The 144,179-nt window shown below is 41.8% G+C and overlaps 8 protein-coding genes and 1 long non-coding RNA gene across 27 annotated transcripts in view; 1 reads left to right on the top strand and 8 right to left on the bottom strand.

Moving 5' to 3' along the window:
• Window positions 1–2,124: 2,124 nt before the first annotated feature.
• LOC149981343 (tumor necrosis factor receptor superfamily member 14-like) lies at window positions 2,125–3,281 on the bottom strand. Its single transcript, XM_090185390.1, has 4 exons — window positions 3,173–3,281; window positions 2,800–3,081; window positions 2,601–2,688; window positions 2,125–2,458 (listed from the first exon to the last, which is right to left on the bottom strand). Exons 1-4 carry the CDS (start codon window positions 3,279–3,281, stop codon window positions 2,254–2,256), a joined length of 684 nt encoding a protein of 227 aa, XP_090041516.1. The 3' UTR covers window positions 2,125–2,253.
• A 31,361-nt stretch (window positions 3,282–34,642) lies between these two features.
• On the bottom strand, window positions 34,643–42,443 carry LOC110532774 (tumor necrosis factor receptor superfamily member 14). 5 transcript variants are annotated; one of them, XM_090185387.1, is made up of 8 exons: window positions 41,448–42,424; window positions 39,104–39,134; window positions 38,799–38,921; window positions 38,141–38,240; window positions 37,921–38,046; window positions 37,634–37,789; window positions 37,435–37,522; window positions 34,643–37,298 (listed from the first exon to the last, which is right to left on the bottom strand). In XM_090185387.1, the coding sequence occupies exons 3-8, from the start codon at window positions 38,823–38,825 to the stop codon at window positions 37,103–37,105; spliced, it is 693 nt and encodes a 230-aa protein (XP_090041513.1). In that variant the 5' UTR covers window positions 38,826–38,921; window positions 39,104–39,134; window positions 41,448–42,424; the 3' UTR covers window positions 34,643–37,102. The 5 variants fall into 5 exon arrangements, with proteins under 5 accessions (XP_090041513.1, XP_090041515.1, XP_090041511.1 ...); XM_090185389.1 differs by having other exon boundaries at window positions 38,799–38,849; XM_090185385.1 differs by lacking the exon at window positions 41,448–42,424 and adding an exon at window positions 41,127–41,183.
• A 6,876-nt stretch (window positions 42,444–49,319) lies between these two features.
• Window positions 49,320–57,771, bottom strand: tnr5 (Tumor necrosis factor receptor superfamily member 5; the record flags this gene model as incomplete). The annotated part of the gene is given in 6 exon segments (NM_001165184.1): window positions 49,320–49,455; window positions 50,797–50,881; window positions 51,086–51,244; window positions 51,493–51,618; window positions 51,963–52,052; window positions 57,545–57,771. Coding segments are annotated over 6 exon segments (645 nt in total), but the record flags the coding sequence as incomplete, so codon positions are not given.
• A 13,347-nt stretch (window positions 57,772–71,118) lies between these two features.
• On the bottom strand, window positions 71,119–73,617 carry LOC149981342 (uncharacterized). The gene is made up of 2 exons (XR_016483436.1): window positions 72,605–73,617; window positions 71,119–72,510 (listed from the first exon to the last, which is right to left on the bottom strand). It is a non-coding gene; the product is annotated as an uncharacterized LOC149981342 (long non-coding RNA).
• Window positions 73,618–73,753: 136 nt separating this feature from the next.
• Window positions 73,754–81,987, bottom strand: LOC110532769 (tumor necrosis factor receptor superfamily member 14). Its single transcript, XM_090185823.1, has 5 exons — window positions 80,768–81,987; window positions 78,351–78,481; window positions 74,330–74,435; window positions 73,957–74,238; window positions 73,754–73,845 (listed from the first exon to the last, which is right to left on the bottom strand). Exons 2-5 carry the CDS (start codon window positions 78,378–78,380, stop codon window positions 73,754–73,756), a joined length of 510 nt encoding a protein of 169 aa, XP_090041949.1. The 5' UTR covers window positions 78,381–78,481; window positions 80,768–81,987.
• A 292-nt stretch (window positions 81,988–82,279) lies between these two features.
• Window positions 82,280–87,297, top strand: LOC149981341 (uncharacterized). Of its 2 annotated transcripts, none has more exons than XM_090185391.1 (5): window positions 82,280–82,480; window positions 83,876–83,912; window positions 84,182–84,316; window positions 84,440–84,557; window positions 85,115–87,297. In XM_090185391.1, exons 3-5 carry the CDS (start codon window positions 84,290–84,292, stop codon window positions 85,570–85,572), a joined length of 603 nt encoding a protein of 200 aa, XP_090041517.1. In that variant the 5' UTR covers window positions 82,280–82,480; window positions 83,876–83,912; window positions 84,182–84,289; the 3' UTR covers window positions 85,573–87,297. The 2 variants fall into 2 exon arrangements, with proteins under 2 accessions (XP_090041517.1, XP_090041518.1); XM_090185392.1 differs by lacking the exon at window positions 82,280–82,480 and adding an exon at window positions 83,590–83,708 and having other exon boundaries at window positions 83,815–83,912.
• Window positions 87,298–103,242: 15,945 nt separating this feature from the next.
• Window positions 103,243–111,855, bottom strand: LOC110532770 (tumor necrosis factor receptor superfamily member 5). 3 transcript variants are annotated; one of them, XM_090185380.1, is made up of 11 exons: window positions 111,778–111,848; window positions 111,549–111,640; window positions 108,111–108,229; window positions 107,612–107,705; window positions 107,375–107,500; window positions 107,097–107,252; window positions 106,852–106,939; window positions 106,560–106,735; window positions 106,364–106,383; window positions 106,075–106,123; window positions 103,243–105,873 (listed from the first exon to the last, which is right to left on the bottom strand). In XM_090185380.1, the coding sequence occupies exons 3-11, from the start codon at window positions 108,138–108,140 to the stop codon at window positions 105,833–105,835; spliced, it is 780 nt and encodes a 259-aa protein (XP_090041506.1). In that variant the 5' UTR covers window positions 108,141–108,229; window positions 111,549–111,640; window positions 111,778–111,848; the 3' UTR covers window positions 103,243–105,832. The 3 variants fall into 3 exon arrangements, with proteins under 3 accessions (XP_090041506.1, XP_090041504.1, XP_090041505.1); XM_090185378.1 differs by lacking the exon at window positions 111,549–111,640 and having other exon boundaries at window positions 111,778–111,855; XM_090185379.1 differs by lacking the exon at window positions 111,549–111,640 and having other exon boundaries at window positions 108,111–108,236; window positions 111,778–111,844.
• Window positions 111,856–112,981: 1,126 nt separating this feature from the next.
• On the bottom strand, window positions 112,982–132,684 carry LOC110532762 (tumor necrosis factor receptor superfamily member 14). 10 transcript variants are annotated; one of them, XM_090185360.1, is made up of 11 exons: window positions 131,589–131,876; window positions 130,018–130,075; window positions 129,723–129,834; window positions 129,298–129,397; window positions 129,078–129,203; window positions 128,793–128,948; window positions 128,545–128,632; window positions 128,250–128,431; window positions 127,873–127,892; window positions 127,592–127,634; window positions 126,532–127,398 (listed from the first exon to the last, which is right to left on the bottom strand). In XM_090185360.1, the coding sequence occupies exons 3-11, from the start codon at window positions 129,750–129,752 to the stop codon at window positions 127,358–127,360; spliced, it is 786 nt and encodes a 261-aa protein (XP_090041486.1). In that variant the 5' UTR covers window positions 129,753–129,834; window positions 130,018–130,075; window positions 131,589–131,876; the 3' UTR covers window positions 126,532–127,357. The 10 variants fall into 10 exon arrangements, with proteins under 10 accessions (XP_090041483.1, XP_090041487.1, XP_090041486.1 ...); XM_090185363.1 differs by having other exon boundaries at window positions 128,250–128,306; window positions 131,589–131,657; XM_090185357.1 differs by lacking the exons at window positions 126,532–127,398; window positions 127,592–127,634; window positions 130,018–130,075 and adding exons at window positions 112,982–113,526; window positions 113,745–113,793 and having other exon boundaries at window positions 131,589–132,684.
• A 10,087-nt stretch (window positions 132,685–142,771) lies between these two features.
• LOC110532763 (tumor necrosis factor receptor superfamily member 14) overlaps window positions 142,772–144,179 on the bottom strand; it is a 5,066-nt gene continuing 3,658 nt past the window's right edge. For 2 of the 3 annotated variants that reach the window (XM_090185374.1, XM_090185376.1), the window contains 4 exons: window positions 144,026–144,113; window positions 143,733–143,911; window positions 143,349–143,368; window positions 142,772–143,106 (listed from right to left, as the gene is read on the bottom strand). In XM_090185374.1, the coding sequence (XP_090041500.1) occupies window positions 143,014–143,106; window positions 143,349–143,368; window positions 143,733–143,911; window positions 144,026–144,113 (380 nt within the window). In that variant the 3' untranslated portion in view covers window positions 142,772–143,013. The remainder of the gene's footprint in view (window positions 143,107–143,348; window positions 143,369–143,732; window positions 143,912–144,025; window positions 144,114–144,179) is intronic. The other variant, XM_090185377.1, reaches the window with a different exon arrangement.

Below are 144,179 nucleotides of genomic sequence, written 5' to 3'. Positions count from 1 at the left end.
TTACCGTCAACTGACTTGGACTTACCATTTGAAATCATGGACACACCTGACCTTTCCCAGAACAGAACAGACCTGGCTCCTACTAAGGTTTCCATCTTCATCCCCAGTATTGGAAGACAGGCTCTTCAACCTCAGGAGGCTGAAGAAATTTGGCTTGTCACCAAAAGCACTCACAAACTTCTACAGATGCACAATCGAGAGCATCCTGGCGGGCTGTATCAACGCCTGGTACGGCAACTGCTCCGCCCTCAACCGTAAGGCTCTCCAGAGGGTAGTGAGGTCTGCACAACGCATCACCGGGGGCAAACTACCTGCCCTCCAGGACACCTACACCACCCGATGTCACAGGAAGGCCATAAAGATCATCAAGGACATCAACCACCCGAGCCACTGCCTGTTCACCCCGCTATCATCCAGAAGGCGAGGTCAGTACAGGTGCATCAAAGCTGGGACCGAGAGACTGAAAAACAGCTTCTATCTCAAGGCCATCAGACTGTTAAACAGCCACCACTAACACTGAGTGGCTGCTGCCAACACACTGACACTGACTCAACTCCAGCCACTTTAATAATGGGAATTGATGGGAAATGATGTAAATATATCACTAGCCACTTTAAACAATGCAACCTTATATAATGTTACTTACCCTACATTATTCATCTCATATGCATACGTATATACTGTACTCTATATCATCGACTGTATCCTTATGTAATACATGTATCACTAGCCACTTTAACTATGCCACGTTGTTTACATTCTCATCTCATATGTATATACTGTACTCGATACCATCTACTGTATCTTGCCTATGCTGCTCTGTGCCATCACTCATTCATATATCCTTATGTACATATTCTTTATCCCCTTACACTGTGTACAAGACAGTAGTTTTGGAATTGTTAGTTAGATTACTTGTTATTACTGCATTGTCGGAACTAGAAGCACAAGCATTTCGCTACACTCGCATTAACATCTGCTAACCATGTGTATGTGACAAATAAAATTTGATTTGATTTGATTTATCAAGGTCATGGCCTTTTTAATCTTTACACCACAAAACAAATGTGCCAGCCTCCAACTTTTATTTCAAAATGGAGTCTAGATCACATTCACCATGTAGTGGACAGAAATTGGGCCCTACTGCCTAGTTTAGTTTTCAAGCCAATGGTTCACACATTAGACTGGATTGTTCTGATGAATGTCCTGGATACTTGAATCTGTATAATATTCATAAGACACATTTTAGCTCAAATCTGGCTGAAATTCATGAACAAGTATACTGTACCATTCTGATGTTATAGGCTACCTTACCTGTTCTTGTTCCCACAAACAGCATTGACGTTCCCTCTGTCTGATACCTAGTAAAAGGAAACCTCAACTCAATAAAACTTTAAAAAGTGCAACCCTTGAGGTAATAGACATTCCTGTCAGCCATCTCCTTACCACATTGAGTATGATAGAAAATACTGCTGTATGAAGTAGGTATTGGGGGATTATTCATTCACATACCACTGTAGAACTTTGTGTCTCTGGAAAAGTACAAGAAACATCATTGAGACAGAAACTAATTTGGAACTCAATAACATACACTGTTTGACAAGGGTGTTGTCATGATTTTCAGAACATTGTGTATTTCATTTTAATCATCTTGTACTGTTACTTCCTGTATGGAGCTCCATTATTGTATGCTTCAGTAGTTTATCTTTATTTTACTAGGCAAGTCAGTTAAGAACAAATTCTTATTTTCAATGACAGCCTAGGAACAGTGGGTTAACTGCCTGTTCAGGGGCAGAACGACACATTTGTACCTTGTCAGCTTGGGGATTTGAACTTGCAACCTTCTGGTTACTAGTCCAACGCTCTAACCACTAGGCTACCCTGTTTATTTTAAACATTTAGCAGACACCCTTTTCCATCACTACTTACAGTAGTGAGTGCATACATTGTCCATAATGTTCCTCCATGGGAATTGGACCCACAGCCCTGGCGTTGCTAGCGCCATGCTCTACAAACAGTTCCCACGCGGGAACTGTACTGGTACTTCCTGTATAAAGCTTCATTCTTGTGTATTTTATTTAAATCATCGTGTTACTATTTTCTATTTATTTTTTAACTGCATCATTTGGAAGGGCTGGTAAGCAAGCGGTAAAGTCTCCATCCGTTGTACTCAGCACATGTGACAAATAAAATATGATTTGATTCAGTGTTGGATGTTTCTCACTTGTTCATCTGGGCAATTAAAACAATAAATTAAACTGTACAATGCCCCAAAATATTCTCACCAGATATAGGACCTTTCATTTTTCTTCTAATAGCTACTGCTGCCATCACAGCTAGTACCACCACCACCACCACAGCAGATATTATTGCTATGGGAGGGGAGGTCTGTGGTCCACATTCAGAGTCGGACCAATGAGTTCCAGGTTTAATTTGCTGAACCTTCAAGGTATCACATCTATAATAAGAGAAATAGACCACTGGTAAATCAACAATTTAGTCATCTAACATTCAGTTTTACATTAGGAAAACTGTTTGCATATTGCAGTATATAGTTTATATTTTGAAGGAAAATATAATTATTCATGAGCCACACTTACTGTGTGTGTGGCTGGCAGGATGTAAATGATCCATCTGAATAGGTGTCACCAGTACAGTCAGAACACACAGTATCTGTAGATATTGTTCCTGCATCAACACAGGGTGAAACTCATTAAGGATCCTGACTTGAGATGTGCTTAACTCATGATTGCATAAATCATGTACTGATGTCAATGGAAGATTTGCATGAAGACATACCTGTGTGGTTGATGTATTGACCAGGTTTACAGTTGCTGTGTCTCTGGGCTGCTCTACAACCCTCCTTAGTTTGGTCTAGACAGTAGAACCCCTCCAGTGTCCCACAGACAGTGTCTGATGAAGGTGTACATGGCTGCTTTACCATCAAACCAAGGCCAGGGTCACAGTTTGTACACAGTATGCATGCTGTAAGACCACTGGGTTCATCAAGGAACGTGGAGTCGGTACAGGGGACACAGGAAGTACTTGTAAATTCTGTACAGTGTTTATGTACCCGGTTTCCTGTGGGATAAAGGTCAGTGTCATGGATTGATTGGTATTGAAATGTATTTTCTTCATCATAATCCATATAGTATACAGAGCTGGTCCTTACCTGGTGAACACATAGGACAGCATTCATCACCTGTTCTGTACTCTGCTCTACCACATGCAATAGAGCGCTGAATGGTTAGAAGTGAACACAAAATGATAGCTAGGTTCATCTGTAAATAGAGAAAAAGAACACATTACCACGATTGAAAAATAGGGAGGGTGGGGGGGGGGGGGGGGTCACACATTGACGAATCAGGGTTGAAGAGAGTTTGGGGTTAAAGTAGAGATGAGACTGGAGGAGAGGAGAGTTCAGATTGACAGTGTAAATAGAGAGAAAGCATAGTTAATATTTCCATGTTTTCATCATACATTCAGTAAGTAAATGTAAGTGATATTAGGAATTTATTCAGGTCAATTCTTTTCAAAGATTTTTATATTGATAATTTGTTTTTGAAAAGCCATGTCGCTTACTAGTAGATTTGACTGTTAAAAGACTAAACAATTTTCAAAACAAGAATTCAACCAAAAGTGCCGTGTTCAAATACCCAGACTTGCATTTTAGGTAAGCGAAAATATAATGTTTTATGGTATGTGACATTTTCTTGCTTTCAATTCCAGGATGTTATACTCATTTCGGCTTTTCATCTAGTAGACTTAGAGAATCGTCTTTCCAGGCCTACGTGTTTGACAACAGTTGATAATGAGACGAGGGGATGAGATGTACCCAAATGAACAAAATGGCAGGAATCAACACAATTGTGTATTATATGGCGCATTCTCAATATGGGTGAGCCTAGTATGTTGCTTACTGCATTCATTTGTACTAAACTTTACACTGTAAATAGTATGGAGTAAAATTAGGACACAGTATGTAGCCTAGTTTTAGTAAGTAGTAGTAGGAAAGACAGATTTCAGACACAGCCAGTGTGTATACTCTGAGCATACTATCTGGTGCCAAGTTCTGCTGTACCATGAAATGATGCCAAGCTACGAAGCATTACAAAACCCAAACGTTTAACTTACTATAAATATCAAGCTTTGAAACTGTGCCATGGTTCTCTAATTCCAATCAGTTTATATTGGACGATGCCTTTTCGTTGCCACAACCTGAATGCCAATCACCAAATGAAAGGACTCCCCTTCATCTACACTGATGGAAGTGGATTTAGCAAATGACATCATTAAGGGATCATAGCGTTCACCTGGTCAGACGCATGGAAAGGGCAGGTGTTCCTACTGTTTTGTGTTCAGTGTAAACGTTTTTGGTCATATTGCCAGAAGATTCCACCCAAACCCTACTGTTAAGCTGGTTTACACTGAGCTTCCCTGGGGTCAGAACGCAACCATGGTCACATAGAGCCCCACAGTGGTGTCATAAGGTGACTTTTATCAATATATTTGTCTCTATTTACTCTCAGATACGAAAATGCTAATTAGCATCACATTAGACATCATGCAAAACTACAAATCCCTGAAAGCTCCTGCACGTCATCTCTCGCTGACACCTTTGCTAACAGGTATTGTGTACATTTAAAACTTTCACAAGACAGTTCACAGAATTATCCATTTAAAGACATTTTGACATTTATTCCTTGCTACATTTAGCTAACATTAGATAGTTGATCCAGAGATTCTTACCTTTGCCTCGATTCGGCAGTCTCATCCAGATCATTATGGCATTTGTCGTTCTTAATGATAGCCAAATTAGCAGCTAGCATTTCATTTTGGGGGGGTAAATATAGGAGAAGATATTGATAAAAGTCACCTTGTCCTAGAGAGATTTACAGTTATCAAAACGTCACGTCAGGGTAAGCCTACATGAAACACAGCCCTTATTTTAAGTGTTTCTAAAATCTCCTATGGGAAAAATGAATGATGGAAAAACGATTGGAACCATTTTCCTGTTTGACCGCTAGGATTTATGGGTATTATGACTCATACGGTGGTACTCTATAAAAGACAACTTAGAGCCGGCCCGAGATATGGTTCAGAAAATTTACTTCAATGCATGGATGGTTTAAACTGCATTCTAATGACTTTGCTTATGGAAAACCAGAGCATGCTCAGTGGAAATATGAAATGGAAGTTATGGAACTGCTTATGTTATGGGAAAAACACCAAAATGAAAATTACAATAAATGTGGAGAATGATAGGCTACATTTGCATCCGTTGGCCATCAAGTAGGCTATTCCTTAATGTGCCATTGTAGGCTACTGTAACCTACCATTTGATAAAATAAATATGTTGAAATGACGATATCACTGGAGTCATTTGACATCCATTTGTGCCACTTGTGTAGGCTACCTACAATAAATAGCCTATAACTTAAATGTATTGTTGTTGTAGCCTTGTATTATTATGAATGGCCATGTTTAGTTAATGAAATTGGAAGTTATCATGATCATGGAAGTTATTGTGATCATGGTCACAGTTCTATCGCAATTGCCGACCAGCTGTTATTAGAATGCATTTGATTGACGTGAACAGTCAGTCAGATTAGGCTACAGGGAACAACAAAAAAGCATTGGCCTTTTCAGTTCATATCCATATGATTAATATATGATTCGGTGATTGAAATTACGACCCCATCCTCAGTAGCCTATTCCAGCAGGGCACCAGAAGCACTTCTTACCTCCAAATCGCCTCGCTATTCATGTTGAATAAATGAGTCTGTCAATTTCAACTAAGCAAGATGCTAAATCGTTCATTTTACATCATGCCTAGGTTACTGTAAACTATCGGGCTATAGACTACCTGCATCTAGCTACCTAAACTGCGTTGCGTCGTGCCTTACTGCTTAAAAATAGCAGTCAAACGTGCAGTGGTGTAAAGTACTTTAGTAAAAATACTTTAAAGTACTACTTAAGTAGTTTTTGGGGGTATCTGTACTTTACAATTTATATTTTTGACAACTTTTACTTTAACTTCACTACATTCCTAAAGAAAATATTGTACTTTTCCCCTGTACATTTTCTATGACAACCAAAAGTGCTCGTTACATTTTGAATGCTTAGCAGGTCAATGGTCAAATTCACGCACTTATCAAGATAACACTTGGTCATCTCTACTGCCTCTGGGCTGGCGGACTCACTAAACACAAATGCATCTTTTGTGAATAATGTCCGAGTGTTGGAATGTGCCCCTGGCTATCCATACGTTTTAAAAACAAGGTAATGGTGCCGTCTCCATTGCTTAATATACTTTTAATTTTGATACTTAAGTATATTTTAGCAATTACATTTACTTTTGATACTGAAGTATATTTAAAACCAAATCCTTTGACTTTTACTCAAGTAGTATTTTACTGTCTGACTCACTTTTACTTGAGTAACTTTCTAATAAGGTATCTATACTTTTACTCAAGTATAACAATTGGGTACTTTTTCTATCACTACAAACGAGTTAAATTGACATTCATTGATGGAAAATGTATTTTTAATTCTATTGTGACATATTTCAATTCCTTTTAAACACATTAGTTCGTAAGAATGATTGTTTTGATGGAAAACCGAATTTAGCTTCTTACGTTGTTACAATTTACGTTGATATTCCTTCTTAATTCACTCAATGGCGTTATAGAAAAAGGGTTTATCGGCGAAATGTGGCAACTTGTCTCTTGCTGCGAAAACACAAATTTGGGCTAGTTTTTAGGCCTTGTGGGCGGGTATTGAGTGGTTATTGTGCTACAAATTTAGCTGGACCTGGCAACCCTGCCTGTACTAGGTAAAACAACACTGTCCATCCAGCCTCTTGGTGTTTGTCTTTCATCATACATGTAGATAGCCTAATAAAGTAGCTAGGCTAGCATAATGAAGGTACAATGTAGATAAGCTACAAAACAGCTTGCCCTGTTTACTAACTTAAAATAATACTTTAGTTGGCAACGTGAGCCCCTTAACCCTCGTTTTTTGATTGAGTTTGCGAGTGTTCAATTATGTTCAATCCGAGGCCTGAAACGCCCCATAAATCAATTCGCGATGATTGTACATCCGCTAAGAAAAGTCAGCAAAAACTTAACCAGGTTTCGTGTGGAGAATAAACTACACATCAAAGAGGCTCTCACTCCAGAAGATGCTGCTGCAAGGGAAAAACTCTGGCCAATGGTAAAAAAGGCTAGAGAAAAAGGGAAGAGAGCATTTTCAGTGGCCCTTTTGCATTTATCGATGGAAAGAAGCTTGATTGCCAGGACATCAAGTGAATGTCATGAGAGTACTGAATGTTTTGAAAACACTGCTCAAGTATATACAGTAGCTACATTAACCTGAAATTGATGTTATCTTCTAAGTCAAATGAAAACGTTAAGAGTTAGCTAAATCACTTGAGTTTAGTTGGTTATTTTTACATTCACCCCATTTTATATCACCAGGTTTGTAAATGTGAATACGGGTTCATCATATTGATCACACTGTAAATACCTCGGTTTAGGGTAGTCCAGTTCTTTCTCTAAACTCAGGTTTCCTTATTAGCTCCCTAGATTACTAGTTAACCAGTTATTCATATCACTACTGTATTTGTCTTCTTATTTTTATTTGATTTTTGTCAGGTTATGCAACGTTTTGAATTCAATGCACTACATATTGTATCTCTAAATGCCAGGGGTTTATGAAACATAACTACAAGAAAATCACTTTTTATTTTGTAAACACTCTGGATGCAGATTTCATTCTACTCCAGGAGACTCACTCCTGCGATTCAGATTCTAGTTTTTGTAAATCACAATGGGGAAATACTGTTTATTATAGTCACGGGTCTAACCACTCAGCTGGTACTATGATATTGCTTCATAAGTTTAAAGGTGATATTTCAGTCTTGTATGTCCAGAGATGGGTTATATTGATCTCCGAACTACATAATGATTGTTTTATTATATACAATGTATTTGGGTACAACTCTTACTCTTCAAAAGAATACTTTATTTTTGAATCTTGCTAATAAGCTTACTGAGCTGCAAAACAAGTATACAAATGCATGGCTTATAATAGCTGGAGACTTTAATGCAACACCTGATAACTCTTTAGATAGATTTTCACCTAGAATAATAGCTCAAAAGTCTCAGAATAGTGACATCATCACCTAATTTGGCAGTAAACTGGCAGTGATCGATACATGGCAATTCTTTAATGTGAACTCAAACTAATACACCTGGTGTTATAGGTCAATGACGGCCAGATCCAGAATGGATCTGTTTCTCATTCCCCCCCCCCCCCCCCCCCCCACACACTTTTACAGAATGTACAAGAAGTAAATCATAAACATGCTCCTTTGACTGATCATAAAATTATATTCTTGAAGTTAGAATGTTCTGAAAAATCTAGTGGCATTAGAGGATACTGGAAACTGTCACGTGTGCTCCCTCTCCGGCCTCTAGGTCACCAGGCTGCTCACCTGTCATCATCGTTACGCGCAACAGCGCATTGTGACACTATGACACCCTGGACTCCATCACCTCCTTTATTACCTGCCCTATATATGTCACTCCCCTTGGTTCCTTCCCCAGGCGTCATTATTTCAGAAGCTTAATAATTCACTCCTAAATGATCCAGTCTTTAACAAGAGAAATAAGAACTTGATCATAGACTCGTTTAACTCAAATTATTTAAAACCAAAGCATGGAAGTAACTGGGAAATATTTAAATTCAAGGTAAGGTCTATTGCCATTACAACGCAGTAGGGAATTAAAGAAGCAAACATTTTTGAAAGAAGTTTATGAATACATGTAATGTTCTTTCAGAAAAGGGTACCCTTTCAACAGAGGAAGAAACAGATTTGAATACATCTTGAATAGAACTAGATCAAATGTGAATTGATTTAGCTAAAGGGGCCTTCATTACATCTAGAGCAAAATGGGTCGACGAGGGTGAGAAAAACACAAGATATTTTTTTTGCTCTTGAAAAAAGGAACTATAAGAGAATCTCTTTCTGCCTTAAATATTAACATTACCTTATGTAAATACCCAATATTGTGTATTCTTTCTATGAAAATGTGTATAAATCTAATTTTAATGGGATTGAATGTGAACATTTTATAAAGCATGTCCATGGTTCAAGTCCATATGTGAAGAGGAGTTTTCTATTGTAGCGATTAGAAACGCCCTCTTAAATCTATGAAGAAGGGAAAAGCACCTGGTCTTTCTGTGGAATTTGATTTACACTTTTGGGAACATTTAGAGGGACCAGTATTTAACATGTTCCAAGAATGCCTAGTGTCTGGGTAGGTTCCTTGTTCCTTGTCAATCATTTGCTTATTGGTGAAATCAGCAATCAGACAATATCTTTAAGTAAATCAATCATTCATTTATTACTGCAATGGTTTCATGAAAGGTCTCCACATTTTTTTATTTAACCAGGTAAGTTGACTGAACAGATTGGGATTTTAGCCAGGACACCAGGGTTAACACCCCTACTCTTACAATAAGTACCATCGGATTTTTAGTGACCACAGAGAGTCAGGACACCCTTTTAACGTCCCATCCGAAAGACGGCACCCTACACAGGGCAATGTCCCCAATCACTGCCCTACATTATTTATTTATTTTAGATCAGAGAAAAGGGTGCCTCCTACTGGCCCTCCAACATCACTTCCAGCAGCATGTGGTTTCCCATCCAGGAACCGACCAGGAACAACCCTGCCTAGCTTTCAAAAGCACGCTGACAGTGGGATGCAGGGTGGTATGCTGCTGGCAAATCAGCTGTAACATTAAGTTAGTTTTAGACTTGATTGATTACACTGACTCAGTTGATTCCAAGGCTATTATTTTATTCCTTGACAAAATTCAGAATACATTCGTTGTGCACTTTTGGTTTCGGGACTAGCTTTTGTCTCTGTTATCATTATGTTTTATAAAGATATTAATAGTTCTATTATGATTAATCGTAACACATCTAAAATATTTAATATTCACCGTAGTAGTGTACTCCAGGGTTGCCCTATTTCATCATTCTTATTAACGTGCTTGATTTATTTGAGAAAGAAGGGAATATACTCTCTTATAGAAAGTTCTCAGAAACATATAACTTCCCAATACATTATAAAGAATTTAATTCTATATGCAAAGCAATACCTTCAGGACTTACTAAATTAAAGAAATCTAATTTGTGTTTTGGCGAACAGTCAAGATAGATGCACAATATATGTTAGAAAGTTTCTCCCTGCTCGATAAGAAATGTAATAATACATTCATAAGGTCACTTTTTAACTCCAAGAACAAGATCTCTCCAAGAGAGAAATTCTTCTGGAATGAATGCATATATTACTGAAATTAATGGAAGAAAGCTTGATTGCTTCCTCACAAATTTTGTATATCAAATCAAGTAAAATAAATTCACTTTAAAATCTTGCACAAAATATACCCTTGCAATAACTTGTTGTCTAAATTCATGTATTTAGAGGACATATGCCTTTTCTGTGATAAAGAAGGAGAAACTATTATACACTTTTTATGAGTGTGACTCTGTGAAATTATATTGGATTGAGTAAAGTATTTACATTTTAATTTCATCAATAAGAGCCATGTATTTACAATGAAAAATGAAAACAAAACCACTGAATTTGTCGTTAATTTATTCATTCTCTCTGGTAAATGTTATATATATTTTAAATGTAACCTTTATTTAACTAGGCAAGTCAGTTAAGAACCAATTCTTATTTACAATGACGGCCTACATGCACAAAAACAAATAATTGAAATCTGTCCCCAAATGCAATATATTTTTACTTGAAATCGAATATCTAATAAATCTCTAGAATTTGTCAATAACAACAACAAAAAAAATATTCTTACAATTAAGTTTGCATTAACTTTAACCCTGGCCTTTTTTTAAATTTATTTTAGGAACTTTTGAAAGTCAATGTGATTACATTTTTTGTAACTTTCAATGCTATTTTATGTTTCTTCAGAAAAAAATATACATGTAGTGATGTCCTATGTTTGTATTGTAACGACCCTGGGTTTATAAGCGCGGAAATCGACACATGAGCATGCTTTTGCGGCACAGTCGATAGAACGCTGGACTTCGGGCTAGAAGGTCAAAGGTACGAGACCTGCTTTTTTCATTACGTTGGTGTCAGAAGTGAGATCAGACCTTGTATCCACGACTGGTGAGCGTGTAAGACGTAGAGTCGCAAGCTAGCGCGAGGACGCGTTCTTTGAAAGGAGGGAGTAGTGTACGGACCCCGGAAATCGACTCTGCGGCACAGTCGATAGCGCGCCGGACCTCGAAGGTCGAGGGTTCGAGACCTGCTCCCTGCTGTTTCATTGCTGTATTGTACTAGAATTTTAAATATATGTTATAATATGTTATATTGTTATAATATGTTATAATAAAAAATTAATAAATTAAAACTGTATTTTTATAATATAAAAAATATATAAATCTTAAAACCAACATTAATATGGAGAAGTCAATATACAAGTGTAAGTAAAAACAAATGTAAATAAGTTAGAAATTGTGCTACTAATGCACATGACGGCTCAAACACGTATCATAAAAGTGATGTTCATGTTTGGTTAGCTTTTGGAAATGTGCCTATGCACATATCTTTTCAGGACATCACACTTAAGCGCGCACAAAAACAACAGTTACATGATGACTAAAAGCAAAACCGTGAGATCAACAACAATCGACTGACTAGTTTCCCCTTATTTTTAGGAACTTTCCACCAGGGTTGCCATATCCGCTGACGTCTCCAGACCTAGTCTTTCCCCTATTGATTTTGTCTGCGTTCCATAAAAGGAGCTGTTTTTCATATAGCTGGCTTCACATGCGATTTATTTGTGATTGGCCAACATTTACATATAGTTTGCATATTGTTATTTGACGTTATTTGTATTGATTTCAGTCTCTAGAGGAAATGCGGGAGACACGGCGTCTTAGGCTTCAATCAATCAAATGTATTTATAAAGCCCTTCTTACATCAGCTGATGTCTCAAAGTGCTGTACAGAAACCCAGCCTAAAATCCCAAACAGCAAGCAATGCAGGTGTAGAAGCATCTCTCTCTGTCTGCAGACCAGGAGAAAGTACGTATATAATATAGCTTAGTAAATCTGTTCAAATCACACATCACAAACACTTACTTTTTCATACACAAAACAGATGGAAGGCAAAGCATTTCACCAGATTGATGCAATCTGTGTATTATGTCAGGAATAAACGCAGACGTTTTGTACATTACCTTGGAAATAATGGACAACGCAGCGGGACAAGGTCGTGCACAGAAAGGAGGCGTTTAATCCCGTTTATACCACCGTTTCCAAAGAGAACAATACTAAAGCACACATTTATCGGCAGAAATCCTGCTGCTACTGCTACTATGCACTGGCTTCTTAGAAAAATACGTTAGCCTGCGCACATTACTTTTCCTGACATCATCACATTTATACATTGCACTTTTCGATTTACCTGATACAGTGGGATGGCTAACATTCGATGTCGGCGGATGCGTTGTCTTCTAGCCAAAATAAGAAATGCAATCATAATTGACTAGCGCTTATCAGGCGCACACACAACAATTCCATTGACGACTAAAAGCAAGAGCGTGGGATGAGTGTTTGGGATGTAGGCGATCGCTAGTTTCACATATATATATATTTTTTTTTTTCCCACCTTTATTTAACCAGGTAGGTCAGTTGAGAACATGTTCTCATTTACAACTGCGACCTGGCCAAGATAAAGATAAAGCAAAGCAGTGCGACAGAAACAACAACACAGAGTTACACATGGAATAAACAAGCGTGCTGACACAATATAGTCTATATACAGTGTGTGCAAATGGCGTGAGGAGGTAAGGCAATAAATAGGCCATAGTGGCGAAGTAATTACAATTTAGCAAATTAACACTGGAGTGATAGATGGGCAGATGATGATGTGCAAGTAGAAATACTGGTGTGCAAAAGAGCAGAAAAGTAAATAAAAACAATATGGGGATGAGGTAGGTAGATTAGATGGGCTATGTACAGCTGCAGCGATCGGTTAGCTGCTCAGATAGCTGATGTTTAAAGTTAATGAGGGACATATAAGTCTCCAACTTCAACAATTTTTGCAATTTGTTCCAGTCACACATGTCCCCTCTCCTCACCTCTCGCCGGCCTTCTTTCCTCTCCACTCACCTCCTTCATCACCAAACTTTCCTTCTTATCACCCCTCACCCTTAACATCCTCAATATTTTATTTTTTTCACCCCTCACCTTGTTATCACCTTCTTCTTCTCCCTCATCTCCATCATCGGATCCAGAGACTTTAGTTTTTTTAAGAGCATTTGTTTATAAACAAAATGTAGTATTTAAAACCTCAATGTCAGAGTGTTTTTCCTTAGGATCAATCCTTATTTGATTTGTCATACATTTTGAATGAGCTTTCTCCCCTCTAGAACAGACCTAAGTGCCATTTGGGCAGCAGAACACAAAACATTTTGTGGAGAGGCTTTTTCAAGTGCTTTGTCCAGGGCAATGTATCATAGGGATAGTAAAGCTGGCACACATTTGAAATAATATTTTTAGCATCACATGAGGGCCTGTATGGAACCATTGGGAAAATGATCAGTGTGTGTGTGGTCCTTGGAGGGGTTGGGCCTCTTCTCTGAGCGACTCTTCGCAGCAGCGTGTGGGCGCCTGCTCCCCCACTCAGTCTGGAGGAGGTGAGCCACACTACTCTGAAAGCATATTGGAAAATGTGAGTTTTATATCCTCCCTAACAGCAACAGGAAATAATAGATCATCATTTTTTACATGTATGGTTTCTTTTGATGTTTTTAAAATTCTCGATTGCCTGTAATACATTTTTTTTTAAATTCTTGATAAAAAAAAGCAGAGGACCTAACCGAGGTGAAGAACAAATTGGAGGAATCGGTAGACTTGCTGAGCCTACTGGGGCTGAAAAGGAGTGTTGTCAAGACAATGGAGGACAGGGATGGTGTGATTGAATTGGTGGCTCAACAATTTGTCCGAGGGAGCATGCAGGTGGCCTTGGAGCAGTAAGTCAACTCTGTCATAAATCTGTGAAGTACTTGTCATAAACCTCCTCTAACATGAGTATTTTTAATCAGTCCCCCCCCTAAATCAATACACATCACTATAATGTCCTTAACACTTATTTGTTTAATATTCATACAGTCTCTATACCATAACAGGTTCATACATGGTCTCAACTCTCTTGGGCTGCTGGAGGCATTGGGGAACGACTCGGACAGCTTCCGAGTACTCTTTGTTGACCCCATAAAGCCTCTCACTGCCAAGGACCTGATGGACCTGTTTAAAGTAACCTATTCCATACCTGGCGGCAACCGGCGGTGGTTGGAGAACGACACCATCTGCCACTGGTTCAACTGGCTGGCTGAGGTGCAAGGTAAGATAGTAGTTAAATTGTTCAAGTTTATCGGTAACTGCATATTATTACATTTTGTGATTTAAATGTGTATTTTAAATGTTTTACTGTATACTCCTCAGATGGAGAATGTCCTCCTCTAACAGTGATGATGGTGTTGGAGTTTACTACTGGGGCAACGGGGGTGCCACCCCTGGGGTTTGAGGTCACCCCGACAATCGAATTCCTCCACACAGCGCGAGGGCGTCTCGCTGGGCAGCAGAAGAAAAAGTACCCAGAGGCAAACATGTGTGCTGTCACACTAAGGCTCCCTCTTCATAGCACCTACAATGCCTTTAGGGAATTCATGACCTCCGGTATTGTGAATTCCCCACATTTCGATGTTGCATAAAAACATTTTTATGATACCGAATGTATAGAATTGTATCCAGTAGCACTACACTAACAATTGAGTGTTTCAAAATGTAACTGCATATCAACATTTTAAGCATTTCTGAGCTTTAACTGGGATTAATCATTAGTTATAGGATTAATCATTAGTTATATCATTAATCATTAGTTATAGGATTAATCATTAGTTATAGGATTAGGCTTCCTGCTTTTCTTAGGTTTTTGCCTGCCTTATGAGTTCTGTTATACTCACAGACATCATTCAAACTGTTTTAGAAACTTCAGTGTTTTCTACCCAGATCTACTAATGATATGCATATATTAGCAACTGGGCCTGAGTAGCAGACAGTTTACTCTGGGCACCTTATTCATCCAAGCTACTCAATACTGCCCCCAGCCATAACAGGTTATAGGAATAATCATTAGTTATAGGATTAGGCTTCCTGCCTAGCAATAACATGCTATGTTTAGCAATAAGGAGGAGACTCCACCCAAAGTGGGGTATGTATACTACCACAGGTGAAACCATGTCTTGGTCTGTTCAGCTGTTCAATCCTTTGGGATGAATAAACTTGGTTTAAGTTTTCATAGTGTCTGTCGATTTCTTACTAGAACCTAACGCTACTTACCGTCTATGCATACCACCCTGCATACCACTGCTGGCTTGCTTCAGAAGCTAAGCAAGGTTGATCCTGGTCAGTCCCTGGATGGGAGACCAGATGCTGCTGGAAGTGGTGTTGGAGGGCCAGTAGGAGGCACTCTCATCTGGTCTAAAAAATATCCCAATGCCCCAGGGCAGTGATTGGAGACACTGCCCTGTGTAGGGTGTCGTCTTTCGGATGGGACGTTAAACGGGTGTCCTGACTCTCTGAGGTCATTAAAGATCCCATGGTACTTATCGTCAGAGTAGGGGTGTTAACCCCGGTGTCCTGGCTAAATTCCAATCTGGCCCTCAAACCATCACGGTCACCTAATAATCCCCAGTTTACAATTGGCTCATTCATCCCCCTCCTCTCCCCTGTAACTATTCCCCAGGTTGTTGCTGGAAATGAGAACGTGTTCAATAAAGTAACGGATAATAGAAAATTGTTAGTACAGTGGACTTGGAAAGTATTCAGACCCCTTGACTTGTTCCACATTTTATTACGTTACAGCCTTATTATAAAACTCATTTTTTTTTAAAATCCTCTCATTAATCTACACACAGTAGCCCATTTTGCAAATGTATAAAACAATATATATATAACATTTACATAAGTATTTAGACCATTTACTCAGTACTTTGAAGCACCTTTGGCAGCGATTACAGCATCGAGTCTCCTTGGGAATGACGATACATTTTTTTATTTATTTAATCAATTTTAGAATAAGGCTGTAATGTAACAAAATGTGGAAAACGTAAAGGGGTCAGAATACTTTCCGAATGCACTGTATATCTGTATTGGCTGTTAATGTTCACTTAATGATAAGTAATACTAAATGAATTATACAGTCCATATTGTTGTTTGTCTTGGTGTTTTATGGTTTAGTTTTTTAGAAACACTTTCCTGACTTCACTAATAACTGATATTGACTGATGTTGACTGAAGTACTGCTGCCATATTGCAGCCAACTCATCCAAAGCTGATTAATTTGATGTCCTACATTTTAAGAACAAATTAAACTTCAGCCATTATCATTTAATTAGAACTACATGCAATCTTCCCATTCATTGCATTAAGTGACAGCTCCACTTCTGGGAACTGCACCTTTGTAGTGACTTATCAAATTTCAAATGCATTGATCTAAGAACTAGATCCATTAGTCCAAGGCTCTCCAACCCTGTTCCTGGAGAGCTACCCTCCTGTAGGTTTTCAAACCAACCCCATTTGTAACTAACCTGACTAACATTTTGTAACTAACCTGACTAAAATCAGGTGCACTAGATTAGGGTTGGAGTGAAACCTACATGACAGTAGCTCTCCAGGAACAGGGTTGGAGTGAACCTACAAGACAGTAGCTCTCCAGGAGCATGGTTGGAGTGAACCTACAAGACAGTAGCTCTCCAGGAGCATGTTTGGAGTGAACCTACAAGACAGTAGCTCTCCAGGAACAGGGTTGGAGTGAACCTACAAGACAGTAGCTCTCCAGGAGCATGGTTGGAGTGAACCTACAAGACAGTAGCTCTCCAGGAACAGGGTTGGAGTGAACCTACAAGACAGTAGCTCTCCAGGAACAGGGTTGGAGTGAACCTACAAGATGGTGGTGGTGGTAGTTGGAGGAGCTGAGGTGGTTGGAGGAGCTCCGGTGGTTGGAGGACCTGAGGTGGTGGTGGTAGTTGGAGGAACTGAGGTGGTTGGAGGAGCTGAGGTGGTGGTGGTAGTTGGAGGAGCTGAGGTGGTTGGAGGAGCTGAGGTGGTGGTGGTAGTTGGAGGAGCTGAGGTGGTTGGAGGAGCTCAGGTGGTTGGAGGACCTGAGGTGATGGTGGTAGTTGGAGGAACTGAGGTGGTGGTGGTGGTAGTTGGAGGAGCTGAGGTGGTTGGAGGAGCTCAGGTGGTTGGAGGACCTGAGGTGGTGGTGGTAGTTGGAGGAACTGAGGTGGTTGGAGGAGCTGAGGTGGTTGGAGGACCTGAGGTGATGGTGGTAGTTGGAGGAGCTGAGGTGGTTGGAGGAGCTGAGGTGGTGATGATAGTTGGAGGAGCTCAGGTGGTTGGAGGACCTGAGGTGATGGTGGTGGTGGTTGGAGGAGCTGAGGTGATGGTGGTAGGAGGAGCTATGCTGATGATTGTATTGGATTTATTTTTGATCTGTTAAAGACGTTGAATACATGTTGTTCAGTATATTTACTAAATTTAGTATGTTAAATTTTTTGGGTCTGTGAAGTAAGTTCATTTAAAGTTATGTGATTTGGTATACAGTACCAGTCAAAAGTTTGGACACACCTACTCATTCAAGGGTTTTTCTTTATTTTTACTATTTTCTACATTGTAGAATAGGTGAAGAAATAACACATATGGAATCATGTAGTAACCAGAAAAGTGTTAAACAAATCAAATCAAAATATATTTTATATTTGAGATTCTTCAAAGTAGCCACCCTTTACTCTGATGACAGCTTTGCACATTCTTGGCATTCTCTCAACCAGCTTCACATGGAAGGCTTTTCCAACAACCTTGAAGGAGTTCCCACATATACTGAGCAATTGTTGGCTGCTTTTTCTTCACTCTGTGTTCCAACTCATCCCAAACCATCTCACTTGGGTTCAGGTCAGGTGATTGTGGAGGCCAGGTCATCTGATGCAGCACTCGCATCACTCTCTTTTTGGTCAAATAGCCCTTTCTCAGCCTGGAGGTGTGTTGGGTCATTGTCCTGTTGAAAAACAAATGATAGTCCCACTATCAAACCAAATGGGATGGCGTATCGCTGCAGAATGCTGTGGTAGCCATGCTGGTTAAGTGTGCCTTTAATTCTAAATAAATCACTGACTGTGTCACCAGCAAAGCACCCCCACACCATCACACCTCCTCCTCCATGCTTCACGGTGGGAACCACACATGCGGAGATCATCCATTCACCTACACTGCGTCTAACAAAGACACAGCGGTTGGAACCAAAAATATCAGAATTTGGACTCATCAGACCAAAGGAGAGATTTCCACCGGTCTAATGTCCATTGCTCGTGTTTCTTGACCCAAGCAAGTCTCTTCTTATTATTAGTGACCTTTTGTATTGGTTTCTTTGCAGCAATTCGACCATGAAGTCACGCAGTCTCCTCTGAACAGTTGATGTTGAGGTGTGTCTGTTACTTGAACTCTGAAGCATTTATTTGGGCTTATTTTATTTTATTAGGATCTCTTTTAGTCCTCATTTGGACTAATCTTCCAAGAGTCCTTAACATTAAAATACAATTTATAATACAAACACACTTTCACATATAACACACTTTTACAAACATACATAATACACTAGCATAATGACCCAATAAATACTCAATCTAAAAAATTATTGATTCTTCATCTACTATAGTCCCACAACATTTCTATATACTATATTTAAATTGTTTTTAAATCAACTTATATATTGAAAGGTTTCTAGTTTGCTCAGTTAATTTATTCAATTTCTTTATAGCTCTAAATCGAAATGTTCTTTTGTCCATTTCTTTTTTCTGTCTGGATAACGCATAGATGGTGGACAATCTATTCCTAGTATTTACGGAATGTCTGTCCCTTACCAACTGAATACCGTTGTGAATAGAACTTGGCCGTTTTAAATGATGTATATTATAAAATAAGCATGTTTCTTTCAATTATCTTGTCGATTGATGACCAACCATGACTGCAACAAAATAACCATATCTCCGCCTTAAAACAATCCTTGCTGCTTTATTCTGTGCATTCTGCAGCCTCCTAACTTCACTAGATGATGCATTTCCCCAGACCACCGAACAATAGTTCACTTGACTCTCAACCAATGCCTGTGTTATTTGCTGAAGGATTTTCCCTGGTAAATATTTAGCTATCCTTCTGATTATGCATGCTGTTTTAATATTTTTTTTTTTACATAGATTAGTTATTTGACACGACCATGATAAGCAGTTGTCTAGCTGCACTCCCAGTAGTTTGGTTTCTGCCACTTCTTCAATTTGTACTCCTCCCATACTTAATTGTATCCCATGCTGTTTTGGCCTTTTCCTAGTTGAACAGACCAACATAACTTTGGTTTTCTTTGTGTTTAAAGCAAGTTTGTTTTGGCAAACCCATTTCCTGATAATCTCCAAATCTCCTTGCAAAGCTTGCTGTACCTGTTGAACCGATTGTCTTGCTGCATAAATTGTAGTATCATCTGCAAATATAGTAGCTTGAGTTTCAACCAAGGCATAGGGAAGGTCGTTGGTGTATATTAAGTAGAGAAGTGGCCCAAGGCAGCTGCCCTGCGGTATTCCACAGTTTAACACATTAGGGGAAGAAAATTAACCATTGATATAGGTGGACTGTTTCCTGTCAGTTAGATATGACTGTACCCAATTCAATGCTACCTCCTTAAAACCATAATGCATTAATTTTGTCAAAATAATTTCATGATCCACTAAATCAAATGCTGCACTGAAATGTAAAAATAGTACACCTACAAACCTGCCATTGGGGCGGGGCGGCAGGGTAGCCTAGTGGTTAGAGCGTTGGACTAGTAACTGGAAGGTTGCAAGTTCAAACCCCCGAGCTGACAAGGTACAAATCTGTCGTTCTGCCCCTGAACAAGGCAAGGCACTGTTCCTAGGCCGTCATTGAAAATAAGAATTTGTTCTTAACTGACTTGCCTAGTTAAATAAAGGTAAAATAAATAAAAATTGGCATTGAGCCACTGGTCAGTCATGTCAACCGTGGTAGTGGAATGGTTTTTGCGATAAGCATGCTGATTGGCTGTAATCAGATAATTCTTTTCCATATACTCCCACATTTGTCTACTCACAATACCCTCCAATATCTTACTGAGTGTAGGGAGTAGACTAATTGGTTGGAGTAATGGTTTTTTTGCAGTCTTTCGGAATATGACACAGTTTCGCATGCTTCCATACATTTGCAAACAACCCCTTTTACAGTGACCAATTAAATATGTATCTCAGTGGAACTGCAATATGGGGAGCAGCACAGCGAAGCAAAAAATAGTCCATAAGACCATAACCTGTAGATTTACCATCAGGTAATGACTTCAATAGGTTTAACACCTCCTCCACTGACACCGTTTGTAGACTAAAAGAGCAGATCTTATTGCTCATAATATGATCATCAATACATTGGACAATAGCTTGTTTGGAAGAATTTATGTCTACATTGTTGCTTAGTAATTTAATTTTCTGTGTAAAAAAATCTGCAAAATGATTGTCAATATCAACTGGTTTTGTTATCATTCTCCCGTCAACCTCCACACTAGATGGGTGTGAGGAGATAGATGTACCAAGTAAGCCCTTAACTGTGTTCCATACCTTTTTACAATCATTTTTACAATCAGTAAAAGCATTGTTGTAAAATAACTTATTTTCCCTTCGATTCAATTTAACTGCATATTTACGTAATGTTCTATAATTCTGTTCATCAATTTCTCATTTTGACTTGGCTGCTAAGACTTTTGCCATATTTCTTTGAGAAAAAGCCTCACCCAGTTCATCATCAATCCAAGGAGATGGACGGGCACCAACTGTTCTCTTTCTTATAGGGGCATGATAGTCCATTACCTCAGTGAGCAAATCAATAAAACATTCTGTAGCGTGATTTAAATCATCCTCTAGATAAATCAGCTCCCAGGGTACAGCAGCTAAATCATTTAGAAATAACTCATGATTAAATGTTTTAAAATGTCTTTTGACCACAATCCTAGGGGGTTTCTTCGGAACCTTGGTGTTCATGGTTATGGTCACAATATTATGGTCTGTCCAGCCCACTGGCATTGATCTGGCTTTTAAGCATTGCAATGGTATATTACAGAAGATCAGATCAATGCATGTGTCTGAACGATGACCCAACTTAATTGAAGATCTAGTAGAATCATTAACCATTTGTTTCAAACCACAGTTCTTAGCATATCTCATACATTTTGTTCTATTCGAATTATTGTGATCCTTCCAATTTATATTAAAATCCCCCAAGATAAATACATCTCTGTTGGTATCTATGGCCTGGTCAAACCCAGAACATAAGTCATCCAGATAGGACACCTTAGAGCTAGGAGGTCTATACACACATCCTACCAATATGGGTGCCTGGTGAGGTAGATGTACTTGAGCCCATAGTGCCTCTACTTGACCTACATTAAGGTCATCCCTCCTCTTAAAAGGTATATGATTCTGAATATACAGTGCAACACCCCCACCATTCCTGTTCCTGTCCCTTCTCAGTAGACTACATCCATGAATGTTAATTTGCCCATCATTTACAGATGCATCTAAATGCGTTTCGGTCAAGGCCAAAATATGAATATTATTTATGTTGACCAAGTTAAAAACCTCATGTATTTTGTTTGGAAGGCTACATGCATTAACCTGAGCTATATGCAGCCCTTTCCTCATCAAGTGGAGATCAATATTGCATGTATTTCTTATAGTTGAAGTTGTCATGATACACTACAACACACAAACTCAGTTTTAAACATTACATTAAAATAACCAGGGAGTTACTCTAGAGTCCTGATACAGTTGCCCGTTGATATAAAGTTTATCCATCACCATGGAGACCATGGACCATGGAGACAGTGCAGGTGCATTTATACGGAGACTTGATTACACACAGGTGGATTGTATTTATCATCATTAGTCATTTAGGTCAACATTGGATCATTCAGAGATCCTCACTGAACTTCTGGAGAGAGTTTGCTGCACTGAAAGTAAAGGGGCTGAATAATTTTGCACGCCCAATTTTCAGTTTTTGATTTGTTAAAAAAGTTTTAAATATCCAATAAATGTCGTTCCACTTCATGATTGTGTCCCACTTGTTGTTGATTCTTCACAAAAAAATACAGTTTTATATCTTTATGTTTGAAGCCTGAAATGTGGCAAAAGGTCGCAAAGTTCAAGGGGGCCGAATACTTTCGCAAGGCACTGTATATCCAAGATATCAAGCTAAATTCTTCGCTATTCAGCTTGTTCAGTCCTTAGCTTATTGATGAGCTTCCCCTGGCTGCAGATCAGATTGATTGAGGTATTAGTTTGTCTGATTCAGCTGTAGCGAGCACTTAACTCTAATGAACTTATCCTCTGCAGCAGAGGTAACTCTGGGTCTTCCTTTCCTGTGGCGGTCCTCATGAGAGCCAGTTTCATCATAGCGCTTGATGGTTTTTGCGACTACACTTAAAGAAACTTTCAAAGTTCTTGAAATTTTCCAGATTAACTGACCTTCCTGTCTTAAAGTAATGATGGACTGTCGTTTCTCTTTGCTTATTTGAGCTGTTCTTGACATAATATGGACTTGTTCTTTTACCACATAGGGCAATCTTCTGTATACCACCCTTACCTTGTCACAACACAACTGATTGGCTCAAATGGATTAAGGAAAGAAATTACACAAATTAACTTTTAACAAGGCACACCTGATAATTGAAATGCATTTCAGGTGATATCTCATGAAGCTGGTTGAGAGAATGCCAAGAATGTGCAAAGCTGTCATCAAGGCAAATGGTGGCTACTTTGAAGAATCTCAAATATAACATATATTTTGATTTGTTTTACACTTTTTTGGTTACTACACGATTCCATATGTGTTATTTCATAGTTTTATTTCATAGCTTCACTATTATTATACAATGTAGAAATTGTAGTAGTAAAGAAAAACCCTTGAATGAGTAGGTGTGTCCAAACGTTTGACTGGTACTGTACACAACATTTGAAGTTGTTTTATTTTTAAGTTTGAACATTTGAAGTTGTTGTTGAAACACAGTCACCAAAAAACGGATCTAATTTGAATATTCATACATATTCTAGCACACAGAATGTTGGCAAGTTTCCTAGAATTGTTTGCCAGAAGTTCACAAGTTGGCGCAAATTTACCACAACAGTTTGGCCCAAAACTAATTTGCATATGAAAATACGAGCTTGACGCAAAGGTTTACGACAACTGTTTGCCAGAAGCCTGCTTTTTCGTTAAGAGATGGTCTGAAGATCAGCCTGTGTTGTGTTTTCACTGGAGACCAGGCTTTGTTGTGTTTTCACTGGACACCAAAGCTCGTGTGGGGGAGGCCTTGCAGAGACCGAAAGGTTGTGAGTTCAAATCCCAAGTGAGGTTGACCCCAAGTAATAAGAATTTTTCTGGCAAAACCACACTCATCGTATTTCCCAGGATGCTCTATGCAGTTAGATTTTTCTAATTGTTTCTTTCAATATCTGTGTTTTTGATTAACGCGCAGTCTGAGCAAGGTATAGCTAATCTCATACTATTCAACACATTTTCCATGAAGCTGAGAGAAAATCTTGCTGTTTTAAAGCAAATTTCCCGCAATTATTTTCATATTGCCTGAACTGTACTAGGCGCCAGAAGCTCAGTAAACAGAGAGTGCAAAAAGTTGGGGAAAGCTGAACTATTTGCAAATTTCCTGTGATATCTCAGCACAAGCGGTTTACTATATTTTCCAGTCCATGCTGAATTGGTGGTTGATACATTCCTTACCTAGCATGTGGGCTTGCTGCTGGAAAGAAACCCCTACACAATGTAGCCTAAAACAAAACCGTCACTCTGCACTTGTTTGTATTCGTGATCGCTATGTGGCTGTTTTTTTCCAGCAGCAAGCCTACAGCATGTAGCAACAGGCAAAAATAGGCGTTCCTCGCTTTCAGGGGAAATCCGCTGTCAGAGTGCTATGACTTGTATTGTTTTAGGCTACAAAATACTCAACAAGTTTTAACCTTTGACGTGTTTAGAAAAAAATAATAGTTCATTTTTATACAGCCATAATTACCACAGCAGCACTATAACTTGGTTAATGGTATATTTTAATTTGCATAAAAGTTATCTTTCTTAAATTACTTTTACATTTAATCTTGCCTTGAATGATATCCTCATCCAATTCTCTTTCACTTTGCCTAAAGTGTCAACTAAAATAGAACACATCTGATTGAAAGATAACCTGCTGTAAAATGTATACTGAAACTTGCATGAATGAACTTCAAATGAAACTGATCAAAATCATTTCTACGTACATTTAACAGGCTGTCCGTAATGTAAAGGTTGCGCGTAAATGTTATCTTCTGGTCTAAGACCTAAAACTGATCTAATCGTGCATGGTGGCCTTGTCTGTGTCTAGAAACCTGGACACAAAAACAGCTCTTCAGAGATACAGAGAATGCTGTGGACAGTGAGGAGGAAGACAACAGAGTATCACTTACTGAACAGATGAGAGAAGTGTAGAGAACCAACAAACCACTGATCCAGGAGTTAGAGGCCAGGAAGAATCATGTGATCTCCTCTGGTGTGTATGCATCAAAAGGTTTTAGAACCCTAAACTGTGGGTGGATGAGCCCTCAATCCCAAATTGACCCTTAGGTGTTAGGGGGTAAGTACTATGTACTCTGAGATCCAAAATGATTGGATAGGTGTGTTTAAAAGTGGACAGACACTCATATTGTATGTTATCCCTATCAATACTGTATTTGTACTCTGCAGGTACAGTGAGTTCCTTGTGTAGAACTCTGTCCATAAAGGAAGGAGAGCTGATCACTGCTAAAGGCCAGCAGGACGAGTTGAGACAGCGGCTGAAGAACCAGTTGGACTAGCTACAGGTCATGTCCAGGAAGGTAGTGAAGGATAGGTTGGCCCAGCTACAGGTCATGTCCAGGAAGGTAGTGAAGGATAGGTTGGCCCAGCTACAGGTCATGTCCAGGAAGGTAGTGAAGGATAGGTTGGCCCAGCTACAGGTCATGTCCAGGAAGGTAGTGAAGGATAGGTTGTTCCACCTACAGGCCATGTCCAGGAAGGTAGTGAAGGACTGTTTGGCCCAGCTACAGGTCATGTCCAGGAAGGTAGTGAAGGATAGGTTGGCCCAGCTACAGGTCATGTCCAGGAAGGTAGTGAAGGACTGTTTGGCCCAGGTACAGGTCATGTCCAGGAAGGTAGTGAAGGGCTGTTTGGCCCAGCTACAGGCCATGTCCAGGAAGGTAGTGAAGGATAGGTTGTTCCAGCTACAGGCCATGTCCAGGAAGGTAGTGAAGGATAGGTTGTTCCAGCTACAGGCCATGTCCAGGAAGGTAGTGAAGGATAGGTTGTTCCAGCTACAGGCCATGTCCAGGAAGGTAGTGAAGGATAGGTTGTTCCAGCTACAGGTCATGTCCAGGAAGGTAGTGAAGGATAGGTTGTTCCAGCTACAGGTCATGTCCAGGAAGGTAGTGAAGGATAGGTTGTTCCAGCTACAGGCCATGTCCAGGAAGGTAGTGAAGGATAGGTTGTTCCAGCTACAGGCTATGTCCAGGAAGGTAGTGAAGGACTGTTTGGCCCAGCTACAGGCCATGTCCAGGAAGGTAGTGAAGGATAGGTTGTTCCAGCTACAGGTCATGTCCAGGAAGGTAGTGAAGGATAGGTTGTTCCAGCTACAGGCCATGTCCAGGAAGGTAGTGAAGGATAGGTTGTTCCAGCTACAGGTCATGTCCAGGAAGGTAGTGAAGGATAGGTTGTTCCAGCTACAGGCCATGTCCAGGAAGGTAGTGAAGGATAGGTTGTTCCAGCTACAGGCCATGTCCAGGAAGGTAGTGAAGGATAGGTTGTTCCAGCTACAGGTCATGTCCAGGAAGGTAGTGAAGGACTGTTTGGCCCAGCTACAGGCCATGTCCAGGAAGGTAGTGAAGGACTGTTTGGCCCAGCTACAGGTCATGCCCAGGAAGGTAGTGAAGGACTGTTTGGCCCAGCTACAGGCCATGTCCAGGAAGGTAGTGAAGGATAGGTTGTTCCAGCTACAGGTCATGTCCAGGAAGGTAGTGAAGGACTGTTTGGCCCAGCTACAGGTCATGTCCAGGAAGGTAGTGAAGGACTGTTTGGCCCAGCTACAGGCCATGTCCAGGAAGGTAGTGAAGGATAGGTTGTTCCAGCTACAGGCCATGTCCAGGAAGGTAGTGAAGGATAGGTTGTTCCAGCTACAGGTCATGTCCAGGAAGGTAGTGAAGGATAGGTTGTTCCAGCTACAGGCCATGTCCAGGAAGGTAGTGAAGGATAGGTTGTTCCAGCTACAGGTCATGTCCAGGAAGGTAGTGAAGGACTGTTTGGCCCAGCTACAGGCCATGTCCAGGAAGGTAGTGAAGGATAGGTTGTTCCAGCTACAGGTCATGTCCAGGAAGGTAGTGAAGGATAGGTTGTTCCAGCTACAGGCCATGTCCAGGAAGGTAGTGAAGGATAGGTTGTTCCAGCTACAGGTCATGTCCAGGAAGGTAGTGAAGGATAGGTTGTTCCAGCTACAGGCCATGTCCAGGAAGGTAGTGAAGGATAGGTTGTTCCAGCTACAGGCCATGTCCAGGAAGGTAGTGAAGGATAGGTTGTTCCAGCTACAGGCCATGTCCAGGAAGGTAGTGAAGGATAGGTTGTTCCAGCTACAGGTCATGTCCAGGAAGGTAGTGAAGGACTGTTTGGCCCAGCTACAGGCTATGTCCAGGAAGGTAGTGAAGGACTGTTTGGCCCAGCTACAGGTCATGCCCAGGAAGGTAGTGAAGGACTGTTTGGCCCAGCTACAGGCCATGTCCAGGAAGGTAGTGAAGGATAGGTTGTTCCAGCTACAGGTCATGTCCAGGAAGGTAGTGAAGGACTGTTTGGCCCAGCTACAGGCCATGTCCAGGAAGGTAGTGAAGGACTGTTTGGCCCAGCTACAGGCCATGTCCAGGAAGGTAGTGAAGGATAGGTTGTTCCAGCTACAGGTCATGTCCAGGAAGGTAGTGAAGGACTGTTTGGCCCAGCTACAGGCCATGTCCAGGAAGGTAGTGAAGGATAGGTTGTTCCAGCTACAGGTCATGTCCAGGAAGGTAGTGAAGGACTGTTTGGCCCAGCTAAAGGCCATGTCCAGGAAGGTAGTGAAGGATAGGTTGTTCCAGCTACAGGCCATGTCCAGGAAGGTAGTGAAGGATAGGTTGTTCCAGCTACAGGCCATGTCCAGGAAGGTAGTGAAGGATAGGTTGTTCCAGCTACAGGTCATGTCCAGGAAGGTAGTGAAGGATAGGTTGTTCCAGCTACAGGTCATGTCCAGGAAGGTAGTGAAGGATAGGTTGTTCCAGCTACAGGCCATTTCCAGGAAGGTAGTGAAGGATAGGTTGTTCCAGCTACAGGCCATTTCCAGGAAGGTAGTGAAGGATAGGTTGTTCCAGCTACAGGCCATGTCCAGGAAGGTAGTGAAGGACTGTTTGGCCCAGCTACAGGCCATGTCCAGGAAGGTAGTATTTATATTTGTCTTTATTAAGGACGAGGTGGAGCTGTGTTTATTCTTCTTATACTACAGTTGCCAAAGAAAACAATATTAAAGCACACATTTACTGGTATAAAACATTTTGTTTTTCTTTTCATTTTTATAAGAGAATTCATACTTTCTCATCTTTAGGTTGCTAGAGACTCAGTCGTTCGTTCGATTAGTTCGATATTTATGGACGTGACACAGTTGTTCATTCTATATGTTCCATTACCATGCTCGCTGGCATTGGTGGAGAAAGCACTCAATTGTCATACTTGAGTAAAAGCAAAAGATACCTTAATAGAAAATGACTCATGTGTAAGTGAAAGTCACCCAGTAAAAAAAGTAAAAGTCTAAAAGTATTTGGTTTTAAATATTCTGAAGTATCAAAAGTAAAAGTAAGAGTATAAACCATTTCAAATTCTCAAACCAGATGGCACAATTTTCTTATTTTATTTTTATTGATGGATAGCCAGGGGCATACTCCAACACTCAGACATCATTTACAAACAATGCATTTGTATTTAGTGAGTCCTCCAGATCAGAGGCAGGGGTGCCAGGGGAAATATATGGAGTAAAAAATACATTATTTTCTTTACGAATGTAGTGAAGTTGGAAAAAATATAAAGTGAAGTACAGATACCCCAAAAAACTACTTAAGTAAAAATACTTTAAAGTACTACTTAAGTACTTTGCACCACTGCTAGCTGGCAATGTTCTTGTCCCCATTGTTTTGTTGTCCCTTGCTTGCTAGCTAAACAACTAGCTATGGCTAACACAGTCACAACCTCTGAAGCCAGTATAACAGCAAAGAGCTGCATTTGTATTTGGATACATCCAGAACAATGAGCTGATGATGCACAATTTTGCCTGGCATAGTGCCTTCTCATCAGGACACTCAACACTGTTCATTACGAGAAGACTGCATTGCATATCAAACAGTAGGCTAGAAGCTAGCTAACTGGTTTGTTACTAGCAAACCTACCAATATGACAACCGGATTTAAAAATACCAGTTGCTGAAAACAGCTGGTCAAATTAGAAACGTGTGGGAGGTTATTCTGTTATTCTAGCTGCAGAGGTGGTGACTGTGTTAGCCGTAGCTAGTTGGCGAGCTAACAAGCAAGGTATAAGAACGTTGTCACTGAGCATGGCAACAGAAAATATATAATGAACAACTGTGTTGCTTGCATAAATATTGAATTAATCGATCAAGCGACAGCGCCTCTAGCAACCTAAAGATGAGAAAGTATGAATTATCTTATAAAAATATCAACAACACATTTTTTCTACCAGAAAATGTGTGTTTTAATATTGTTTTCTTTGGCAACTGTGGTATAAGAGGAAAATTGAACTCTGCCTAGGCATTTATCCCTTACTACATGTCTTCCAGCAAGAGAGGCTGAGATTGAAGATCATGCAGGCTGTGTTCTCTTCTCCTGGAGCCAAACACCCCCAGACTGAAGTCAGTGATCAGTCTCTTCTCCCCACTATGCAGGTACCTTTAGGGAGTTTAGTTCTGGGTACATTTTGTGACAAATCACTGTGTAACAATCTGTGTATATGTCCAGGTAAAAAAAATGTACCCTGTAGATACCAGATTCCTAAAAGGTTAAAACTCTTGAATCAACTGAATACCAGATAGGCTACCCATTGTTGAAACACCTATTTACCAAATACCCACGTTTTATAACTCCCTGACTAATAGTTGCCTTTCCTAGAATGTAGACATAAATTGTGAACATGACAATTCATACGTTAATTTGTTTTATTGATGACCATTTGTTGTAGGAATTAAATTCCTCTATCTTTTAACACCCAATTAAAATTAAACACTCTGTCAATTCACAAGGATATGTAGGACCCTTATTAGTATAAAAATGGACAGAGCCCAGTCTTAAAGTCAAACAGCAGCCTTTATTCACGAGAGTACTGCCCATTACACATTTTACCACAGGTTATAAACTGAAAACGACGCCATTAGTTTCAGTACTAGCTCATGTCATCTCCACTGTAGTACAATGGCTGTATGGTTCTCACATGTCTCTCCCTATTTAAGATAATATATGACCGAGCCAAGGTCATGCTTGTGTAGATAAGCCTTCTAGCCAGACTGGCTATAAGTTCATTCATTTCTACCATGGTACAGACAGTCATTGTTCTAATTCTTGATTATATTTACACACATTATATTCAGTACTAGGATTAAAAATAAAATTCATACATATACAGTAACATAATAGTATTCTGATTAGTACATATACAGTAACATAATAGTATTCGGATTAGTACATATACAGTAACATAATAGTATTCTGATTAGTCAGTCCTGATTGAAATGTATACATAATTAGTCATCATTGATAAAAATTCCCTTAACACCATTGAAAGTTTTACCAAAAAACGCAGTAGAAAGGGGAGAAAATCCCTCCTCTTACTCTCAGTGATGTACAGGGAGCTAAAGCTGAGACTGGAGGAGTGAAAGCAGCAGCTCCAACACCACAGAAGAAGATCTAATCAGAGAAAGTAGCAGCTCCAACACCACAGAAGAAGATCTAATGAGAGAACGCAGCAGCTCAAACACCACAGAAGAATATCTAATGAGAGAAAGCACCAGCTCCATCACCACAGAAGAAGATTTAATGAGAGAAAGCAGCAGCTCCATCACCACAGAAGAAGATTTAATGAGAGAAAGCAGCAGCTCCAACACCACAGAAGAAGATTTAATGAGAGAAAGCAGCAGCTCCAACACCACAGAAGAAGATTTAATGAGAGAAAGCAGCAGCTCCAACACCACAGAAGAAGATCTAATGAGAGAACGAGGGTGACTGTTGATGTGTGCAGAAGGTCCCTAGTTCGCGCCCGGGTATGGGCGAGGGGACGGTCTAAATTTGTACTGTTACATTGATGCTGTTGACCCGGATCACTGGTTGCTGCGGAAAAAAAGGAGGAAGGTCAAAAGGGGGGTGAGTGTAACGGATGTGAAACGGCTAGCTTAGTTAGCGTGGGCGCTAACTAGCGTTTCAATCAGTGACGTCACTTGCTCTGAGACCTTGAAGTAGTAGTTCCCCTTGCTCTGCAAGGGCCGCGGCTTTTGTGGCGCGATGGGTAACGATGCTTCGAGGGTGACTGTTGATGTGTGCAGAAGGTCCCTAGTTCGCGCCCGGGTATGGGTGAGGGGACGGTCTAAATTTGTACTGTTACATTGATGCTGTTGACCCGGATTACTGGTTGCTGCGGAAAAAGAGGAGGAAGGTCAAAAGGGGGGTGAGTGTAACGGATGTGAAACGGCTAGCTTAGTTAGCGTGGGCGCTAAATAGCGTTTCAATCAGTGACGTCACTTGCTCTGAGACCTTGAAGTAGTAGTTCCCCTTGCTCTGCAAGGGCCGCGGCTTTTGTAGAGCGATGGGTAACGATGCTTCGAGGGTGACTGTTGATGTGTGCAGAAGGTCCCTAGTTTGCGCCCGGGTATGGGCGAAGGGACGGTCTAAATTTGTACTGTTACAAGAGCATCACCATTGGACTTTTAAGAAGTGGAGTGATGAAGTGGAGTGATGAATCACGCTTCACCCTCTGGCTGTCCGACGGACGAATCTGGGTTGGGCGGATGCCAGGAGAACGCTACCTGCCCCAATGCATAGTGTCAACTGTAAAGTTAAGTGGAGGAGGAAAAATGGTCTGGGGCTGTTTTTCATGGTTCGGGCTAGGCCGAAACCTTAACGCTACAGCATACAATGACATGCTAGACGATTCTGTGCTTCCAACTTTGTGGCAAGTTTGGGGAAGGCCCTTTCCTGTTTCAGCAAGACAATGCCCCCATGCACAAAGCGAGGTCCTTACAGAAATGGTTTGTCGAGATCGTGTGGTATAACTTGACTGGCCTGCAAAGAGCCCATCGAACACCTTTGGGATTAATTGGAACGCAGACTGCGAGCCAGGCCCAATCGCCCAACATCAGTGCCCGAACTCACTAATGCTCTTTTGGCTGAATGGAAGCAAGTCCCCGCAGCAATGTTCCAACATCTAGTGGAAATCCTTCCCAGAAGAGTGGAGGCTGTTATAGCAAAGGGGGAACCAACTCCAAATGAATGCCCATGATTTTTTAATGTTTTGAATGAGGTGTTCCACGAGCCGGTGTCCACATACTTTTGGTCATGTAGTGCATGAGTCATGTCACCAAATAATTGATTAAAATACATTGTTTTGCAATGAAGGTCTACAGTAGCCTCAACAGCTCTCTGTAGGGGAGCACCATGGTGTAGCCGGAGGACAGCTGGTTTCCGTCCTCCTCTGGGTACATTGACTTCAATACAAAACCTAGGAGACTAATGGTTCTCACCCCCTTCCTTAGACTTACACAGTAATTATGACAACCTCCAGAGCACGTCCTCAAACCTATCAGAGCTCTTAAAGCATGAACTGACATGTTGTCCACCCAATCAAAGGATCAGGGAATGAATCTAGTATTGAAAGCATGAGCTACAGCTAGCTAGCACTAAAATGTAGTGAGTAGTAAAACAAAAGGTCATGTGGTTCGGTAAGAAGAATGGTCACTCCCCCCTATCTGGGATACGTATGACAACCCTCAAACTCCACATTCAACAGCCAGTCACATTCTGTTAAAGTTCCCCAAAACACACACATCACTGGGTCGTTCCTCTTTTCAGTTCGCTGCATCTAGCGACTGGAACGAGCTGCAAGAAACACTCAAGCTGGACAGTTTTATCTCCATCTCTACATTCAAAGACAAATTGTTGTCTTGACCTTTTTTCACTTAGTGCTGTCGTCTGTGCCCAACAATGTTTGTACCATGTTTGTGCACTGTGCTAACAAACCTCCAAACGAGCTTCAATGCCACACAACACTCCATCCGAGGCCTCCAACTGCTTTTAAATGCTAGTAAAACTAAGTGCATGCTCTTCAACCGATTGCTGCCCGAACCCTCCCGCCCGACTAGCATCACAACTCTGGACGGTTCTGACTTAGAATATGTGGACAACTACAAATACCTAGGTGTCTGGTTAGACTGTAAACTCTCCTTCCAGACTCACATTAAGAATCTCCAATCCAAAACTAAATCTAGAATCGGCTTCCTATTTCGCAACAAAGCCTTCACTCATGCTGCCAAATATAACCTCGTAAAACTGACTATCCTACCGATCCTTGACTTCGGTGATGTCATTTACAAAATAGCCTCCAACACTCTACTCAGCAAACTGGATGTATTCTATCACAGTGCCATCCGTTGTCACCAAAGCCCCATATACTACCCACCACTGCAATCTGTATGCTCTCGTTGGCTGGCCCTCACTACATATTCGTCCCCAAACCCACTGGCTCCAGTTCATCTATAAGTCTAGGCTAGGTAAAGCCCCGCCTTACCTCAGCTCACTGGTCACCATAGCAACACTCACCCGTAGCAGCGCTCCAGCAGGTATATTTCACTGGTAATCCCCAAAGAAAACACTTACTTTGGCCGCTTTTCCTTCCAGTTCTCTGCTGCCAATGACTGGAACAATTGCAAAAATCACTGAAGCAGGAGTCTTATCTCCCTCTTTAAGCATCAGCTGTCAGAGCAGCTTACCGATCACTGTACTTGTACACAACCAATCTGTAAATAGCACACCCACCTACCTCATCCCCATATTGTTATTTATCCTCTTGCTCTTTTGCACCCCAGTATCTCTACCTGCACATCTATCACTCCAGTGTTAATGCTAAATTGTAATTATTTCACCTCTGTGGCCTATTTATTGCCTTACCTCCCTACTCTTCTACATTTGCACACACTGTACATATAATTTTCTGTTGTGTTATTGACTATACGTTTGTTTGTGTAACTCTGTGTTGTTTTTGTCACACTGCGTTGCTTTGTCTTGGCCAGGTCGCAGTTGTAAATGAGAACTGACCTACCTGGTTAAAATAAAAAGGTGAAATAATTTTTTGAAATAAAAACATTTAAAATAAAAAACTGCTTGCTAAACACTGTATTGCATGATTGTAGTGGGTTTACTAACGCGTTAGTTATAGTAGCTATGTTGACTATGACGTTAGCTAATATGATGACAACGATGTAGGCTGTGTGTAGTGGTTATAGTAGGAATGTTTGGCTTGGAAAACGTTTTTTCGCCTGTTCACAGACCGCTGTTGAAGTCAACAAGCGAAGGGAAAAGGTGAGAGGAGAGCGCATAGATGTGAAAAGGATTTATACACCAAGCAACGTGATCATGCTCTTTGTATGGGGCTGCTATGAAAGTCAACTGTGCTTGCGGGTGATCAGGGGTGAATTAATTCTGCCGATTCTGTTGAAAAACGTTTCTTAGAAGCAAACGAAACGGGGATAAACATTCTTGAATTTACCCAATAGAAACTCTTGTTTGCGGTTGTTTGGACTATTGTTTACACCCTAGATCAGCTAGATGCAGGCAAGAGTGTTTAAGGCCGTATTGAATGTGTCAATGTCTTTCACCTTGATTTCTTGACATGTGCACGCACCTACGTTGTAAACTTTCATTCGTAGGCTAGGTTGTAGCAATCTCATGATGGGTATAGGGATCATTAGAGTATTATATAGTAGCCTAAACCTAGCCTAGCCTGTTACATTGAGCTGGGTGAATGGAATATGAATGAGTCATCCAATTTGCTGTAATAGAAATAAGGCCATGCTAAAAAAAATAAAAAAAATAAATTGTCCTCCCTAATCTTAAATGGCACTGACCGCCACTGCCTTCTATCCTTCCTTGAGGTATAAATGACAGGTGAAACCCATGTGGAGCCAATTCACCTGTCCAATCAGTGAGTCTTCAAGGAAGGATGAACTTTTAAAAGGAATGTCAACACAATCGTTCTCGTTTGGAATCTCTAAAGAAATTAAGAATTGTTTTGGAATCTGAAAATATCAGGAGGTTCATTATACAGATGAACTAAACAGACCTACTCACACCCTTGCAGTTCTCACATTGTGCTTTATTCAATAGCATTTTAACAATGTAGCTAACATCATTGGGACACTTGAACATAAGAAAGTTAGCTGGCTTAATTGTATTGCAGATCCTCTATTTCTTAATCCCAAGAGGGGACATTGGATCAGTCACCAGAAATACACTTACAGCAACAATAGGCTGAGCACTGATGGCTGGTGAAACAAGCATAAACCATGACTTACAGAGAAGCAAATGGATTCAATAGAAGAGACTGTAAACCCATGGAATCAAAAACATCAATACAATGAATAATGACATTGAATAATGTGCAAAGTATAATACAATACCTACAAAATACACATAATAGGCAAAGAAACTGTTCAATACAAATAACTATACAATCATGGTGTAAAATATGTTGCTGGCTGACCCTGTAAAACAACACATTTCACTGCACGTTTCCCGGTGTATGTGACAATATAACATATTTTTGGATGATTGTAAGAACAGAACTGTATACAAAATATTTTCATGAAATAGCTGTCCCATTGGAATGCATCATGTGTTATTTTTCAAAAATATATATTTTATCAATCTTGTGTGTTCTGGCATTTATTTGTATTTAACTTAATTGGAGTCATTTAGCAGACACACGTTTCATAAGTGAATTACAGTAGGGAGCACATACATTTTTCATACTGTTCCCCTGTGGGAATTGAACCCACAACCTTGCCGTTGCAAGCGCCATGCTCTACCAACTGAGCCACACAGGAAATGTACTAGTACTCCCTGTATATACAGTACCAGTCAAAAGTTGACACACCTACTCATTCAAGGGTTTTTCTTTATTTTTACTATTTTATACATTCTAGAATAAAAGTGAAGACATCAAAACTATGAAATAACACATATGGAATCATGTAGTAACCAAAGTAGCATTAAAATGCTGAGCATTTATTGTCTGCTTTTCCTTCACTCTGCGGTCCAACTCATGCCAAACCATCTCAATTGGGTTGAGGTCGGGTGATTGTGGAGGCCAGGTAATCTGATGCAGCACTCCATCACTCTCCTTCTTAGTCAAATAGCCCTTACACAGCCTGGAGGTGTGTTGGGTCATTGTCCTGTTGAAAAACAAATGATAGTCCCACTAAGTGCAAACCAGATGGGATGGCGTATCGCCGCAGAATTCTGTGGTAGCCATGCTGGTTAAGTGTGCCTTCAATTCTAAATAAATCACAGACAGTGTCATCAGCAAAGCACCCCCACGCTTCACGGTGGGAACCACACATGCAGAGATTATCCGTTCACCTAAAAATCTAATTTGGACTAATCATACCAAAGGACAGATTTCCACCGGTCTAATGTCCATAGCTCGTGTTTCTTGGTCCAAGCAAGTCTCTTCTTCTTATTGGTGTCCTTTAGTAGTGGTTTCTTTGCAGCAATTCAACCATGAAGTCCTGATTCACGCAGTCTCCTCTGAACAGTTGATGTTGAGATGTGTCTGTTACTTGAACTCTGTGAAGCATTTATTTGGGCTTCAATTTCTGAGGCTGGTAACTCTAATGAACGTATCCTCTGCAGCAGAGGTAACTCTGGGTCTTCCTTTCCTGTGGCGGTCCTCAGGAGAGACTGTTTCATCATAGCGCTTGATGGTTTTTGCGACTGACCTTGAAGAAACTTTTCCAGATTGACTGACCTTCATGTCTTAATGTCCTTTTTCTTTGCTTATTTGAGCTGTTCTTGCCATAATATGGACTTTGTGTTTTTCCAAATAGGGCTTTCTTCTGTATACCACCCCAACCACAACACAACTGATTGGTTCAAACACATTAAGAAGGAAAGGAATTCCAAAAATGAACTTTTAACAAGGCACACCTGTTAATCGAAAAGCATTCCAGGTGACTATTGCATCAAATCAATGTAAATTGTCCGGTGGCGATTTTATGAATTGTTCAGCAATCTTATGGCTTGGGGCTGGTTGAGAGAATGCCAAGAGTGTGCAAAGCTGTCATCAACGCAAAGGATGGCTACTTTGAAGAATATCAAATATATTTTGATTTGTTTAACACTTTTTTGCTTTACTACATGATTGCATATGTGTTATTTCATAATGTTAATGTCTTCACTATTATTGTACAATGTAGAACATAGTAAAAATAAAGAAAAACCCTGGAATGAGAAGGTGTCAAATTTTGACTGGTACTGTAGCTCCGTTCTTGTATGATCTAGTACTGGTACTTCCTGTATGTAGCTCCATTCTTGTGTGATCTAGTACTGGTACTTCCTGTATGTAGCTCCATTCTTGTGTGTTTTATTTGAATCCTCGTGTTACTATTTGTATTTATTTTTTACCTGCATCGTCTGGAAGGGCTCGTTAGTTACACCTGTTGTATTCGCCGCATGTGACAAAATAATATTTGATTTAGTGTTATTTGATATTTCTCACTTAAACAATAAAATGTACAATTCCCCCAAAATAATCTCACGAGTTACAGGATCTTTGGTGTTTTTTTCTTCTTCTTTTCATAATAGCTGCCGTCGTCACGGCTGCTGTCACAGCGAGTACCCCCACCACCACAGCAAATATTAATGTAGCTATAGGTGAGATTTGTGGTCCACACTCAGAGTCGGACCAATGAGTTCCAGATTTAATTTGCTGAAGCTTCAAGGCATCACATCTATAATAGGAGAAATAGACCACTGGTAAATTGACAATGCGGTCATCCAACATTCAGTTTTACATTTCTATGTTAATATTGTAGTATTTAGATGATATTTTGAGGGAAATAACCATTGTACATGAGCCACACTTACTGTGTGTGTGGCTGGCAGGATGTAAATGATCCATTTGAATAGGTGTCACCAGTACAGTCAGAACACACAGTATCTGTAGATGTTGTTCCTGCACCAACACAGGGTGAAACTCATTAAGGATCCTGACTTGAGATGTGCTTAACTCACGATTGCATAAATCATGCACTGATGTCAAAGGAAGATTTACATGAAGACAAACCTGCGTGGCTGATGTATTGACCAGGCAGACAGCTGCTGTGTCTCTGGGCTGCTCTACAACCATCCTTAGTTGGGTCTAGACAGTAGAACCCCTCCAGTGTCCCACAGACAGTGTCTGATGAAGGTCTACATGGCTGCTTTACCTTGAAACCCAAACCTAGAGAGAAAACATGGCATGTATTATCTGATGCAGATTACAACTGACATATCCTCATAGCATAACAACACAGACTAACATATCAGTGTTTGTGTCTGGGTTTCAGTGCAGACACACAGGACCACTCTTACCTGGATCACAGTTGGTACACACTTTGCATTTTATGAGACCATTGGGCTCATCAAGGAAAGTAGCATCAACACAGGGCACACAGCTGGTACTGGTGAATTCAGTGCAATGCTTATATACACGATTTCCTGGGGAAGAGAAAATCACAATCATGTTTTTCAGTTAGTGTTGATGATGTATTAACGTCTGGTGATTCATATGATGTAAAGAGAGGATCCTTACCTGGTGAACACATGGGACAACATTCATCCCCTATTCTGTACTCAGCTCTACCACATGCAATACAGGATCCGATGCTTTCAAGCACCAATATAATAGGTATCTGGAAGTTGAGAACAGAATTCTAACCCAAATATTCAAATATTCACATTATTATGATTATATGGGACGATTTCAAATAAGCATTTGTGAGTGTGGTGGTGCACCCTGGTGTGCTTTTAGTCATTCTTTAAAGGTGTGACACCAAGCCCTAGCTAACCTAGGTCAGCGTTTCCCAAACTCGGTCCTGGGGACCCAAAAGGGTGCACGTTTTGGTTGTCGCCCTAGCACTACATAGCTGACTCAAATAACCAAAGCTGAGTTCATCATCTGAATCAGCTGTGTAGTGCTAGGGCACAAAGCAAAACTTACACCCCTTGGGTTCCCCAGGACTGAATTTGGGAAACACGGACCTAGGTTAGTGGACAAAAATTCAGTCAATAAATGTGAAAATGTACTTCTCTCCACCACAGTTTATTTTACGAGGTTTCAGTAAAATGGACAGAACTAGTAGGATAATAATAACTGATTTATATTTAATGGAGGAAATATTTACATTTTTGAATTGTTTTTTTAAACACGCCAAGCCACAACATGTGCAAATCAGAAACATTTTACTTACAGTCCACAAGCTTTCAAACTGTGCCATGGTTCCTCAATCCTCTCCAACTCACTGGAAGACCCACACACTGGATTTGTGAAGTGCTTACTCACAGGCTATCCTCAACAGCGCAATACACATGTACTGTACAACAAAACACAGCCAAGTACTAGAAAAATATTTTTAAAAGAAGTCTTAAAAGTACTAGGAATATATACAATAGGAATATGTTGGAATCTGCAATAAAGTAAATAGTAGCAGCAGCAGTATTGACCGTGTGTGTCAGTGTTCATTTTTTAAATATATATATACACACACATACATACCGTTCTCATTCTCGGGGTGGTTCACAACCTGCTACACTTGTGAGAAACAAGTTGTGGTTAATGTCATAATCATAATTTAGGAGTTTTGTCAGTGTTTTCGTTGTCTTTTGTTTGGAGTGCTCCATGTTAGCAATGAGCATGTGTGGTTTCTGTGTCCTGATAACGTTGAGGGAGCACGTGCACCTGAGCAACCTCCTGAGTTGATACAATGTTGCACTTCACTAGAGATAGAAAAGGGAGGCACACCAGCAGAGTAGAGATTAATGCGATTGAAAGAACCAGAATTTATCAGGATATTTTCTAGCGTTTTTGTTTGTTGGCCTTAGGCCTATGTATTTTACAGTTAACGATGGATGTTATATGCTGCATTGGACTATAGGCTCTCTCTGAGTTCCATGCACTAGTGTCTTTAGCCGCCAATGGATCATGGTGTATCAATGTCCAGTTCTAAATTGGTTTAGGACCTATTTAACCAGTCTAGAGTTGTTTGTCACCTGTGGTGAACATAACTAAACATAACAAAATATATATCACATGTGGCATTCCACAAGATTTTATTTTGGGTCCGGTACTGTTCAGTTTACAGTTGAAGTCGGAAGTTTACATAAACTAGTTTTAATGACTCCAACCTAAGTGTTTCAACCACTCCACAAATGTCTTGTTAACAAACTATCGTTTTGGCAAGTTGGTTAGGACATCTACTTTTGTAACGTTCTGAGTGTAGTGGGTGAGAAGTCAGGCGCAGGAAGCAGAGAGTTCGGGGTAGTGCTACTTTAATGCACAAAACGGCGAACATAAGCCAACCCCACGAAAACACAGGGCGTAGAGTCGTGACAACTTTGTGCATGACACAAGTCATTTTTCCAACAATTGTTTACAGACAGATTATTTCACTTATATTTCACGGTGTCACAATTCCAGTGGGTCAGAAGTTTACAAACACTAAGTTGACTGTGCCTTTAAACAGCTTGGACATTTCAGAAAATGATGTCATGGCTTTAGAAGCTTCTGATTGGCTAATTCACTGGCAACAAAGATAAAACACCAGGTAAAACACCTAGGTGTCATTTTAGATTCAGAACTTATTTACGAATCATTAGGAATGTGACCAAAATAGCCTTTTACCACCTTAGTGTAGCTAGTTAGTGGTGGTGCGCGCTAGTGGCGTTTCAATCGGTGACGTCACTTGCTCTGAGACCTTGAAGTAGTGGTTCCCCTTGCTCCGCAAGGGCCGCGGCTTTTGTGGAGCGATGGGTAACGATGTTTCGAGGGTCACTGTGGACGTGTGCAGAGCGTCCCTGGTTCGCGTCCCTGGTTCGCGCCCAGGTCGGGGCGAGGGGACGAACGTAAAGTCTATACTGGAACATTGCCAAGGTGCAGCTGTTTCGATTGAGTTCAGCAGTGCACTTTCAAAGCAGAAGGCAAATTGAGTCACCAAGACATTGTAAACAAAAGGGAGAGAACAGTGCACTTTCACAGCAGAATCAAGTTGAGTCACCAAGAGGTAGTACAGACATTGTAAACAAAAGGGAGAGAACAGTGCACTTTCACAGCAGAAGGCAAGTTGAGTCACCCAGAGGTAGAACAGACATTGTAAACAAAAGGGAGAGAACAGTGCACTTTCAAAGCAGAAGCAAGTTGAGTCACCAAGAGGTAGTACAGACATTGTAAACAAAAGGGAGAGAACAGTGCACTTTCAAAGCAGAAGCAAGTTGAGTCACCAAGAGGTAGTACAGACATTGTAAACAAAAGGGAGAGAACAGTGCACTTTCAAAGCAGAAGGCAAGTTGAGTCACCAAGAGGTAGTACAGACATTGTAAACAAAAGGGAGAGAACAGTGCACTTTCAAAGCAGAAGGCAAGTTGAGTCACCCAGAGGTAGAACAGACATTGTAAACAAAAGGGAGAGAACAGCCTTGTAGTAAAATTACAAATACAGTCATTCATCAAGATTAAAATGACATAACATGTTAAATCCAGTAGCAGGAGGCTATTTTTATACACATAAATAATCCTTATCTTACCCTGCCTTGGTTAGCATTTGGACCTCATACTTTCACTTTCAACATGACAAAATCATTGATTTGCCGCCTGATTTTGTCATTTTGAAAGTGAAAGGAGGTCCAAATGCTAACCAAGACAGGGTAAGATAACTCCTGTCAATTTGAAAGCCTATGTTCTATCAATGGGTAAAATAAAACATTTCCTCCCAAGTAACTTGTTAGTAGTCTGCCTGTGAAAATCAGGAAATCGTGTAAGAACGTTTCAGAGCTATATCATTATTGGCTGGAGATATGGGATTACACACTGTCACATTTCATAACGCTTTCAAAACAATGACCTACACTCCAGACTGCCAAATTCAGCCAATAGATGTCCTTCCTTGTCTGGAACACATCCATCCGTTTATATCGTCATGACAAAGTATAGCTTTCGCTTAGATGTGCTCAATCTAAACAGTGTACTAAATTAATTAATAACCTCCGTTTCTTCTTCAAGTACCATGTAGCAATGCGCTGAGTCTGTAGGATAACGGAACACACTTCAAGCTAAAATGTGATTTAAACACCAAAAGGTGTAATATATTATCTCCTGGAACACATCCGAGTCCTGTGAATACATCTTCATATTCACTCAAAATGTCAGTGCCTGTATTTTATTAGCCCCACTCACTTTCACTTTCAGAGTTTTCAAGTATCACCCGGACAAGACTTTACATTCAGCTCCTGTATCCAGTTTAAAAGTACGTGTGTGGTTGTTCATTTTCAGTGTTTCTGAGTAATCTGCCGCGCACTTGGTCATTTGTGATTTCACACACAATTCTATCCCGTATCAGTGACTCGGTAAATTGTTGAAACTCAAAGTCATTTTTTAGATCAGTCGCATAAGCATCAATTGACTTTGTTTGTCCTTGCACTCTCGTAAAAAAGATATCGGACTTAACGTTATCTGATGCATTTTTTTCTTGGCTCATATTACGTCCGGAAAATGTATTTTAATACATCCAAGTCATCTACATCATCGTCAAAATCAATAGTATTGAATACCTTGATTCCATCATCTCCGGCTACGTGAAGGAACGTGGCACATTTCCCCTTTTCGGATTTCTCGTTAATGCCACCGGCGATGATATATGGTAAAGGTTGAATTTCTGGATCCACACTAGATTTCCCTCTAGGTTCAGAGTAGTTGGTGGTCTCATTTGTTCCATGTTTCGGAATGTTGAGCTTTCCTTGTATAACTTTTAAACTTCTGACACCATGTAATATATTAGCACACTGATGCAGGGATGCGGGTGGCAGAACAACGTTTATCAGATGTCATGGGTCAAGGTCAAGTGCAGACGATCACATGTAGTAATTAGTAATAGCGCCACCCACACGCACTCCAGGTAAGTACATGAACATACATGACAAAAGGTTATCAAAAGGGATAATGTTTATTCTGAGTGGATATTAGCCCCATTGTGAATCCATATTAAATGTATGTTTTCTTAAAATAACATTTAACCTGCAATTTAATTTGATGAATTCGTTTCTGTAATCCCCACTGTTTTCATGTAATTGTAACTCTACTTTTATTGCATAAAAAACCCCAAATACAAACAATAATGCTGCAGTGAAGCAGTGAGGCATAAGGACTGTTCTTAGCATGATGCAGAGCATGTTCATTCATTCTGATTGTGTCCCTCAAAAGCCGTTGTTTAGATTTACATAAAATAACATAAAAATATAGGACAAAACACACATCACAACAAGAAAGACACTACATTAAATCAAATATATTTATATAGCCCTTCTTACATCAGCTGATATCTCAAAGTGCTGTACAGAAGCCCAGCCTAAAACCCCAAACAGCAAGCAATGCAGGTGGCTAGGAAAAACTCCATAGAAAGGCCAAAACCTAGGAAAAATACTAGAGAGGAACCAGGCTATGAGGGGTGGCCAGTCCTCTTCTGGCTGTGCCGGGAGGAGATTACAAAATAGATTATATACATAGAGACATAAGACAACATAGCATGGCAGCAACACAACATGGCAGCAACACATGAAAACACAACATGGCAGCAACACATGAAAACACAACATGGCAGCAACACATGAAAACACAACATGGCAGCAACACATGAAAACACAACATGGCAGCAGCACATGAAAACACAACATGGCAGCAACACATAAAAACACAACATGGCAGCAACACATGAAAACACAACATGGCAGCAACACATGAAAACACAACATGGCAGCAGCACATGAAAACACAACATGGCAGCAACACATGAAAACACAACATGGTAGCTGCACAAAACACGGTACAAACACTACTGGGCACAGACAACAGCACAAAGGGCAAGAAGGTAGAGACAACAATACATCACGCTAAGCAGCCACAACTCAACCTTTCTTGTGGGAACCCCACTTTGAATCCAGTTTATTAACTGTGACTTACATTTTTAATTTCACATTCAAATCACTCTTAGTTAATAGTTTGTTTTACTGTCCAAAACTACAAGGAATCCAGTCAACGGTCAGAGAGGGAAGGTCCATCTGCCTTCAATTGAGGACAGTCAGAAGTGTCCATGTGCCAGAGCAACAGCAGAGCATCCCAACGTCATCCCTAAATCTGCCCCCTCCCTCCAGTTTAAGTCCTTATCATGTTGCCTGCTTTTTGAATGGATGATACTTAAAATGTAACCCTTGCAATTGCCATTAATAAAAGCATATGCCCATAGGTAATACCACGTCAAAACAAAACATTGAAATAAACATTTGTTTAGTGTTCGAGAGGTAAAACAAACAGCCTGTGAAAGAAAAAAAAAACGTAATGAATAAAGTGAAAGGTATTGAATGTTTCTTGAGTCTAACTGAAGCCTGCAGGTGAATGGCTCCACAAAAGGAAATGGCAGGTTGAGCCTGCTTGGACCCCGGAGCAGCTAGAGGGTCATCAGAACAAGTCTAACTTCACCAGTACCACCATGGCTGAGGACACAGGGGGGAAGGTACCATGGTACATGACCCTACTACATGAGAAGGTTCATCATGTTATACAGATTGGTGTGGCCCAGTCTGAAAACCTCCCTGTAGACACTTTAAATGGCCCCTAGTAGATCTAGAAGGATCTGATGGTTGTTAGCACTATGGTTGGCTCAGTGCGGTGGGCACCATATTTTTAGGTTGGTAGTGACTGTAGTTGTAGTATTGTAACCACTATTTTTTTTTTTTTACAGGAGTTTGTTTACATGTTCTATTTATATCTGTAAATTAACCAATGATATCAAGGCACACCCAGCCATGTTTACAGACACCTACCTGTCTGTGTGTGTCCTTTGACACAATATAAACTGGTGACGCACAGTGTTTTTCATTATACCCTGACGAAGACAGCTTGTCTGTCGAAACGTTGGTTATTAGTTTATTAAAATATTGCATCTGAGCTCCTAGAGCGTGGCTCTCATTTTTCATTTCAAGTGTTCTACTCCGTTAGCCGGCACCTTGCCTAAACAGGTGTTCTACTCCGTTAGCCGGCACCTCGCCTAAACAGGTGTTCTACTCCGTTAGCCGGCACCTCGCCTAAACAGGTGTTCTACTCCGTTAGCCGGCACCTCGTCTAAACAGGTGTTCTACTCCGTTAGCCGGCACCTCGCCTAAACAGGTGTTCTACTCCGTTAGCCGGCCCCTCGCCTAAACAGGTGTTCTACTCCGTTAGCCGGCACCTCGCCTAAACAGGTGTTCCCCTCCGTTAGCCGGCACCTCGCCTAAACAGGTGTTCTACTCCGTTAGCCGGCACCTCGCCTAAACAGGTGTTCTACTCCGTTAGCCGGCACCTCGCCTAAACAGGTGTTCTACTCCGTTAGCCGGCACCTCGCCTAAACAGGTGTTCTACTCCGTTAGCCGGCACCTCGCCTAAACAGGTGTTCTACTCCGTTAGCTAGCACCTCGCCTAAACAGGTGTTCTACTCCATTTGCTAGCACCTCATCTAAACAGGTGTTCTACTCCATTAGCCGGCACCTCACTTAAACAGGTGTGCATTTCTTTCGCCTCCAGGTGAGGACACTCACTTGTCAAAGTTTGAAGAGGAGTGTTTGAAGAAAAACCAAGAGATCTCTGTGCTTCAGGAGGAGCTGACAGAACTGACCATTTGTCATAATGAGGATGTGGCCAGAGGTCAGGTAGGAAGTAGGAACTTCTCTGTACTGTATTTTTCAGAGTTCTGTGAGAGTATTGTAGTTTATGTACTGAATAACAAGTTGTGACCTTTGTTCATTTAATAAGGTTTAATGGGTATACAGACATATATATGTATATCTCTCTAGTCACCCCCAAAACCAATTCTTTCTTTGGCCGCCTCTCTTTCCAGTTCTCTGCTGCCAATGACTGGAACGAACTACAAAAATCTCTGAAACTGGAAACACTTATCTCCCTCACTAGCTTTAAGCACCAACTGTCAGAGCAGCTCACAGATTACTGCACCTGTACATAGCCCACCTATAATTTAGCCCTATCAACTACCTCTTTCCCAACTGTATTTAATTAATTTATTTATTTTGCTCCTTTGCACCCCATTATTTTTATTTCTACTTTGCACTTTCTTCCATTGCAAAACTACCATTCCAGTGTTTTACTTGCTATATTGTATTTACCTTGCCACCAAGGCCTTTTTTGCCTTTACCTCCCTTCTCACCTCATTTGCTCACATTGTATATAGACTTGTTTATACTTTATTATTGACTGTATGTTTGTTTTACTCCATGTGTAACTCTGTGTTGTTGTATCTGTCGAACTGCTTTGCTTTATCTTGGCCAGGTCGCAATTGTAAATGAGAACTTGTTCTCAACTTGCCTACCTGGTTAAATAAAGGTAAAATAAAAAATATATATACTGATTACCACTAACTATAACAGTGCCATCTGTCCCTCTGCCTTTAAACCATAAAGGTTGACTAACATTTACAACAAGATTGATCTTGTTTAGGGACAATACAATTATCCTACCTAGATTAACCTATAACACCACAATACAATTATCCTACCTAGACTACAGTAGCCTACAACACCACAATACAATTATCATACCTAGATTATAGTAGGCTACAGTATAACGCCACAATACAAGTATCCTACCTAGACTATAGTAGTTTATAACACCACAATATAAGTATCCTGCCCTAGACTATAGTAGTTTATAACACCACAATAGAAGTATCCTGCCCTAGACTATAGTAACCTATAACACCACAATACAATGAGTAATTGCATTACTGTTTTAAAGTGAGTACAAAATTCTACTCTAGGCTGCAGTGAAAATGTCATCCCTTAAGATGGCACCGGAGAAGAAGACTGATGTTTTATGTGTCCCCAACCTATTGTGTTTTTTTGTTAGCTTCTTTGCGTTGTTTGTAACTTATTTTAAAACTTATTTCATACATAATGTCGCAGCTACAGTCTCTTATGACCGAAAATAACTTCTAGACATCAGGACTGCGATTACTCACCACGGACCATCAGAATCCTTTTTTTTCCTTTAACAAGTCTGATGAGCCCAAGGTGAATGATATACTGCTCTCCCGGGAACAGGCCCAGATCCTCGTGATTTGCGAAGAGAAGGTGGAGAAAAAGGGCGGGCTGCTTTCTGAGAATTCGTAGGCGATCGAATAAACCCCCGCTTCCTTCCATTCTGCTAGCAAACGTGCAATCTTTGGAAAATAAAATTGATTATCTACGTGGAAGATTAAACTACCAACGGGACATTGAAAACTGTATCTTATGCTTCACGGAGTCGTGGCTGAACGACGACACTATCAACATACAGCTGGCTGGTTATACGCTGTACCGGCAGGATAGAACAGCAGCGTCTGGTAAGACAAGGGGCGGTGGACTATGTATTTTTGTAAATAACAGCTGGTGCACGATATCTAAGGAAGTCTCGAGCTATTGCTCGCCTGAGGTAGAGTATCTCATGATAAGCTGAAGACCACACAATCTACCTAGAGAGTTTTCATCTGTACTTTTCGTAGATGTATACATACCACCACAGACTGATGCTGGCACTAAGACCGCATTGAATGAGCTGTATTCCGCCATAAGCAAAAAAGAAAACGCTCACCCAGAGGCGGCGCTCCTAGTAGCCGGGGACTTTAATGTAGGGAAACTTAAATCAATTTTTACCAATGTTAGATTCTGGGTTAAACATGATACATCAGAGACATGATACATCATAAGTAATACTATAGTATCTGAGGAGTAATATATTCATTTATTCACGATTCATTCAGGATTATCCGTAATCATGGAAGAATCCACATTATAAGGGAAAAGAAACACTTTAGGAAGTAAATGTAAACAAAGAGATGTACTCAAACCACTTATATTAAACATGTTCATTTAACTTAAAAACATCTCTATATTTAGTATTTTGATCGGCGACAAGGTCAATTTTAGCTATCGCCATAGTAACAACTGACGCCAGTGCGTCACTGGCAGGAATCAAGCAAATTGTCTGTGGTAATTGACTTTTCACGCGGAGAGTGAATGGAAGGGAGTGAGGTTAGGTGCAGACAATGAAGATGGCAACAACAATTCAAACATGAACTGTATGGCGTTCTAAATCCTAGTGTTTCCGTTCCCCTTTAATATAAAAGTGTTTAGAAACATTTCATTGTTAAAAAAAAGTGACATCAAAATGACACAATACATTATTTACCCTCAATTTCTACTGGGCACAAAATAATCTGAAACACAACCAAAACAAACAAGCATGTTGTAGTCATTGTGTGCTATGAATATGGGACCAAATACTTTACTGTATACTTTTTTATACACATATAGCACCAGTCAAGTTTGGACACACCTACCTATTCTCTACATTGTAGAATAATAGTGAAGACATCAAAACTTTGAAATAACACATATGGAATCATGTAGTAACCAAAAAGTACAAAATGTATTTTATATTTGAGATTCTTCAAAGTAGCCACCCTTTGTCTTGATGACAGCTTTCCACACTCTTGGCATTCACAGTATTGCAACAGTCCACTCCAGATAGGTATACTTAATAGTCAAAATGCAGGAGCAAATGCATTGCAGTTCATAAGTACTCGATTCATGTCTTACAGCCTTCTGGGTATCCGCATGCATTCATGGCACTTCATCTGAGTTTAGTGGATGCTGACTGTCAATCAGTTACAACATTACCAGGCACATTCTCTGCTGTTTCCACTCTGGAAAACAACAAGCAAACAAGTCAATCATTTAGTTAGTAATAGTATAAAGTAGGGCCGGGACGATAGCAGTATTGCAGTATCTTTCCAATGGGAAACAATTAACACACGAAGCAGGCCAAACTCTTTGGTACTTTAAAAACCTTCTGTATGTAAAATAATGTCTGTTAAAGCTTGGAAAATATATACATGTGACTGCATGACATAATGGTGTTTGTTTCCAACATTAGGGCTGTTTTCCTAAAGAAGTTAAATCAGCTTTGTGTTTTGTTTCATTGTCATAATACTGGTATCGTCCCAGCCCTAGTATAAAGTAATATGTTTACTCAGTTATTACTATGATAGTCTGAAATATTGAATCCAAATGGATGACATACAGGGAGTTACTGGTAGTTACTTGTTGATGTCCCGTTTCTTGCACAGGAACCTATGAGGTATTACACAAGTTAGGATCGCTATAGCAACTAAAACGGACTAAATGACAACATTGGATTCTTTATCCATAAAATTAACAGCATTTTTCACTAACTACAAATCATTTTTCAGGAAAAACTAACTTTGACAATGGATTTGATTTCATAACAATGTTATAAGAGGGTTTGTTTGTATTAAAACTTTGAATTACTAGGATTTGGATTTCAAAATATTTTAAACAAATAGAAAAGTTTAAATAGAATGACTTACCTCATAGAATTCATGCAGCTCTGAAAGTTCAGTAGAAATAGTCAGATAAATAGAGGCAAAACAAATTAGTTAACATGGTGAGGAAGGTATTAATGTAAAATAAATATCGACTGACCTCTCTTACGTTTAGCTGAAAACACAACACGAGTAATCAGATTAGTTGGGGTAAAAGACAACTCACCATGAGTTGCATGTTTATGTATTAGAATAGCAAGTTACATGACAATGACATGCCTTTAAAGAAGTGACTCATTAAATAGAGAAATAAAGTTAAATAAACAAAGGACTAACCTCTTGCCAGGTAGAAACCAAACAGTGCAGCAACTGTTAGGCCTAATAATAATATTGGATCTATTAGAGTGGTATGGATCCTTGGTGGCACTTTGTTACAAATAACATCTTGTCTAGAATGTCCATCTTCAGTCTTCACGCGTCCCATTGCTGCACAACTGCAGAGTAAGCAACACAAACACTTATTTAACTAGACAGGTCAACTACAGCATATTGTAACGTCAGGTTTTATATGGGTTAATGGTGAATCCATTTGAATTCATCACTTTTTGACAGCATTCCATTTAATTCAATTAAAACTTTCCGTACATATTTGCCTATAGAATAAGACATTATAAAGTTACCTTTTGGACCTTAATGCCAAAACATTCAGGAGATGAAGGTGCTCAAATTTGACCCATTTTGCAAACCCCACCATACCATGAGACATCCATGTCTTCATCACTGGGAAAGGTGCTCAAATTTGACCCATTTTGCAAACCCCACCATACCATGAGACATCCATGTCTTCATCACTGGGAAAGGTGCTCAAATTTGACCCATTTTGCAAACCCCACCATAACATGAGACATCCATGTCTTCATCACTGGAAAAGGTGCTCAAATTTGACCTATTTTGCAAACCCCACCATCCCATGAGACATCCATGTCTTCATCACTGGAAAAGATAAACGCTTGTGTTTGATATAATTTTAAAGCTTAAAAACAGGGTTGTTCAACTATTTAATCATTTCTTGAAAATAACGTTTTGATACCTACTGTGCCTCGTTTTTCCCCAAAAATTATAAAATAGTTTGAAACACCTGTTAGTAAGCTTTTTAAATTATATAAATCTCAACCATTTATCTTTTCCAGTGATGAAGACATGGATGTCTCATGGTATGGTTGTAAGGATCAAAACTGGTAGAGATGAGAAGCAGGTACAGGGAGAGAACATTTAATTATCAACGGACAAGAACACATAACGACATTAATGCTGACACAGGGAACAAACGGGGAAGCAGACAGTTATAGATGGGGAAATCAACAAAGGGAAGGAGTCCAGGTGAGTCCAATGAGAGCTGCTGCGCGTAATGATGGTGACAGGTGTGCGTAATGAATAATGAAGGGCAGCCTGGCGCCCTTGAGAACCAAAGAGGGAGAGCGGGAGCAGACGTGTGGGGTATACAAAATAGGTCAACACCTTTAATCTCTTGAATGTTTTGGCATTCAGGTTTTAAAAAAAGCCACTTTCTGAGCACTTCTACAATGTGTGAATATGTATGGAAGGTTTCATTTAAATCAAAAGGGGTGCTGTCAAAAAGTGAATTAATTCAAATGTTTTTACCCTGAAGCCAGCCTGTAATTATACTGTCAACCCAAATCTGGTTGCCAGAACTTAATTTATAGGATGCTATCAAAGCATCCTGCTTTCTGAAATGTAATATCATCAATGTCCCAATTTAAAAAAAGAAAACCTAAAGCAATTCAAGAAACTCTAGTACACAAACGATGACCTACTCAGTCCAAGCAGTGCAGTTCACACCATGTTGTGAGTAAAAGCCATGCTGACACTCCTCACACACGGTATCTGTTGTCTTTGTACCTATATGGTGAGAATAAACAATGTTATCATGTTCAAAAGTTAACGATTGTGGTGCTGGAGAAGTCAAAAATCACCTGAGGTATGACTTCACTACAAAAAGAAACCAGAGGGAAAAAACACCACCATCTATCTAGAGCCCACGTTATGTTCAGTTATTAGAATTATAATGTCCTGTACGATATTTAGCCTCTACTTCATACTTACCAGGTGATTTAGTACTCTGTCCCGGTGAACAGTGTGTATGTTCTACTGCAAGGCTACACTCAGAGTTGGATGAGTAGCTTCTACAGTAGTATCCATCTAGAACGTCGCAGACTGTGTTACTTGTTGGTTTGCACTCTGTCTGAGTGAACAGGCCCTGTCCTGGAAAATATCAGATTAATTTCAGTCAGAGGACTACTTATGAGAAGGCACATAATACCCTTTTCACACTAATGTGGTGACCTGAAGCGTAAGACACTGACTCAGATATCATCTTTTTTACATTGTACTTTCCAGTTGGTGGATGCAGAACCAAACCAGTGCCACACAACTCAGCTCAGCAGTGAAAAGGGTATGATGTGTACTGCTAAAAGGAAATATGGGAAGGTTTAGAAGAAATGTAAATGTACCTGGGTCACAGGGACTGCAGGGAAAGCACTTGGTTAGACCATTGGCCTCGTTCATGAAGGTCCCTCTGATACAGGGTATACAAGATGTGCTGGACTCCAATGTACAATCTCTCCGGACCACCAAGCCTAATCATAGAAAATACAACTTAACTTATTGAGACGTTACATATTTTATTTAAAAAGGTCAGTTTTCCACTTTACCAGTATGTAGTGAAAAAGATAAGAACGAGTCCTAAGAAAACGACACCCTATGATGTCATGGGGGGGGGGGTCATAAAAAATGTAAACACAAAGATGCAGAGAGCAGTGTTCCATGAAACATGCCTCTCATTTACAGCATGAGACTGAAATACTGTATTGTGAGATTGTAGGCTACCTCCCCTTTGTTTACTGTTAACGTATTTCTCCTACCCGTTGTGTGCAATTGTAAACAAAATCGTTTTTAAAGATGAAGCATTCATTTACATTACCTTTATTACACATTGGGCAGCACTGACCATCATTAGTTTTGTATTCTGCTGGACCACAATCCTTTCCAAATACAAGCACAAAATGAAAACCTGAAACGACATAAAATATATACAGGCTAAGTGGCAGTCTGTTAAGCCATGGTCACATTGGCAGTTTGAAGTGACTCAAATACAATTTTTTTGGCATATCCAATTATAATCTGTTCTTCATCCTGCAGTCTAAACAGCCAAAAAGCACATGGTATCAGATATTTCAGGACACATTTCAAGTCAGATACAAATCTGTGACTTGTGTCTGAATGTTCAAATCTGATTTATTTCAAGTTGTTTTTAGACAAATTTTCGCATATCTTGTCATATCTTGCTAGCTACTCTGACAGTTTGACAAGAACATGTGGTAGCTAATTATCTTCAAAATTGGGCTCCCAAGTGGCGCAGCGGTCTAAGGCACTGCATCTCAGTGGTAGAGGCGTCACTACAGACACCCTGGTTCGAATCCAGGCTGTATCACAACCGGCTGTGATTGGGAGTCCCATAGGGCGGCGCACAATTGGCCCAGCGTTATCTGGGTTTGGCCGGTGTAAGAATTTGTTCTTAACTGACTTGCCTTGTTAAATAAAGCTTTTTAAAAAAGTGTGAATGTGCAAGATAGCTAAACAGGTACCTAGCTAGTTTTGGCCAAAAAGGACAATTTTGAAAGTTGGATTATCCTTTGAGGCTTTAAAAGTGTTTTTACACTATGATTTTGAACATTCAAAGCAACTGTGAAACTTCCATGGCGACACATTGTTGTCATCACCTTAGGTTGTTACATAACTTCTGAGTGATGGGAAGCAGGAGCACCACCACCAATCAGCCTAAACCACTACGCACACCATAGAAATAAGAATGAATAGAACAGACTTTGAAGCTCTAACCCTGGCAATTGACTGGTAAACTCATGGGTACACTTGCGATGGCTTCCTGGTATTGTGATGGAATAATTTTCATAACATTGTGGAATGTTTTATCAACTGATGCTGGATTGCCATGGTAATGTAGAGCGTTAATTAAAATAATGCTAACTGATGTGACTCATGCAATGGCATTTATTTCTTTGCAAGATGGCTGCCATTCCACCCATTATTCCATCATTGACTTGAATGGAAACGCCCTTTCTATCCGTTCTTATTTCTATGGCGCACACACGCCTGTCATTACTATGGTAACTAGCGTAGCCATGTCGGAAAATGACAGCTTTCTGACTCTAAAGCACATCCGAATTAGTCATTTGTATCTTAGTGTTTGGACAGTCACTGTTCCTAAACGTATTCATAGTCATGCCACGCCCTTGACAATAGCACAAACCGTCAGGAAGGTATAATTAAAACGCCATTTATAACTAACTTTACCCAACTAATACATGGAAATCTACTGGACAACATCGATCTAGACGTCGAGTCAAGAGAGTATTTACACTAAAATTCAAATCTGCATCTACACTTGCCAAGTTTGACCTGAAAAGAGCGACCTACACTTGTGACCGAGGTAAAGCCAGTTTCAAGTTGGATATTCGACAGATATTCACACTTTCCAACCTCAATAGCTTTCAAACCACTTGAGCCACAGACTCCTAATAAGTGTCATGATGTTGGTTAAAATTGTGCACAACATTGCACAGGTCTTATTTTCACAATTTGGACATTAATTCGCTTTCCAAAGCTAATAAAAATATGGAAATGTGAGCAGCATTTTGTATTCCGAGTTGAATTAGTTTGGAAGCATAAACAAAGTACTAACTTCAAAATGTCCACTGACTACCCTTCTATATTGCACACCCTTTAGTTTGTCCATTTTCATCTCACACGATTTTACATAATTTTTTCTAACTTTGTGAATTTCAATGGCTCCTTGGTCGTGTGATCTACTGACCTCAAAACTACTTTCAGAATGTCCACATTATAAATGCACAAGGCGAGACCCAAAGACAATCACAAGGACAGGTGAACCAGATCAGGGTGTGGCACACGGACTGGCGGAGACAGGCGCCGCGAGGCATCCAGTGTGGTAACAGGATCAATCCCGGAGAAGCTGGCGGGAGCCCCGGGGAGAGTTCTCTTTTCTAAGTGGAGGGCAGAGCACCCTGGAATGGGTTTGCACCGAGAGGGGCCCAAGCCCTGGAAAGCGTTGTGGTTTTGGCAGCGTCTGGTGAGCTCTCCCTGGCCCTTGAAAATCCGGGGGAGAGGTTATAAATCTCACACCGGGCCGTACCCATATCCGCAGCAGGTCTCCAAGGTGAACAGACTCTGGCATGTTAGAACAATGTAGGTAAGGGAAGTTGGCAAAAAAGATCTGTAACTTCGGGACAAGGATTGGCTCTAAGGGCTGGGTCAGTTGGGCTGGGCTCGAGTCTAGGGGAGCAGTCGCTCCATCGCCCTCCTCTCACCACGATTGTAAGTTTGTTGTGCGGCCCATCTCGCGGTGTCTCGTGTGTGGTCTCGCAAGCGGCTGCATGCGGGGGTTCGTCGAGGTGGTGTCCGTTGGTGGGCCGAAGGCGGACCGGTGGGGGGTTGAATCCGGTGGTTGGCGGCGGCAACTCTGGACGTGCGTCAGGCCCTTCTCGTGGATCTCACCAGCTACGGCGCTTGCCGGCCCCACACATTGTAGGTGGGGAGGTCTCCTCTACGCTCACTAGACTTGAGGCGGAGACTAAACCCATTGGCCTCACAGTGATAGGGCATTGCATGGATCTGGCTCATGCCCTACGAAGTGGGGAGAGGCATCTCCAGCTTGTCTTTAAAAAAAAAAATGTATTTTACCTTTATTTAAATTAGGCAAGTCAGTTAAGAACAAATTCTTATTTTCAATGACGGCCTAGGTTAAGTGGGTTAACTTGCCTGTTCAGGGGCAGAACGACAGATTTGTACCTTGTCAGCTCAGGGGTTTGAACTTGCAACCTTCTGGTTACCTTCTGGTTACATGTGACCTGGTCCAACGCTCTAACCACTAGGCTACCCTGCCGCTCCTGCTGTCTGGGGAGGGAGTCCTAGATCTTATGTGGATAGTACCATCCACGTCCATTGATTTGCTGCGGAACCATAAAACGGACAGAAGAAGCCTAGGTTCCCACTGGGCACGGATCACTGAATGTCAACTTGATGAAATTCAAAGGAGCGTACCCACCTGTCGCGGTCGCACTCAAATCACCCGTGGGGTGACTGTGACCCCTCATGTCAAAGTGAGGAATATCGATGAAGCGCTGGTAAAGGTGGTTCCTATGCTTCTGTCCCAGAGGACTGACTGGGCAAGCAAATGATTGAAAGGGGATGATTATTTTCTGTTGCTTCTTCCCACACCCAGTTGATGGTGCCGCTAGATACTGCAAGGGGTATTTGGATTGCGCTGGCACTTGATGTCGATTGGGTTTCAAAAAGCAGTTAAAGTCTGCAGAAAGTTAGTAGCGGCAACTGAAGTGCAGTTTTTAAAACAGAAAAGTCTCTGATGATACCACCGGGCGTGGCTGGGGGCAGCACTGAGGCTGAGGAAGTTGGGTTGGGGACTTAGTCTCTGAGCGGATAAAAGCAGGTGGGTCACCAGGTGCACAGAGGTTGTTTCAGGTTACCAGATGCACAAGGAGGCCTCCATCAAGGCGGGAGCCACTCCAAGTCCAAGCACGTGGTTCCTGACAGCGGGACTATAGACGTCTTAGTAATTCCAGGGAGTAAGCTATACTCTAAGGGAGAGGGGTGTTGACTGGGTAGGGAGAGTAGGTGTGGAGGCCTGGAGGTCTGTAGTTCCAGGGAGTAAGCTATACACTCTCAGGCCCAGGGAGAGGGCAGGCAGGCAGGCAGGGAGTATAGGCCTAGAGGCCAGGAGTCAGAGGTCACCAGGTCAATGGGGGCCTGCCTGGAGGTCAGGAAGGCCCCAGGGAGAAAACCCAAGTGAATAGGTGAGTGAGTGACTGTCCTTCAGGGGAGCAGAGAAGGCAAATTAAATGTAAAATCGTGTGAGATGAAAATGGACAAACTAAAGGGTTTGTAATGTGTAGGCCCACTGAGTGTACATTCAGAACCTTGTTTGAAGTCAGTAGGTCACATGACCAAGGAGCTACGGAAATTAGAAACATTGAAAAACATTAAATTAATGTAAAATTGCGTGAGATGAAAATTGACAAACTAAAGGGTGTGCAATATAGAAGGGTAGTCAGAGGACATTCTGAACCTAGTTTGAGGTTCATGACCAAGGAGCTATTGAAATTAGAAACATTGAAAATTAATGTGAGATGAAAATTGGCAAACTAAAGAGTGTGTGATGTGTAGGGCCACTGAGTGTACATTCTGAACCTTGTTTGAAGTCAGTAGGTCACATGACCAAAGAGCTATTGAAATTCTAACATTTAAATCAATCATTTTAAATAGTGTGAGATGTAAATCGACCAAAAAAAAGAAGGTGTGTGCAATGTGTGTCTATACCATTGGGTTAGCTAGAACCAGTTAACATTTTAGGAGTAATTGAAATATGACAAATTAGATTTGTCACTATGTTGACGGTCCCTAACTGCTGTTGGTGGACATAAGGAAAACTACAGGCGAATATTAGTCGAATATCCAACCTGAAACTGATTTTTACCTCGGTCACTTGTGTAGTTGGAAGCTCCGTTATCTATTTCGGGTCCGAAACGTCAGGTGAGTACGCTAGACTAATTTCCGAGTAACTCTGAATACAAGGCTGTCATAAAAATGCAACTTAATCAACATTTGGGATTTTGGTAGTAATTTTATGGCTCTGTCATTATCAGCTTGAAACTTCTGAATGTGCGCACGACTTCCAAGTCTCCACCCTAACCTTATTTTAATCTAATCAATCTAGTTTAGATAATGTAAAAAATATTGTGGTAGCTATACATGCCGACCATTTTTAGGGTTTAACTTGATGCTGCTAGGCAAGTAAGGATTCAACACCGATGAAAGCATCATCTTTGCATTCAACATATTTGGCAACATGCACGCACGCACGCACATGGTTGCGAAGTTAGTAGCTAATACTGTAGTACAGTAGCTTGCTGATCCCATTTGGGGGGTAGCTAGAATCACCAATTTGATATTTGGACTAACACGATTTGATTTTAATTGGGACATTAGCTGAGAACCAACTGTATCTAGCAAACTTACAAAGGAGGATACTGTTCAGACGGAAGGCATACCATTTTCACTTGCTGACTTCACTAATACTGTAGTAGCTAGCTAACGTTTGCTGATCCCATTTTGGGGGGTAGCTAGAATCACCAATTTGATAGTTGGACTAACATTACTTGATTTTCATTAGGTCAGTAACTTTAGCTAAAATAGCCGGCTAGCTAGATACAGTTCGCTAATTTACCAAGGAGGAAATACTGTTCAGATTGAAGGCATTACATTTTCACATGCTGACTTTGCTAATAACGTTACTCTAGTAGATAGCTAAAGTTTGCTGATTTACATATTGAGGGTAGCTAGAATCACCATCTTGATAGTTGGACTAACATTATTTGATTCTCATTAGGACAGTAGCTAAGGACTTCGGACGTAGTTAAGGATTTAGCTAGATACAGTTCGTTAACTTACCAAGGAGGAAATACTGTTCAGACGGAAGTCTACGTAACGTTAGTAACATTTTCACTTGCTGAAGAAAAAATGTCTACGCTCTCTACATTGACGATAGGTTAAACGTTACAGATACTTTAAAAACAAATAAGTGTAACGTTAAATTAATAAGTGCTGTAGTTTCAGTTGAATATCCTCTGCGGGCAGCAAAAGCGCACCGCTCTCAACTGGTTTTGGCACGAAGCCGCTCAACGGAAAAATGTCATCCGTAGCCGGTAGGGTAGGAAAGACGTTTCAACTTGTGATATCTAGAACAAGCAACAATGGTATTGAAAAAGTTTGGTCCAACTTCGTGGTTAGTTAATTTTTATTTAACTTGGCAAGTCAGTTAAGAACTCATTCTTATTTTACAATGACGACCTAGGAACAGTGTGTTAACTGCCTTGCCCAGGGGCAGAATGGCAGATTTTTTTACCTTGTCAGCTCAGGGATTTGATCCAGCAACATTTTGGTTACTGGCTCAACGCTTTAACCACTAGGCTACCTCAGTAAACAATGGACCTGATCGGACAGTTCAGAGCTTCTGCTCTTTTCCGTCCATAAGAAACCAATGGATTGGTGGAAGAGGCAGGGCAGGCCAGGAGCAAGGAAGGACGCTACCTGCCGCTCCAGGCTATTTATGATGGCCAATTCAGTAATCATGCACAGTTTGCGTCAGGAGCGTAGGCATGAGTGTGCTTGGGTGGACACAGGCCCACCCACTGGGGAGTCAGGCCCACCCAATCAGATTGAGTGAAAACAAAATGAATGTAAGTGAAAATCTGAAAAATATATATGCAAACTTTATTAAAAAAAATATGGGAAAACAGGATTTTTCACACAGCATGCGTTTTCTTTGCTGGGCAGGCCGTTTGGGAAATGTTGGGCAAAGTTAGAGTATATCCAATTCTCCACTACCACCACTGTGTTAAGAATTTGCTAAATGTTTGACATGTTATGAATTCTAGCTAGGTGGCTAAGGTTAGCTAGGGGTAAGGTTAAGTTTAGGAGTTAGGTTAAAGGGTTAAAGGGTTAGGGAAGAGTTAGCTAACTAAGTTAAGTAGTTGGAAAATAGCTACTAAAAAAGTACTTGAGAATACTAAAGTTGTTTGTGATGAGATTTGAACTCGCAACCTTTGGTCTTAAGTAACCATCTATCTTATGTAACCATATGCAACATAGCATATACTGACTGAGTGTCCTGGATTTACGTTTACTATGTTACATCTAGTGTATGAGACCAGGCTGAATTATTGCTAAACCTAGCATATTTCTACAATTTATTTTTGAAAAATGATTTTAAACCTAACCTTAACCATATACTTAACCTATACTTACCAAAAAGCATATTTTTGAGAGACAATCATGTGGCGATAGCTCGCAAATCAAGCGAGTCAGGGTCACAAACATCAGGTCTACCCTTTCAAAAAAGGGCCATGGAGATGTTGTGGGATCATCTGTTTGTTACATTTTAGGGTTTCAGGCCATCTATCAAGGTCATGGTCCTATTTTTTCATCTGGACACCACAAAACAAATGTGCCAGCCTCCAACATTTATAAATGTAGTCTAGATCACATTTATCATGTAGTGGACAGAAATTGTGGAGTAGGTACAGGGGACACAGGAAGTACTTGTAAATTCTGTACAGTGTTTATGTACCCGGTTTCCTGTGGGATAAAGGTCAGTGTCATGGATTGATTGGTATTGAAATGTATTTTCTTCATAATAATCCATATAGTATACAGAGCTGGTCCTTACCTGGTGAACACATAGGACAGCATTCAATACCTGTTCTGTACTCTGCTCTACCACATGCAATAGAGCGCTGAATGTTTAGAAGTGGAACACAAAATGAACACATTACCACGGTTGAAAAACGATATACACACCAATGATGTGTATAAACCCAGGATGACTGACGGTGTGCTGAATTGAGCCACCACACAGCCATTTTGGTAAAGATTTTGGAAGCTATAGACATTTTTGACAAGTAGCCTATATTCTATTACAGACACCTTATTGCATACTTAGACAATATATTGTGTGAACTAAACAAAAAAATTATAACCTATTTCTTAAAGGAAATATTTTTTTAGTACTAATATTACTGACCCCACTTCAACAAAGAAATACTAAAATACAAGTAATTTCGTTCTTGAAACATTTTAATGTAAAATGCCATTAATTCCTATGGAAGACTGCTTCTTCTGAGGAGTACCACCAATATGGCGGCCGGTGGCTTCAGACTCTGGCCAATACATAGCATCAGCTATACGGTGCATTCGGGAAGTATTCAGACCCCGTCCCTTTTCCACATTTTATGATACAGCCTTATTCTAAAATGGATTAAATCATTTTATCCCCTCATCTATCGACACACAATACCCAATAATGACAAAGCCAAAACAGGCTTTTATTTAATTTTTATTTCACCTTTATTTAACCAGTTTTAAGCTAGTTCGGAACAAGTTCTCATTTACAACTGCGACCTGGCCAAGATAAAATAAAGCAGTGCGACACAAACAAGAACACAAAGTTACACATTGAATAAACAAGCGTACAGTCAATAACACAATAGGAAAAAAATAAAGTCTATATACAGTGTGTGCAAATGGTGTGAGGACGTAAGGCAATAAATAGGCCATAGTAGCGAAGTACTTACAATTTAGCAGATTAACACTGGAGTGATAGATGAGCAGATGATGATGTGCAAGTAGTGATACGGGTGTGCAAAAGAGCAAAAAAAGAGCATAAAAACATTATGGGGATGAGTCGGTACATTGGGTAGATTGTGTGGGCTATTTCCAGATGGACTATGTACAGCTGCAGCGATCGGTTAGCTGCTCAGTTAGCTGATGTTTAAAGTTAGTGAGGGAAATATAATTCTCCAGCTACAGCGATTTTTGCAATTCACTCCAGTCACTGGCAACAGGGAACTGGAAGGAAAGGAGGCCAACGCAGGTGTTGGCTTTGGGGATGACCAGTGAGATATACCTGCTGGAGTGCGTGCAACGGGTGGGTGTTGTTATCGTGACCAGTGAGCTGAGATAAGGCGGAGCTTTACCTAGCATAGACTTATAGATGACCTGGAGCCAGTGGGTCTGGCGACAGATACAGTGTGGTAAAAAAGTATTTAGTCAGCCACCAATTGTGCAAGTTCTCCCACTTAAAAAGATGAGAGAGGCCTGTAATTTTCATCATAGGTACACTTCAACCATGACAGACAAAATGAGAGAGACAAAATCCAGAAAATCACATTGTATGATTTTTTATGAATTTATTTGCAAATTATGGTGGAAAATAAGTATTTGGTCAATAACAAAAGTTTATCGCAATACTTTGTTATATACCCTTTGTTGGCAATGACACAGGTCAAACATTTTCTGTAAGTCTTCACAAGGTTTTCACACACTGTTGCTGCTATTTTGGCCCATTCCTCCATGCAGATCTCCTCTAGAGCAGTGATGTTTTGGGGCTGTTGCTGGGCAACACGGACTTTCAACTCCCTCCAAAGATTTTCTATGGGGTTGAGATCTGGAGACTGGCTAGGCCAATCCAGGACCTTGAAATGCTTCTTACGAAGCCACTCCTTTGTTGCCCGGGTGGTGTGTTTGGGATCATTGTCATGCTGAAAGACCCAGCCACGTTTCATCTTCAATGCCCTTGCTCATGGAAAGAGGTTTTCACTCAATCTCACGATACATGGCCCCATTCATTCTTTCCTTTACACGGATCAGTCGTCCTGGTCCCTTTGCAGAAAAACAGCCCCAAAGCATGATGTTTCCACCCCCATGCTTCACAGTAGGTATGGTGTTCTTTGGATGCAACTCGGCATTCTTTGTACTCCAAACACGACGAGTTGAGTTTTTACCAAAAAGTTATATTTTGGTTTCATCTGACCATATGACATTCTCCCAATCTTCTTCTGGATCATCCAAATGCTCTCTAGCAAACTTCAGACGGGCCTGTACATGTACTGGCTTAAGCAGGGGGACACGTCTGGCACTGCAGGATTTGAGTCCCTGGCGGAGTAGTGTGTTACTGATGGTAGGCTTTGTTACTTTGGTCCCAGCTCTCTACAGGTCATTCACTAGGTCCCCCCGTGTGGTTCTGGGATTTTTGCTCACTGTTCTTGTGATCATTTTGACCCCACAGGGTGAGATCTTGCGTGGAGCCCCAGATCGAGGGAGATTATCAGTGGTCTTGTATCTCTTCCATTTCCTAATTATTGCTCCCACAGTTGATTTCTTCAAACCAAGCTGCTTACCTATTGCAGATTCAGTCTTCCCAGCCTGGTGTAGGTCTACAATTTTGTTTCTGGTGTCCTTTGACAGCTCTTTGGTCTTGGCCATAGTGGAGTTTGGAGTGTGACTGTTTGAGGTTGTGGACAGGTGTCTTTTATACTGATAACAAGTTCAAACAGGTAACGAGTGGAGGACAGAGGAGCCTCTTAAAGAAGAAGTTACAGGTCTGTGAGAGCCAGAAATCTTGCTTGTTTGTAGGTGACCAAATACTTATTTTCCACCATAATTTGCAAATAAATTCATTAAAAATCCTACAATGTGATTTTCTGGATTTTTTTTCTCATTTTGTCTGTCATAGTTAAAGTGTACCTATGATGAAAATTACAGGCCTCTTCCATCTTTTTAAGTGGGAGAACTTGCACAATTGGTGGCTGACTAAATACATTTTTGCCCCACTGTATGTAGCGAGGGCCAGCCGACTACAGCATACAGGTCGCAGTGGTGGGTGGTATAAGGGGCTTTGGTAACAAAACGGATGGCACTGTGATAGACTGCATCCAGTTTGCTGAGTAGAGTATTGAAAGTTATTTTGTAGATGACATCGCCAAAGTCGAGGATCGGTAGGATAGTCAGTTTTACGAGGGTATGTTTGGCAGCATGAGTGAAGGAGGCTTTGTTTGCGAAATAGAAAGCCAATTCTAGATTTATTTTGGATTGGAGATGTTTAATGAGTCTGGAAGGAGAGTTTACAGTCTAGCCAGACACCTAGCTATGTGTAGTTGTCCACATATTCTAGGTCATAACCGTCGAGAGTAGTGATGCTAGTCGGGCGGGTGGGTGTGGGCAGCGAACGGTTGAAAAGCATGCATTTGGTTTTACTAGTTTAAGAGCAGTTGGAGGCCAGGGAAGGAGTGTTGTATGGCATTGAAGCTTGTTTGGAGGTTAGTTAACACAGTGTCCAAAGAAGGGCCAGATGTATACAGAATGGTGTCGTCTGCGTAGAGGTGGATCGGGGAATTAACCGCAGTAAGAGCGACATCGTTGATATATACAGAGAAGAGAGTCGACCCGAGAATTTAACCCAGTGGTACCCCCATAGAGACTGCCAGAGGTCCGTATAACAGGCCCTCCGATTTGACACACTGAACTCTGCCTGCGAAGTAGTTGGTGAACCAGGCTAGGCAGTCATTTGAGAAACCAAGGCTATTGAGTCTGTGATTGACAGAGTCGAAAGCCTTGGCCAGGTCTATGAAGACGGCTGCACAGTACTGTCTTTTATCGATTGAGGTTATGATATCGTTTAGTACCTTGAGCGTGGCTGAGGTGCACCCATGACCAGCTCAGAAACCGGATTGCACAGCGGAGAAGGTACGGTGGGATTTGAAATGGTCAGTGACTTGGCTTTCGAAGAATTTAGAAAGGCAGGGCAGGGTGGTTATAGGTCTTAAACAGTTTGGGTCTAGAGTGTCACCCCCGTTTAAGAGGGGGATGACCGCGGCAGCTTTCCAATCTTTAGGGATCTTGGACGATACGAAAGAGAGGTTGAACAGACTGGTAATAGGGGTTGCAACAATAGTGGCGGATAGGTTTAGAAAGAGAGGGTCCAGATTGTGTAGCCCAGCTGATTTGTACGGGTCCAGGTTTTGCAGCTTTTTCTGAACATCTGCTATCTGGATTTGGGTGAAGGAGACGCTGGGGAGGCTCGGGCAAGTAGCTGCGGGCGGTGCGGAGCTGTAGGCCAGGGGTTGGGGTTACCAGGAGGAAAGCATGACCAGCCGTAGAGGAATTTTTATTGAAATGTTTAATTATCGTGGATTTATCGGTGGTGACCGTGTTACCTAGCCTCAGTGCAGTGGGCAGCTGGGAGGAGGTGCTCTTCTTCTCCATGGACTTTACAGTGTCCAAAAACTTTTTGGAGTTAGAGCTACGGGATGCAAATTTCTGTTTGAAAAAGCTAGCCTTTGCTTTCCTAACTGACTGTGTGTATTGGTTCCTGACTTCCCTGAACTATTGCATATCACGGGGACTATTTGATGCTATTGCAGTCCGCCAAAGGATGTTTTTGTTCTGGTCAAGGGCAGTCAGGTCTGGAGTGACCTGCAATCTACTGCAGAGATACAGTAGCTTGTCATACTTTCCAGGTCTATGCCCAAACAGTTTGAAAGGGGCATGCTTATTTAAGATGGTGAGGAAATTACTTTTAAAGAATGACCAGGCATCCTCGACTGACGGGATGAGGTCAATATCCTTCCAGGATACCCGGGCCAGGTCGATTAGAAAGGCCTGCTCACAGAAGTGTTTTAGGGAGCGTTTGACAGTGATGAGGGGTGGTCGTTTGACCACGGACCCATAGCAGATGCAGGCAATGAGGCATGATCGCTGAGATTCTGATTGAAAACAGCAGAGGTGTATTTGGTCAGGAAAATATCTATGAGGGTGCCCATGTTTACAGATTTAGGGTTGTACCTGGTGGTTTCCTTGATAATTTGTGTGAGAATGAGGGAATCTAGCTTAGATTGTAGGACTGCTGGGGTGTTAAGCATTTCCCAGTTTAGGTCACCTAACAGAACGAACTCTGAAGATAGATGGGGGGCAATCAATTCACATATGGTGTCCAAGGCACAGCTGGGAGCTGAGGGGGGTCCATAACAGGCGGCAACAGTGAGAGACTTATTTCTGGAGAGATTAATTTTAAAAATTAGAAGCTCGAACTGTTTGGGCATAGACCTGGAAAGTATGACAGAACTTTGCAAGCTATCTCTGCAGTAGATTGCAACTCCTCCCCCTTTGGCAGTTCTATCTTGACGGAAAATGTTGCAGTTGGGTATGGAAATCTCAGAATTTTTGGTGGCCTTCCTGAGCCGGGATTCAGACACGGCAAGGACATCAGGGTTGGTGGAGTGTGCTAAAGCAATGAGTAAAACAAACTAAGGGAGGAGGCTTCTGATGTTAACATGCATGAAACCTTTTTGATTACATAAGTCAACAAATGAAAGTGCCTGGGGACACACATGGCCTGGGTTAGCCTCCACATCACCCGAGGAACAGAGGAGGAGTAGGATGAGGGTATGGCTAAAGGGAAGCAAAACTGGTTGTTTAGTGCGTTGGAGACAGAGAATAAAAGGAGCAGATTTCTGGGCGTGGTAGAATAGATTCAGGGCATAATTTGCAGACAGGGGTATGGTGGGGTGCGGGTACAGTGGAGGTAAGCCCAGGCACTGAGTGATGATAAGAGAGGTGCTGGTTATACTGGGTGAGGTCACCGCATGTGTGGCAGGTGGGACAAAGGAGGTATCTAAGGCATGTACAGTGGGACTAGGGGCTCCGCAGTAAACTAAAACAATGATAACTATCCTAAACAACAGTATACACGGCATATTGACATTTGAGAGAGACATAAAGCAGGCATAAAGCAATCAGGTGTTGATTGGGAGAGCTAGCTAAGACAACAACGGGTAAGACGACAACAGCTAATCAGCTGAGACGACAACAGGTATAATGGCGATGAATGGGCAGAGAGGGTCGGTTAACTACACACAGGGCCTGAGTTTGGGGCTAGGGCCGACAGATAAATTAAGTAGAAGTCGACCGATTAATCGTAATGGACGATTAATTTGGGCCGATTTCAAGTTTTCATAACAATCAGAAATCTGTATTTTTGGGCCGATTTAATTTTTAAAATATTTGTTATATATACCTTTATTTAACTAGGCAAGTCAGTTAAGAACACATTCTTATTTTCAATGATGGCCTAGGAATGGTGGGTTAACTGCCTCGTTCAGGGGCAGAATGACAGATTTTCACCTTGTCAGCTCGGAGGATCCAATCTTGCAACATTACAGTTAACTAGTGCAACGCAATAACAACCTGCCTCTCTCTCGTTGCACTCCACAAGGAGACTGACTGCCTGTTACGCGAATGCAGTAAGCCAAGGTAAGTTGCTAGCTAGCATTAAACTTATCTTATAAAAAATAATCAATCATAATCACTAGTTAACTACACATGGTTGATGATATTACTAGATATTATCTAGCGTGTCCTGCGTTTCATATAATCTGACTGAGCATACAAGCCTACAAGTATCTAAGTATCTGACTGAGCGGTGGTAGGCAGAAGCAGGCACGTAAACATTCATTCAAACAGCACTTTCGTGCGTTTTGCCAGCAGCTCTTCGTTGTGCGTCAAGCATTGCGCTGTTTATGACTTCAAGCCTATCAACTCCCGAGATGAGGCTGGTGTAACCGAAGTGAAATGGCTAGCTAGTTAGCGCGCGCTAATAGCGTTTCAAACGTCACTCGCTCTGAGCCTGTGGTTGTTCCCCTTGCTCTGCATGGGTAACGCTGCTTCGATGGTGGCTGTTGTCGTTGTGTTGTTGGTTCGAGCCCAGGGAGGAGCGAGGAGAGGGACGGAAGCTATACTGTTACACTGGCAATACTAAAGTGCCTATAAGAACATCCAATAGTCAAAGGTTAATGAAATACAAATGGTATAGAGGTAAATAGTCCTATAATTCCTATAATAACTACAACCTAAAACTTCTTACCTGGGAATATTGAAGACTCATGTTAAAAGGAACCACCAGCTTTCATATGTTCTCATGTTCTGAGCAAGGAACTGAAACGTTAGCTTTCTTACATAGCACATATTGCACTTTTACTTTCTTCTCCAACACAGGCTAACTCATGCATAGAAACACGTAATCGGGTCTAACTTTCGTCTCAAGACGATCTGCGCATGTGCAAGCCGTCAAATCAAAGACACTTTCGATATAAAGTAGTTTTTGACAAAACGTGTCAGTTTATCACTTTCACTAGGTTGGAGTAATAACATGTTCAACTAAAGACATTAGCTCCAATCTAGATTGTGCCTTTAGATTGAGATAATTTACAACGAAGAAGGAATTCTTCTCTAATCGATTTCTCAAACCCTGGCCTGGGGCCTCATTTATAAACTGTGCATATGTACAAAACGGACCATAAAACATGCGTGTGTCAGTTTTCAAGCAAAAGTTGGCATTTTATAAAAACTGAATTTGACATGAAAATGTGCTCATCTTCTCACAAACTTTAGACCATGCTTATTAAGCACAGTTTCTAGTAATTGAAGTTTAGCATTGGAAACAGGCAAGTAGACTAGTATTTTGTATATGATGGAGAGGCTTATTCAAAAAAATAAACAGGTTAATAACAAGATGCAATAATTTGCCATGAATGTGAAGAGAGGAAGACTATTTAGTTAATCTTTACATTTCAAAATAAAGTGAAGTGGAAATATCTAGGAGCAACAACGGCTCAGCTGCGAAGTGGTAGGCCACACAAGCTCACAGAACAGGACCGCAGAGTGCTGAAGTGCATAGCATAGCACAGCCTGTCCTCTGTTGCAACACTCACTACTGAGTTACAAACTGCCTCTGGAAGCAACTTCAGTACAATAACTGTTTGTCGGGAGCTTCACAAAATGGGTTTCCATGGCCGAGCACCAGCCTAATATCACCATGCACAATACGTCGGACTCTGGAGCAGTGGAAATGCGTTCTCTGGAGTTATTAATCAAGCTTCACCATCTGGCAGTCCCGACGGACAAATCTGGGTTTGGCGGATGCCAGGAGAACGCTACCTGCCCCAATGCATAGTGCCAACTGTTAAGATTGGTGGAGGAGGAATAATGGCCTGGGACTGTTTTTTTTTACATGGTTCAGACTCCTTACTTCCAGTGAAGGGAAATCTTAACACTACAGCATACAATGACAGTCTAGACAATTCTGTGCTTCCAACTTTGTGGCAACAGTTTGGGGAAGAACCTTTCCTGTTTCAGCATGACAAATGCCCCTGTGGACAAAGCGAGGTCCGTACAGAAATGTTTTGTCGAGATCGGTGTGGAAGAACTTGACTGGCCTGCATAGAGCCCTGACCTCAACCCCATCGAACACCTTTGGGATGAATTGGTACGCTGACTGCAAGCCAAGCCTAATCACCCAACATCAGTGCCCGACCTCACTATTGCTCTTGTGGCTGAATGGAAGCAAGTCCCTGCAGCAATGTTCCAACATCTAGTGGAAAGCCTTCCCAGAAGAGTGGATGCTGTTATAGCAGCAAAGGGGGGACCAACTCCATATTAATGCACATGAGTTTGAAACAAGATGTTCGACAAGCAGGTGTCCACATAATTTTGGTCATGTAGAGCATGTCACAGCCGTTTAAATGGTACAATGACTCTCTACAACAGGGGTTCCCAAACTGTTTCAGTCAGGCCCCCAGTCCAACATTGGGGTACATCTCACGCCCACGTCTAATTCTATGGGCACAAGCACTGTTCATGACACAAACTGTTCACACCCCTCTTGTTGGTGTAGAGAATTTAGCAGGTTTAAAGCATATTTCCAGCAATTCTATGCATTTTGTCACAGGGTGCAGAGAACATTTTGCTGTTTTAAAAAGTAATTTTCTTGCAATTCTATACATTTTGCCATGTCTAATGTGTATTCATGTTATCTTTGAGTGTCTCAAACACTACAACAAAATCTATGGGCTACAAAACCTAGCAAAAAATGTTTGCTGACATGGCTAGTTGATCTGGACATTTCTGACAAGTTATAAATTGCTCTCTAAGTTATGCAATGCCTGAAAAAAAATGCACCTTTATTTAACCAGGTAGGTCAGTTGAGAACAAGTTCTCGTTTACAACTGCGATCTGGCCAAGATAAAGCAAAGCAGTGCGACACAAACAACAACACAGAGTTACACATGGAATAAACATACAGTCAATAACACAATAGAAAAAAAGCAAGTCTATATACAGTGTGTGCAAATGAGGTAAGGTAAGGTAATAAATAGGCCATAGTAGCGAAGTAATAACAATTTAGCAAATTAACACTGGAGTGATAGATGTGCAGATGATGATGTGCAAGTAGAGATGACAGGAAAACTACCCAATTTCTAAATGGCACCTTCGGAATTCTGATCGGTTTTAAGTAATAACTCGAACAATGTAAAAGTGAGGTGTCACTTTGCTTGGGGAGTTTTGATGCGTATACTAATGCAAAGCCATATGTTACATGTTGTAACGGTTATGCTACTTAATGTTACCCTTTAAGTCGGTGTCTAGCTAAAACAACGCTGACCAGCCTCTAGGCGTTTGTCTTTTAACATGTATGTAGATGGGCTAGCATAATGAAGGTACAACAATGTAATTTAGATAAGCTACATTTTGTCTTGGCTACACAAACCGCTGGACAGCGCATGCACTTAAAGGACGTGAAGCGTCGTGTTCTAGGGCGAGCACTAACATAAAACTTTAGCTAACAGTTCATTTCGAACATCATATTTCAAAATACGATATTACACATATTTAATTATTATTGAATACACTTTTCCTAAACATGTAACAGAGCAGTTTTACCTGTTAGATTAACTCGGACTAGTTTACACTTTAGTTAATGAACAAGATACTTTCAAGCGTCGGTGCTATCTGGGATCCTTGGAACGTCCTTAACCCTTAAAGCTGCAGTATGTACCTTTTGGGCGAACAGACCAAATTTGCATAGAAATGAGTTATAGATCTGTCATTCTCATTTAAAGCATGTCTAAGAAGCGGTAGATCTGTTATACAGTATGTTCACCATTTCTATGCTTCCCTTTAAGTAAATGTTTTGCATCTTATTTTCATTTTCACAAATGACAAAAAAACGACTGAGGCAGATAGCAGAGGCATATTCACACTGGAAGATTTGCATTTGTGGCACAGACAAGGCCACCATGCAAGATTAGATTAGTTTTAGGTCTTACACAAGAAGATAACATAACGTCAGGACCCCACCCAGAGCTGGCCTCTCTCAGCCTGTGGATCTCCTCTTCTATCCTGGCTCTTCTCCTGCACCTCCCTTAGATTCCTGACCTCCAGACGAACTATCAACTCAGCCTTCAATACAAAGAAACACACAGAAAACTGAGATGACCAGGGTTACTTCAGCTCCTCATTTTAAAATATTTATTTTCTTTACAATTTTGGCTTTTCATTCATTTTTTTTCTTTCATTTCACAGGTTTTTATATTTAATTAGAGATGTGTGTTGTGGTCTGTTGGTTCTGGTATCAGTTTTAGTTTGAACAGTCTAATTCTAGATCTCGGTTGGTTCTGGTATCAGTTTTAGTTTGAACAGTGTTGTAACCTGAAGTTTCTACTTTCTTTTTTGTTTCTTTTCAAGTTTAGTTTTAGATTCAATTTTACTTAACCATGAGTGTTTTAAGGCAGAGGGATAGACGACACTGTTAAAGTTACAGCACTGCTGGGTTAATCAGTATATGGCAGTATACCCATTAAACCTTATCAATTGAACAAAGGTCACAACTTGTTCAGTACACGTATGAGTGCATGATTATTTTACACGCTCATAGCACTCAAATATACACTGAGTGTACAGAACAGCCTCAATTCATCGGGGCATGGACTCTATAAGGTGTCGAAAGTGTTCCACAGGGTTGCTGGCCCATGTTGACTCCAATACTTCCCACAGTTGTGTCAAGTTGGCTGGATGTCCTTTGGGTGGTGGACCATTTTTGATATACAGGGAAACTATTGTGTAAAAAAAAAACAGCAGCGTTGCAGTTCTTGACACAAAACGGTGTGCCTGACACCTACCATACCCCGTTCAAAGGCACTTAAACCTGGTCATTCGGTTGAAACATTTTTTCTTAAACAGCAGCTAACGGAACAAAACGAGGATAAACATTCTTGAATTTGTCCAATAGAAACTTGTTTGCAGTTGTTTGGACTATTGATTACACCCTAGATCAGCTAGATGCAGGCAAAGAGTGTGCAAGGCCGTATTGAATGAGTCACTGTCTGTCACCTTGATTTCTCAACTTGTGCACCTACTTTGTAAACTTTTAATCGTAGGCTAGGTTGTAGCAATCTCATGATGGGTATAGGGGAAATGAGAGTTGTAGTAGCCTAAACTTAGCCCGTTACATTGAGCTGGGTGAATGGAATATGAATGACAGTCATCAATATTCTGTAATATAAATAAGGCTATACTCATTCAAATAAACCATCCTCCCTAAACTTAAACGCCACTGCCTTCCATCCTTCCTTGAGGTCCTTCCACAGGTGAAACCCATGTGGAGCCAATTCACCTGTCCAATCAGTGAGTCTTCAAGGAAGGATGCACTTTTTAAAGGAAGGTCAATATAATTCTTCTCGTTTGGAATCTCTAAAGATATTAAAAATGGTTTTGGAATTTAGTCAATAATACACATGTGAAATATCAGGAGGTTCATTATACAGATGAACTAAACAGACCTACTCACACCCTTGCAGTTCTCACATTTTGCTTTATTCAATAGCATTTTTTAACAATGTAGCTAACATCATTGGGACACTTGAACATAAGAAAGTTAGCTGGCTTAATTGTATTGCAGATCCTCTATTTCTTAATCCCAAGAGGGGACATTGGATCAGTCACCAGAAATACACTTAAAGCAACAATAGGCTGAGCACTGATGGCTGGTGAAACAAGCATAACCCATGACTTACAGAGAAGCAAATTGATTCAATAGAAGAGACTAAACCCATGGAATCAAAAACATCAATACAATGAATAATGACATTGAATAATGTGCAACATATAAAACAATACCTACAAAATACAAAGGAACTGTACAACACAAATAACTATACAATCATGGTGTAAAATCTGTCAATGTGTTCTTGAGCAAGGCACTTAACCCTAATTTGCTCCAGGGGCAGAGTACTACTATGGCTGACCCTGTAAAACAACACATTTCACAGCACGTATCCCAGTGTGACAATAAAATATATATTTTAGGAGGATCGTAAGAACAGAACTGTAAACAAAACATTTGTCCCATTGCTTTGCTTCAGAGCTCCCCAGTGGTGCAGGTCTAAGGCAATGCATCTCAGTGCAAGGAGTCACTACAGTCCCTGGTTCTAATCCAAGCTGTATCACATCCGGCCGTGATTGGGAGTCCCATAGGGCGGTGCACAATTGGCCCAGTGTCGTCCGGTGTAGGCTGTCATTGTAAATAAGAATTTGTTCAACAAAATAAATGGGTCACACTGAACATAGCCTACACTGCACCATTGCCTCTTGATGTTTACTCTGTGGGATTATACAAATCCATGGTAACTCAACAAGTGGAGTCCATTTTTCCCCCATACCAGTGTCCAGGAAATGTCATTCGTATGTCCTTTACACAGTTTGTATCAACAGAATCTACAGTACATCACAAGTTCCATAAGGTCCATGGAGATGTTGTGATTTGTAGACTTCCTCAGTTCAAGGGCATTTGCTCAATGTATCTGGCACCAGCATCCAAAGACCAGGTGGAGTGTCTTACAAAATGGCATTTGTGTTTTATTCCAATTACCGTCAACTGACTTGGACTGACCATTTGAAATCATGGACACACCAGACCTTTCCCAGAACAGAACAGACCTGGCTCCTACTAAGGTTTCCATCTTCATCCCCAGTATTGGAAGACAGGCTATCTATCAAGGTCATGGCCTTTTTAATCTTTACACCACAAAACAAATGTGCCAGCCTCCAACTTTTATTTAAAAACAGAGTCTAGATCACATTCACCATGTAGTGGACAGAAATTGTGCCCTACTGCCTAGTCTAGTTTTCAAGCCAATGAACCACACATTAGACTGGATTGTTCTGATGAATGTCCTGGAGGCTTGAATCTGTATAATATTCATAAGACACATTTTAGCTCAAATCTGGCTGAAATTCATGAACAAGTATACTGTACCATTCTGATGTTATAGGCTACCTTACCTGTTCTTGTTCCCACAAACAGCATTGACGTTCCCTCTCTGTCTGATACCTAGTAAAAGGAAACCTCAACTCAATAAAACTTTAAAAAGTGCAACCTTTGAGGTAATAGACATTCCTGTCAGCCATCTCCTTACCACATTGAGTATGATATAAAATACTGCTGTATAAAGTAGGTATTGGGGGATTATTCATTCACATACCTCTGTAGGGCTTTGTGTCTCTGGAAAAGTCCTCTCTGGAAAAGTACAAGAATCAACATTGAGACAGAAACTAATTTGGAACTCGATAACATACTGTTTGACAGGGGTGTTGTCATGATATTCAGAACATTATTGTGCATTTCATTTTATTAATCTTGTACTGGTATGTCCTGTATGTAGCTCCATTCTTGTGTGATCTAGTACTGGTACTTCCTGTATGTAGCACCATTCTTGTGTGATCTAGTACTGGTACTTCCTGTATGTAGCTCCATTCTTGTGTGATCTAGTACTGGTACTTCCTGTATGTAGCACCATTCTTGTGTGATCTAGTACTGGTACTTCCTGTATGTAGCTCCATTCTTGTGTGATCTAGTACTGGTACTTCCTGTATGTAGCTCCATTCTTGCGTATTTTATTTAAATCCTTGTTACTATTTTGTATTTATTTTTTAACTGCATCGTTTGGAAGGGCTCGTAAGCAAGCATTTCACGGTAAAGTCTACATCCGTTGTACTCAGCACATGTGATAAATAAAATGTGATTTGATTCAGTGTTGGATGTTTCTCACTTGTTCATCTGGGCAATTAAAACAATAAATGAAACTGTACAATTCCCCAAAATAAACTCACCAGATACAGAACCTTTTATTTTTCTTCTAATAGCTACTGCCGTCACTGCTGATATCACAGCTAGTACCACCACCATCACCACCACAGCAGATATTATTGCTATGGGAGGGGAGGTCTGTGTTCCACATTCAGAGTCGGTCCAATGAGTTCCAGGTTTAATTTGCTGAAGCTTCAAGGTATCGCATCTATAATATAAGAAATAGACCACTGGTAAATCGATAATTTCGTCATCCAACTTTGTTTTACATTATGAAAACTGTTTGCAAATTGCAGTATATAGTTTATATTTTGAAGGAAAATATAATTATTCATGAGCCACACTTACTGTGTGTGTGGCTGGCAGGATGTAAATGATCCATTTGAATAGGTGTCACCAGTACAGTCAGAACACACAGTATCTGTAGATATTGTTCCTGCACCAACACAGGGTGAAACTCATTAAGGATCCTAATTTGAGATATGCTTAACTCATGATTGCATAAATCATGCACCGATGTCAATGGAATATTTGCATGAAGACCAACCTGTGTGACTAATGTATTGACCAGGCAGACAGCTGCTGTGTCTCTGGGCTGCTCTACAACCATCCTTAGTTGGGTCTAGACAGTAGAACCCCTCCAGTGTCCCACAGACAGTGTCTGATGAAGGTCTACATGACCGCTTTACCTTCAAACCAAAGCCTGGGTCACAGTTTGTACACAGTATGCATGCTGTAAGACCATTGGGTTCATCAAGGAAAGTGGAGTCGGTACAGGGGACACAGGAAGTACTTGTAAATTCTGTACAGTGTTTATGTACCCGGTTTCCTGTGGGATGAAAGTCAGTGTCATGGATTGATTGGTATTGGAATGTATTTTCTTCATAATAATCCATATAGTATACAGAGCTGGTCCTTACCTGGTGAACACATAGGACAGCATTCATCACCTGTTCTGTACTCTGCTCTACCACATGCAATAGAGAGCTGAATGTTTAGAAGTGTCAAAATGATAGCTAGGTTCATCTGTAAATAGAGAAAATTAACACATTACCACGGTTGAAAAATAGGGGGGGGGGGGGGTCACACGTTGACAAAGCAGGGTTGAAGGTTAAAGGGGTTAAAGTAGAGATGAGACTGGAGGAGAGTTCAGATTGAAGAGCGATTGAGAGAAAGCATAGTTAAAGATTTCCATGTTTTGATTAATAAATGTTAGTGAAATTTACTTACTCAGATTTTTCAAAGATAAATATAATAATTTGTTTTTGCAAGGCCATGTCCCCTGCTGGAAGATTTGACAATGCTCAAAGACCAAACCATTTTTAAAACAAGGATTTGACACAGAAAATGACGTGTATAAAACCAGGATGACTGACAGTGCGCTGAATTGAGCTCCATGCAGCCATTTTGGTAAAGATTTAGGAAGTTACAGAAATGCATGTATTAATGTCTTCATTCGTTTTTGATAAGTAGCCTATATTCTATTAGACACATTAATGCATACTTATTAATTATATGACGTGAATTAAACATGAACTTAACCTATTCGTTAGTTTTTTTTGTAGTAATATTGTCCCCACATCAACAAAGAAATACAAGTAATTTCATCCTTGAAATATTTTATTGAATGTAAAAATCCATTCATTCCTATTGAGAACTGCTTCCAATATACAGTGCATTCAGAGAGTATTCAGACCCCTTGACTTGTTCCACATTTTGCTATGTTACAGCCTTATTCTAAAATGTATTAAATAGTTTTTCCCCCTCAATCTACACACAATACTCCATAATGAGAAAGCAAAAACAGATTTAGATATTTTTGCAAATGTATAATTAATGTATGTATGTATGTATGTATGTATGTATGTATGTATGTATGTATGTATGTATATATATATATACATACACACACACAGTGCCTTGCGAAAGTATTCGGCCCCCTTGAACTTTGCGACCTTTTGCCACATTTCAGGCTTCAAACATAAAGATATAAAACTGTATTTTTTGTGAAGAATCAACAACAAGTGGGACACAATCATGAAGTGGAACAACATTTATTGGATATTTCAAACTTTTTTAACAAATCAAACTTGAAAAATTGGGCGTGCAAAATTATTCAGCCCCCTTAAGTTAATAATTTGTAGCGCCACCTTTTGCTGCGATTACAGCTGTAAGTCGCTTGGAGTTTGTCTCTATCAGTTTTGCACATTTTGAGACTGAATTTTTTTCCCATTCCTCCTTGCAAAACAGCTCGAGCTCAGTGAGGTTGGATGGAGAGCATTTGTGAACAGCAGTTTTCAGTTCTTTCCACAGATTCTCAATTGGATTCAGGTCTGGACTTTGACTTGGCCATTCTAACACCTGGATATGTTTATTTTTGAACCATTCCATTGTAGATTTTGCTTTATGTTTTGGATCATTGTCTTGTTGGAAGACAAATCTCCGTCCCAGTCTCAGGTCTTTTGCAGACTCCATCAGGTTTTCTTCCAGAATGGTCCTGTATTTGGCTCCATCCATCTTCCCATCAATTTTAACCATCTTCCCTGTCCCTGCTGAAGAAAAGCAGGCCCAAACCATGATGCTGCCACCACCATGTTTGACAGTGGGGATGGTGTGTTCAGCTGTGTTGCTTTTACGCCAAACATAACGTTTTGCATTGTTGCCAAAAAGTTCAATTTTGGTTTCATCTGACCAGAGCACCTTCTTCCACATGTTTGGTGTGTCTCCCAGGTGGCTTGTGGCAAACTTTAAACAACACTTTTTATGGATATCTTTAAGAAATGGCTTTCTTCTAGCCACTCTTCCATAAAGGCCAGATTTGTGCAATATACGACTGATTGTTGTCCTATGGACAGAGTCTCCCACCTCAGCTGTAAGATCTCTGCAGTTCATCCAGAGTGATCATGGGCCTCTTGGCTGCATCTCTGATCAGTCTTCTCCTTGTATGAGCTGAAAGTTTAGAGGGACGGCCAGGTCTTGGTAGATTTGCAGTGGTGATACTCCTTCCATTTCAATATTATCGCTTGCACAGTGCTCCTTGGGATGTTTAAAGCTTGGGAAATATTTTTGTATCCAAATCCGGCTTTAAACTTCTTCACAACAGTATCTCGGACCTGCCTGGTGTGTTCCTTGTTCTTCATGATGCTCTCTGCGCTTTTGACGGACCTCTGAGACTATCACAGTGCAGGTGCATTTATACGGAGACTTGATTACAAACAGGTGGATTGTATTTATCATCATTAGTCATTTAGGTCAACATTGGATCATTCAGAGATCCTCACTGAACTTCTGGAGAGAGTTTGCTGCACTGAAAGTAAAGGGGCTGAATAATTTTGCACGCCCAATTTTTCAGTTTTTGATTTGTTAAAAAAGTTTGAAATATCCAATAAATGTCATTCCACTTCATGATTGTATCCCACTTGTTGATTCTTCACAAAAAAATACAGTTTTATATCTTTATGTTTGAAGCCTGAAATGTGGCAAAGGGTCGCAAAGTTCAAGGGGGCGAATACTTTCGCAAGGCACTGTATATATATATAATTGAAATATCACATTCACATAAGTATTCAGGTCCTTTACTCAGTACTTTGTGGAAGCACCTTTGGCAGTGATTACAACCTCAAGTCTTCTTTGGTATGACGCTACAAGCTTGGCACGCCTGTATTTGGAGAGATTCTCCCATTCTTCTCTGCAGATCCTCAAGCTCTGTCAGGTTGGATGGGGAGCGTCGCTACACAGCTATTTTCAGGTCTCTCCAGAGATGATCGATCGGGCTCTGGCTGGGCCACATTCAGAGACTTGTCCTAAAGTCACTCCTGCATGGTCTTGGCAGTGAGCTTAGGGTCGTTGTCCTGTTGGAAGGTGAACCTTCACCACAGTCTGAGGTCCTGAGCGCTCTGGAGCAGGTTTTCATCAAGGATCTCTCTGTACTTTGCTCCGTTCATCTTTGCCTCGATCCTGACTAGTCTCCCAGACCCTGCCGCTGAATAACATCCCCACAGCATGATGCTGCCACCATCATGCTTCAGAGTTGGGATGGTGCCAGGTTTCCTCCAGAAGAGAAGCTTAGCATTCAGGCATTTGGCAAACTCCAAGCAGGCTGTCATTGCCTTTTACTGAGGAGTGGCTTCTGTCTGGCCACTCTACCAGAAAGGCCTGATTGGTGGAGTGCTGCACAGATGGTTGTCCTTCTGGAAGGTTCTCCCATCTCCACAGAGGAACTCTGGACCTCTGTCAAAGTGACCATCGGATTCTTGGTCACCTCCCTGACCAAAGCCCTTCTCCCCCGATTGCTCGGTTTGGCCAAGCGGCTAGCTCTAGGAAGGGTCTTGGTGGTTCCAAAGTTCTTCCATTTAAGAATGATGGAGGCCACTGTGTTCTTGGGGACCCTCAATACTGCAGACATTTTTTGGTACCCTTCCCCAGATCTGTGCCTCGGAACAATCCTGTCTCGGTGCTCTACGGACAATTCCTTCGACCTCAGGGCTTGGTTTTTTCTCTGACATGCACTGTCAACTGTGGGACCTGACATAGACAGGTGTGTGCCTTTCCAAATCATGTCCAATTAATTTAATTCACCACAGGTGGACTCTATTCAAGTTGTAAAAACAATATCAAGGATGATCAATGGAAACAGGATGCACCTGAACTCGATTTCTAGTCTCATAGCAAAGGATCTGAATACTTATGTAAACAAGGTATATTTTTCGCTTTGTCATTATGGGGTATTATGTGTAGATTGATGAGGAAAAATATTGATTTAATCCATCTTAGAATAAGGCTGTAACGGGGAAAAAACGGCACTGAAGGGGTCTGAAAACTTTCCGAATGCACTGTACATCATTGGTATACACTCTGAGCATACTATCTGGTTCCATTTACTGCTGTAGCGTGAAATGATGCCAAGCTACTAAGCTTACAAAACCCAAACGTTTAACTTACTATCCATATCAAGCTTTGAAACTGAGCCATGGTTCTCCAATCCTCAACATCTCAGTGGAAGATGGTCCACCTCCCTGGAATCTTAGATTTTAACTAAGAACATCCCGGTTGTCGTCAATCCTCATGTCGACCTTGAGTCACACACAAATAAAATTGGAAAAGTTTAATATCATACAATATTAAAATATTTTCCGTACACTATTTAACAAACGTTAAATTAGAGCTGATTATTTTTGGTTCAATGGAGTCTTATCGTATATGGCAATAAAACATTTCTGTGTTATGTGAACCAACATGTTAAAACCTAAAAATGCTGTCTCCCATTGCCTAGCAACCAAATGCCTTGTATTACACAGTGATTTGTAGTACAACGGTGGTGTCAAGCTGGATGAAAAATGTATGCCCTTCTGTTAAAAGGGTTGATTTTTTTTACTCACCAATATTTTATTTTATCTTTATTTAACTAGGCAAGTCAGTTAAGAACAAATTCTTATTTTCAATGTTGGCCTAGGAACAGTGGTTTAACTGCCTGGAGCAGAACGACAGATTTTGACCGTGTCAGCTTGGGGATTCGATCTTGCAACCTTTCGGTTGCTAGTCCAACGCTCTAACCACTAGGCTACTTGCCGCCCCCACGGCATCCAATATAAGGACACAGTGTGGTCAAAGACTTAGCTCTTGTCACGATGGGGTTATTGCATACTTTTGGTAATGTAGTGTATGTGGACACCTGCTCGTTCAACATCTCATTCCAAAATCATGGTTGTTAATATGGAAACAATGAAATTCTAGACGATTCTGTGCTTCCAACTTTGTAGCAACAGTTTGGGGAAGGCCAATTCCTGTTTCAGCATGACAATACCCTAAGCGAGGTTCGTACAGAAATGTTTTGTCGAGTTCGATGTAGAAGATCTTGACTGGCCTGCAGATCCCTGACCTAAACCCCATCGAAACACCTTTGGGATGAATTGGAACACCGACTGCGAGCAAAGCCTAATCGCTAAACCTCACCAATCCTCGTGGCTGAAGTGAAGCAAGTCCCCTCAGCAATGTTCCAACATCTAGTGGAAAGCCTTCCCAGACAAGTGGATGCTGTTATAGCAGCAAAGGGGGGCCCAACTCCATATTAATGCCCATGATTATGGAATAAGATGTTTGACGAGCAGTTGTCCACATTCTTTTTCATGTAGAGCATGTCACAGCGGTGTAGATGGTACAATGACTCTCTACACCAGGGGTTACCAAACTGTTTCAGTCAGGCCCCCCTTCCAGCATTGGGGAACATCCCGCGCCCATGTCTATTTCTATGGGCACAAGCAATGTTCATGACGCAAACTGTTCAAACCCCTCGTTGGTGTAGAGAATTTAGCAGGTTCAAAGCATATTTCCTGCAATTCTACACATTTTGTCACGGGGTGCAGAGAAGATTTTGGTGTTTTAAAATTCTATACATTTTGCCATATCTAATGTGTATTCATGTAATCTTTGAGTGTCTCAAACATTACCACAAAATCTATGGGCTACAAAACCTAGCTAAAGTGTTTGCTGACATGGGCTAGTTGATCTGGACATTTCTGACAAGTTACAAATTGTTATGCAAGAGAGAAACTGAAGACGCACTACCCAATTTCGAAATTGAACCTTCGGAATTCTGATCGGAGGGTGGGTATAATTTGTGGAACGTTCCAACAGGAATGGTTTAGTTATTATTTCCGTAGGTGTTCCTGCATTTGCGGGTGAACTCTGTTGCGCCTCAATTGGGGAATCGCTATGGTTGAAATGTAACTAATGACCGCAAGCCCCAGTATTTTATTAGCTAGGTGGCGTGTACACAATTGTTACCGATGATACTGTATATACCTACTCGTACTACAGAAGCATGCATTGTATTTTGCCAAGTTCTCTCTGTGTTAATCCTTTTCCCAAAATATAGCAGGTAACTTGTGTCTATGTCGATGTTGTTGAGTTCATCTTGCCTAGTTAATTATAGATAAAATAAATTAGAAAATGTAAAATATATACTTTGACCTATTTCAGGTAACCCCAAGATGCTTGATTCACTACACCTGCCTTTGAATAACTTTCCAGTCGTTTTTGCTTTACATTCCGACTTTTGAACGTCTGTTTATTGGACATATATATTAGTGTCTAATAAAAAAAAATATTTATGTAATAACTCAAAATATAAAAGTGAGGTGTCACTTTGCTTTGGGAGTTTTGATGCGTATACTAATGCAAAGCCATATGTTAGATGTTGTAACGGTTATAAACAACGCTGACCAGCCTCTAGGCGTTTGTCTTTTATTGTCTTTTATTGTTCATTTCGAATACGAAAATCATATTTCAAAACACGATATTATACATATTTAATCAATATTGAATACACTTTTCTTACACACGTAACAGAGCAGTCTTACCTGTTAGATTAACTCGGAGTAGTTTACACTTTCGTTTAATGAAGGAGATACTTTCCAGCAGTAGTGCTATCTGGGATCCTTGGAACGTCCTTAACCCTTAAAGCTGCAGTATGTACCTTTTGGACGAACAGACCAAATGTGCATATACATTTTAATTATAGATCTGCCATTTTCCTTTAAAGCAAGTCTAAGAAACGGTAGATCTGTTTATACAGTATGTTCACTGTTTCTATGCTTCTCATGTTTAAATAAATGTTTTACGTCTTTTATTTTCATTTTGGAAATACTAGTCCCTTTTCCACTGCCACGCATTCATGTTCTTTGGAACTATTAATCTCTCTGTGCTATACCTTCTTTGATAAATGTAGCACACCTACCACCCAAACCCTCTATTCTATGACTTCTCACAGAGATAAACCCAGTCATAAAATAATCAAATTGCCATATGAACTCAGACTAATTTTTGTTTATGAGGGATTTAGCAATAACCATGGAATCTGGGATCTTTGGGACGTCACTACCCTCAACTCCAAAGCTTTCATTTTTGTTTCTGAGGGACTTTCCATGGTTAGTACCATCCAGCATCCTGGGGATGTCACTACCCTCAACCCCAATCTTATCCAACCTTAAAGCTGCAATAAGTCACTTTTTTTGTGTGACCGGACCAAATTCACATCGAAATTTGAGTTATAGATCTGTCATTATAATTTAAAGCAAGTCTAAGAAGCGGTAGATCTGTTATACAGTATGTTCACTATTTCTATGCTTCCCTTGTTTAAGTAAATGTTTTGCGTCTTTAACGTTCAGTTTTGAAAATACAATGTTTTCGGTTATGGAGAAGATATTTCACAGCGGTTTAGATGGTACAATGGTCTCTGCACCAGGTGTTCCCAAACTTTTGAACTCTGACCCCCTTTTCAGCATTGTGGAACCTCCCGCGCCCCCGTCTATTTCTATGGGCACAAGCTGTGTGTTTACATTTGTATTTTTGTCGAGAGCAAAACGTTTTTCTTTTCAATCAAAAATAATTATTTTGAAATTAAAAACGGGGCTTCAAAGTTTTTTTAAAAATTTACAAATGTGCAATCAAATATTTTCTAATATCATTCCCCAAAAAATATTTCAGGAACAAAAAATGTATTTGAAATCTAAACTCCAATTTAATTTCGCAATCAACCACCCTCCATTTTGGCTAGACTGCTCTCTTTGCTTGCAGTTCCTCTTTATTTTTGCTTTTGAAACCTTTTTGTTGTTGATTGAAACACCAGTTCCTCGTTTGCACTTTTGACCCCACAGCTGTGGGCGGGCTTTAGTGGGAGGTGTGGAGGATGCTTTTCCATTGGTCAGGTCAGTATCAATAAGGACTTTGTGGTGATGGCGTCTCAGGTAAGCAGCACTGGGCGGTCTTCCGTCCAACCTCTACATAGCTAGTAGTTCAGTGATGCAAACTAGTCACCTTTCTGCGAAATTCGCGGTTTTGGTATTCGACTCATTGCCGTTCCTCAAGTTATAACCCTGGCAATCTGTGTGAAACATTAACTAGCTAACGAAATAACCACTATCTGTTAACTAATGTTTTCCTTCTATAGTATGTGGTTAATTTTCAGAATGAGAGAATTAGGTGAAAATGAGGCGTTGCTTGTTAAACAAGTGGATTCAGGGATCAAGTGTAGCAGGAGCTGGGCCTGGCTTAAACTGGATGCCACTATAGAGGTGAAAGGAACACCACACACGTTCCCTCTTTCTCACTTTTTCTGGCACATTGTAGAACAGATGTCCGCAGGCAGAAAGTGAATAATGTTCAGTGTAGCCCAAAGATATTGTTTTTGTTGTGTTGAATTTGCCAGTAACACTTGTTTTTCTTTTACTCAGTGAATGTTATTTTTGCACACATATAGCCTTGTGCCCTTGATCGATGTCTATAGTGGCCATTATAATAGAGCAAAAATAGAATGCCTGTTTATTTCATTATATTTCTACTTTAAAATGTTTTTTTTACCCCCAAGTGCAATATTAGAGTATTGTTTTTTTCTCAAGACTTGAGGGTCATTTGCAGTAAAGTCTAGGCAACAAATAACATTGGATAGCTTTCTTTACATTTTTTAGCTGTGAGTTAGATTCACATTAACCACTTTTTATTTTACACACACTGATCATATTCTTTGTTGTTTAATTTGTTAAGACCTCCATTTCCCCCTGCATGTTTCAGTGAAACAAAAAGTGTTCACATTTTGGGCCCTCAGCAGTTTGCATCCCTGGTAGTTAGCTCCTACGATTCAGTGTCGGTTCATAACATTATACATGCATTATATGCATACCGCATTATATGCATACATGCATACCGCAGAATCATGCAATTATTATTATCAAGCTAACCAAAAGCATTTAGCTATGATCGCCTGTTTTCGCCATTTTCAGGTGAATTCATCAAACTTTCTTTCATGCCAACTCATAAGCAGGCAATGTCCTATTTGTTTCATAGTCAATATATTTTTTATTTATTTTACCTTTATTTTACTAGGCAAGTCAGTTAAGAACAAATTCTTATTTTCAATGACGCCCTAGGAACAGTGGGTTAACTGCCTGTTCAGGGGCAGAACGACAGATTTGTACCTTGTCAGCTCGGGGATTTGAACTTGCAACCTTGCGGTTACTAGTCCAACGCTCTAACCACTAGGCTACCCTGCCATCACCTGTATGTACATACAGTACTGTACAAAAGTGTTAGGCACATTTACAATTCTGTGAAACACATCCGTTTCTAAATGTTAAAAGACAAATACTGTGAAGGAACATTTTCTTATTTCACCTTCTCTTATATCCAGAGTGGCAGGTGAAATATTTGCAGTGAGCCTTGCACAAGGTGGACCGTCTCCATGATTTATGCAGGAGTGGTGTTACCACTATCTGTTGACCGGGACCCTGAAGGACCTAACAAAGGGTAGTGTACATGACACAGAGTTGTCCCCATTAATCAAAACGGTGTGTTGATGAAATTGAAAGCATATTCTTCTCATTAATCTTTCAGCAATAAAATGTGCATTCAGATCAAAGATGCCTTTGACCTGGCACCCTACACTGAAGGAATCCTCAACTGTGGCTACACAGGCCCCATCAACTTGGATCACAAGGAGAGCATAATAAGGTATGTGAAATGTTTTCTTATGTAACAAAGCACCCATTAGCCTTCATGGGTTGATACATTTGATCTGAGTTGAAATTACGTTTTAAATTCCATTCTTACATTGCAACAACCCACAATTTGTGTCAACTGATTTCATTGAATATGTTTCAAACTAATTCGTTTTTAGAGTACATTATCATGACCATTCATACAAGAGCACCAAGGTTTCTGCAGTAAGATATGCTAATCTCAATGAATGTCCATGTCTCTATCCGTTTCCTTTTGTAAAGAGACATTTTGCTACATGCAACCACAAAACGTACGGCGATGCTTCAGCAGCTGCATGAAGGCCTTGAAGTCTACATCCTAATTGAGGTCCTGCAGAAGAAACCGAAGGAATGTCTCAATCTCTTTGTGATGACATGGTAATTAACAAATTGGGCTTTTTAATATTCTGATTGTTATTTATGGGGTCCTGGTTTTGGTCAGGTGACCTGTGTATCAGAAATATAGTGAAAGTAATGTACGTCTTGGAATTCAATGTCTAGGTTGATGCACACTACATAATCTCAAACCTGGCCCCAGAGATGAGTGAAAGTGGTTCTCTAAAACAAAAGGAGATAGAAATCTTGGATTTCTCTCAAGATTTCCTCCAAGAACTTGATGGTATGTATTATTTGCATGTTTGTACTCATCCTTACTCTCTGATTTTGTTACTGTAGTATGTCATGTTTTTCTCTTGAAACTCAAATGAGCTGCACCATAGTAATGATGTCAATGTAACACTTCAAACTGTTATTTTGTTTTCAGTTTATATTGCACTGACCCCTTATACATTTGCCCCCCCCCCCCCATATAAATACAGTGGGCCAAAAAAGTATTTAGTCAGCCACCAATTGTGCAAGTTCTCCCACTTAAAAAGGAGGAATGGAGGTAACGAGTAGAGGACAGAGGAGCCTCTTAAAGAAGACGTTAGAGGTCTGTGAGAGCCAGAAATCTTGCTTGTTTGTAGGTGACCAAATACTTATTTTCCACCATAATTTGCAAATAAATCCATTAAAAATCCTACAATGTGATTTTCTGGATTTTTTTTCTCATTTTGTCTGTCATAGTTGAAGTGTACCTATGATGAAAATTACAGGCCTCTCATCTTTTTAAGTGGGAGAACTTGCACAATTGGTGGCTGACTAAATACTTTTTTGCCCCACTGTATGCTAAACCAGATGGGAAAGTGAGCCTGCCTGTGGCTGAAAACAGTGGAGAGGAAGAAGACAGTGGAGAGGAAGAAGACAGTGGAGAGGAAGAAGACAGTGGAGAGGAAGAAGACAGTGGAGAGGAAGAAGACAGTGGAGAGGAAGAAGACAGTGGAGAGGAAGAAGACAGTGGAGAGGGAGAAGACAGTGGAGGGGAAGAAGACAGTGGAGGGGAAGAAGACAGTGGAGGGGAAGAAGACAGTGGAGGGGAAGAAGACAGTGGAGGGGAAGAAGACAGTGGAGGGGAAGAAGACAGTGGAGGGGTAGAAGACAGTGGAGGGGAAGAAGACTGTGGAGAGGGAGAGGAAGAAGACAGTAGAGGGGAAGAAGACAGTGGAGGGGAAGAAGACAGTGGAGAACCACTTTCTGTTCCCAGTGTAATGCAGTGGCTGACAGGGCAGCCACACACACCTGCTTGTCTCAGATAGAGAAAAGTTAAAGATGGTGGTCATTTTTGACCACTCATGTCTAGAACGCATGCCTAACCACACTGTTTGTTACCCTGTTGTTAGTGCATACGCCAAAACGATAACATTTCCCACAGCCCATCTGAGAGATTACGATGCATTTAATTCAAACATTGAAACAGCAATCAAATACAGTGCAAGGTTTGATAGAGTTTAGCTGAAAGACTACTCAATTTAACTGACTGATAAACCACATACAGCACATTATGTTCCTGTGTAAAGAAGCAGTCCAAATCTTTCTTGCTTTATTTTGGGGTTAATGCTCAAATGTACGCCCTTGACAACTGTGATTTAGAAAATGTTTTTTATTAACCTCTTACTACTCAGAGCATTCATAGAAGGATGGTAGACTGCAGCGATAGCTCAGAGGTCTAAACGCTGGATGGCTGGTCTATTGGAAATAGTCAGAGGGACTGATGTAGTATTTTGGCTTTTGTAAAGTTTTTTGCATTATGTTTTAATACACTGGTCTTAGACTATACCTTCAAACACCAAAACCTTAGGTGGCTCCATTGCTAGTAAAGAGTGTTACACTGTATCAACAAAATGTGTTTTTGCATCATCGTAGTCCACGGGAATTATGTAAATGAAATGACATACAATTTACTAATTTTCTGGTCCTTGCCAACATACAGTGTTCCAGATGTACTGTAACTACTTTAGGGTTTCATCGGTTCTCTCCCCTTTAATATGTGATTCCTTCTGTTTTTATTCTTGATTTTGTTTAACAAGAGCCTGAAGCTGTTCTATAAACAGTAGACCGATGGGGGCCAAAGACTCCATTTTAGTATAGTGTACACCAAGTGGTATAGAATACAAGTATATCAACTTCATCCAAATGCAATGTAATAGACCAATTTATCTCCGGGCTTAAAGCTAGCATTATTCACAAGCAAAGGTGCTTGGTCTGACTTTGTTATTCATTTGTAGTACTGTATCCTGTAACCAAACGAGTCACTGCTTATTCAGTGGTCTCCAACCTCACCTCTGGAGCTCAGAAATGATGAAGATAACACTGAGAGACAGTGCCACTCTATTAGACAGGAATTTGGTGCTGAAGTACAATAATACTTCACAAGTCCTTTTGATTACCCAAGGTTCATTTGTATGCAGCGAGAGATGGAAGGTTTTATTAAAATGTAAATTAAAGGTTTTTTTCAGTTGCTCATTTTTATATTTTGACATGACAAAGTTCTGTATTTGTGGATCTACTGTATTGGTGTTTACATAATGTACTTACCACCGTTCGCTGAGCTCCATGTCACTGCCTGTTTTTGATTTTCATGTGAAGACACTGGATGTCATGTACACTAACTGTAAAGGTGACAGCTCCATAAATGCTATGGGGAGGGAAAGTCACCTCGGGAGCCACATGACAGCTTTGGATTCTTGGACTCCTCTGTTTTATAGGTCACTGCATTATTAGAACCTTGGAAACTGTTTGCTGTATGTCCAATGGTCGTGCTGTGAACATGTTACAATTATTCACATGTGATTGTTTTTGACACTGGTATACTACTACATAATGTTGATTGTTACATGGTATTTATCAGTTTTATATGTTAAAATGTTGAGTTTGTTTTTAGAGGGAAGTGTCGATTAACAAAGCTGCTTTGTGGAAAATAAATGCCATTGTTTTACAATAAGTTTAATTGTTAAAAAAATGAAAATAAATTACTTTTCATAGTAGCTCTTTTCAACGAATGAAACGGTTTGTTTACATCATACCAGTTAAGAGGCTGTTTTCTTTTCTAGTAAAAACATACACATTTTTGCCATTGTCAAGAGTGGCACTGGGGCTAAAACAATATCCTACATAGTGTGGGAGGACTGTACCTAAAAAGGCTGGAGACTCATAACTAATCGAAGAGCATGCATGTATATGTCCTGACCAAAAGATGAGTCAGTGGTAGGGTTCACTTGACGTTGCAGCACAGCAAGATTCTCAGTAGACGGGGCATGGGATGTCTGGAACAATGACCCCATTGTCAGTGTTTCCAGATTATCCTCCTGATAAAGCAGGTCCTCCACCTGAATCTGAAATTCTCAAAATAAACAAATCTGTATTTGTGACGATAAATGTAAAGGAACCTAATCTCTGTGGTTGTGTAGGATCTCTGTGTTAGGCTAACAACCAAATAAATAGAATGAATATAATGGGCTTGGAACCTCTAACCCTGGCAATTCATTCTATTCTATGTAACAACCACTCTATGACATCATCAGCCATGGAGATAGAACGTGTGTCATCTCTATGATGGCATCTCTATGATGTCAATTTACCAACATTACGACCAGGAATACGACTTTCCCGAAGTGGATCCTTTGTTCGTACCTCCACCCTGGTCATAGGATCTAATCCCAGAGGCCGATCCAAAACAACATGGTCGCCGCAGGAGAGGCAGACAGAGCGGCCTACAGGTCAGACTTAGAAGGCGAGCACACCATCCACCACTTCTGAGCATATTACTCGCCAATGTCCAATCTCTAGACAACAAGATGGACAAAATTAGGGTATGAGTTGCCTTCCAGAGAGACATCAGAGATTGTAACATCTCTCTGGTAAGAAGAAGGGCGGGGGTGTATGCCTTATGATTAACGACTCATAACAACATACAGGAACTCAAGTCCTTTTGTTCACCTGACCTAGAATTCCTTACAATGAAATGCCGACCGCATTATCTCCCAAGAGAATTGTCTTCGATTATGGTCACAGCCGTGTATATCCCCGCCAAGCAGATACCTCGACGGCCCTGAAAGAACTTCACTGGACTCTGTGTAAACTGGAAACCATATATCCTGAGGCTGAATTTATTGTAGCTGGGGATTTTAACAAAACTAATCTGAGAACAAGGTGTCCTAATTTCTATCAGCATATCGAATGCGCTACACAAGCTGGTAGCATTCTGGACCATTGCTACTCTAAATTCTGCGATGCATACAAAGCCCTCCCCCGCCCCCCCTTCGGCAAATCTGACCATGACTCCATTTTGTTGCTCCCATCCTATAGGCAGCAACTAAAACAGGAAGCGCTCATGCTCAGGATTATCCAATGCTGGTCTGACCAATCAGATTCCATGCCTCAAGATTGCTTCGATCACGCGGACTGGGATATGTTCCGGGGCAGCCTCAGACAATAACATTGGCGTATACGCTGACTCGGTCAGCGAGTTTATTTGCAAGTGCATTGGAGCCGTTGTACCCACTGTGGCTATTAAAACCTTCCCTAACCAGAAACCGTGGATGGATGGCGGCATTCACGCAACACTGAAAGCGCGAACCACCGCTTTTAATCATGGAAAGGCGACGAAACATGACCGAATACAAACAGTGTAGTTATTCCCTCTGCAAGGCAATCAAACAAGCAAAGCGTCAGTTTAGAGACAAAGTAGAGTTGCAATTCAACGGCTCAAACACGAGACATATGTGGCAGGGTCTACAGACAATCACAGATTACAATACAACCCTGTCGCGGACATCGACGTTGTCACGTTCTGACCTTTATTTCCTTTGTTTTGTATTTATTTAGTATGGTCAGGGCGTGAGTTGGGTGGGCAGTCTATGTTTGTTTTTCTAGGTTTGGGGTATTTCTATGTTTCGGCCTAGTATGGTTCTCAATCAGAGGCAGGTGTCAGTAGTTGTCTCTGATTGAGAATCATACTTAGGTAGCCTGGGTTTCACTGTGTGTTTGTGGGTGATTGTTCCTGTCTCTGTGTTTTGCACCAGATAGGGCTGTTTTTGGTTTTCCACATTTATTGTTTTGTAGTGTTCGTGTTTATAGTTTTTTCATTAAACATTAATCAATATAATCACGCTGCGTTTTGGTCCGCCTCTACTTCACCACAAGAGAACCGTTACAGACGTCTTGCTCCCTTTGAGGACAATACAGTGCCACTGACACGGCCCGCTACCAAAGCCTGTCTGCTCTCCTTCTCCATGGCCTACGTGAGTAAAACATTTAAACGCGTTAACCCTCGCAAAGCTGCTGGCCCAGATGGCATCCCGAGCCGCGTCCTCAGAGCATGCGCAGACCAGCTGGCTGGTGTGTTTACGGACAAATTCAATCTATCCATGTCCCAGCCTGCTGTCCCCACATGCTTCAAGATGACCACCTTTGTTCCTGTTCCCAAGAAAGCTAAGGTACTGAACTAAATGACTTTCACCCAATTGCACTCACTTCTGTCATCATGAAGTGCTTTGAGAGACTAGTCAAGGATCATCATATCACCTCCTCCCTACCTGATACCTTAGACCCACAACAATTTGCTTACCGCCCCAATAGGTCCACAGACGATGCAATCGCCATCACACTGCACACTGCCCTATCCCATCTGGACAAGAAGAATACATATGTAAGAATACTGTTCATTGACTACAGCTCAGCATTTAACATCATAGTACCCTCCAAACTCGTCATTAAGCTTGAGACCCTGGGTCTCGACCCAACTCTGTGCAACTGGATCCTGGACTTTTTGACGGGCCGCCCCCAGATGGTGAAGGTAGGAAACAACATCTCCACCCTGCTGATCCTCAACACTGGGGCCCTGCAAGGGTGCGGTCTCAGCCCTCTCCTGTACTCCCTGTTCCCCCATGACTGCGTGGCCATGCACAACTCCAACTCAACCATCAAGTTTGCAGACGACGCTACAGTGGTAGGCTTGATTACCAACAACAATGAGACAGCCTACAGGGAGGAGGTGAGGGCCCTCGGAGTGTGGTGTCAGGAAAATAACCTCTCACTTAAGGTCAACAAAACAAAGGAGGTGATTGTGGACTTCAGGAAACAGCAGAGGGAGCACCCCCCCATCCACATCGACAGAACAGAAGTGGAGAAGGTGGAAAATTTTAAGTTCCTCAGCGTACACATCACGGACAAACTGAAATGGTCCACCCACACAGACAGCGTGGTGAAGAAGGCGCAACATCGCCTCTTCAAACTCAGGAGGCTGAAAAAATTTGGCTTGTCACCTAAAACACTCACAAACTTTTACAGATGCATAATCAAGAGCATCCTGTCGGGCTGTATCACCGCCTGGTACCGCAACTGCACCGCCCTCATCCGCAAGGCTCTCCAGAGGGTAGTGCTGTCTGCACAACACATCGCCGGAGGCAAACTCCAGGACACCTACACCACCCGATGTCACAGGAAGGCCAAAAAGATAATCAAGGACAACAACCACCTGAGCCACTGCCTGTTCACCCCCCTATCATCTAGAAGGCGAGGTCAGTACAGGTGCAGCGAAGCTGGGACCGAGATACTGAAAAAACAGCTTCTATCTCACGGCCATCATCCTGTTAAACAGCCATCACTAACATAGAGAGGCTGCTGTCAACATACAGACTCAAATCTTTAGCCACTTAAATAATGTTTACATATCCTACATTACTCATCTCATATGTATATATTGTATTCAATAAGAACTACTGCATCTTGCCTATGCCGCACGGCCATCGCTCATCCATATATTTATATGTACATACAGTGCCTTGCAAAAGTATTCAACCCCCTTGGTGTTTTTCCAATGTTGTTGCATTACAACCTGTAATTTAAATGTAATGGACATACACAAAATATTCCAAATTGGTGAAGTGAAATGAAAAAAATATCTTGCTTCAAAAAATAAAATAAAAACTGAAAAGTGGTGCGTGTCTATGTATTCACCCCCTTTGCTATGAAGCCCCTAAATAAGGGGCCATCCATATGTATTCACCCCCTTTGCTATGAAGCCCCTAAATAAGATCTGGTGTAACCAAATACCATCAGAAGTCACATAATTAGTTAAATAAAGTCCACCTGTGTGCAATCTAAGTGTCACATGATTTCAGTACATATGCACCTGTTCTGAAAGGCCCCAGAGTCTGCAACACCACTAAGTAAGCGGCACCATGAAGACCAAGGAGCTCTCCAAACAGGTCAGGGACAAAGTTCTGAAGAAGTACAGATCAGGGTTGAGTTATAAAAAAATATCCAAAACTTTGAATATCTCACGGAGCACCATTAAATCCATTATTAAAAAATGGAAAGAATTTGGTACCACAACAAACCTGCCAAGAAAGGGCCGCCACCAAAACTCACCAACCAGGCAAGGAGGGCATTAATCAAAGAGGAAACAAAGAGACCAAAGAGAACCCTGAAGGAGCTGCAAAGCTCCACAGCGGAGATTGGAGTATCTGTCCATAGGACCACTTTAAGCCGTACACTCCACAGAACTGGGCTTTACTGAAGAGTGGCCAGAGGAAAGCCATTGCTTTTACCACAGCAGTGCTATAATGTTAATAGTGTCATCTATCCCTCTATATCTTACCCTAACTACCATATAAAAGTACTGTAACTATAACAGTGTCATCTATCCCTCTATCCCTGACACTAACTACAGTATAAGGGTGATCTAACTATAATAGTGTCATCTATCCTTCTATCCCTGACACTAACTACAGTATAAAAGTGATCTAACTATAATAGTGTCATCTATCCCTGACACTAACTACAGTATAAAAGTGATCTAACTATAATAGTGTCATCTATCCTTCTATCCCTGACACTAACTACAGTATAAAAGTGATCTAACTATAACAGCGTCATCTATCCCTCTATCCATGACACTAACTACAGTATAAAAGTGATCTAACTATAACAGTGTCATCTATCCCTGACACTAACTACAGTATAAAAGTGATCTAACTATAATAGTGTCTATCCCTCTATCCCTGACACTAACTACAGTATAAAAGTGATCTAACTATAATAGTGTCATCTATCCTTCTATCCCTGACACTAACTACAGTATAAAAGTGATCTAACTATAATAGTGTCATCTATCCCTCTATCCCTGACACTAACTACAGTATAAAAGTGATCTAACTATAACAGTGTCATCTATCCCTGACACTAACTACAGTATAAAAGTGATCTAACTATAATAGTGTCTATCCCTCTGCCTTTGAACCATAAAGGTGGAACAACATTTAAACTTAAACAATATTAAAAATAAACAAAAATTAAAGTAAAACCATGAAGCTTCAGGTTACAAGACTCTTCAAACTAAAACTGACATCAGATCAAACAGAGCACAACACACATCAATTATTAAATATAAAACCCGTCACACTAAAATAAAACCAATGAATAGCCACATTGGTATAGAAATCAAATTGTTCAAATGAGGAGCTGAAGTAACCTTGGTCACCTCACAACTTTTCTGTGTGTTTCTTGGTATTAAAGGTGGAGTTGATAGTGTGTCTATCAGAGGAGGTCAGGAATCAGAGGGAGGTGGAGAAGGAGGTGCAGGAGAAGAGCCAGGAGATAGATTGGATTGAAGTGGAGCTCCACAGGCTGAGAGATGCCAGCCCTGGGAGGGGTCCTGAACATGGAGGGTTCCCAGCCCTGTTGGACAGAGAAACAACTCAATCTGAGACAGATTGAATATGGAATTTATATGTTTAAATGAATGATTAGAATATTCCACCCTGAAAACATGTAATAACCGTACAACATGTCTTTATAGTATCTTAAACACAGACTATCAGAGCAAAATTCGGTGCCGACCTGACTAGAGATTTGGGAGAGGACAGGGAGTACTTCTCAAGGTCTCCCTAATCTTTGTCGGCTGGGTAGTGAGACAGTATGTGCCTAGGATACATACTGTTTGTGTGTGGAAGTATGTGCGCAGCTATAAAATTTATGTTTTTGTATTCTTGACTTTAGAACCTCCTCTGAATAAACTGTACTAGCCTTTTGCATAAGCTGAGTCTTTGACTAATTATTATTATACCCATGGTCTTACAAACCTCGGGGATTAGTCAAAGCTATTGATTGTTAGTAATTAGTAATTATCATTGGGATTGAAAATTCTCTTGACACAGACACCAAGACATACAGAATGAGGTTAACCCTTAGTAAACTCGTCAGAGTTAGGAATTAATTATTTGTTAACATTTGAATTATATAGGCTGCATGTAATGTTATCGTCTGGTATTAGACCTAAAACTGATCTAATCTTGCATGGGGTCCTTGTCTGAGTCTTGGAACATGGCCACGAACACAGCTCTTCAGATATATAGAGAATGCTGTGAACAGTTATGAGGACGACAACAGAGTGTCACTTACTGAACAGATGAGAGAAGTGGAGAGAACCAACCAACCACTGATGAGGGAGTTAGAGGAGGCCAGGAAAAATCATGTGATTTGTGTACGCATGGAGATACAGTATCAAACACAGCTTTAGAGTTTAAACTGGGGGAGGATGAGCCCCCAATCCTAAATCAACCCTTAGCTCTCACCCCCTGAGATCTGAAAGGTTTGAAAAGGTATGAACAATCCTGTCAATAAAAGATGACACTTATTGTATGTTTTCCCAATCAATACTGTATTTGTACTCTGCAGGTACAGTGAGTTCCTTGTGTAGAACTCTGTCCATAAAGGAAGGAGAGCTGATCACTGCTAAAGGCCAGCAGGACGAGTTGAGACAACAGCTGAAGACAGGTTTGTCAAGCTACAGACCATGTCCAGGAAGATAGTGAAGGACAGGTTTGTCAAGCTACAGACCATGTCCAGGAAGGTAGTGAAGGACAGGTTTGCCCAGCTATCCAGAAAGGTACAGTATGAACAGTAGGATCATGCATTTAGGGGGTAGATTTGTAGATGAGGCTAGATGTGTGAATCAGACCTAGGTCATATATCTTTAAATACTACAGCTGCTCATGATTTAGCTTAACTGGCAGGTAGTTTGCAATTTTGGGACTATTCAGTTGTTTCCATTGTGTCTAAATATAGCACACTTTATTTTCAGTTCACCTGTTTACATGACGGTATGAGGAACTAACTCATGGTAATAGAGGAGGAGAATGACACCCTGATGCAGGTTGCGACACACCTTTCCAGTTACTTCATCAGATAACTTTGTTTATACTCTACACTTCCTCTTAAAGAGACAAAGTTAGAAAGCCTGAATACTTGTGTGTCTGTGTAGAATATAATAGAATACAGCATATCTACCATGTGTTCTGTTGGAAACTTGCTGTTTGTGACTTCTACAATAAGAGCAAGCTGAAAGTTGAAGTCAAAACATCCTCTTTCTAACCACAGAACAGAAGTGTTCCTACCCCTGCCTCTCCAGTCAGAAACATGGCTACACCTCTTTCTGCTTAAGTCTGGTTCTTTGTGGTTCTTTGTGAAAAGCCTTGCAAAACACTTAATGATACCAAAATACATTATAGTGTGATGTAACTTTTGCTCATGGATGTCTAAGAAAATAGACTAGGGCAAGTGCATTGATTATGTCAAGCAATGCTTCAATGAGAAACCTCAAAGATTGGCAGGTATTGTAAAAGAAAGGGAATAGATAATGTATCTCCAGCAACACAGGGCTTACATCTGGTCAGAAGATAGGTTGTACTGTCCTCTAGTGGCAGTAGCATTAACAGAAATGAACTCTAATGTCTAATGTCAAGCCAAAATCAATACAAACGTATTTCTCATTGATCCATTTACTCTGCAATCCTCCAGGCTTTTAGTCTTTGTGAGAAGTCTTACACAGAAAGGGTGTAGATCACAGGAGGTTGGTGGCACCTTAATTTGGGAGGATGGGCTCATGGTAAGGCCTGGAGCTGAATCTGTAGAATGGTATCAAATACATCAAAAACGTGGCTCCCATGTGTTTGATGCCATTCCATTTGCTCTGTTCCGGACATTATTATGAGCCGTCCTCCCCTCAGCAGCCTCCACTGGTGTAGATAATGTATCTCCAGCATCATAGGTCTGTCTTTAACTCTGAATTGTGAAGGGAATCATTCAGTGATCATCATCAAATGTGATCAACAAAATCAAATATGATTTGATCGTTAGACCTTGTAGATGTATGGAGGCTCAGAATCCCTGCTTCCCCAGGAACAGTAGCTACTGGGGATCATAATAAACGTGTCTTCAATGAGAGATCCTGAAAGTGGTTGAGTCAAGTGAAGCGAGTCATAACAATCTTCCAACTGATCCTTTATTCTGTCTGATGCCATAGAACGCTACAGCTCCAATCATATTATTTTACAGAACCACAAGAGGATTGTCACAAATATAATCATATTATCAGTTGACTCTGTCCATGTCCTTATCACCATGTCAGCATGTGCTGGAATATAATAGATCTGTTTTGGTGAGTCTGCACACTAGTGAGTCCGTTGAAACAAAATAAGTGTATTATTTAGAAAGAGCATACAACCGGTCACTGGCTAGGTTGTACTGACCTCTAGTGTCGGTAGCATTAACATACAGTGGGGCAAAAAAGTATTTAGTCAGCCACCAATTGTGCAAGTTCTCCCACTTAAAAAGATGAGAGAGGCCTGTAATTTTCAGCATAGGTACACTTCAACTATGAGACAAAATGAGGAAAAAAATCCAGAAAATCACATTGTAGGATTTTTAATGAACTTATTTGCAAATTATGGTGGAAAATAAGTATTTGGTCACCTACAAACAAGCAAGATTTCTGGCTCTCACAGACCTGTAACTTCTTATTTAAGAGGCTCCTCTGTCCTCCACTCATTACCTGTATTAATGGCACCTGTTTGAACTTGTTATCAGTATAAAAGACACCTGTCCACAACCTCAAACAGTCACACTCCAAACTCCACTATGGCCAAGACCAAAGAGCTGTCAAAGGACACCAGAAACAAAATTGTAGACCTGCACCAGGCTGGGAAGACTGAATCTGCAATAGGTTAGCAGCTTGGTTTGAAGAAATCAACTGTGGGAGCAATTATTAGGAAATGGAAGACATACAAGACCACTGATAATCTCCCTCGATCTGGGGCTCCACGCAAGATCTCACCCTGTGGGGTCAAAATGATCACAAGAACGGTGAGCAAAAATCCCAGAACCACACGGGGGGACCTAGTGAATAACCTGCAGAGCTGGGACCAAAGTAACAAAGCCTACCATCAGTAACACACTACGCCGCCAGGGACTCAAATCCTGCAGTGCCAGACGTGTCCCCCTGCTTAAGCCAGTACATGTCCAGACCCGTCTGAAGTTTGCTAGAGAGCATTTGGATGATCCAGAAGAAGATTGGGAGAATGTCATATGGTCAGATGAAACCAAAATATAAATTTTTGGTAAAAACTCAACTCGTCGTGTTTGGAGGACAAAGAATGCAGAGATGCATCCAAAGAACACCATACCTACTGTGAAGCATGGGGGTGGAAACATCATGCTTTGGGGCTGTTTTTCTGCAAAGGGACCAGGACGACTGATCCGTGTAAAGGAAAGAATGAATGGGGCCATGTATCGTGAGATTTTGAGTGAAAACCTCCTTCCATCAGCAAGGGCATTGAAGATGAAACGTGGCTGGGTCTTTCAGCATGACAATGATCCCAAACACACTGCCCGGGCAACGAAGGAGTGGCTTTGTAAGAAGCATTTCAAGGTCCTGGAGTGGCCTAGCCAGTCTCCAGATCTCAACCCCATAGAAAATCTTTGGAGGGAGTTGAAAGACCGTGTTGCCCAGCAACAGCCCCAAAACATCACTGCTCTAGAGGAGATCTGCATGGAGGAATGGGCCAAAATACCAGCAACAGTGTGTGAAAACCTTGTGAAGACTTACAGAAAACGTTTGACCTCTGTCATTGCCAACAAAGGGTATATAACAAAGTATTGAGATAAACTTTTGTTATTGACCAAATACTTATTTTCCACCATAATTTGCAAATACATTTATTAAAAATCCTACAATGTGATTTTCTGGATTTTTTTTCTCATTTTGTCTGTCATAGTTGAAGTGTACCTATGATGAAAATTACAGGCCTCTCTCATCTTTTTAAGTGGGAGAACTTGCACAATTGGTGGCTGACTAAATACTTTTCTGCCCCACTGTATATTAACTAAGACTAAACAGGAAGCAGCTGAGTTCAATGTAAAAGAAAGGGTTTAGATAATGTTTCTCCAGTAACACAGGGCTTACATCTGGTCACAGGATAGGTTGTACTGCCCTCTAGTGTCAGTAGCATTAACAGACATGAAGTAAATCTAATGTCAATACAAGGTATTTGTCATTGATCCACTGATTCTGTGAAGCAGCTGAGGTTAAAGGTCAAACGAAGCAGCTCACCTGGGCACTGAAAGTGGAGAGAGAAGCCCAGAGGAGCCTGAGGAGAGAGGCCCATGTCTGCCAGGAGACCATTGACTCTCTGAACCTGCAGAGCAACAACAGCCTAGTGGTCCTGGAGTAATTACAGACCAGGACATGACTGACCTCTCTCCTCATTCATAGTAATCTGGAGTACAGACCAGGGTATGACTGACCTCTCTCCTCATTCATAGTAATCTGGATACAGACCAGGACATGACTGACCTCTCTCCTCATTCATAGTAATCTGGAGTACAGACCAGGACATGACTGACCTCTCTCCTCATTCATAGTAACCTGGATACAGACCAGGACATGACTGACCTCTCTCCTCATTCATAGTAATCTGGAGTACAGACCAGGGTATGACTGACCTCACTCCTCATTCATAGTAATCTGGAGTACAGACCAGGGTATGACTGTGTCATGTTGTGTCTTGTCTCTGTCCTTTCCCTTCACCCTGTCTCCCTCTGCTGGTCGTTGTTATGTTACCTTTTCTCCCCCGCTTTCCCCCAGCTGTCCCTTGTCTCCTCTAACTACCCGTTCCCCACCTGTTCCCTGTTTCCCTCTGATTAGGTCCCTATATCTCTCTCTGTTTCTGCTCCTGTCCTTGTCGGATTCTTGTTTGTTTGTGTTTCATGCCTGAGCCAGACTATCGTCATGTTTGCTGTAACCTTGTCCTGTCCTGTCGGAATCTGCCGGTCTATCTGAGCCTACCTAAGTTTGGTTATTAAAGAAGCTCTGTTTAAGTTAGTTCGCTTTTGGGTCCTCATTCACTCACCATAACAGAAGAATCCGACCAAGAATGGACCCAGCGACTTCGGATCCTCTCCACTCAGCCGTCGGAATCCAGGGAGCGATGCTAGGCAGACACGAGCAGGAAGTGTCTGCTGCTCGACATGCCGTTGAGACCCTGGCCACCCAAGTCTCCAACCTCACAGAACAGGTTCACCATCTCCGCCTCGATCCACCGGCCACTTCCAGGGCTTTCGAATCTCCGGAGCCCAGAATCAATAACCCGCCGTGTTACTCTGGGGAGCCCACTGAATGCCGCTCGTTCCTCACCCAGTGTGATATTGTGTTTTCTCTCCAGCCCAACACTTACTCCAGGAGCACTGCTCGTGTCGCCTACGTCATATCTCTCCTTATTGGACGGGCTCGTGAGTGGGGCACGGCAATCTGGGAGGCAAGGGCTGAGTGTACTAACCAGTATCAGGACTTTAAGGAGGAGATGATACGGGTTTTTGATCGATCTGTTTTTGGGGAGGAGGCTTCCAGGGCCCTGTCTTCCCTATGTCAAGGTAATCGATCCATAACAGACTACTCTATTGAGTTTCGCACTCTTGCTGCCTCCAGTGGCTGGAACGAGCCGGCTTTGCTCGCTCGTTTTCTGGAGGGTCTCCGCGCAGAGGTAAAGGATGAGATTCTCTCCCGGGAGGTCCCTTCCAGCGTGGATTCCCTGATTGAACTCGCTATTCGCATTGAGCGACGGGTTGATCTGCGTCACCGAGCTCGTGGAAAGGAGCTCGCGTTCTCCGTTGCTCCCCTCTCCGCATCACTACCATCTTCCTCTGCCGGCTCGGGAGCTGAGCCTATGCAGCTGGGAGGTATCCGCATCTCGACTAAGGAGAGGGAACGGAGAATCACCAACCGCCTCTGTCTCTATTGCGGTTCTGCTGGTCATTTTGTCACTTCATGTCCAGTAAAAGCCAGAGCTCATCAGTAAGCGGAGGGCTACTGGTGAGCGCTACTACTCCTGTCTCTCCTTCAAGATCCTGCACTACCTTGTCGGTCCATCTACGCTGGACCGGTTCGTCAGCTTCCTGCAGTGCCTTAATAGACTCTGGGGCGGAGGGCTGTTTTATGGACGAGACCTGGGCTCGGGAACATGACATTCCTCTCAGACAGTTAAGGGAGTCCACGGCCTTGTTCGCCCTGGATGGTAGTCCTCTCCCCAGGATTCAGCGTGAGACGCTACCTTTAACCCTCACTGTTTCTGGTAATCATAGCGAAACCATTTCTTTTTTGATTTTTCGTTCACCTTTTACACCTGTTGTTTTGGGCCATCCCTGGCTAGTTTGTCATAATCCTTCCATTAATTGGTCTAGTAATTCTATCCTCTCCTGGAACGTCTCTTGTCATGTGAAATGTTTAATGTCTGCTATCCCTCCTGTTTCCTCTGTCTCTTCTTCACAGGAGGAGCCTGGTGATTTGACAGGGGTGCCGGAGGAATATCACGATCTGCGCACGGTGTTCAGTCGGTCCAGGGCCACCTCTCTTCCTCCACACCGGTCGTATGATTGTAGTATTGATCTCCTTCCGGGAACCACTCCCCCCCGGGGTAGACTATACTCTCTGTCGGCTCCCGAACGTAAGGCTCTCGAGGATTATTTGTCTGTAGCTCTTGACGCCGGTACCATAGTCCCCTCCTCCTCTCCCGCCGGAGCGGGGTTTTTTTTTGTCAAGAAGAAGGACGGGTCTCTGCGCCCCTGCATAGATTATCGAGGGCTGAATGACATAACAGTTAAGAATCGTTATCCGCTTCCTCTTATGTCTTCAGCCTTCGAGATCCTGCAGGGAGCCAGGTTTTTCACTAAGTTGGACCTTCGTAACGCTTACCATCTCGTGCGCATCAGGGAGGGGGACGAGTGGAAGACGGCGTTTAACACTCCGTTAGGGCACTTTGAATACCGGGTTCTTCCTTTCGGCCTCGCTAACGCTCCAGCTGTCTTTCAGGCATTAGTCAATGATGTCCTGAGAGACATGCTGAACATCTTTGTTTTCGTTTACCTTGACGATATCCTGATTTTTTCACCGTCACTCCAGATTCATGTTCAGCACGTTCGACGTGTCCTCCAGCGCCTTTTAGAGAATTGTCTTTTTGTGAAGGCTGAGAAGTGCACTTTTCATGCCTCCTCCGTCACATTTCTCGGTTCTGTTATTTCCGCTGAAGGCATTAAGATGGATCCCGCTAAAGTCCAAGCTGTCATTGATTGGCCCGTCCCTAAGTCACGCGTCGAGCTGCAGCGCTTTCTCGGCTTCGCGAACTTCTATCGTCGTTTCATCCGTAATTTCGGTCAGGTGGCCGCTCCTCTCACAGCCCTTACTTCTGTCAAGACGTGCTTTAAGTGGTCCGTTTCCGCCCAGGGAGCTTTTGATCTCCTCAAGAATCGTTTTACATCCGCTCCTATCCTTGTTACACCTGACGTCTCTAGACAGTTCGTTGTCGAGGTTGACGCGTCAGAGGTGGGCGTGGGAGCCATTCTTTCTCAGCGCTCCCTCTCTGACGACAAGGTCCACCCATGCGCGTATTTTTCTCATCGCCTGTCGCCGTCGGAACGTAACTATGATGTGGGTAACCGCGAACTGCTCGCCATCCGGTTAGCCCTAGGCGAATGGCGACAGTGGTTGGAGGGGGCGACCGTTCCTTTTGTCGTTTGGACTGACCATAGGAACCTTGAGTACATCCGTTCTGCCAAACTACTTAATGCGCGTCAGGCGCGTTGGGCGCTGTTTTTCGCTCGTTTCGAGTTCGTTATTTCTTATCGTCCGGGCTCTAAGAACACCAAGCCTGATGCTTTGTCTCGTCTCTTCAGTTCTTCAGTAGCCTCCACTGACCCCGAGGGGATTCTCCCTGAGGGGCGTGTTGTCGGGTTGACTGTCTGGGGAATTGAGAGGCAGGTAAAACAAGCGCTCACTCACACTCCGTCGCCGCGCGCTTGTCCTAGGAACCTTCTTTTCGTTCCCGTTCCTACTCGTCTGGCCGTTCTTCAGTGGGCTCACTCTACCAAGTTAGCCGGCCACCCTGGCGTTCGGGGTACGCTTGCTTCCATTCGCCAGCGTTTTTGGTGGCCCACCCGGGAGCATGACACGCGTCGTTTCGTGGCTGCTTGTTCGGTCTGCGCGCAGACTAAGTCCGGTAACTCTCCTCCTGCCGGCCGTCTCAGGCCGCTTCCTATTCCCTCTCGACCGTGGTCTCACATCGCCTTAGATTTTGTCACCGGACTGCCTTCGTCAGCGGGGAAGACTGTTATTCTTACGGTTGTCGATAGGTTCTCTAAGGCGGCCCATTTCATTCCCCTTGCTAAGCTTCCTTCTGCTAAAGAGACGGCACAAATCATCATCGAGAATGTTTTCAGAATTCATGGCCTTCCGTCAGATGTCGTTTCGGACAGAGGTCCGCAATTCACGTCTCAATTTTGGAGGGAGTTTTGCCGTTTGATTGGGGCTTCCGTCAGTCTCTCTTCCGGCTTTCACCCCCAGTCTAACGGTCAAGCAGAACGGGCCAATCAGACTATTGGTCGCATCTTACGCAGTCTTTCTTTTCGCAACCCTGCGTCTTGGTCAGAACAGCTCCCCTGGGCAGAATACGCCCACAACTCGCTTCCTTCGTCTGCGACCGGGCTATCTCCTTTTCAGAGTAGCCTCGGGTACCAGCCTCCGCTGTTCTCATCTCAGTTCGCCGAGTCCAGCGTCCCCTCCGCTCAGGCTTTTGTCCAACGTTGCGAGCGCACCTGGAAGAGGGTCAGGTCTGCACTTTGCCGTTATAGGACGCAGACTGTGAGGGCTGCTAACAAGCGTAGAACTAAGAGTCCTAGATATTGTCGCGGTCAGAGAGTTTGGCTCTCCACTCAGAACCTTCCCCTTAAGACGGCTTCTCGCAAGTTGACCCCGCGGTTCATTGGTCCGTTCCGTATTTCTCGGGTCATTAATCCTGTCGCAGTTCGACTTCTTCTTCCGCGATACCTTCGTCGCGTCCACCCGGTCTTCCATGTCTCCTGTATTAAGCCCGTTCTTCGCGCCCCCGCTCGTCTTCCCCCCCCCCCCCCCATCCTTGTCGAGGGCGCACCCATCTACAGGGTCCGCAGGATTTTGGACATGCGTCCACGGGGCCGTGGTCACCAGTACCTTGTCGATTGGGAGGGGTACGGTCCTGAGGAGAGGAGTTGGGTTCCCTCTCGGGACGTGCTGGACCGTGCGCTGATCGAGGATTTCCTCCGTTGCCGCCAGGTTTCCTCCTCGAGTGCGCCAGGAGGCGCTCGGTGAGTGGGGGGGTACTGTCATGTTGTGTCTTGTCTCTGTCCTTTCCCTTCACCCTGTCTCCCTCTGCTGGTCGTTGTTATGTTACCTTTTCTCCCCCGCTTTCCCCCAGCTGTCCCTTGTCTCCTCTAACTACCCGTTCCCCACCTGTTCCCTGTTTCCCTCTGATTAGGTCCCTATATCTCTCTCTGTTTCTGCTCCTGTCCTTGTCGGATTCTTGTTTGTTTGTGTTTCATGCCTGAGCCAGACTATCGTCATGTTTGCTGTAACCTTGTCCTGTCCTGTCGGAATCTGCCGGTCTATCTGAGCCTACCTAAGTTTGGTTATTAAAGAAGCTCTGTTTAAGTTAGTTCGCTTTTGGGTCCTCATTCACTCACCATAACAGACTGACCTCACTCCTCATTCATAGTCATCCTTATCATGTGGTCACTAATGAAGTAGTTATAAAAATAACAGAAAGGCCTGGACACTGTATATTCTCCTTAATTGATACCACCTTTAATGACAACAGTTCAATCCTTTTTTATCTAGACTTTAATAGGCCAGCACCTACAGTACCAGTCCAAAGTTGGGACACACCTACTCATTCATGGGTTTTTCTTTATATTTACTATTTTCTACATTGGATGTCTTCACTATTATTGTATAAACTATGACACAACACATTAGGAATCACATATTAACCAAAAAAAGTGTTAAACAAATCCAAATATAGTTTATATTTGAGATTCTTCAAAGTAGGCACACTTTGCCTTGATGACAGCTTTGCACACTCTTGGCATTATCTCAACCAGCTTCCTGAGGTAGTCACCTGGAGTGTGCCTTGTTAAAAGTTAATTTGTGGAATTAATTTCCTTCTTAATGCGTTTGAGCCAATCAGTTGTGTTGTGACAAGGTAGGGGTGGTATACAGAAGATAGCCCTATTTAGTAAAGAACAGCAAGGTAAGAACAGCTCAAATAAGAAAAGAGAAACGACAGTCCATTACTTTAAAACAAACATGAAGGTCAGTCAATACGGAACATTTAGAAAGTTTCTTCAAGTGCAGTCACGAAAACCATAGAGCGCTATGATGAAACTGGCTCTCTTGAGGACACAGGAAAGGAAGATCCAGAGTTAACTCTGCAGAGGATAAGTGCATTAGAGTTACCAGCCTTAGAAATTGAAGCCCAAATAAATGCTTCAGAGTTCAAGTAACAGACATCTCAACATCAACTGTTCAGAGGAGACTACGTGAATCAGGCCTTAATGGTCGAATTGCTGCAAAGAAACCACTACTAAAGGACACCAATAAGAAGAAGAGACTTGTTTGGGCCAAGAAACACAAGCAATGGACATTAGACCGGTGGAAATCAGTCCTTTGGTCTGATGAGTCCAAATCTGTATTTTTTTGTTCCAACCTCCGTGTCTTTGTGAGATACAGAGTAGGTGAGCGGATGATCTCCGCATGTGTGGTTCCCACATGTGTGGTTTATTTAGAATTCAAGGTACACTTAACCAGTATGGCTACCACAACAATACGCTTAGTGGGACTATCATTTGTTTTTCTACAGGACAATGACCCAACACACCTCCAGGCTGTGTACGGGCTATTCGACCAAAAAGGAGAGTGATGAAGTGCTGCATCAGATGACCTGGCCTACACAATCACCTGACCTGAACCCAATTGAGTTGGTTTGAGATGAGTTGGACCGCAGAATGAAGGAAATGCAGCCAACAAGACTGTTGGAAAAGCATTCCAGGTGAAGCTGGTTGAGAGAATGCCAAGAGTTTACAAAGCTGTCATCAAGGCAAAGGGTCGCTACTTTTAAGAATCTAAAATACAGTTACATTTGGTTAACACATGATTCCATATGTGTCATTTCATAGTTTTGATGTCTTCACTATTATTCTACAATGTAGAAAATAGTCAAAATAAAGAAAAAAACATGAATGACTAGGTGTGTCAACTTTTGACTGGTACGCTACGTTTTAAAATATGTGCGTATGACCACAAACATTTCTATAACAATCATGCAAGGCATTAATAGTAAGGCATACATAATGAAGGATTCATAAAGAGTTTATGTCATGTCTTCCAGCATAAGAGGCTGAGATTGAAGATCATCCAGGCGGTGTTCTCTTCTCCTGGAGCCAAACACCCCCAGACTGCCCCCTGAAGGCAGCTTGTTACATGTTTTTGAATGTTGAGCTTTAACCAAGCATGTACTTTGAGGGATTTGGGGCCATTTTGATGTAGACATTCATGTCATCCGCAAAACTGTGGAAGAGGACCCCAAGTCACCTGACTACATGGCCGAGTGGAAGTAGGCAGAGGATGAACAGGGTGGGGGACACCACAGGTGACTGAGTGGACCTGCACTCTTCTACAATACTTATTCTGCATTTTAATGTGAGATGGAGTGGAAGCCATTCAGGATAGTTCCTGAAATATTGTCTTTTCACCCTTCTGTGATCCATACAGTCTATAGTAAAGTTGTATCTGTTTGTTGATGTCCTCGTCTACTTCTATGAGCCTGATCTTGATTTTCTTGTAGTGTAAAGTTATCCATTTAACCATGTTTGATGATGTTTCTCATTTCTGGGGAACCTTCTCCAAACGAAAGCTGCATCCTGCACCGGTATCCAGTAATCTGTGTCTCAAGATATTATCAAGTCCCATTTGGAGTTCCATAGTCTGGGCTGACATAGATGTTGTGGTCCTGAAGTTATGAACACATTTGACTTTCCCCTGGGCAGAGCCGAGGGTTCTCAGCTACTGAAGCTGTTTCCTAGCAAGGTGAAGCTAATTTATACTCATCACATGGTCCTTTCCATTTTAGAACAGGCTGTAGGCAGAAGCTGATATGTGACCACCCTTCCGAAGCATCTTACCAGTGGTGCCCACACAAAAAGCTAGCTATTCGGTGACACAAGTGGGGACAGTTCAGGCTGAGGAGTAAGTTTCAAACATCCCCATGTGATACAAAGGCACAGTGGTCCTTATACCAACCAGATTCTACAATATGAAATTTAACATGTAGTGTTAAGATTTACTAGAGATGGCTGGACTAGCCAGCGGACCACAGATTACACAACGTTGACTCCCTGACCGTGTTGGGGGCTTGAATCTGGGGAGAGAAGTCATTTGTAATTTATCAGTAATTAATTTACATAGCTTGTCCTATATTATTGTATCATATCATTGGTCTTAGCATTGATGACTTGACAAAGCTATAAACCATTTACATTTACTTATAAATATGTTTGAAATTCTTTTAACTCAAACTATTGTACAAATATTTTGAAAACCTTGAAGGTGTGTGCCTTACCGTTTCCAATTCCCCCAGGCAGCATTGGTATTTCCTGATCTGGGGATGCCTATCAGATAGAAACAGTAATTAGTAAAACACATTGGGCTGGTTTCCCAGACAGAGATTACTCTCAGTCCTGGACTAAGAAGCACATTCAATGGAGATTAAATGGACAAAGTGCTGTACATTCCAAAACAAGGTGTAATCTCTATCTGGAAAACTGGCCCAATAAATTCAAATTTCAGTCAGAAGAAAGCACAAAGTAATACAACATGATGAAATATATTCATAGATTTCCAAAACATACCTGTGTAGGTATTTGAGAGCCTATAAAAAAGACAGATGTTCAATATTGTAATAAACATACCATGTAACCATGACGATAACAAACAGTAGTAATCTACTCTATATGAGAAGTAAAACATGTAGCATTCACAGAGTAAACTGAATATCACAGGCAATGAAAACAATGAATGGTACAAATACAATTCCAGTCATCTTACCCAAGTTTTTTATATTTCTCCCTATTTCTCTTCTTCTCATAAATATACAAACACCAGCTATGGTGCCTATCAGGAAAAATAGAACACCAGCTATGATTCCAGCTGTGGGAAGTGAGGCTACTCCACATTCTGAATCCGACCAAGGAGTTCCTGGTTCAATTTCCAAGAATTCACATCTATGTTAAAGACAAAACAGAGGTATGTTTTTTAAAGTTTCTATTTGAGTATATTAATGTATTTATATCTTCAGGGGAATAACCTTTTGAACTAACTAATAAATGTCCACACTTACTCTGTATGTGGTTGACAAGATGTTAATGATCCATCTGAATAAGTTTTACCAGGGCAGACAGCACACACAGTATCTGTAGATGTTGTTCCTGCAGAAATACATGTTGAAATATTAATGAAAAATTCATTTGTCCCCCCATTTATTTAATTCCATTTACTGTAATGATGATTCACAATGAAGATAACAACTTGACTCAATTGAATTAAGACAACACAATTAGTATTATGATGAAACAGAAGACCAACCTGTGTGACTGATGTATTGACCAGGTTTACAGCTGCTGTGTCTCTGGGCTGCTCTACAACCCTCCTTAGTTGGGTCTAGACAGTAGAACCCCTCCAGTGTCCCACAGACAGTGTCTGATGAAGGTCTACATGACAGCTTTACCTTCAAACCCAAACCTAGAGAGAAAACATGTCACTTGGTATCTGAAGCCAAATGTAAAGCCTGATGTAGTTCATTAAAACAACAGCTGATATAGTAAAGTAGCTCAGTGTTTATTCCCAGAACACAGAATTCTCACCTGGATCACATGTGGTACAGTTGTTGCATGTTGTTTTATCACTGGGCTCATCAAGGAAGGTGGAGTCAATACAGGGCACACAGGAGGTGAATGTAGATGTAGTACAATGACTATGTACATGATATCCTGTTGAAAAGAAAAACAGAAAGTAATTACCTTTTGGTATTATTATCATCATAATTATTATTGTTTTTATGATTATAATTAACTCCTCATAAAAATACATAAGGTCCTTACCAGGCCTACACATTCTGCAATATCTGTCACCTATTTTATAGATGAGGCGATCATATGTGGAACAGGGTTCAATGTTTAGAAGTATAAAATGTATCTGCAAATATAGAATAAATAAATCACCACCATCAGCATACATTACATTTAAAGATGTGACACCAAACCCAAGATAACTATCAATAAATGTTACTGAAATGTACTTCTCTCTACCATGTTTTTTCTACAAGGTTTCAGTAAAATTGAAACTAAGGCTAGTGTAATGACTCTGGGTTTATAAGTGAGGATATCAACTCTGCCGTTCGAGCATGCTTTTGGGGCACAGTCGATAGGGCGCTGGACTTCGGGCTAGAAGGTTGAGGGTTCGAGACCTGCTCCCTGCCTGTTTCATTACACTATATAGTAGGCTAATAACTTTGATTCATATTTCATAAAGGAAATATTTAAATTGATAATTTATTTTTGACAAGCCACAAAATGTGCAAATCCGAAATGTTTCACTTACAGTCCATGTCAAGGTTTCAAATGGTGCCATGGTTCCTCAATCATCTCCAATTCACTGGAAGACCCACACACTGGATTTGTGAAGTTCTTAGGAGTTTTGATGTATCAAGATGAACTGACCTGTAGGCTTAATGTATTTTAGTACATGTACAGTATAGTAAGAATAGTTCAATTATATTCTGCTTAATATTGCATACACTGCCCTGTTACTAAATATAATATAGTAATGTATGTTGGCTGGACACCCCTGAGTTATCAGTCACCATCAATAAAACTGAACTGAATCAAGATATCATAATTTACAAATTTAAAGATTATTATATTTTATTATGATTCAGTTCAGATGATATCTTGCTGAATTTACAGCATAAAAAACAACTGTAATAGGAGAGTTATCAACTTTGGGACTTTCTGAACTCTCTGAAACAGAAATTGGTAAATAGTTAGAGACTGCTGCCCTCTTGTGGTGACGTAGCCTTGTACATGGAGCAATGTCCGTTCTACCTTAGACCGCAGTATGAAGACAGACTAAAACTGCTTCATCAATAGAAATCCTCGCTCACACTTGTAGGTGATGTCATGGCGACTCGGGCGTAGAAACACGTAATCGGGTCTAATGGTCTCTCGGGCCGAACTGCGCATTTTTATTTTATTTCACCTTTATTTAACCAGGTAGGCTAGTTGAGAACAAGTTCTCATTTGCAACTGCGACCTGGCCAAGATAAAGCAGTGTGACAGACAGCAACACAGAGTTACATATGGAGTAAACAATTAACAAGTCAATAACACAGTAGAAAAAAAAATGTAACATAAAAAAAGAGTCTATATACATTGTGTGCAAAAGGCATGAGGAGGTAGGAGAATAATTACAATTTAGTAGATTAACACTGGAGTGATAAATGATCAGATGGTCATGTACAGGTAGAGATATTGGTGTGCAAAAGAGCAGAAAAGTAAATAAATAAAAACAGTATGGGGATGAGGTAGGTAAATTGGGTGGGCTATTTACCGATGGACTACGTACAGCTGCAGCGATCGGTTAGCTGCTCAGATAGCAGATGTTTGAAGTTGGTGAGGGAGATAAGTCTCCAACTTCAACGATTTTTGCAATTCGTTCCAGTCACAGGCAGCCAAATGAGGTGTTGACTTTAGGGATGATCAGTGAGATACACCTGCTGGAGCGCGTGCTACGGGTGGGTGTTGCCATCGTGACCAGTGAACTGAGATAAGGCAGAGCTTTACCTAGCATGGACTTGTAGATGACCTGGAGCCAGTGGGTCTGGCAACGAATATGTAGCGAGGGCCAGCCGACTAGAGCATACAGGTCGCAGTGGTGGGTGGTATAAGGTGCTTTAGTAACAAAGCGGATGGCATTGTGATAAACAGCATCCAGTTTGCTGAGTAGAGTATTGGAAGCCATTTTGTAGATGACATCGCCGAAGTCGAGGATCGGTAGGATAGTCAGTTTTACTAGGGTAAGTTTGGCGGTGTGAGTGAAGGAGGCTTTGTTGCGAAATAGAAAGCCGATTCTAGATTTGATTTTGGATTGGAGATGTTTGATATGAGTCTGGAAGGAGAGTTTGCAGTCTAGCCAGACACCTAGGTGCTTATAGATGTCCACATATTCTAGGTCGGAACCATCCAGGGTGGTGATGCTAGTCGGGCGTGCGGGTGCAGGCAGCGAACGGTTGAAAAACATGCATTTGGTTTTACTAGCGTTTAAGAGCAGTTGGAGGCCACGGAAGGAGTGTTGTATGGCATTGAAGCTCGTTTGGAGGTTAGATAGCACAGTGTCCAAGGAAGTATACAGAATGGTGTCGTCTGCGTAGAGGTGGATCAGGGAATCGCCCGCAGCAAGAGCAACATCATTGATATATACAGAGAAAAGAGTCGGCCCGAGAATTTAACCCTGTGGCACCCCCATAGAGACTGCCAGAGGACCGGACAACATGCCCTCCGATTTGACACACTGAACTCTGTCTGCAAAGTAGTTGGAGAACCAGGCAAGGCAGTCATTAGAAAAACCGAGGCTACTGAGTCTGCCGATGACAATATGGTGATTGACAGAGTCGAAAGCCTTGGCCAGGTCGATGAAGACGGCTGCACAGTACTGTCTTTGTGCAAGCCATCAAATCAAAGGCACTCCTTCGATTTAAAGTTGTTTTTGACAAATATGAAAACGTGTCAGTTTGTCACTTTCACGGGGTTGGAGTAATAACATGTTCACCTACTTAAGACATTGGCTCCAATCTAGGTTGTGCCTTTAGATTTTGAGAAAATGTACAACTAAGGAAGAATTTTTAGACCATGCCTACACAACGTTTCTAGTTGGTGAAGTATAGCATTGAAAACAGGCATGTAGACTAGTATTTTGTACAAATGGGGGATATGATGGACAGGCTTATTCATAACAATAAACAGGTTATTAACAAGATGCAATCATTTGCCATTAGTGAAAAGAGAGGAAATCCATTTACTTAATCTTTGCATTTAAAAATAATTACAAATAGGCATCTATTTCCTAGGCAATTATTTATAAATGTTGTGTTTTGCATAGATTGCTGTCTTGATGTACATTGTATCTCAATTGCTTGAGGATCTGTTCTCTCTCTCCACCCCTTTCATCTGCACTGATGGGTCAATACTTGACAGTTAATCAATATGGTTGCTGAAATCATCATCATCATCAGGTAGATTTTTGTGTTTGCTTTTCATGTATTGTGTAATTGATATGTTTAGTGTAATTGTTGTTTATTGATGTTCATGCAGGGCTCATCTGCGAAAGAGAACCATGGTCTCAGCATGACTGACTCCCTGCTTAAATAAAGGTTAAACACAGTTCCATGATCATTGCATAATAAATTCCTCATCTTTTCTGTGATATTTTCATACTCATGAGGTAGCATAGGCCTACAACAAGGAAATCATTAATTCATTGTATGTACATATGGTATAATTTCATGGGACCCTGAATAATACAGTGTTGTTGGCCTTTAACTCCACCCATTATTCACCACAAATAAACTCACTGTATATGGAATACATATGGTGTTTGCTCTGTCCCTGTACTATAGATTGCCCTTTAACCTCTGTAGCCTTCTGCCCGGTGTGTTTAACTTGTCTGAAGTATGGTATCTTTAAAGCTATTTTTATTTGTATTTTTTTTCTAGTTGAGTATATTATTTATATTGCTTTGTCTTGTCTGTGTGTGTGTGTAAAACTTAATAAACAGAGTTAAAAATTATTACTTTTTTTAATGTTTAATGAAATGTTATAAACATGTACAGCAGTATAATATACTCGCTTGTTTAGAAATAATACACAGAAACGAATCTAATAGAGGCTTAAATGCTATTTGGGTAAAAAAAAAAAAAAAAAAAAAACTATTCTATGTGCCGCAGTAAAAGTATGCATGTTTTGGGGTCTATTTTGTACATACACACGGTTTATAAATGAGGCCCATGGTCTGTTTGGCAAGTATTATACCCCCACAATGGGGCAACGAACAAAAAGTAGCCAGGCTAGGTCTGTCTGAAAAGAAAAGAGAACAGCAGAGCGTACAGTAGGCCTGCCTATTCGTTGTTGTAAAATTACACAATCATTCATCAATATGAAAATATATGATTCTTAAAGTAGGTTATTTCTACGTAAATATTTATTTATCTTACCCAGCCTTGATCAGTAGTGTAGGGCCCTGGACTAACTTTACTTTCACTTTCCGTTCAGCGTAACAGGAAACAGGAAATGTTTTCAAAATAAAAGTTCCCATCAGAATAACAGAAACGCGTCAATTACCGATATTTACTCATGATATGAGAAATAATTGGGCTATTTTTTTTCTTCATATTTAAGTGACATTTGCAACACGTATGGGTTTTAAACATGTTCAAATAAATGCCCCCAGTGCAAATCACTGTATTTGAAATATATATTGGCTTTAAAAGCAAAAACTATTCTAGGTGCCAAAGTAAAAAAATATTGTAGGGAATACTTAGTAGGGTCTGTAGAATGTATATTTAAGTGATAATGCCCGAGAAGCCGGTGGTTGGAGGATATATTGGCACCGGTGTTGCAGGGCAGTGCCTTAACACATTGTAAATAGATGAGTATTAAAACTGTCACCTGATAAAGCGAAGGGCGCTACATTATGCTGTTTAGGCAGAGGTAAGGATTTTTTAAATATTAATATTTTTGAAGCAGCCATCCTCCATGCATTTCAAATAATAAACACAGCAACTGTACTTTGTTTTATCCAGTTCTTCACTCACAAGATGTAAACCCATTACATTCCTTTACTATGTAACACAGAGATTTACAATAGTCTCATATTTCTATTATCTTATGTCTGTTGACAGATTTATTAGTGATTACGTAATGTTGAAGTCACACAGCTAAATATTTTAACTAAAAACATTTAACCACTTTGAGTAAAACCAGTTGATTTATAAAGTACCAGACTCAATATTTCTGTAGCCTATGGGATACCTTCTAGAGGGCAATCATGTATTGTCATTAGTGCACGTTTTATAAAATTCTAATGCCTTTGTAGGATGAGTGAGTTAATAACCCTCTTACTTGGATTCATAGAATACTGACATTCAGAGAATAGTGACATTCAGGAGGTCATAAGGTCAATCATGTGGTAGCAGACTGGTGTAATAGTTGTGCTTTCATTTACAGTTCAGTAGTGCTCTAAATGTGCAGTATTTACTAAAACAAATCTAAATGGTAATTTCCCATGCTAATGGAAGCATTTACCCAGGAACGGTGGGCGTGACAATTTGAAAGATTTAAAACATAGCATGAAATATTGACCGTTTTTGTTTTGTAGATGACCTCCATGCATTTCAAGTAATAAACCCAGCAAGTGTACATTGTTAGGCAAAACTGTATTTAATGTAACATCTTGTACAGTATTATATTATATATAACCTTCAACAAGTTACATAAACATTTAGTAGATCACATTTAGTAGATCACATTACCATTTTTCCAACAGAAAACATTTATTTCTAAATAAAATTATATTATTCAATTCGGAGTAATGCAGTGTCAAACTTTGGTTGTACAACTTGTTTTTCTGTAAAGAACTTTGCTGGATAATATTGACAGCTTGACTGGTCATTTGGTGATTTTGAGAACAGTTCAGGCTGAGGGGTATGTTTCAAACATCCCCATGTGATACAAATACACAGTGGTCCTCTGTCAACAGGCATCTAGAAGTCATATTGTTCCTACTGGAGGCTGTGTTTCAGTGTTTCATTTCTTTACATTACAATACAATGTTCTGTAGAATCCTGTTATTATACCAACCAGATTCTACAATACCACATTTAACATGTAGTGTTAAGATAATAGATGTCTGGACCAGCCAGCGGACCACAGATTACAGAATGTTGACTGACGGGGGCTTGAATCTGGGGAGAGAAGTCATTTGTAATTTATCAGTAATTCATTTACATACTGGACAATGTTTTGTAGTACAATAGCTTGTCCTATATTCTTATATCATATCATTGGTCTTAGCATTGATTAAGTTATATACCATATTCATTTACTTATAAATATGTTTGAAATTCTTTTAACTCAAACTATTCTGTACACATATTTAGAAAACCTTGAAGGTGTGCCTTACCGTTTCCATTTCCCCCAGACAGCATTGATATTTCCTGATCTGGGGATGCCTATCAGACAGAAACAGTAATTAGTAAAACACATTGGGACAGTTTCCCAGACAGAGGTTACTCTCAGTCCTGGACTAAGAAGCACATTCAATGAAAATGTTCCATTTAAAGTGCTTTTTATTCAAAAACGATATCTGTCTGGGAAACTGGCCCAATAAATTCACATTTCACAGTCAGAAGAAAGCACAAAGTAGTACAATGTGATGAAAGATATTCATAGATTTTCAAACATACCTGTGTAGGTATTTGAGGGTCTATAAAAAGAAGTGAAGTGGGTACCATTGTCTGCAGATAAAATGCCTAGATTTGGTGTTCCTGAGGTTATCTCCCTCACTAGTAGCTCACTAGTAGCATTGATACTGTCTTAGCATCACAGTGTGTGGTGGGAAATGCCTCCACCCACCTGGTGAACCTGTCAATAAGGACTAAACAGTACCTTTTCCTTTCTTTCTGCAAGATCTATAAAATCCATGGCAAGATGGACAAATGTTCCTCTAGGCGAAGGGAAATTACCTGGTTTCAGAGGTGTTCCTTTGGCAATGTAAAATTGCATGCACGAAGCACATTGAAACAGAAACGGTTTCACATACTGAGTCAAATTTGGACAAAAACCAATCCAAAGAAATTGCCTCTATCATATCCCTCCTTGACAAATGGGCCATACCATGGGCCACTTGGCAAACAGAGGTAAACAGAGGGACAAACCCCTACTCCTCCACATACCACACCAGGAGACAAACCCCTACTCCTCCACACCAGGAGGGACAAACCCCTACTCCTCCGCACCAGGAGGGACAAACCCCTACTCCTCCCGACACCACACCAGGAGACAAACCCCTACTCCTCCACATACCACACCAGGAGGGACAAACCCCTACTCCTCCACATACCACACCAGGAGAGACAAACCCCTACTCCTCCACATACCACACCAGGAGGGACAAACCCCTACTCCTCCACATACCACACCAGGAGACAAACCCCTACTCCTCCACACCAGGAGGGACAAACCCCTACTCCTCCACACCAGGAGAGACAAACCCCTACTCCTCCACACCAGGAGAGACAAACCCCTACTCCTCCACATACCACACCAGGAGACAAACCCCTACTCCTCCAGACACCAGGAGACAAACCTCTACTCCTCCACACCAGGAGAGACAAACCCCTACTCCTCCACATACCACACCAGGAGACAAACCCCTACTCCTCCAGACACCAGGAGACAAACCCCTACTCCTCCACACCAGGAGAGACAAACCCCTACTCCTCCACACCAGGAGGGACAAACCCCTACTCCTCCACACCAGGAGAGACAAACCCCTACTCCTCCACATACCACACCAGGAGAGACAAACCCCTACTCCTCCACATACCACACCAGGAGGGACAAACCCCTACTCCTCCACATACCACACCAGGAGGGACAAACCCCTACTCCTCCAGACACCACACCAGGAGAGACAAACCCCTACTCCACCACATACCACACCAGGAGGGACAAACCCCTACTCCTCCAGACACCAGGAGGGACAAACCCCTACTCCTCCAGACACCAGGAGACAAACCGCTACTCCTCCAGACACCAGGAGACAAACCCCTACTCCTCCAGACACCAGGAGGGACAAACCCCTACTCCTCCAGACACCAGGAGACAAACCGCTACTCCTCCAGACACCAGGAGGGACAAACCCCTACTCCTCCAGACACCAGGAGAGACAAACCCCTACTCCTCCAGACACCAGGAGAGACAAACCCCTACTCCTCCACATACCACACCAGGAGACAAACCCCTACTCCTCCACATACCACACCAGGAGACAAACCCCTACTCCTCCACACCAGGAGGGACAAACCCCTACTCCTCCACATACCACACCAGGAGACAAACCCCTACTCCTCCAGACACCAGGAGACAAACCCCTACTCCTCCAGACACCAGGAGACAAACCCCTACTCCTCCACACCAGGAGAGACAAACCCCTACTCCTCCACATACCACACCAGGAGACAAACCCCTACTCCTCCAGACACCAAACCAGGAGACAAACCTCTACTCCTCCAGACATCACACCAGGAGACAAACCCCTACTCCTCCAGACACCAGGAGAGACAAACCCCTACTCCTCCAGACACCAGGAGAGACAAACCCCTACTCCTCCAGACACCAGGAGAGACAAACCCCTACTCCTCCACATACCACACCAGGAGAGACAAACCCCTACTCCTCCACATACCACACCAGGAGGGACAAACCCCTACTCCTCCACATACCACACCAGGAGACAAACCCCTACTCCTCCACACCAGGAGGGACAAACCCCTACTCCTCCAGACACCAGGAGAGACAAACCCCTACTCCTCCAGACACCAGGAGAGACAAACCCCTACTCCTCCACATACCACACCAGGAGAGACAAACCCCTACTCCTCCACATACCACACCAGGAGGGACAAACCCCTACTCCTCCACATACCACACCAGGAGACAAACCCCTACTCCTCCACACCAGGAGGGACAAACCCCTACTCCTCCACATACCACACCAGGAGGGACAAACCCCTACTCCTCCACATACCACACCAGGAGAGACAAACCCCTACTCCTCCACATACCACACCAGGAGAGACAAACCCCTACTCCTCCACATACCACACCAGGAGAGACAAACCCCTACTCCTCCACATACCACACCAGGAGGGACAAACCCCTACTCCTCCACATACCACACCAGGAGACAAACCCCTACTCCTCCAGACACCAGGAGGGACAAACCCCTACTCCTCCACATACCACACCAGGAGGGACAAACCCCTACTCCTCCACATACCACACCAGGAGGGACAAACCCCTACTCCTCCACATACCACACCAGGAGACAAACCCCTACTCCTCCACATACCACACCAGGAGACAAACCCCTACTCCTCCACACCAGGAGACAAACCCCTACTCCTCCACACCAGGAGACAAACCCCTACTCCTCCAGACACCACACCAGGAGCAAACCGCTACTCCTCCAGACACCAGGAGACAAACCCCTACTCCTCCAGACACCAAACCAGGAGACAAACCCCTACTCCTCCAGACACCAGGAGACAAACCCCTACTCCTCCAGACACCAGGAGACAAACCCCTACTCCTCCAGACACCAGGAGACAAACCCCTACTCCTCCACACCAGGAGACAAACCCCTACTCCTCCACATCAGGAGAGAAACCCCTACTCCTCCACACCAGGAGGGACAAACCCCTACTCCTCCAGACACCAGGAGACAAACCCCTACTCCTCCACACCAGGAGACAAACCCCTACTCCTCCACACCAGGAGACAAACCCCTACTCCTCCACACCAGGAGGGACAAACCCCTACTCCTCCACACCAGGAGAGACAAACCCCTACTCCTCCACACCAGGAGGGACAAACCCCTACTCCTCCACACCAGGAGAGACAAACCCCTACTCCTCCAGACACCAGGAGAGACAAACCACTACTCCTCCAGACACCAGGAGAGACAAACCCCTACTCCTCCACACCAGGAGAGACAAACCCCTACTCCTCCACATACCACACCAGGAGAGACAAACCCCTACTCCTCCACATACCACACCAGGAGACAAACCCCTACTCCTCCAGACACCAGGAGACAAACCCCTACTCCTCCAGACACCAGGAGAGACAAACCCCTACTCCTCCAGACACCAGGAGAGACAAACCCCTACTCCTCCAGACACCAGGAGAGACAAACCCCTACTCCTCCAGACCAGGAGAGACAAACCCCTACTCCTCCAGACCAGGAGAGACAAACCCCTACTCCTCCAGACACCAGGAGAGACAAACCCCTACTCCTCCAGACCAGGAGAGACAAACCCCTACTCCTCCACACCAGGAGGGACAAACCCCTACTCCTCCACATACCACACCAGGAGGGACAAACCCCTACTCCTCCACATACCACACCAGGAGACAAACCCCTACTCCTCCACACCAGGAGGGACAAACCCCTACTCCTCCACATACCACACCAGGAGGGACAAACCCCTACTCCTCCACATACCACACCAGGAGAGACAAACCCCTACTCCTCCACATACCACACCAGGAGGGACAAACCCCTACTCCTCCACATACCACACCAGGAGACAAACCCCTACTCCTCCAGACACCAGGAGACAAACCCCTACTCCTCCAGACACCAGGAGGGACAAACCCCTACTCCTCCACATACCACACCAGGAGAGACAAACCCCTACTCCTCCACATACCACACCAGGAGGGACAAACCCCTACTCCTCCACATACCACACCAGGAGACAAACCCCTACTCCTCCAGACACCAGGAGACAAACCCCTACTCCTCCAGACACCAGGAGAGACAAACCCCTACTCCTCCACACCAGGAGAGACAAACCCCTACTCCTCCAGACACCAGGAGAGACAAACCCCTACTCCTCCAGACACCAGGAGAGACAAACCCCTACTCCTCCAGACCAGGAGGGACAAACCCCTACTCCTCCAGACACCAAACCAGGAGACAAACCCCTACTCCTCCAGACACCACACCAGGAGACAAACCGCTACTCCTCCAGACACCAGGAGAGACAAACCCCTACTCCTCCACATACCACACCAGGAGACAAACCCCTACTCCTCCACATACCACACCAGGAGACAAACCCCTACTCCTCCACACCAGGAGACAAACCCCTACTCCTCCACACCAGGAGAGACAAACCCCTACTCCTCCACATACCACACCAGGAGACAAACCCCTACTCCTCCACATACCACACCAGGAGACAAACCCCTACTCCTCCACACCAGGAGACAAACCCCTACTCCTCCAGACACCAGGAGACAAACCCCTACTCCTCCAGACACCAGGAGAGACAAACCCCTACTCCTCCAGACACCAGGAGACAAACCCCTACTCCTCCAGACACCAGGAGAGACAAACCCCTACTCCTCCAGACACCAGGAGAGACAAACCCCTACTCCTCCACACCAGGAGACAAACCGCTACTCCTCCAGACACCAGGAGACAAACCCCTACTCTTCCAGACACCAGGAGAGACAAACCCCTACTCCTCCACACCAGGAGACAAACCCCTACTCCTCCAGACACCAGGAGAGACAAACCCCTACTCCTCCAGACACCAGGAGGGACAAACCCCTACTCCTCCAGACACCAAACCAGGAGACAAACCCCTACTCCTCCAGACACCAGGAGAGACAAACCCCTACTCCTCCACACCAGGAGAGACAAACCCCTACTCTTCCAGACACCAGGAGACAAACCCCTACTCCTCCAGACACCAGGAGAGACAAACCCCTACTCTTCCAGACACCAGGAGACAAACCCCTACTCCTCCAGACACCAGGAGAGACAAACCCCTACTCCTCCAGACACCAGGAGAGACAAACCCCTACTCCTCCACACCAGGAGAGACAAACCCCTACTCCTCCAGACACCAGGAGAGACAAACCGCTACTCCTCCACACCAGGAGACAAACCCCTACTCTTCCAGACACCAGGAGACAAACCCCTACTCCTCCAGACACCAGGAGAGACAAACCCCTACTCCTCCACACCAGGAGAGACAAACCCCTACTCTTCCAGACACCAGGAGACAAACCCCTACTCCTCCAGACACCAGGAGAGACAAACCCCTACTCCTCCACACCAGGAGAGACAAACCCCTACTCCTCCAGACACCAGGAGACAAACCCCTACTCCTCCAGACACCAGGAGAGACAAACCCCTACTCCTCCACATACCACACCAGGAGACAAACCCCTACTCCTCCACACCAGGAGAGACAAACCCCTACTCCTCCAGACACCAGGAGACAAACCCCTACTCCTCCAGACACCAGGAGAGACAAACCCCTACTCCTCCACATACCACACCAGGAGAGACAAACCCCTACTCCTCCACATACCACACCAGGAGGGACAAACCCCTACTCCTCCAGACACCAGGAGACAAACCCCTACTCCTCCACACCAGGAGGGACAAACCCCTACTCCTCCACACCAGGAGAGACAAACCCCTACTCCTCCACATACCACACCAGGAGAGACAAACCCCTACTCCTCCACATACCACACCAGGAGGGACAAACCCCTACTCCTCCAGACACCAAACCAGGAGGGACAAACCCCTACTCCTCCACACCAGGAGAGACAAACCCCTACTCCTCCACATACCACACCAGCAGAGACAAACCCCTACTCCTCCACATACCACACCAGGAGGGACAAACCCCTACTCCTCCACATACCACACCAGGAGACAAACCCCTACTCCTCCACACCAGGAGGGACAAACCCCTACTCCTCCACATACCACACCAGGAGGGACAAACCCCTACTCCTCCACATACCACACCAGGAGAGACAAACCCCTACTCCTCCACATACCACACCAGGAGAGACAAACCCCTACTCCTCCACATACCACACCAGGAGACAAACCCCTACTCCTCCACATACCACACCAGGAGGGACAAACCCCTACTCCTCCACATACCACACCAGGAGACAAACCCCTACTCCTCCACATACCACACCAGGAGGGACAAACCCCTACTCCTCCACATACCACACCAGGAGAGACAAACCCCTACTCCTCCACATACCACACCAGGAGACAAACCCCTACTCCTCCAGACACCAAACCAGGAGGGACAAACCCCTACTCCTCCACATACCACACCAGGAGGGACAAACCCCTACTCCTCCAGACACCAAACCAGGAGACAAACCCCTACTCCTCCAGACACCAGGAGAGACAAACCCCTACTCCTCCACACCAGGAGAGACAAACCCCTACTCCTCCACATACCACACCAGGAGACAAACCCCTACTCCTCCACACCAGGAGGGACAAACCCCTACTCCTCCACACCAGGAGAGACAAACCCCTACTCCTCCACATACCACACCAGGAGAGACAAACCCCTACTCCTCCACACCAGGAGGGACAAACCCCTACTCCTCCAGACACCACACCAGGAGACAAACCCCTACTCCTCCACATACCACACCAGGAGAGACAAACCCCTACTCCTCCACACCAGGAGAGACAAACCCCTACTCCTCCACACCAGGAGAGACAAACCCCTACTCCTCCAGACACCAGGAGAGACAAACCCCTACTCCTCCAGACACCAGGAGAGACAAACCCCTACTCCTCCAGACACCAGGAGAGACAAACCCCTACTCCTCCAGACACCAGGAGAGACAAACCCCTACTCCTCCAGACACCAGGAGAGACAAACCCCTACTCCTCCAGACACCAGGAGAGACAAACCCCTACTCCTCCAGACACCAGGAGAGACAAACCCCTACTCCTCCAGACACCAGGAGAGACAAACCCCTACTCCTCCAGACACCAGGAGAGACAAACCCCTACTCCTCCAGACACCAGGAGAGACAAACCCCTACTCCTCCACACCAGGAGAGACAAACCCCTACTCCTCCAGACACCACACCAGGAGACAAACCCCTACTCCTCCAGACACCAGGAGACAAACCCCTACTCCTCCACACCAGGAGACAAACCCCTACTCCTCCACACCAGGAGAGACAAACCCCTACTCCTCCACACCAGGAGAGACAAACCCCTACTCCTCCACACCAGGAGAGACAAACCCCTACTCCTCCACACCAGGAGAGACAAACCCCTACTCCTCCACATACCACACCAGGAGAGACAAACCCCTACTCCTCCACATACCACACCAGGAGGGACAAACCCCTACTCCTCCACATACCACACCAGGAGAGACAAACCCCTACTCCTCCACATACCACACCAGGAGAGACAAACCCCTACTCCTCCACACCAGGAGAGACAAACCCCTACTCCTCCACACCAGGAGAGACAAACCCCTACTCCTCCACACCAGGAGACAAACCGCTACTCCTCCACACCAGGAGAGACAAACCCCTACTCCTCCAGACACCACACCAGGAGACAAACCCCTACTCCTCCAGACACCAGGAGACAAACCCCTACTCCTCCAGACACCAGGAGGGACAAACCCCTACTCCTCCACATACCACACCAGGAGAGACAAACCCCTACTCCTCCACATACCACACCAGGAGGGACAAACCCCTACTCCTCCAGACACCAGGAGACAAACCCCTACTCCTCCAGACACCAGGAGAGACAAACCCCTACTCCTCCAGACACCAGGAGAGACAAACCCCTACTCCTCCAGACACCAGGAGAGACAAACCCCTACTCCTCCAGACACCAGGAGACAAACCGCTACTCCTCCAGACACCAAACCAGGAGACAAACCCCTACTCCTCCAGACACCAGGAGACAAACCCCTACTCCTCCAGACACCAGGAGACAAACCCCTACTCCTCCAGACACCAGGAGACAAACCCCTACTCCTCCACATACCACACCAGGAGACAAACCCCTACTCCTCCAGACACCAAACCAGGAGACAAACCCCTACTCCTCCAGACACCACACCAGGAGACAAACCCCTACTCCTCCAGACACCACACCAGGAGACAAACCCCTACTCCTCCAGACACCACACCAGGAGACAAACCCCTACTCCTCCAGACACCAGGAGACAAACCCCTACTCCTCCAGACACCAAACCAGGAGACAAACCCCTACTCCTCCAGACACCACACCAGGAGACAAACCCCTACTCCTCCAGACACCAGGAGACAAACCCCTACTCCTCCACACCAGGAGAGACAAACCCCTACTCCTCCAGACACCAGGAGACAAACCCCTACTCCTCCACACCAGGAGAGACAAACCCCTACTCCTCCACATACCACACCAGGAGACAAACCCCTACTCCTCCAGACACCAAACCAGGAGACAAACCTCTACTCCTCCAGACCAGGAGAGACAAACCCCTACTCCTCCACACCAGGAGAGACAAACCCCTACTCCTCCACATACCACACCAGGAGACAAACCCCTACTCCTCCAGACACCAAACCAGGAGACAAACCCCTACTCCTCCAGACACCACACCAGGAGACAAACCCCTACTCCTCCAGACACCAGGAGACAAACCCCTACTCCTCCACACCAGGAGAGACAAACCCCTACTCCTCCAGACACCAGGAGACAAACCCCTACTCCTCCACACCAGGAGAGACAAACCCCTACTCCTCCACATACCACACCAGGAGACAAACCCCTACTCCTCCAGACACCAAACCAGGAGACAAACCTCTACTCCTCCAGACCAGGAGAGACAAACCCCTACTCCTCCACACCAGGAGAGACAAACCCCTACTCCTCCACATACCACACCAGGAGACAAACCCCTACTCCTCCAGACACCAAACCAGGAGACAAACCTCTACTCCTCCAGACCAGGAGAGACAAACCCCTACTCCTCCACACCAGGAGAGACAAACCCCTACTCCTCCACATACCACACCAGGAGACAAACCCCTACTCCTCCAGACACCAGGAGACAAACCCCTACTCCTCCACACCAGGAGAGACAAACCCATACTCCTCCACATACCACACCAGGAGACAAACCCCTACTCCTCCAGACACCAAACCAGGAGACAAACCTCTACTCCTCCAGACACCACACCAGGAGACAAACCCCTACTCCTCCAGACACCAGGAGAGACAAACCCCTACTCCTCCAGACACCAGGAGAGACAAACCCCTACTCCTCCAGACACCAGGAGAGACAAACCCCTACTCCTCCAGACACCAGGAGAGACAAACCCCTACTCCTCCAGACACCAGGAGAGACAAACCCCTACTCCTCCAGACTCCAGGAGAGACAAACCCCTATTGCATAAGCAGAATCAGATAAAGTTGTAACCCTTTTCCATTTTAGTGCCAAAGGTTCACCCTGTTGAGCTGAGAAAATATCTGGTAATGGTTGTTGTATGTGAGTGGTTCTATCAATTGTCAAAATACCAAACCCTGCATGTTTCTTCCCTGTAGTTTGATCTATATATGCAGAACTGTCAACGAAAAGCTCCACGTCAGCATCAGTCAGGGCAGTGTCAGAGAGGTCAGGTCCTTTTTCCCCTTCAAATATGTACTGGGGACACTGGAGGAAAGGGTCTGGGCCTCTTTATTGCTGATTGTCAGAGAAATAGGAACTGTTGGTGTTCTGATTTCCTTGTGGCCAGACACCTCCCCTTCTCCCTCTGTGGTTGATTTCCTCCACGTCCTCCTTGGTGGCCAGGACCAGGCTGGTAACCTCCTTGTGCCTGCTGGGGAGGTCCTCCATAGGTTTGGGATTGCTGCTGATATCCACCTTGTTGTTGGTATCCTCCTCCGTTTCCTCCTCTGAAATATCCTCTTCCTCTTCGGTTCACTCCAGGTGTTGTAACCCATCCTTGATATTGAGGATTTTGTGGACATTGGTTCCTCATGTGTCCAAATTCTCCACACCACCAGCATTGCATAGGTGGCATTCTGGGTGATGGTGTTCCCCATGGATGTGGGTTCCCATAGGTCTGAGGGGGAATTGTACAAAAGGCACTATGAGCTGTGGTTACTGGGTCCTGAGTCTCTCTTTTTCCAATGTTCCAACCACCTATTGACTCTTCAACTGTTTCAACTGACTTTGAGCATAAAACGTCTGTCCTTCAGTTCGAGTTAGTCACAATATAGTGGCTGACGGTATGGTAACCTTCTTACTCTTCTTCTTACTGGCTTGCCTTCCCTTGACTATGTCACATCACACTTAGTGTTATCAAATGTTCCTGTGACCGGATATCTGTACTTTTCTTCTTTGTTTGTCCATTTACAAAACACCCAGTCCAGGTCGGTTTTCAAGTTGGGATATTTGTCCTGTAAATATTGTTTAGGACTAATATGTTTCATTGGTGTGGGACCCACTTTCTCTGCACTGCCTTTGGTTGAATCTGTCATGGTGCCCCGTGATTTTGTTTTAACCAGGTTCTATGTAATGTGGACTGAGTGACTTATCTGTATGGTACTGTAGAAAAACCCAGTTCAATCCCCTTACACAGGTAGTAGAACCTAACATAGGATGATCTACCCAACGCAGGTATATTGTCTCTAACCCCTCTTCTTTAGTTTCGCTACATTCATTCACTAACCACGCTACTGTAAATGGTTCCACATACATGTGGTAAATAACCACAATTGGTTTAAATTGTATTTTAACTTCAGTACGGGGGGTGGGGGTCTCCCTGTCTCCTCTCTTGAGGATGTAATGGAAGAGTTAACTCACATGTCTTTCCCAATATGCAATTCGCAAATGTATCCCTTGTACTAGTCTACACCAGTCTAGATTTATTTCAGTACATAGAAATTCTTGATATTGACTAGCATATATCCATTCACCATATACACAAGAACACCATACATAAATCCAGTGTCTTCCCTCAGGTAAGAACCCCATACATAAATCCAGTGTCTTCCCTCAGGTAAGAACACCATACATAAATCCAGTGTCTTCCCTCAGGTAAGAGCACCATACATAAATCCAGTGTCTTCCCTCAGGTAAGAACACCATACATAAATCCAGTGTCTTCCCTCAGGTAAGAACACCATACATAAATCCAGTGTCTTCCCTCAGGTAAGAACACCATACATAAATCCAGTGTCTTCCCTCAGGTAAGAACACCATACATAAATCCAGTGTCTTCCCTCAGGTAAGAACACCATACATAAATCCAGTGTCTTGCCTCAGGTAAGAACACCATACATAAATCCAGTGTCTTCCCTCAGGTAAGAACACCATACATAAATCCAGTGTCTTCCCTCAGGTAAGAGCACCATACATAAATCCAGTGTCTTCCCTCAGGTAAGAGCACCATACATAAATCCAGTGTCTTCCCTCAGGTAAGAACACCATACATAAATCCAGTGTCTTCCCTCAGGTAAGAACACCATACATAAATCCAGTGTCTTCCCTCAGGTAAGAACACCATACATAAATCCAGTGTCTTCCCTCAGGTAAGAACCCCATACATAAATCCAGTGTCTTCCCTCAGGTAAGAACACCATACATAAATCCAGTGTCTTGCCTCAGGTAAGAGCGCCATACATAAATCCAGTGTCTTCCCTCAGGTAAGAACACCATACATAAATCCAGTGTCTTGCCTCAGGTAAGAACACCATACATAAATCCAGTGTCTTCCCTCAGGTAAGAACCCCATACATAAATCCAGTGTCTTCCCTCAGGTAAGAACACCATACATAAATCCAGTGTCTTCCCTCAGGTAAGAACCCCATACATAAATCCAGTGTCTTCCCTCAGGTAAGAACACCATACATAACACTTTCAATCACTTGTCACCCAGTACCTCAGTACTGACTTGGTTCATCCTCATCTATAACCAAGTTCCTCACACAAGGCTCCATTAGACCCTCAGGAATTTCTAACTATTACACCTGGGATTCTGGGTCATTTATCACATATACATCATATTACGGTCTGTACATGCATGTAGGTATCGACTGTTCCTGTAATTATCAACCCCATGAGTGAGGTGCCACTTACATACTGGAATGAGTCCTCAACCACACAGTGCTTTTTCTAATTTCAGACTTTTGGTTTAACAGGCATCTGCAAATTACCTTCTAATTTGATACGCTGCACAGTGGGATGAAGATCATCCAGACGCAGTGGTCACTCACTCCTGGCGAGCTCACCAAATGTTGGCTGGTCCTTTGCATGGGGTGATGTAAGTTTCCTTTAACAATCAGTCTTCCAGATAGAGGACACAGGAACCTTGGTATAAAACGCTTTAGTAATAAAATGCAATTGCAGACAGTTTCACATACAGAATACCTCAGTAGTCAATAGTAAACATCTGTGTGGCGAAACAGGAGACCACACTCATTATACAACCAACCGTCAATCATATCTTAACATTATTGCATTGGATTAGATAAAGCAAAGATTGTAGAAAAGTTATCCATTTGAATTTTCCTTCCCACCCTTTTGATGATATTTCTCATTTCTGGGGAACCTTCCCCAAGTGAACGCTGCATCCTGCACCAGTATCCAGTAATCTGTGTCTCAAGATATTTTCAAGTCCCATTTGGAGTTCCATAGTCTGGGCTGACATAGACGTTGTGGTCCTGAAGTTATACACACATTTGACTTTCCCCTGGGAAGAGCAGAGGGTTCTCAGCTACTGAAGCTGTTACCTAGCAAGGTGAAGCTAATTTACACTCATCACATGCTCCTTTCCATTTTAGACCAGTCTGTAGGCAGAGCAGAGGGTTCTCAGCTACTGAAGCTGTTTCCTAGCAATGTGAAGCTAATTTATACTCATCACATGCTCCTTTCCATTTTAGACCAGTCTGTAGGATGTAGGCAGAAGCTGATATGTGACCGCCCTTCCGAAGCATCTTACCAGTGGTGCCCACATGAAAAGCTAGCTATTCGGTGACCCAAGTGGGGACAGTTCAGGCTGAGGAGTAAGTTTCAAACATCCCCATATGATACAAATACACAGTGGTCCTTATACCAACCAGATTCTACAATATGAAATTTAACATGTAGTGTTAAGATTTACTATAGATGGCTGGACCAGCCAGCGGACGACAGATTACACAACGTTGACTCCCTGACTGTGACGGGGGCTTGAATCTGGGGAGAGAAGTCATTATCAGTAATTCATTTACATAGCTTGTCCTATATTATTGTATCATATCATTGGTCTTAGCATTGATGACTTGACAAAGCTATAAACCATATACATTTACTTATGAATATGTTTGAAATTCTTTTAACTCCAACTATTCTGTACACATATTTAGAAAACCTTGAAGGTGTGCCTTACAGTTTCCCCCAGGCAGCATTGGTATTTCCTGATCTGGGGATGCCTATCAGATAGAAACAGTAATTAGTAAAACACATTGGGCCAGTTTCCCGGTCAGACATTACTCTCAGTCCTGGACTAAGAAGCACATTCAATGAAGATTTTCCATTTTAAAGTGCTTTTTATTCCAAAACTAGGCGCAATCTCTGTCTGGGAAACTGGCCCAATAAATTCAAGTTTCACAGAAGAAAGCACAAAGTAGTACAATGTGATGAAAGATATTCATAGATTTCCAAACATACCTGTGTAGGTATTTGAGGGCCTATAAAAAAGACAGATGTTCAATATTGTAATAAACATACCATGTAACCATGACGATAACAAACATATATATATATATATATCTACTATATGAGAACATGTAGCATTCAGAGTAAACTGAATATCACAGGCAATGAAAGCCTAGTGGTTAGAGAGTTGGACTAGTAACCGGAAGGTTGCAAGTTCAAACCCCCGAGCTGACCAGGTACAAATCTGTCGTTCTGCCCCTGAACAGGCAGTTAACCCACTGTTCTTAGGCCATCATTGAAAATAATAATTTGTTCTTAACAAACTTGCCTAGTTAAATAAAGGTTAAAAAAAACAATGAATGGTACAAATACAATTCCAGTCATCTTACCTATGTTTTGTGTTGTTCTCACCATTTTTCTTCTTCTCATAAATAAACAAACACCAGCTATGATCAGAAAAAATAGAACACCTATCAGAACACCAGCTATGATTTCAGCTGTGGGAAGTGAGGATACTCCACATTCTGAGTCCGAAAAAGGAGTTCCTGGTTTAATTTCCAAGAATTCACATCTGTTAAAGACAAACAGAGGTATGTTTTTTAAAGTTTCTATTTGAGTATATTAATGTATTTATATCTTCAGGGGAATAACCTTTTGAACTAACTAATAAATGTCCACATTTACTCTGTATGTGGTTGACAAGATGTTAATGATCCATCTGAATGAGTTTTATCAGGGCAGACAGCACACACAGTATCTGTAGATGTTGTTCCTGCAGAAATACATGTTGAAATATGAATGAAAATCGCATTTGTTCCCCCCTTTATTTTTAATTCCATAAACTGTAATGATTGTTCACACTGAAGATAACAACTTGACTCAATTGAATTATGACAACACAATTAGTGTAATGAGTGAGACAGAAGACCAACCTGTGTGACTGATGTATTGACCAGGTTCACAGCTGCTGTGTCTCTGGGCTGCTCTACAACCATCCTTAGTTGGGTCTAGACAGTAGAACCCCTCCAGTGTCCCACAGACAGTGTCTGATGAAGGTCTACATGGCTGCTTTACCTTCAAACCCAAACCTAGAGAGAACATGGCATGTATTATCTGATGCAGATTACAACTGACATATCTTCATAGCATAACAACACAGACTAACATATCAGTGTTTGTGTCTGGCTTTCGGTACAGACACACAGCACCACTCTTACCTGGATCACAGCTGGTACACACTTTGCATTTTATGAGACCATTGGGCTCATCAAGGAAAGTAGAATCAACACAGGGCACACAGCTGGTACTGGTGAATTCAGTACAATGCCTATGTACACGATTTCCTGGGGAAGAGAATCACAATGTCATGTTTTTCTGTTAGTGTTGATGATGTATTGACGTCTGGTGAATCATATGATGTAAAGTGAGGGTCCTTACCTGGTGAACACATGGGACAACATTCATCCCTTATTCTGTACTCAGCTCTACCACATGCAATACAGATTCCGATGCTTTCAAGCACCAATATAATAGGTATCTGGAAATAGAGAAAGAAGTACACTATTCACTCAAATTGAAACTGATGTGTATTCATAAAACTTACAGAACAAGTTAATTTTCCTAACTAAAATATTCACTATTCAAATATGTAATAATATAGAACTATTTTTTAAACTGGCTTTTGTAAATGTGGTGTCGTACTGTGAATTGAGCACACTGTTTGGTGCCAGGAATTTCTGTTGCGTGAAAAGAGCCTCGTACAAACCATCCTGATCTCATGAGTTTACATTCTGTTTCACGGCGTACAAGGCTAGTAAAAAGACTCAAAGCCACAATGTGCAAGTCAGAAATGTTTCTCTTACAGTCCATATCAGGCTTTCAAACTGTGCCATGGTTCCTCATTCTTCCCCAACTCACTGGAAAGACCCACGTACCAGATTTGTGACGTGTTTTGAAGTATTGAGATGAACAGACCTGTTGACTTAATGTATTTTAGTACATGCACTGTATAGTAAGAATAGCTCTTATATTCTGCTTAAATATTGCATACACTGCGCAGTTAATAAATATAATATAGTAATGTACATTGGCTGGCCACCCCTGAGTTAGTCACCACCATCAATGTGAATAAAAGTTTACTGAATCATAAAAAATTACCTTTATTTTTGTAAATGATCTTGCCAAATTAAATCACAGAAAAGTTGAATAAACTAATCTGAGAAGTGTGAAACAGAAATTGGCAAATTATTATTAGAGAATGCTGCCATCTTGTGGTGAAGTAGCCTTGTACATTGAGTAAAGTCCATTCTACCAAAGACAGCACAGTATGAAGACAGAAACTGATTCACCAATAGAAATCCTCGATCACAATTGTAGGCGACGTCATGGCTACTTTGGCTTGCCAAACTCATGCGTAGAAACACGTCATCGGGTGTAACGGTCGTAGAGCTGAACTGCGCATGTGCAAAATATCAACTCAAAGGCCCTCTTTCGATATAGAATTGTTTTTGACGAAAATGAAAACGTGTGAATTTGTCACTTTTCACGAGGTTGAAGTAATAACATGTTCAACTACTTAAAACAAAAATGGTAATTTATAAAATCTGAACTTGACATGTAAATGTGCTCACCTTCCCACAAACTTTAGACCATGCAAAGTTTCTAGTTGGTGAAGTATAGCATTGAAAATAGGCAAGTAGACTAGTATTGTGTGCAAAGGGGGGGGGGGGGGGATATGATGGACAGGTTTATTCATAACAATAAGGTTAATAACAAAATGCAATCATTTGCCATTAGTTAGAAGAGAATCTATTTAGTTAATCTTAATTTTAAAATAATTACATAGGCATCTATTTCCTAGTCAATTATTTATAAAATGTTGTTTTGAGGATCTATTCTCTCCACCCCTTTCATCTGCACTGATGGGTCAATATTTGACAGTTAATCAATATGGTTGCTGAAATCATCATCAGGTAGATTTTTGTGTTTGCTTTTCATGTATTGTGTAATTGTTATTGATTGATGTTCATTCAGGGCTCATCTGCAAAAGAGACCATTGTCTCAGCATGACTCCCTGCTTAAATAAATACAGTGTTGATGGCCTTTAACTCCACCCATTATTCACCACAAATAAACTCACTGTATTCCCCCATTATTCACCACAAATAAACTCACTGTATATGGAATACATACTGGCTTTTAGAGCAACAACTATTCTATGTGCCGCAGTGAAAGTGTGCATGTTTTGGGGTCAGTTGTTTTTACATACACACGGTTTATAAATGAGGCCCCAGGTCTGTTTGGTGTGTTTCGCAAGCATTCTACCACCACAGCAGAGCAAAGTCTGTCTGGGCTGCTGACTGGCAATCATGTGATGTTGTGTTACTTATATTATTTTGTCGGTTTATTCAGTTGCAAGCAAACAAGAAAGCATTCATGAATAATGACAAGGCCATAGCGTTTAATATTGAAAAGAACTGCGACAATTCGAGTGAGTTTTAGCAGCGCACTTTTAAAATCAGAAGAGAGTTACGGGAGATGCAGAGGTAGAACAAACAGTATGTTGAAAACGAAAGCGAGAAAACAGCATAGCGTAGGCCTGCCTATTCGTTGTAGTAAAATGACACAATCATTCATCAATATGAAAATATAATATTCTTAAAGTTATGCTACAACGCGGAACATGTAAAGTAGGTTATTTCTACGTAAATACGTCATATTTATATTACCGCAGTCTCGAAGTAGATTCCTCAGGATGTCCAAGATGGCGTCGCTGAGGGCGTGTTCTCTCGCTTGTCAAAGCAACATTGAGGGTTAAGTGGTTTTAACAGTCTTTCATTGGCTATCACTGTTGAAAGAAACTAACTACAACTTGTTTTAGCGGCATAGGATAAGTTTAGATTTCGTTTTTGTCAAGTTGAATTGGAAGAACACGACAGAAAGACAATAATAAACGGAATATCCAAGCCTCACAGAAGACGGCAGACATGCTAGCTGGCCACGACGAGAACCAAAGCAGCATGGCTACACAAGATGCTGCGAGCTCAAGCAAGAAAGAACAAAACAGACCAGGATGAAAGTCCTGCTACCTTTTTACCTCAGACTCCAATTAAAAATCCACCGGTGAAAAAAGTAAGACATTTCCATGTCTGAACTTTTCTCTGCAATCCAGTCCCTGTCCACTAAACAAGACGCCACGTTCTCCAGTGAGTCCATCAGAGCGGGCCACCGAAGAAACATCAAAGAAGATCGATCAGTTGTCAGAAACTGTCAGTCAGCTTCACAAAATTGTGAGCGAAAACGAGGAAAATATAACGTTCCTAGAGAATGAGTTTTAGAAACTGCAACCCCCAAATAATGACCTGTGAGAATGTAGCTGAATTTCAAAGGTACTTTCGCAGGTGGAATCTGAAAATCCAATGTGTAAAAGAGGTAGAGGAATATTAGGGAAGCAGTCATTAATATCCTGGGAAAGGTGACTCCGTGCATCAAAGACAAGCTAAGAGACGTGATCGACTTGGGAAACGAAGATATGATGGACCACCTCGCAATATCATTTTGCGCTTAACTATGCGCCATTACAGGGACATAATCTGGAAAATGACCAAGCGGAACACGTTTCTGGACGAGAAGAAGCTCCGCATCAAAGAGGCTCTGATACCGCAGGATCAGGCTGCCAGGGAGAAAGTGTGGCCGCTTATACAGAAGGCAAGGCACGACAAGAGGAAAAGAAGGCTGGGTTCAAGGGCCCACACGCGTTTATCGAAAAAAATAATGATTACTGGGTAACTCTGTTGACATTAACCGAACTGGAACTGTGAGTACTGCCATGAGTAAATGTACCGCTTGAACTAAGTTAACCTATGAACACTAGCCAAAAAAAGGAAATTAGCATATTTTTGCTGTTAACCACGGCTACCTCAGTTGAGCGTAATTTTCCGTCGGAGTAATCCCTCTCAAGGTTCTCAGTTTTATTGTTCACATTACCACTTATTTTATCTAATTTGTTCTTTCTTTTTTTAAATGCAGGAGGTAGTTTTCAACTCACTCAATATCCTTGGTCTGAATGCTAGGGGTTTGAGAGATCTTACAAAAAGGAAAGCTTTATTTTTATATTGTAAACGCAGGAAACTCATTTCGGGTGAAAGTGATTTGAAATTTTGGAAATCACAATGGGGAGATATGGTCTATTTCAGTCATGGATCAAATCATTCTGGTGTTTTGACACTGACACATTCACAAGTTTAAAGGTGACATTCTAGAATCCACATCTTCACAGGATGGGAGATGGGTCATAGTAACTGTTAAACTTGACAATGTTATTTATCATCTGTAATGTATATGGACATAATTCACATGCTCCTAATAAGACCCTTTTTACCCAATTTACCAGAAAAGTACAGGATTTATGCAACAAATACTCAGAGGCGTTTCTAATTATTTCAAGGGATTTTAATTAAACACCTGATGCATCTGTTGATCGTTTTCCTCCTAGAACGAGTCAAAGCCTTCAAAATAGCAATATCATCACTACATTATGCAAGGATCTCTGTTGATGATGCCTGGCATTATTTCAATCCGGATACAAAGGGTTATACCTGGACCAACAAAACTATGTCACGTAAATCTAGAATAGATTTTAATTTCTCCCATTTTGTTATAGATGTAGATCATCAGTTGACTCCCTTTTCTGATCACTTGATTTCCCTGAACTTGCAAGCTATTAAAAAAAAATCTAAAAAAGGTACTGGAGGATATTGGAGATTAAACACACTTAAAGATCCTACTCTCGTTGGAAACATCAAATTGTTTTGCAAGTAAAGTCTTGGGTCATGGAAGTATTTGGCAATTTTTCAAATATAAAGTCAGAGTTGTTGCCATTAAACGTGCCAAAGAGCTGATGCACTTAAATAACCTTAGAGAAAAGGAGTTGATGAGCAAGCTTGACAGATTACCTTTCTTTAGAAAACTCAAGTTGAAGAGTCTGTATTTAAGTTTTTACAACTAGAACAACTTTACACAGACCTGGCAACGGATGCCTTTGTAAAGTCAAGAGCAGAATGGATTGAAGAGTGGGAAAGAAACACTAGTGACTTTTTTTGCACTTGAAAAGAGAAACTACAAAAAAATCTATAACTGCACTCAAAATTAATGTTTTATGCAAAGATCCCATTACAATAACATTTGTAAATGATTTTTATGAAACCTTTACAACTCACAATTTCTGGAAGATGGTTGGGAAAGCTACATCTGCCACATTCAGAATTAATGTCCCTGTAATTGAGGATGATTTCCACTCAGTTTGCGATTCACCTGTGTCAATGAAAAAAGGGAAATCACTATTTTTAACATGTTTCAAGATTGCATTAAAAAGGGGGAAATGGTCTCCACTATGAAACAGGGCCTTATTTCACTGATCCCGAATCCTGATAAAGACCCTTCTCTCATTGATAATTGGAGACCAATTACTTTATTAAATATTGATTACTAATTGATTGCTCTGGTTTATTTTAAAAGATTAAAGGAATAGATACCATTATAAATGAGACTCGAACAGGATTTATGAAGGGCCGTGACATGAACTCTAACATTCGTTTAGTCTTGGACCTAATAGATTATTAAGATGCAATGGACTCAGATGCATTTGTCTCATTTCTGGACTTCTGTAAAGCCTTTGACACAATTGAAGATTAATCTCTTTAGGTCACTTAAACTTTTTGGATTCGGTGAAAATTATATCGAAGTCATTCGCATGTTTTTTCAAAGATATAAAAAAGTTCTGTGTTAAACCTTAATACTTCCAAAAGATTCAGTATCAACAGAAGTGTACGACAGGGATGCCCAATTTCGCCATTTATTGTCATTTTGGTTGTTGAACTTCTATCTCTAGATATTCTGAATAATGCAAATCTGTACGGCTTAACCATTTAACAAAGAAATCAAAATTTCCCAACTGGCTGATGATACTACTCTTTTTTTAAGAGACAAAGACCAGGTCGCACATTTTCTATTGCATCAGGATTAAAACTGAATGTCTCTAAAATGTGAAATCTTACCTTTATTTGACTCTGATAAAGAAAGAAAATATTCCTGTAAAGGACTGTGTTAAATATTTAGGAATACATCTGTCAAAACACCACGTAGTCAGACATTTGAATTTCTCCTAAAATTAAGAATATATTTAATAATTGGCTACAAAGAGATCTTTCTATACTTGGGAGAGTACTTCTGTCCAAGGCAGAAGGGCTGTCTCGTTTTGTGTACCCCTCATTGTCTTTATTTGTAAATCCTTCTACTTGTAAAGAGATCAAAAAGACCTTTCTTGACTTCATCTGGAAAAATAAGTCAAACTAAAAACCGTCAGTCCTCTAATAAAAGAGCTGAAGGAGGTCTGGAAGTGTTGGATTTTGACATAACACTATCAAGATTAACTGGTTGAAAATATGTTTTTATCAATACTGACTCAATATGGTATTTCATTCCAAATAATGTGTTTAATAAGTTGGGTGGTCTTAAATTTTTACTGAAACGTAATTATATTCCTGAAAGATCACCCGCTAAATTGGCTATGTTTCACCAACAAGCTTTAATGGCCTGAAATGTTTCCTGCACAATTTTTCCCCACAAAGCCCTTTTGTGGAATAATTCAGATATAACTGTAAGGAATACGTCATTGTTCTACCCCAGCTGGCATGAGAGGAATAACGACTTTGTTCTTGATGTTTGACAGCAGGGGTAATATTCTTACATATGAACAATTTATAACATTGAAACAGTTTCCAATACCTTTCAGAGTTTATTTCTGTGATCAAAGCCGTTACCAGTGGTCTAACTACACTAATGAAAACTCATCTTAGCTTTGGTAATGATCACACAGTTTATCCAGAACTCAGATTGGCGTGGGCTTACTTGAGATCTTGTTGTAATAAATATATAAGACAAATTCTCCATTCACAAAACCAAGTTACACAGAGAGAAATATTTCTGGAACAGGTTTATTCCTGACATTGTCTGGGGAAAAAAAACATGGTTAAGGCCTTACAAATAGTGTATACCAAACAAATTTAAGGAAGTGGACTTTCATTTTACATAGAATTACATGGATATATTTTGTGTTATCCAAATGTGGCTATTGATGGATGATATCTGCGTTTTCTGTGAAAAAGGTGAGAATCTGTCTCACTTGTTCTTTGAATGTAAATTTGTGTCAGAATTTTGGGAAAACCTTGCAGAACACTTTACCATTATGAACACTACCCATGTTTTTGACATGAAGGATAGAATAATGTTACTATTGCAATGATAACAAGACCATTGAAATTATTTTTTTTATTTTTTTTATTCTTGTTGCCAAATACTATACACAAATTCCAAAATTACACATTTGATTGAATGTAACTTATTAAAACATTAACCTTAAATAAAGGTGTTCTCAACTAGCCTACCTGGTTAAATAAAGGTGTTCTCAACTAGCCTACCTGGTTAAATAAAGGTGTTCTCAACTAGCCTACCTGTTTAAATAAAGGTGTTCTCAACTAGCCTACCTGGTTAAATAAAGGTGAAATAAATAAAATAAAAAATATGTTTGGCTCAGTGGGGTGTGCACCATATTGGAGGTTGACGGTAGTTGTAGTATTGTAACCCCTCTTTAAAGGATCAGAAAATACTGATGGTAGGTGAGGAAATCACTCATCTGTCAGTTTGAAGAGGTGAAGATAGACCAAGAGATCACTGTGCTTCAGGAGGAGCTGACAACTGATCATTTCTCATAATGAGGATGTGGTCAGAGGTCAGGTAGGAAGTAGGAACTTCTCTGTACTGTATATTTCAGAGTTCTGTGAGTATTTCAGCTCATGTACTGAACAACAAGTTGTGTCCTTTGTCCATTTGATAAGGTTTAATGTGTATACAGCCATATACTGATTACCACAGCAGCGTTCTAACTATAGCAGTGCCATCTGTCCATCTGCCTTTGAACCATAAAGGTGGACCAACATTGAAACTAAAACTAAATGAAAAAGAAACAAAATAAAGTAAAAACTTGAAGCTTCAGTTTACAAGACTCTTCAAACTTAAACTGATACCAGAACCAACAGAGAACACACATCTATTATTAAATATAAAACCTGTCACACTAAAATAAAACCAATGAAAAGCCAAAATTGTATAGAAAAAGTGAAAATGCAGAGCTGAAGTAACCTTGGTCAACTCATACTTGTGTGTTTCTTTGTTTTGAAAGTGGAGTTGATAGTGCATCTGTCAGGAGGTCAGGAATTGGAGAGAGGTGAAAAAGGAGGAGCAGGAGAAAAGCCAGCAGATAGCCAGACTAGAAGAGGAGCTCCACAGGGTGAGAGGCCAGCCCTGTGTTGGGTCCTGAACATGAAGGGTTCCTAGCCCTGTTGGACAGAGAAGCAACTCACTGAGACAGAACACCAAGCCACACAGCCTGAGGTTAACCCTTAGTTAACTTGGACAGAGTTAGGAATTAATAATTTGTTAGCATTTGAAATTGATATAAAGGCTGCACACAATGTTATTTTCTGAAATATGACCTAAAACTGATCTAATCTTGTATGGTGGCCTTGTTTGTGTCTTGGAACATGGTCACAAGCACAGCTCTTCAGATAGAGAATTATGTGGACAGTGAGGAGGAAGACAGAGTATCACTTACCGAACAGATGAGAAGTAGAGAGAAACAATGAACAACTGATGAGTTAAGAGGAGGACAGGAAGAATCATGTGATCTATTCTGGTGTGTTCTCATGGAGATACAGTATCAAACACAGCTGTAGAGCCAAAACTTTGGGAGGATGAGCCCCCAATACCAAATCTGCCCCTAGTCCCTTTCCCCTACCCCCTTATGACTGGTGTAGATCTGACAGGATTGGATAGCTGAAACGAACACTTTGAACAGATGACTCTTATTGTATGTTTTCCCAATCAATACTGTATTTGTACTCTGCAGGTACAGTGAGTTCCTTGTGTAAAGGAAGGAGAGCTGATCACTGCTAAAGGCCAGCAGGATGAGTTGAGACAGAGGCTGACGAACCAGTTGGACCAGCTACAGGCCATGTCCAGGAAGGTAGTAAAGGACAGGTTGGTTCAGCTACAGGCCATGTCCAGGAAGATAGTAAAGGACAGGTTGGTTCAGCTACAGGCCATGTCCAGGAAGATAGTAAAGGACAGGTTGGTTCAGCTACAGGCCATGTCCAGGAAGATAGTAAAGGACAGGTTGGTTCAGCTACAGGCCATGTCCAGGAAGATAGTGAAGGACAGGTTGGTCCAGCTACAGGCCATGTCCAGGAAGGTAGTGAAGGACAGGTTGGTTCAGCTACAGGCCATGTCCAGGAAGGTAGTGAAGGACAGGTTGGTTCAGCTACAGGCCATGTCCAGGAAGGTATGAACATGCTTTGAGTGGGTAGATTTGCATATTAGGCTACGTGTGAGACTATGGGTTCCACACAAGCTAAATCAAGGACACCTCAAGAATTTAATGTGGCTTCTCTATGACCTACCTTTACTTTCAGTTCACCTGTTTATGTGATGGGAAAACCAATGAGGAACTCATGGTGATGCTGGAGGAGAAGAATGACACCCTGAGGCAGGTTGCGACACACCTTCCCTGTTACTTAATCAGATAACTTTGTTTACACGTGACACTTCCTCTTAAGGAGACAACGTTAGAAAGCCTGGCTCATGGTTAGGAAAACTAAATACTTGTGTGTCTTTATAATGTACACTAGAATATAATACAGCATATCTACTGTGTGTGGTTGGAAACTTGCTGTGTTTGTGACTGTTACAATAAGACGAGAAATTTGAAAAAACACTCTCTTTCTAACCACAGAACAGAAGTGTTCCAAACCCTACATTTCCAGTCTGAAACATGGTTACACCTCCTTCTGCTTGAGTCAGGTTTTTGTGGTTCTTAGAGAGAAGCCTTGCAAAGTTCTTAATTTCACCAAAATACATAATAGGGGGATGTAACTTTTGCTTATGGACGTCTAAGAAAATAGACTATTGCAAGTACATTGATTATGTCAAGGAATGTTTCCATGAGAAACCTCAAAGATTGGCAGGTAATGTAAAAGAATCGTGCAGATCACAGGAGGTTGGTGGCACCTTAATTGGGGAGGATGGGTTCATGGTAAAGTCTGGCGCGGAATATGGTTTCCATGTGTTTGATGCCATTCCATTTGCTCCGTTCCAGACATTATTATGAGCCGTCCTCCCCTCAGCAGCCCCCACTGGTGTAGATCATGTATCTCCAGGAACACAGGTCTGTCTTAACTCTGAATTGTGAAGGGAATCATTCAGTGATCATCAACTGTGATCATCAAAATCAAATATGATTTGATCGTTAGACCTTGTAGATAGATGTATGGAGGCTCAGAATCCCAGCTTCCCCAGGAACAGTAGCTACTGGGGATCATAATAAACGTGTCTTCAATGAGAGATCCTGAAAGTGGTTGAGTCAAGTGAAGCGAGTCATAAATCTTCCAACTGATCCTTTATTCTGTCTGATGCCATAGAACGCTACAGCTCCAATTATATTATTTTACAGAACCACAAGAGAATTGTCATAAATGTAATCATATTATCAGTTGACTCTGTCCATGTCCTTATCACCATGTCAGCATGTGCTGGAATATAATAGATATGTTTTGGTGAGTCTGCACACTAGTGAGTCCGTTGAAACAAAATAAGTGTATTATTTAGAAAGAGCATACAACCGGTCACTGGCTAGGTTGTACTGACCTCTAGTGTCATTAGCATTAACATATATTAACTAAGACTAAACAGGAAGCAGCTGAGTTCACTGTAAAATAAAGGGTTTAGATAATGTATCCAGCAACACAGGGCTTACATCCGGTCACAGGATAGGTTGTACTGCCCTCTAGTGTCAGTAGCATTAACAGACATGAAGTAAATCTAATGTCAATACAAGGTATTTGTCATTGATCCACTGATTCTGTGAAGCAGCTGAGGTTAAAGGTCAAACGAAGCAGCTCACCTGGGCACTGAAAGTGGAGAGAGAAGCCCAGAGGAGCCTGAGGAGAGAGGCCCATGTCTGCCAGGAGACCATTGACTCTGAACCTGCAGAGCAACAACAGCCTAGTGGTCCTGGAGTAATTACAGACCAGGACATGACTGACCTCACTCATAGTCATCCTTATCATGCTGTCACCGTAAGCAATGATCTAGTAACCAATGATGTGGTCACCAATGAAGTAGTTATAAAAAGAACAGAAAGGCCTGGACACTGTATATGCTCCTTAATTAATACCACCTTTAATGACAACAGTTCAATCCTTTTTTATCTAGACTTTATTAGGCCAGCACCTACAGTACCAGTCCAAAGTTGGGACACACCTACTCATTCATGGGTTTTTCTTTATATTTACTATTTTCTACATTGGATGTCTTCACTATTATTGTACAAACTATGAAATAACACATATGGAATCACGTAGTAACCAAAAAAAGTGTTAAACAAATCCAAATATAGTTTATATTTGAGATTCTTCAAAGTAGGCACCCTTTGCCTTGATGACAGCTCTTGGCATTATCTCAACCAGCTTCCTGAGGTAGTCACCTGGAGTGTGCCTTGTTAAAAGTTAATTTGTGGAATTTATTTCCTTCTTAATGCATTTGAGCCAATCAGTTGTGTTGTGACAAGGTAGGGGTGGTATACAGAAGATAGCCCTATTTAGTAAAGAACGGCAAGGTAAGAACAGCTAAAATAAGAAAAGAGAAACAACAGTCCATACGGAACATTTTGAAAGTTTCTTCTAGTGCAGTCGAGAAAACCATTCAGCGCTATGATGAAACTGGCTCTCATGAGGACCGACACAGGAAAGGAAGATCCAGAGTTAACTCTGCTGCAGAGGATAAGTGCATTAGAGTTACCAGCCTCAGACATTGCAGGCCAAATAAATGCTTCACATAGTTAAACAGACACATCTTCATATCAACTGTTCAGAGGAGACTACGTGAATGAGGCCTTCATGGTCAAATTGCTGCTGCAAAAAAAAACACTATTAAAGGACACCAATAAGAAGAAGAGACTTGTTTGGACCAAGAAACACAAGCAATGGACATTAGACCGGTGGAAATCAGTCCTTTGGTCTGATGAGTCCAAATCTGTATTTTTTTGTTCCAACCTCCGTGTCTTTGTGAGATACAGAGTAGGTGAGCGGATGATCTCTGCATGTGTGGTTCCCACATGTGTGGTTTATTTAGAATTCAAGGTACACTTAACCAGTATGGCTACCACAGCAATACGCTTAGTGGGACTATCATTTGTTTTTCTACAGGACAATGACCCAACACACCTCCAGGCTGTGTAAGGGCTATTCGACCAAGAAGGAGAGTGATGAAGTGCTGCGTCAAATGACCTAGCCTCCACAATCACCTGAACTGAAACCAATTGAGATGGTTTGAGATGAGTTGGACCGCAGAGTGAAAGAAATGCAGCCAACAAGACTGTTGGAAAAGCATTCCAGGTGAAGCTGGTTGAAAGAATGCAAGAGTTTGCAAAGCTGTCATCAAGGCAAAGGATGGCTACTTTGAAGAATCTAAAATAGATTTACATTTGGTTAACACGTTTTTGGTTACTACATGATTCCATGTGTGTCATTTCATAGATTTGATGTTATTTCAAAATATTGATTCTACAATTTACAAAATAGTAAAAATAAAGAAAAACACATGAATGAGTAGGTGTCAAACTTTTGACTGGTATGCTACGTTTTAAAGGATGTGCATATGACCACAAACATTTCTATAGCAATCATGCAAGGCATTAATAGTAAGGCATACATAATGAAGGATTCATAAAGAGTTTATGTCATGTCTTCTAGCATAAGAGGCTGAGATTGAAGATCATCCAGGCGGTGTTCTCTTCTCCTGGAGCCAAACACCCCCAGACTGCCCCCTGAAGGACAGCTTGTTACATGTTTTTGAATGTTGAGCTTTAACCAAGCATGTACTTTGAGGGATTTGGGGCCATTTTGATGTAGACATTCATGTCATCCGCAAAACTGTGGAAGAGCATGTCATCTGACTACATGGCCAAGTGGAAGTAGGCAGAGGATGAACCGGGTGGGGGACACCACCCTGGTGACTGAGTGGACCTGCACTCTTCTACAATACTTATTCTGAATTTTAATGTGAGATGGAGTGGAAGCCATTCAGGATAGTTCCTGAAATATTGTCTTTTCACCCTTCTGTGATCCATACAGTCTATAGTAAAGTTGTATCTGTTTGTTGATGTCCTCGTCTACTTCTATGAGCGTGATCTTGATTTTCTTGTAGTGTAAAGTTATCCATTTAACCATGTTTGATGATGTTTCTCATTTCTGGGGAACCTTCTCCAAACGAATGCTGCATCCTGCACCAGTATCCAGTAATCTGTGTCTCAAGATATTTTCAAGTCCCATTTGGAGTTCCATAGTCTGGGCTGACATAGATTTTGTGGTCCTGAAGTTATGAACACATTCGACTTTCCCCTGGGAAGAGCCGACGGTTCTCAGCTACTGAAGCTGTTACCTAGCAAGGTGAAGCTAATTTATACTCATCACATGCTCCTTTCCATTTTAGAACAGGTTGTAGGCAGAAACTGATATGTGACCACCCTTCCGAAGCATCTTACCAGTGGTGCCCACATGAAAAGCTAGCTATTCGGTGACCCAAGTGGGGACAGTTCAGGCTGATGAACTGAACATCCCCATGTGATACAAAGACACAGTGGTCCTCTCCCAACAAGTGTCTAGAAGTCATTCTAATTACTGGAGGTTGTGTTTAATTTCTTTACACTACAATTGAATGTGCTGTAGAATCCTGTTTTTATATCAACCAGATTCTACAATACCACATTTAACATGTAGTGTTAAGATACACTATAGATGGCTGGACCAGCCAGCCAGTGGAACACAGATTACAGAATGCAGAGTCACTGGCTGTGATGGGGGCTTGAATCTGGGGAGAGAAGTCATTTGTAATTCATCAGTAATTCATTTACATCCTGGACAATGTTTTGTAGTACAATAGCTTGTCCTATATTATTGTATCATATCATTGGTCTTAGCATTGATGAAGTTATATACCATATACATTTACTTATGAATATGTTTGAAATTCTTTTAACTCAAACTATTCTGTACACATATTTAGAAAACCTTGAAGGTGTGCCTTGCCGTTTCCATTTCCCCCAGACAGCATTGATATTTCCTGATCTGGGGATGCCTATCAGATAGAAACAGTAATTAGTAAAACACATTGGGCCAGTTTCCCGGTCAGAGATTACTCTCAGTCCTGGACTAAGAAGCACATTCAATTAAGATTTTCCATTTTAAAGTGCTTTTTATTCCAAAACTAGGCTTAATCTCTGTCTGGGAAACTGGCCCAATAAATTCAAGTTTCACAGAAGAAAGCACAAAGTAGTACAATGTGATGAAAGACATTCATAGATTTCCAAACATACATACCTGTGTAGGTATTTGATGGCCTATAAAAAAGACAGATGTTCACTATTGTAATAAACATACCATGTAACCATGACGATAACAAACATATATATATATATATACACACACACACTATATGAGAACATGTAGCATTCACAGAGTAAACTGAATATCACAGGCAATGAAAGCCTAGTGGTTAGAGAGTTGGACTAGTAACCGGAAGGTTGCAAGTTCAAACCCCCGAGCTGACCAGGTACAAATCTGTCGTTCTGCCCCTGAACAGGCAGTTAACCCACTGTTCTTAGGCCGTCATTGAAAATAATAATTTGTTCTTAACAGACTTGCCTAGTTAAATAAAGGTAAAAAAAACAATGAATGGTACAAATACAATTCCAGTCATCTTACCTATGTTTTGTCTTGTTCTCACCATTTTTCTTCTCATAAATAAACAAACACCAGCTATGATCAGAAAAAATAGAACACCTATCAGAACACCAGCTATGATTTCAACTGTGGGAAGTGAGGATACTCCACATTCTGAATCCGAAAAAGGAGTTCCTGGTTCAATTTCCAAGAATTCACATCTGTTAAAGACAAAACAGAGGTATGTTTTTTAAAGTTTCTATTTGAGTATATTAATGTATTTATATCTTCAGGGGAATAACCTTTTGAACTAACTAATAAATGTCCACACTTACTCTGTATGTGGTTGACAAGATGTTAATGATCCATCTGAATGAGTTTTACCAGGGCAGACAGCACACACAGTATCTGTAGATGTTGTTCCTGCAGAAATACATGTTGAAATATGAATGAAAAATCGCATTTGTTCCCCCCTTTATTTTTAATTCC

The sequence above is a fragment of the Oncorhynchus mykiss genome, chromosome 9 (assembly GCF_057628025.1).
Source record: "Oncorhynchus mykiss isolate SJ-2025 chromosome 9, ASM5762802v1, whole genome shotgun sequence".
Lineage (NCBI taxonomy): Eukaryota > Metazoa > Chordata > Actinopteri > Salmoniformes > Salmonidae > Oncorhynchus > Oncorhynchus mykiss.
This window is presented reverse-complemented; position numbering and strand designations above follow the sequence as displayed.

Coding starts and splice junctions, on each gene's coding strand:
- LOC149981343 (XM_090185390.1), bottom strand. CDS start 3,281: ATGAACCTAGCTATCATTTTGTGTTCACTTCTAACCATTCAGCGCTCT. Junction 2,689..2,799: donor TCAATACATCAACCACACAG/GTATGTCTTCAT, acceptor GTGTTGATGCAG/GAACAATATCTACAGATACT. Junction 2,459..2,600: donor TCCTGCCAGCCACACACACA/GTAAGTGTGGCT, acceptor CTCTTATTATAG/ATGTGATACCTTGAAGGTTC.
- LOC110532774 (XM_090185386.1), bottom strand. CDS start 38,825: ATGGCACAGTTTGAAAGCTTGTGGACT. Junction 38,241..38,798: donor AGTTTGAAAGCTTGTGGACT/GTAAGTAAAATG, acceptor CTCAACTTCCAG/ATACCTATTATATTGGTGCT. Junction 37,790..37,920: donor GTGTACCAACTGTGATCCAG/GTAAGAGTGGTC, acceptor TTTTCTCTCTAG/GTTTGGGTTTCAAGGTAAAG.
- LOC110532769 (XM_090185823.1), bottom strand. CDS start 78,380: ATGGCTCAGTTTCAAAGCTTGATATGGATA. Junction 74,436..78,350: donor TTCAAAGCTTGATATGGATA/GTAAGTTAAACG, acceptor CTCTATTTACAG/ATGAACCTAGCTATCATTTT. Junction 74,239..74,329: donor CTGTCCTATGTGTTCACCAG/GTAAGGACCAGC, acceptor TTCATCCCACAG/GAAACCGGGTACATAAACAC.
- LOC149981341 (XM_090185391.1), top strand. CDS start 84,290: ATGTCTCAATCTCTTTGTGATGACATG. Junction 84,317..84,439: donor AATCTCTTTGTGATGACATG/GTAATTAACAAA, acceptor TTCAATGTCTAG/GTTGATGCACACTACATAAT. Junction 84,558..85,114: donor TTTCCTCCAAGAACTTGATG/GTATGTATTATT, acceptor ATGCTAAACCAG/ATGGGAAAGTGAGCCTGCCT.
- LOC110532770 (XM_090185378.1), bottom strand. CDS start 108,140: ATGGCACCATTTGAAACCTTGACATGGACT. Junction 106,940..107,096: donor TCAATACATCAGTCACACAG/GTTGGTCTTCTG, acceptor GTATTTCTGCAG/GAACAACATCTACAGATACT. Junction 106,124..106,363: donor GCTCTCAAATACCTACACAG/GTATGTTTTGGA, acceptor TCTATCTGATAG/GCATCCCCAGATCAGGAAAT.
- LOC110532762 (XM_090185357.1), bottom strand. CDS start 129,752: ATGGCACAGTTTGAAAGCCTGATATGGACT. Junction 129,204..129,297: donor TTGTCCCATGTGTTCACCAG/GTAAGGACCCTC, acceptor TCTCTTCCCCAG/GAAATCGTGTACATAGGCAT. Junction 128,949..129,077: donor GTGTACCAGCTGTGATCCAG/GTAAGAGTGGTG, acceptor TGTTCTCTCTAG/GTTTGGGTTTGAAGGTAAAG.